The sequence below is a fragment of the Eleutherodactylus coqui genome, chromosome 3 (assembly GCF_035609145.1).
Source record: "Eleutherodactylus coqui strain aEleCoq1 chromosome 3, aEleCoq1.hap1, whole genome shotgun sequence".
Taxonomy (NCBI): Eukaryota; Metazoa; Chordata; class Amphibia; order Anura; family Eleutherodactylidae; genus Eleutherodactylus; species Eleutherodactylus coqui.
The window spans coordinates 169,328,956-169,473,134 of NC_089839.1; the positions used below are offsets into that span (position 1 = coordinate 169,328,956).

General features: G+C 44.2%; 1 protein-coding gene across 5 annotated transcripts; it reads right to left on the bottom strand.

Moving 5' to 3' along the window:
• Nucleotides 1–13,917: 13,917 nt before the first annotated feature.
• DCP1A (decapping mRNA 1A) lies at nt 13,918–102,384 on the bottom strand. Of its 5 annotated transcripts, none has more exons than XM_066596529.1 (10): nt 102,175–102,384; nt 100,153–100,202; nt 89,487–89,614; nt 59,560–59,626; nt 42,659–42,782; nt 33,217–33,318; nt 26,407–27,060; nt 22,985–23,041; nt 19,919–20,134; nt 13,918–16,905 (listed from the first exon to the last, which is right to left on the bottom strand). In XM_066596529.1, the coding sequence occupies exons 1-10, from the start codon at nt 102,307–102,309 to the stop codon at nt 16,825–16,827; spliced, it is 1,614 nt and encodes a 537-aa protein (XP_066452626.1). In that variant the 5' UTR covers nt 102,310–102,384; the 3' UTR covers nt 13,918–16,824. The 5 variants fall into 5 exon arrangements, with proteins under 5 accessions (XP_066452626.1, XP_066452624.1, XP_066452625.1 ...); XM_066596527.1 differs by having other exon boundaries at nt 22,976–23,041; nt 102,175–102,382; XM_066596528.1 differs by having other exon boundaries at nt 22,976–23,041; nt 100,153–100,193; nt 102,175–102,379.
• Nucleotides 102,385–144,179: the final 41,795 nt, after the last annotated feature.

Below are 144,179 nucleotides of genomic sequence, written 5' to 3' on the forward strand. Positions count from 1 at the left end.
AACGCGGCGAAAACGCTGCGTTTTTTTCCCGCGGAGAACGCAAACGCCAGTGGGTGCTCGCCCTTATGGTGTAGAATTTAGTGCAGAACCTCTATTGCGGACATTCCACAACATTTTTTGCTGCGTGGGAACATACCCTTATAGCACGAAATTTTAATCTGCTCACACTTCCTGCTTCAGATCAGAGGATACCAGCATGTAGGTGGTAAAAGTGAATGGTGGACAGAGGACCTAAATAAATTAAAGGGGTGTTCCCATTGAAGACTAAAAAAAAACAAAAAAAAACCCATTTCTTTTATTAAACACCAAGTGTAAAACATACACACTGTACACTATATGAGGACATAGGACACAGCGAGAATACAGTGTGAATGCAATGTAAAGTCACACAACCTCACAAACTGACAGGATGTAGCCGCACCTAAGCCAATAACAGTAGGTGAGCCATTATACATGCGTCCTTTGGGTTATGTCTGCAAAGTCCCAGAAGGGGCAAAATGTATTGAGTTGAAGAGAGAAGATTAGAAGAGCGGAGAGGGAGAAAAGGAAACGCTTGACTCTCTATTAGGCCTCATGTCCATGGGGAAAATCAGGCCCGCTACGGATTCTCGATGGAGAATCCGCAGCGGGTCCCTCCTGCCCCGCGGACATGAGGGCTGAAATTAGAATAAACTCACCTGTTGTGGGCCGTGCGTGTCTTCCCTTCTTCGTGGCCGGATCTTCCTTCTTTGGCCCAGCGGATGCGCTCGGCGCATCGGCTGCGTGCCGCGCGTATGCGCCAGGCACATCGGCCGGGCCGAAGCAAGAAGATCCGGCCGGGAAGAAGTGAAGACACTCACGGCCCGCAGCATGTGAGTATATTCTGATTTTAGGTCTCCCGCGGGCTTCTATTGAAGCCGTCCGGATCCGCGGGAGACCCGCACCAAATGGAGCATGGTCCGGATTTTTTCCCGCACGCGGATCCGTGTCTGCAGGGAAAAATGACATCCGCAGGTATTTAACTACCTGTGGGTGTCTAATGCATCCCTATGGGGCGCGGATCCGCGTGCAGGAAAAACGCTGCGGATTTTAAATTAGAATTTGCAAGTGGACATGGGGCCTTAATATTTTTTTGCCAATTTCGACCAAGGTTGACGAATTTGTAAAGCGTACTTCTGGTGGGTGAATCCCAACCGGCCATCTCCTCGAATCAGCATATCTGAGAAATTTTCTCTCTCCTAAAGCAACAGAGTTTCAAAAACTTTCCATCTCATTGGAAATCGTGGAATAGTTTTGCAGCTGTTAGGGCTCATTCAGAGGAGCGCTGTCCGCATGCATTAGAGGCGCGCACAGGACGCGCTTATATAGGAACCAATGGGCTCCTATAGAAGCATTCACATGGACAATTGTTAGGCTGCTAAATTCTCACATCTAACAAAGATAGGACATGCTAGTGCAACTCACATCTAAGCTCTTTGCTGCGTGCTTTCCATACACTCTGATGGAAGCTGAAAAGCACGTAGCCCGCACCTCGGATCGTGTGAATAGGCTACTTCAAGTAGCTAGAATTAGCCGATTCACGCGATCTTTAGAGCAGTATAGGCGTGATATGTTTTAACTCCCTCTCCCTCATCCTGAGAAACCAAGGCTTATTCGGGACAACTCATATAAATGTGATGAGGGTTTGTGAGGTAGTTTAGGGGAAAAAAGGTATGTTTCGTATCAAGTTGGGTCTCTCAATGAGTCACCAAAGGTTTCCTGGACTTCTTTAGTGTTGTAATGAGTTCATATTGTTCAATATGATTTAATGAGGCAGTTTGATAGCAGGTCTCCAAGTGATTAAGTTGTTTACTTTAGGACTAGAGATGAGCGAGCACCAAAATGCTCGGGTGCTCGTTACTCGGGACGAAAATTTTGCGATGCTCGAGGGTTCGTTTCGAATAATGAACCCCATTGAAGTCAATGGGCGACCCGAGCATTTTTGTATATCGCCGATGCTCGCTAAGGTTTCCATTTGTGAAAATCTGGGCAATTCAAGAAAGTGATGGGAACGACACAGCAACGGATAGGGCAGGCGAGGGGCTACATGTTGGGCTGCATCTCAAGTTCCCAGGTCCCACTATTAAGCCACAATAGCGGCAAGAGTGGGCCCCCCCCCCCCAACAATTTTTACTTCTGAAAAGCCCTCATTAGCAATGCATACCTTAGCTAAGCACCACACTACCTCCAACAAAGCACAATCACTGCCTGCATGACACTCCGCTGCCACTTCTCCTGGGTTACATGCTGCCCAACCCCCCTGCCCCTCCCCCCGCACGACCCACTGTCCACAGCACACACCAAAGTGTCCCTGCGCAGCCTTCAGCTGCCCTCATGCCACACCACCCTCATGTCTATTTATAAGTGCGTCTGCCATGAGGAGGAACTGCAGGCACGTGCACACTGCAGAGGGTTGGCACGGCTAGGCAGCGACCCTCTTTAAAAGGGGCAGGGCTATAGCCCACAATGCTGTACAGAAGCAATGAGAAATCCAATCCTGTGCCACCTCCATCAGGAGCTGCACACGTGGGCATAGCAATGGGGAACCTATGTGCCACACACTATTCATTCTGTCAAGGTGTCTGCATGCCCCAGTCAGACCGCGGTTTTTTATAAATAGTCACAGGCAGGTACTACTCCGCAATGGGAATTCCGTGTGCATCCACAGCATGGGTGGCTCCCTGGAACCCACCGGCGGTACATAAATATATCCCATTGCATTGCCCATCACAGCTGAGATAGTATTGTCATGTTTAATGCAGGTGGGCTTCGGCCCACACTGCATGCCCCAGTCAGACTGGGGTTCTTTAGAAGTGGACACATGCAGTTACAACTCCGTGTGGACCGACAGCATGGGTGGGTGCCAGGAAGCCACCGGCGGTACATAAATATATCCCATTGCATTGCCCATCACAGCTGAGGTAACGTCCGATTAAATGCAGGTGGGCTTCGGCCCACACTGCATGCCCCAGTCTGACCGAGGTTTTTAATACATAGACACTGGCAGGTACAAATCCCTAATGTGAAGTCCCTGTGGACACACAGCATGGGTGGCTCCCTGGAACCCACCGGCGGTACATAAATATATCCCATTGCAGTGCCCATCACAGCTGAGGTAATGTCATGTTTAATGCAGGTGGGCTTCGGCCCACACTGCATGCCCCAGTCAGACTGGGGTTCTTTAGAAGTGGACACATGCAGTTACAACTCCGTGTGGACCGACAGCATGGGTGTGTGTAAGGAAGCCACCGGCGGTACATAAATATATCCCATTGCAGTGCCCAGCACAGCTGAGGTAATGTCATGTTTAATGCAGGTGGGCTGCGGCCCACACTGCATGCCCCAGTCAGACTGGGGTTCTTTAGAAGTGGACACATGCAGTTACAACTCCGTGTGGACCGACAGCATGGGTGGGTGCCAAGAAGCCACTGGAGGTACATAAATATATCCCATTGCATTGCCCTGCACAGCTGAGGTAACGTCAGATAAAATACAGGTGGGCTTCGGCCCACACTGCATGCCCCAGTCAGACTGGGGTTCTTTAGAAGTGGACACATGCAGTTACAACTCCGTGTGGACCGACAGCATGGGTGGGTGCTAGGAAGCCACCGGCGGTACATAAATATATCCCATTGCATTGCCCTGCACAGCTGAGGTAACGTCAGATAAAATACAGGTGGGCTTCGGCCCACACTGCATGCCCCAGTCAGACAGGGGTTCTTTAGAAGTGGACACATGCAGTTACAACTCCGTGTGGACCGACAGCATGGGTGGGTGCCAGGAAGCCACCGGCGGTACATAAATATATCCCATTGCATTGCCCTGCACAGCTGAGGTAACGTCAGATAAAATACATGTGGGCTTCGGCCCACACTGCATGCCCCAGTCAGACAGGGGTTCTTTAGAAGTGGACACATGCAGTTACAACTCCGTGTGGACCGACAGCATGGGTGGGTGCCAGGAAGCCACCGGCGGTACATAAATATATCCCATTGCATTGCCCTGCACAGCTGTGGTAACGTCATATAAAATACAGGTGGGCTTCGGCCCACACTGCATGCCCCAGTCAGACCGGGGTTTTTAATACATAGACACAGGCAGGTACAACTCCCTAATATGAGGTCCGTGTGGACCGACAGCATGGGTGGCTCCTTGGAACCCACTGGCGGTACAAAAATATATCCCATTGCAGTGCCCTGGACAGCAGAGCTAACGTCTGATTAAATACAGGTGGGCTTCGGCCCAAACTGCATGCCCCAGTCAGGCTCAAGTTTTTTATAAGTATACACAGGCACGTACATCTCCCTAATGGGAAGTCCATGTGGACCGACAGCATGGGTGGGTCCCAGGAAGCCACCGGCGGTACATAAATATATCCCATTGCAGTGCCCAGCACAGCTGATGTAACGTCAGTAGAGATGAGCGAACGTACTCGTTCGAGCTTGATACTCGTTCGAGTATTAGCGTGTTCGAGATGCTCGTTACTCGAGACGAGTACCACGCGATGTTCGAGTTACTTTCACTTTCATCTCTGAGACGTTAGCGCACTTTTCTGGCCAATAGAAAGACAGGGAAGGCATTACAACTTCCCCCTGCGACGTTCAAGCCCTATACCACCCCCCTGCAGTGAGTGGCTGGCGAGATCAGGTGTCACCCGAGTATATAAATCGGCCCCTCCCGCGGCTCGCCACAGATGCATTCTGACAGAGATCAGGGACAGTGCTGCTGGTGCCGGAGCTGCTATAGGGAGAGCGTTAGGAGTTATTTTAGGCTTCAAGAACCCCAACGGTCCTTCTTAGGGCCACATCTAACCGTGTGCAGTAGTGCGGAGGCTGCTTTTTGCAGTGTTGCACTTTTTTTTTTTTTTTTGTATATCGGCCGTGCAGAGCATTGCGTCCTGCAGTAATTTTACATTGTCCAGGGCCAGTAGTGGTGAGGCAGGGACAGAAGACATATTTAGTGTATATGGGCAGTGGGCCTTTCCAAAAACATTTGGGAAAAAAAATCTATTTGTGTTGCCTCTTACATCACCGCTGTATTCCCGTCCACAAGTGTACTAGGTCTCTGCTGGGGGTAGTTGTCCTAATTCATACGCAGCCAGCTAAGTGTTACAGCAGGCTTGCGCAAAATTCTTTCCTGCCTCTGTGTTAGCTCTTACATCACCGCTGTATTCCTGTCCACAAGTGTACTGGGTCTCTGCTGGGGGTAGTTGTCCTAATTCATACGCAGCCAGCTAAGTGTTACAGCAGGCTTGCGCAAAATTCTTTCCTGCCTCTGTGTTGCCTCTTACATCACCGCTGTATTCCTGTCCACAAGTGTACTGGGTCTCTGCTGGGGGTAGTTGTCCTAATTCATACGCAGCCAGCTAAGTGTTACAGCAGGCTTGCGCAAAATTCTTTCCTGCCTCTGTGTTGCCTCTTACATCACCGCTGTATTCCTGTCCACAAGTGTACTGGGTCTCTGCTGGGGGTAGTTGTCCTAATTCATACGCAGCCAGCTAAGTGTTACAGCAGGCTTGCGCAAAATTCTTTCCTGCCTCTGTGTTGCCTCTTACATCACCGCTGTATTCCTGTCCACAAGTGTACTGGGTCTCTGCTGGGGGTAGTTGTCCTAATTCATACGCAGCCAGCTAAGTGTTACAGCAGGCTTGCGCAAAATTCTTTCCTGCCTCTGCTGTGCATTCCGTAAGCAAAGTCAGCCTCCAACCACAGGCCAATAAGCGGCACATTTAATTACAGCGTTCTGTTTCTGCACTACTGGTAATACAGCAAGCTGAGGGGTAGGGGTAGGCCTAGAGGATGTGGACGCGGGCGAGGACGCGGAGGCCCAAGTCAGGGTGTGGGCACAGGCCGAGCCAGTGCGGTGGCCAGGGGTAGAGGCAGGGCCAGACCGAATAATCCACCAACTGTTTCCCAAAGCGCCCCCTCGCGCCATGCCACCCTGCAGAGGCCAAGGTGCTCTAAGGTGTGGCAGTTTTTCACAGAGACACCTGACGACCGACGAACAGTGGTGTGCAACCTTTGTCGCGCTAAGATCAGCTGGGGAGCCACCACCACCAGCATGCGCAGGCATATGATGGCCAAGCACCCCACAAGGTGGGACGAAGGCCGTTCACTGCCTCCGGTTTGCACCACTGCCTCTCCCCCTGTGCCCCAACCTGCCACTGAGATCCAACCCCCCTCTGAGGACACAGGCACGAGTGCCTACCGGCCTGCACCCACACCCTCACCTCCGCTGTCCTCGGCCCCATCCAGCAATGTCTCTCAGCGCAGCGTCCAGACGTTGCTAGCGCAACTGTTTGAGCGCAAGCGCAAGTACGACGCCACGCACCCGCACGCTCAAGCGTTAAACGTGCACATAGCCAAATTGATCAGCCTGGAGATGCTGCCGTATAGGCTTGTGGAAACGGAGGCTTTCAAAAGCATGATGGCGGCGGCGGCCCCGCGCTACTCGGTTCCCAGTCGCCACTACTTTTCCCGATGTGCCGTCCCAGCCCTGCACGACCACGTCTCCCGCAACATTGTACGCGCCCTCACCAACGCGGTTACTGCCAAGGTCCACTTAACAACGGACACGTGGACAAGCACAGGCGGGCAGGGCCACTATATCTCCCTGACGGCACATTGGGTGAATTTAGTGGAGGCTGGGACAGAGTCAGAGCGTGGGACCGCTCACGTCCTACCCACCCCCAGAATTGCGGGCCCCAGCTCGTTGCTGGTATCTGCGGCGGTGTATGCTTCCTCCACTAAACCACCCTCCTCCTCCTCCTACGCAACCTCTGTCTCGCAATCAAGATGTGTCAGCAGCAGCACGTCGCCAGCAGTCGGTGTCGCGCGGCGTGGCAGCACAGCGGTGGGCAAGCGTCAGCAAGCCGTGCTGAAACTACTCAGCTTAGGAGAGAAGAGGCACACGGCCCACGAACTGCTGCAGGGTCTGACAGAGCAGACCGACCGCTGGCTTTCGCCGCTGAGCTGATGTAACGTCAGCTTTAATGCAGGTGGGCAAAAAATTAATTGGATTACACTGTAGGCGAGGGCCCAAAAAAATTGGTGTACCAACAGTACTAATGTACCTCAGAAAAATTGCCCATGCCCAACCAAGAGGGCAGGTGAAACCCATTAATCGCTTTGGTTAATGTGGCTTAATTTGTAACTAGGCCTGGAGGCAGCCCAGTTAAAATAAAAATTGGTTCAGGTGAAAGTTTCAACGCTTTAATGAGCATTGAAACGTATAAAAATTGTTTACAAAAATTATATGACTGAGCCTTGTGGGCCTAAGAAAAATTGCCCGTTCGGCGTGATTATGTGAGGTTTCAGGAGGAGGAGCAGGAGGAGGAGAATGAATAGAATACACAGATTGATGAAGCTAAAAGGTCCCCGTTTTTGATGGTGATAGAGAACGATGCTTCCATCCGCGGGTGCAGCCTACGTATTGTTTAGGTATCGCTGCTGTCCGCTGGTGGAGAAGAGAAGTCTGGGGAAATCCAGGCTTTGTTCATCTTGATGAGTGTAAGCCTGTCGGCACTGTCGGTTGACAGGCGGGAACGCTTATCCGTGATGATTCCCCCAGCCGCACTAAACACCCTCTCTGACAAGACGCTAGCCGCAGGACAAGCAAGCACCTCCAGGGCATACAGCGCGAGTTCAGGCCACGTGTCCAGCTTCGACACCCAGTAGTTGTAGGGGGCAGAGGCGTCACGGAGGACGGACGTGCGATTGGCTACGTACTCCCTCACCATCCTTTTACAGTGCTCCCACCGACTCAGCCTTGACTGGGGAGCGGTGACACAGTCTTGCTGGGGAGCCAGAAAGCTGTCAAAGGCCTTAGAGAGTGTTCCCCTGCCTGTGCTGTACATGCTGCCTGATCTCCACGCCTCCCCTGCTACCTGGCCCTCGGAACTGCGCCTTCGGTCACTAGCGCTGTCGGATGGGAATTTTACCATCAGTTTGTCCGCCAGGGTCCTGTGGTATAGCATCACTCTCGAACCCCTTTCCTCTTCGGGTATGAGAGTGGAAAGGTTCTTCTTATACCGTGGGTCGAGCAGTGTGTACACCCAGTAATCCGTAGTGGCCAGAATGCGTGTAACGCGAGGGTCACGAGAAAGGCATCCTAACATGAAGTCAGCCATGTGTGCCAGGGTACCTGTACGCAACACATGGCTGTCCTCACTAGGAAGATCACTTTCAGGATCCTCCTCCTCCTCCTCCTCCTCCTCAGGCCATACACGCTGAAAGGATGACAGGCAAGCAGCATGGGTACCCTCAGCAGTGGGCCAAGCTGTCTCTTCCCCCTCCTCATACTCCTCCTCCTCAACGCGCTGAGATATAGACATGAGGGTGCTCTGACTATCCGCCGCCATCATACCTTTGAAAGCCTCCGTTTCCACAACCCTATACGGCAGCATCTCCAGGCTGATAAATTTGGCTATGTGCACGTTTAACGCTTGAGCGTGCGGGTGCGTGGCGGCGTACTTGCGCTTGCGCTCCAACACTTGCGCTAGCGACGGCTGGACGGTGTGCTGAGAGACATTGGTGGATGGGGCCGAGGACAGCGGAGGTGAGGGTGTGAATGCAGGCCAGGAGACGGTAGTGCCTGTGTCCTGAGAGGGGGGTTGGATCTCAGTGGCAGGTTGGGGCACAGGGGGAGAGGCAGCGGTGCAAACCGGAGGCGGTGAACGGCCTTCGTCCCACCTTGTAGGGTGCTTGGCCATCATATGTCTGCACATGCTGGTGGTGGTGGCTCCCCGGCTGATCTTGGCTCGACAAAGGTTGCACACCACTGTTCGTCGGTCGTCTGCACTCTCAGTGAAAAACTGCCAGACACTCTCCCTATAGCAACTCCAGCAAGACAGCACTTTCCCTGAACTATGTCAGAATGCATCTGTGGCGAGCCGCGGGAGGGGCCGATTTATATACTCGGGTGACACCTGATCTCGCCAGCCACTCACTGCAGGGGGGTGGTATAAGACTTGAACGTCGCAGGGGGAAGTTGTAATGCCTTCCCTGTCTTTCTATTGGCCAGAAAAGCGCGCTAACGTCTCAGAGATGAAAGTGAAAGTAACTCGAACATCGCGTGGTGTTCGCCTCTAGTAACGAGCATCTCGAACACGCTAATACTCGAACGAGTATCAAGCTCGGACAAGTACGTTCGCTCATCTCTATTTAGGACCTTTTAGGATTTCTTACATCCCAAAAAGCATACAATATATTTCAGACCCAGGCTTTACTTATAATGAGAGCTGGTATTAGAGGCGCGGGGGTCATAGGGGAGAAACTATACTTATCAGTAGAGCTGGAGCTCAAGTTACAGATAACTTGTACAGGACCTTTAGGCCCAATGCCCATGGATGAAAATTCCACAGCGAGGCACGCTGCCATAGGATTGCATGCGTGCACACACTCCTTGTGCAGACAGCTGCAATTTTGATTGCGGAAAATCCACGCAGTAACAAAATAGCAGCATGTCCTATTTGTTTCTCACATAGAAACTTCACCACTGATGTGCCGACTCTGCTCTGCGCATGTGCGACTGTATGCCAGCCAGCACATCGTACCTTGTTTCTGTAACTCCCATAGAAGCGAGTTACATGAAGTGGAGTAAAATGAAAAAAAAATTCCACCATCTTTCAGTGCGTCCTGTTTCTACGGCGCACAAACTGCAACAAAAATGACATAACTTTATTCTATGGGTCAGTCCGATTACTACGATCCCAAACGTATATACCATATATACTCGAGTATAAGCCTAGTTTTTCAGCACATTTTTTTGTGCTGAAAAAGCCCCCCTCGGCTTATACTAGAGTCAGGGAAGGCTTAATAAAAAAAAAATCCTCCATACTCACCTCCCAGCCGGCGTCTGTGTCCCCGCGGTGGTGCGTCAAGCTGCTTGAATTCCCATGTTCCTGGCAGTGATGCGGGAAGCTGCTTGAATTCTCCCGGCTGTCCTCCCTCTACGTCCTCTCTGCTCGGCTCTTCCATCCCCCGCCATCAATGCTGTGATTGGATCGAACGCCAGCCAATCACAGCCGGGCTCATTCATTAACGGCCAATCAGTGAATGACTGGTGCTCAATCCAATCACAGCGCTTACTTACATGACGGCGGGGGATTTGAAAGCTGAGCAGGGAGATGACAGCAGGGAGAATTCTAAAGCAGTTTGTCGCACAGACGCCGGCTGGGAGGGGAGTATGGGGAGCTTTTTTTTTTTTACCTAGTATATACTCAAGTATAGCTCGGCTTATACTCAAGTCAATAAGTTTTAGCATTTTTTTGTGCCGCCAATAATTTTCTGCTGCCATTTTTTGCACGCAATAACTTTATTTTTCCGTTGACATAGTTGTGCGAGGGCTCATTTTTTGCGGAATGTCCTGTAGTTTGCATCGGTACCATTTTTGAATACATATGACTTTTTGATCACTTTTTATTGCATATTTTGTGGGAGCAGGGTGACCAAAAAAGTGCATATCTGGCGTTAATTTTTTTTTCGGACGACGATCAGCGTCCGGGGTAAATAATGCATTTCTTTGATAGATCGGACTTTTACGGACTCGGCGATACCAAATATGTATTTTTGTTTTATTATAAATATGGCAAAAGGTTTTTTTTTAACTCTTATTACGCCTTTTTTTAAAAAAATATTTACTAAAACTTTATTGTTCTGACTTTTACTCGGACATTTTTTTTTTATTCCCCACAGGGCACAACAACTTGCGGTGCTTTGATCGCTCCTGCAGTATGATGTAATGCCACAGGGATGGCTTGATAGGCAGTCTGCTAAGACAGCCCTGGGGCCTTTCAGAATGCCCCCAGCTGCCATAACATTCACATGGCTCCTTGCAATATCATTTAAAGGCCGCTGTCAGGTTGCCCTGTGATCTCTCTTCATACATACCCCGACCCCGCAGGATGTAACTGTACGTCCTATAGCGGGAATGGGTTAAAGTCCCTGGGACATAGCGGGAGTGCTTTATGAGTGCACAGATACCTACATGACACCAGATCATCAAGTAGGTGTCAGTTCTGTTTATCTTTGCAGCCATAAAGTACCAAGATGTGTCTGGGACTTAAATAAATATAGTAACGGATTTGATTTTCCATAAGGCACAATAGTGGATAGTGCAGGGTGAGTCATCATGAAGTGGGGTCATAGTATGCAAGGCTGAAAAAAGACATATATTCAGCCCATTATCCTGCAACCTTGATCCCGAGGAAGGCAAAAAACCCAATTAGGTAGAAGCCAGTTTTCCCCATTTTATGGGAAAAAAATTCCTTCCCAACTCTAATCTGGCAGTTGGAATAATCCCTGGATCACCAACCCTTCTGTAGCAATCAGTGGCCATAGTATAGATCAGTGATGGCAAGCCTTTTAGAGACCAAGTACCCAAACCCCACTTATTTACTGCAAAGTGCCAACACATCAGGGGGCGGGGCTTATCATGTCGTACGATTTTACCCTCGTTGTTCTAAAAGGGACAGGGCTGCTTCAAAATAGACAGCGTGCAGATTGTGACTGCTTTTTGGACGCGGAAATACTGCAGAATGCCCTCAGCGTAAATTTCTGTGGAGCATTTCCGTATTTAAAATCTGCACTCTGTCTATTTTGAAACAGCCCTACCCAGGGATAATAGTGACATCCCACAGCGGCCCCCAGTATAATAGTGACCCCCCCTAGCGGTAATAGTGACCCTCCCCACAGTGGCCCCCAGTATCAGAGGGGTGACCCCCCCCCCCCATCGGCCCCCAGTATCACAGTGACCATCCCCCCACAGCGGCCCCCAGTACCACAGTGACCCCCAACAGCGGCTCCCCAGTAGCATAGTGACCCCCCCAGTATCACAGTGACCCCCCGCAGCGCCCCCCCCCCCCGCCCCAGTAGCACAGTGACCCCCCACAGCGGTCCCCCAGTAGCGCAATGACACCCCACAGCGGCCCCCTCCTCGTGGAAGCACCGCTTCTCCTCTGCCCAGCACACGTATTAACTTTTTCCACACCACTTCTGCCCTATTAAACAATTCCAGCAACCTGATTGGTCGTTTTGGCTGACTGATTCACCAAACAACCAATCAGGTTGCTGGAATCGCTGAATAGGGCAGAAGTGGTGTGGAAAAAGTTAATATGCCTGCCAGACGGATCCTCCCTCTGCACTCGCGGAACCAAGTAGGAGACATCGGATCAGCACAGCTAGCAGCACTGCTTAGTGAATGCCGGCAGGGGAGCCGCGGCCCCTGCCGGTATTCACTAACTTAGTGAGCGGCCAACGGCGATGCGTGCAAGCAGGAAGGGCTCTGCGTGCCGCCTCCGGTACGCGTGCCATAGGTTCGCCACCACTGGTATAGATTATTATTACAATCAAGAAAGGCGTCCAAGTTCGCTCTTCTCAGGGTGGTAGCCCTGCCGTCGTGTAGTCGGTTATTGGGTTGAAGGTAAGGATTAGAGATCAGCGAGTATACTCGCTAAGGCACTACTCGCTCGAGTAATGTGCCTTAGCCGAGTATCTCCCCACTCGTCTCTAAAGATTCAGGGGCCGGCAGGGAGGAACGGAGGGGATCTCTCTCCCTCTCCCCCCCCCCCCCCCCCCCCCCGCAACTCACCTGTCAGCCGCGGCGGCCCCCGAATCTTTAGAGACGAGCGGGAGGATACTCGAGCGAATAGTGCCTTAGCGAGTATACTCGCTCATCTCTAGTAAGGATAGATCTATCAAGTCCCCTCTCTCTGCCTTAAGGAAATCCCTTGAAGGTTGATGCCACTCAGTCGTGAGTATGGACTCCTTCGTGAATGCTACGCCTGTATATTTCTGATTTGGACCATGGGATTGAACCCTATGTGATTCTGTATTGTCATGGTGAGAATTTTTTTTGTTTGGTATCAGTATTTCATCTTGGAAAATTAAGGTTTTTTATAATTTATAATAAAAGTTATATTTTAATGTTTCTTTTTCTTCTTACTGTGATAGAAGCACCAGCGAAATTACAAATTCAGCTCCGAACTATCATACAGACGTTATTGCATTACCTGACTCAGGCTCCATTCACTCCTCTATTCGGAGCTTCTGTCCAAGGTTTTCATCACATGTAAAAGTTGGGAGAAAAAAAAAAAATAGTGCAACACGCAGTGCAATTTTTTCCTGCACTATGATGGAAAGCTGCTAGAATCCATTATGGCCAACGGATTCCAACGAGCGTAGTCGGTGTCTGTCATGTGACAGATCCATCACACATTTTCCTATGATGAACGCTAGTGGCAGTCTAATTAGAGTCCAAGGGTGGCTTCACACATGGTATTTACTGAAGTCAAATGTTGGCCCACCGAAGTTACTCAACTTTTTAATGGACAGTATACACATATAAAACTGTGTTGAAAATGTGCACTTCCCCTTTTGCACTCTGCTCGGATCTAAAACCATGACTCCATTTTTCACAACAATCAATATATTTTATTAACCAAAATGATTTTTTTTACAAGAAAAACAAAGTCACTTTTATACAGACTAGATCGAAAGTTATAAATGACCCACGCAATGTACCAAAATTCCTTTTAAAAAGGCATCAGGCCACTTATTGTACCATCCGTATATCCGGCTTAGAATACTTTGGTGTATCAGCTGCCCCTTTTACTAGTGCATTTGTATTTAACTCCATTAAACTGGGAGGAGAGGAGGCCTGAAGGTTATAGCAGAGCGGTGGGCTTCACATACTGTCTAATGGTAGACATCATACTACAGGGCAAAATTACAGAACGCACAACTCAACTGACACTAATAAAAGTTCACATTTATCACAATTCTTTATAGGGAAAACTGTCTTTGCTGCCCAAAGCAACCAATCACAGCGCAGCTTTTATTTCGGAAGCAGCTGTGAAAAGACGATTTCCACAGCTGCTTCCGAAATGAAAGCTGTGCTGTGATTGGTTGCTGTGGCCAAAGTCTTTCTTTTCTACATTTATGATAAATGAGACCTCAAGTGTAAAAACATACAGTAACTTACTTAAAAAGTCACAAAAGGAAAAAAAAAAGTGTGCGTTATTTGAAGGCACGTGCATACTACATCCTGTATACTTGCAGAAATACGGCCTTTAGAGCCTTTTCTAATAGAAATACTCTGAACATCGGTATATAAAATGCTTTATTTGAGGATGTTACATTCCTTATATTTGCAGGATTCCCCTTTTACTCTCCATCGTACTTAAGTAAAAGAGAGACGGATTCAACTAAAATCTTAGTGGATGTGCAAATTATTACAAGTATCCTAATCCAGACTGCTGATCTCCACAGACCATCTTAAATCAGATTTTTCTATAAGGCCGGCTACACATGAATGGGAGCCTGCAGTGGGTTCCGTCCCTGACCACAGTCGGCGTACCTGTAATTTTTCTGTTTTATGTGTACTGCGGATGGCTGCGGCGAGCTGCCGATGGTCATGCGCAGTACAGATTTTTAAAAAATCTTTATTTTTCCCGTACTATTGCTAGGAGTTGACGTGGGTACTCAGTCTTTCCACAATATCAACTGTGGAAGGGCCATGGGTCGGATGGCTTTCATTGACGGAAGCCATCCGTGCGGATACCGCACTAAGATAGAGCATGCTGCGATTTTTTTCTCCGCCTGCCGAAACTGTAATACCATTCTGCCAGTGTGCATGTAATGAATGGTATTTGCTGCGGATCCGCGGTGCAATTCAAATCCGTTCGTGTGCAGGCAGCCTAATGCAGATTGAGATGGTGAATGATGGTGCCAAAAAGCTTCTCCCCGCTGTCAGGAAAGCACCTATCCTTCTCAGCAACAGCTTGCTTTGGATGCACAACCTTTTATGCAAGGTTGTCAGGAAGCACAGGCCATAGCAACCAGTCTGACATTACTTTGGTCTTCAGCTCAAAGCCAAATTGATACTGGGTTAAGGATAAAGAATGGGCAAGGCGGCCAGGACAGTACTCAAACCATGCTTTCCTCTTAGGACTTATTCACATGCGTGTGCATCCCCTTATTTGCCACAGACTGCATAAAGGCAGGACACTTAGCCATTGCAGTCAATGCGGTTATACAGGCATACCCTTTTTTGTTTTAGTGCTTGTCCTATTCTGGTCCAACTTCTCAGAAGACAGTCTCCCATTCAAGTCAATGTGTGTATGAAAAAAAACAAAAGTGCAAACTGAGGACTTTCACATATGCTCTGTGTTCTTTAACGTATTGATAAGTAATTCTAGAAAAAAAAATTGGGGCACCTTCCTTTTTTTGTACAGAAGAAAAAAAAGATGGATGACACACCGAAGTCAAAAATGGACAGACGCAATGCATATGATGCAACATGATCATAGAGACAGATTAAAATAGGTCAGCTTTTCAGACAGGCCTTACAGCTTTATTAATCAGATAAAAGTGGAGAGGAGGTTTAATTCCCGATCCTGCTTGCGTTACAAGTACACCGCACAGATTTGGCATTTGACTCAAACACAGCCAGTGATTTCTTGCAAGGTGTGCAATAATATTGCATTGAGAAAAGCACTGAAGTGTCCAAATCTGTAATAATGGGCCGATTAAAATTTGGGCAAGACTTCCTTGCAAAAAAAGAAAGAAAAAAACCTAGCACGTCTCTGATAGGTCCAATTGCCTGTTGAACGGTAATCTTCCAAGATCTCTATACCGATCATAAAAGGGGATTTCCGAGAGTTGATAAATCCCTACAGCGCAGTGGAATCCTTTTTAAAAGGTAATTCCCTTTTGAGTTGTTTTGAACTTTTTTCAGTAGTTGGTGTGCGCCACTTCTTTACATGGTTATCTTCCAGTAGTTGGGTGTATCAGCTTGCAGAATTAAGCCCTGAACTACAGTTCCCAATCTGCTAGGTATTTGCTCTCCCAGCATGCCCAGAACCGGCCTCGTCCACCGACTTTCAAGTGATGCTTCCATCAGTACTGTCACATACATGGGGCTCAAAGTGCCGTTTCTCATGGCTCACAGACTACAGGAGAAACAACGCCTAAGCCAGTCCATGTACGAGATGTCAGTGCTGAAGACATGTACAGCGGGGAAGGAAATAGTCTTAGGTCATGTCCCCCAGCCTTACGATATAGTTCATAGTTCCGCTAATTTATTCTCATTACTACTTGGCCGTTCTCTGGAGTTACTTTAGCAAAACCCAATATTGGAGTAAGGTAGCCGACGGGAAATGTAAAAGTATCACTTAAAAGGGCAAATTATATTGATGACTGACCCTCTATGTTTGACAGCAGGTACATATAAAGCCGATGCCACGGTTTGTGCAGTAACTGGTTACTGCATGTGTAGCTGACCATAGCGTACTCCTGTGTTACCAGATCGGTGAACTAGTGAATCCAGACAAAAGTGGATTGGATATGGCAGATCAATCGCAGCAAGTTGTTAAAATCCGTAATGCTTTTAATTTACAGAGGCAAAAAAAAAGTTACAGTAACTTTCAGCCAATTATTAAAAATGTTTAAAATTAAAATGACTTGGATTGGAGAAGACATCTTAGTCTATCATATATAAAAGGCATGACATATATTAAGAAAGGATTACATGTGGAAGCCTTTGTGAGATTCTGGAGTATTAATATTATTTTCCTTACCACCAATATTATCCAGTAAAGCATTAAGATCCTTTCTATAGGTAACATGTAAGAAAACATGTTCTGTTCATGTGCATAATCTGCAATGCAAACAACTTACATCAGGAGTAAACCATGCGGCTGCCGCTAAAGAGACAACCCCCAGGACACATACATACAGCAGGGGGTACTCTTGGCATGGGTGGCTTTGCACTGTTTTGGTTGTTCCACACATTCAGGGATATCCTCCTCTATAGTTTGACATTATCCATACTCTTGGTGACCACTTGTAAGTAGGCTTCGTGAATCGTATTAAGAAAGCTGGAGTCATTCTAGAAAACACAAGTTCAGAAATCAAGATTACACAAAAAATGCGAGTCCTTGTTTATACTTATTGTCCAATGGAAATGTAGCTAAAATATCAGAAAACAAGATAAAGAAGTTATTAGCCAGACTATTCCTGCAACAAGTAGAGGTGACGGAGCACAAATTTGTTCTACATTAATATGCAAAGGTTTTAGGCAGGCGTGGAAAAAATGCTGCAAAGAAAGAATAATTTCAGAAATAGCAGGGTTAATACTTTATTTTTGTCAATTGACAAAATGCGTGAACAAACCAGAAATCAAATCAATATTTGGTGTGACCGCCCTTTGCCTACAAATCAGCATCAATTCTTCTAGGCACACCTACACAGAATCAGGGATTTTGTAGGATTACACTCGGGTGTATGATTAACCAATTATACCATACAAGTGATAATGATGATAGTTTTTATATGTAGGTCGAAGTATAGTCATTAACTGAAACAAATAGTTGTGCAGGAATGCACAAACTGCTATCAAGGTGAGGTTGTGGAAGACAGTTACAGGTCACAGATCATATACACCATGGCAAGACTGAATATAACAACAAAACACAAGGTTGTCATACTGCATTAGTAAGGTCTCTCCCAGGCAAAGATTTCACAGCAGACTGGGGCTTTAAGATGTGCTATTCAAGCTCTTTTCAAGAAGCACAAAAAAAAAACGGGCAACACTGAGGACTGCAGACACAGTGGTTATAGAAGAAAGACATATCATGCTTACTTTCATTCAAAATCAGAAAATGCCCATCAGCTCAGAACTGCAAGAAACCAGTAGGACTCAGATACACCCATCCACTGTTTGGCCAGAAGCGGTCCTCATTGAAAAACTGCGACCAAAAAGCCATACCTTCAATGTAGAAACAAAGCCAAGCAACTCGACTACACATAAAAACAGGAACTGGGATAACCAAAAATGGCAGCAGGTACTCTGAACTGAGGAGTTAAATGTGAAATATCTGGCTGTACTAGAAGACAGTTTGTTCACTGAAGGCCAGGACAGTGGTACAATAATGAGTGTCTGCGGGCAGCAGTGAAGCATGGTGGAGAGCAGTACAATAATGAGTGTCTGCAGGGAGCAGTGAGGCTTGGTGGAGAGCGGTACAATAATGAGTGTCTGCAGGCAGCAGTGAAGCATGGTGGGGAGCAGTACAATAATGAGTGTCTGCAGGCAGCAGTGAAGCATGGTGGAGAGCTGTATAATAATGAGTGTCTGCAGGCAGCAGTGAAGCATGGTGGAGAGCGGTACAATAATGTGTGTCTGCAGGAAGCAGTGAAGCATAGTGGAGAGTGGAACAATAATGAGTGATTACAGGCAGCAGTGAAGCATGGTGGGGAGCGGTACAAACATGAGTGTCTGCAGGCAACATTGAAGCATGGCGGAGAGTGGTACAATAATGAGTGATTGCAGGTAGCAGTGAAGCATGGTGGAGGGCGGTACAATGATGAGTCTGCAGGCAGCAGTGAAGCACGGTGGAAAGCGGTACTATAATGAGTGTCTGCAGGCAGCAGTGAAGCATGGCAGAGAGTGGTACAATAATGAGTGTCTGCAGGCAGCAGTGAAGCATGGCAGAGAGTGGTACAATAATGAGTGTCTGCAGGCAGCAGTGTAGTATGGTGGAGGTTCCTTGCACGTTTGGGGCGGCATTTCAGCAAATGGAGTTGAGGGTTTGGTTAGGATTAATGGTGCCTGTAATGCTGGTAAATACAGGCAGATACTCATCCATCATGTAATACCATCAGGGAGGTGTCTGATTGGCTCCAAATTATTCTGCAACAGAAAAACGACCCCAAACACACAGCCAATGTCATTAATAACAACCTTCAGTGTACAGAAGGACAAGAAGTCCTGGAAGTGATGATACGGCCCCCACAGAGTCCTGATCTCATCATCATCCAGTCTGTCTGGGATTACATGAAGAGACGGAAGGATTTGAGCAAGTCTACATCCACAGAAGATCTGTGTTTTGTGCTCCAAGATGTTTGAAATAACCTCCCTGCAGAGTCCCTCCAAAAACTGTGTGCAAGTGTCCCGAGAAGAATTGATGCTGTCTTGAAGGCAAAGAGTGGTCACACCAAATATTGATGGTATTTAGATTTCTCTTTTGTTCATTCACTTTGCATTTTGTTAATTGACAAAAATAAACCATTAACTTCTATTTGTGAAAGCATTCTTTGCAGTGTTTTCCCACACCTGCCTAAAACTTTTGCACAGTGCTGTATATTCCAGCAGCTACTCATAGAGCCCAATGACAAATGAAGAACTTTTGCTGACTGCAGTTTACAGTCTCCCTACAGACACAGGCTTTAGACTAGGGCTACATAGTGACTTTAGCTGCGACACAGGTCATGTGACCAAAGATCGCAGTACAGTCCCGTGACATTGTAAACTAATAGAGGTGAACGCAAACACAACTCTTAGGATGTAACATCTGTGACCTAATAATCGCAACAAATCCAAATTCACTGAACTTCTTGCAATCCTTGGGTTGTGCTAACATGCAAGCAGATTATGGAAAGTAATCCAACAAGTTTGGATTTCTTTCGATCATTGGGTTGTGGTCATAAAGGGGCAATGCCATCTCAGCGTAGCAAGCCAGCAAAACTGGGCTGTTTCTGTAATGCCAGTGAATGGAGGTGGCTGGAAGAGATCTTCGGAATGCTCCGCCTCCATTCACTGGACGATCATCGCTCCTATGTGAAAGCTTATGCTGACAGTCACCCCACGTAAAGTAACCCTTAGACTGCAGTGTTTATATACAGTGATATGTGGAAGCTGCAGAAGACAAACGGTGCAAAACATTTAATTAAGCCCTATCATGAAATTAATGGTCAGCCCAAAATTCATGCATTTAAGTGTAGAAAATGTCCCCTCCAAATGTGTTCATAGCCTTTACGTCAATTGGGGGCACCACAAGATTCCTCGTGTACAGCAGATTATGAAAGCTCTTCACAACAATTGTAGTAAGTGGGGCTAGCCTTACCTTTATTAGATGTAATAGGGTTTCCTGAAGCTGAGGGCGGCTGAGGGCTAAGCCAGTACAGCAGGACCTCGTCCGTTCTACCATGTGATTGATTAAAGGCGGCGTCACGCCTCGTTCATCTTGACTACTGTGCTTTGGAACTGGTTGCTGAAATACACTGGGTGACCAGAGGACCGGGGTGGCATCTGTGGTCGTAGGTGCTCCAAACTGGGAAGGCTAAAACAACAAAAAGGTATTGTTTAACCCCTCAAAAACCACAGGAATGTAGACAATTGTACATGATACATGGCAAACATTCTTCTTCATGCTCCTTTAGACATTTCTCCTAATTAAAAGTATATAGGATCCTGTGCATACGTGATCCAATGCGCCGTTGCAGATTTCACCATATCACATTCAACCGAGTATGTATAAAACAGTCACACAGGCTGCCCCTGCAACAGTGCTGCCAGCAGGGCTGTCGAGCCGGGTGTTACCATAGAGGCCTTGCATAAAGCTACTGATGCTGCTGCATCAAGTCCCAGCCAGTGTGATACACATGTACCCATCATGCTTTGTGACACAACCAGTACAAAAGTGCCTTAAAAGGCAACATGGAGTCCTTGGGCTGCACATTATGTATGTATAATATGGGGAGTGTTGCACACCAACAACCCCTTTATTTCTATTATTGCATAATAAGTAGCATTAGAAGGGTTACACAACTGCCTTTTATCACCAATACACAGGATAGATGACCCCCACCGATCCCCCCAAATAAACGGAGGTCTCATGTTCCCCTTTGCTCTTCACTGCAGGTTCGATGCACCCCTGCAGGGAGGAGAAGATTGCATGGCACAGCGGTCATACATGCACGGCTCACTCCATTCACCTTCAATTAAACTACTGGAGATAGCCGAGCCCTTGTACTCAGCCATTTCTTTCAGCCCTATAAAAATGAATGGAGAGGTGTTGCGCATACTCGACCGCCGTTCCATTCAATCTCCTCCTCACTGCAGGTGGGAGCAGCAAGTCCACAGTGATGAGAAGACAGGGACATAGGGTCCCCCATTCTAGGGATCGTTGGGGGTCTCAGCGGTAAGACTGCCACTGATCAGATTTTCATCACCTATCCTATGCATAGGTGATAAGTCAATTGCAGTACAACCCCTTTATGTTTAATATGTTTTTATTAAAACTTTTGTGAGATTTTACACAATAACAACAGAAAAGAAATAGCAAACAGCTAGTCTCGCAGGACCGCAGCATTATTACAGGAGCTATGAAAATGATAAATCGTGGTACAACCCCTTTTAATATAAAACCGTGCTTAAAAAGCCACTTTTCAGACATTAAAGGGGTTATTAAAAAAAACAAATAAAAAAACAGAGGGAGAGTAAAAAGAATTATACGGGCAGAGAATGGCTGAAGTTAAAAAAAATTAATCCCTATTCACCTATCAGGTGTGCCCCCCACCCCAATCCGGAACAGGACCACTGCAATTTGGAGTGATGGGGGACATCTGACCAGTAAGTAGAGCTTTTTTTTACATTTTATTTTACCCTATTCTCTGCCTATACCGTTTTTTGTTTTTTTTTAAAGTACCTGAGTTTTCAAGAAGGATTTCAAAATCAGCCCAGGCCCTCATTGGCGTCTGCTCTGCACTCAGTTGGAACTCTATCAATTTAATTTTCCATGTAGAGTTTCCTATTTTTCTGTAGTCCTGCTGTTTCTTAAGCAGCCATTCTGCCAGGACTTCTCTTCCACACTTCCCATACTACCTTGCAAAGCCCTGCTCCAATCAGCTGCAAAGCAGCATTTGAATGCCCACCCCTCTGTTGCATGTAGTAACCAGTAGTATCCCAATATCCCTGTTACTAGAGAAGTCAAATGCCTAATGACTGGCAGTGGTTTGCAAAGGTGCTGGGAAAGAGATGCTAGTGGCAGCCACTCCAAACGTGATTCTCAGTGGTGGAACAATAAATATTTTTAAAGGGGTTTTCCATAGAAATACTGTTGATGACTTATCCTCAGTACAGGTCATCAATAGTTGATTGGTTGAGGCCCACTGCTTGTGGTTGAGGCCCACTGCTTGTGGTTGAGGCCCACTGCTTGTGATTCTGGCCGATCAGCAGCACTACATAGGAGTACAGAGCAGAAGCTGCTGCTCCGACCTGTGTAGCTGCTGACGCTTGTAACTGCAGGAGTAGCTCCCACTAATTTTAAGGAGAGCTGCGGCTGCAGTTAGAAGCACCAGCTACGACATAGGCATCAAAGCAGCAGCTTCCACTCCATACCCTTATGTTGCGATGCTGGTGCTTGATCTATTGATTGTCCAGGGACCCAAGTGACAGATCTCAGCTGATCAACTATTGATGACCTATTATAAAGATAGGGCACCAGTAGCATTTCCCTGGAAATAAGTTGTTTGAAAAGTTAGTTGCCCCTTTAACTTCAGACGACCCTTTCAGCGCACTAAGTTGCAGCATTGATGACTTCCTTCCATTCCTTTTTATTTTCTATTTCTTAAAGCACCAACATATTCTTCAATGCTGTACAGAGATGGATATTACTCACATTAGTCCCTGTCCTCATTCCCAATCTTTTTTTACTGGATACTTGGGAGATAACTGGTGAAATCCATCAAACACAGGGAGAATCTACAAACCCCGTGCAGATGTTGCCCATGGTCGGACTTGTCCCTAGTACCTTTTATGATGTGTTTGGACATAGCATAATATACAATGGGTAGAATTTATATTGTAAGACTATTTGAACAAGTGATTACTCTCAAGCTTAAAATATATAGGTTTCATTATATTTATCTAGATATATATATACATACACACACAATTACAGAGGATATTTCTGTAAAGCATCTGTTCTAAAAAGAAAATCAGCATTCCCAAGATCCTTGCTGCCGTTTCTATTTGTGTCCTACAGAGCTGATTAGTCCCGGCAGGCCAAGCGTTATCTCTTTTTTTCTCCAATGCCAACAAACTGTGCCAATGATATTAAAACATGTTGGCAGAGCTGCCAATGCTCAAACTTCGCTATCAATATAAAGACATGACTTACTGCTCCCACCTTAGACACACCCAAGGGCTGGGCAAACGTTTCAGGTTCTCTCTTTTCATAACCAGCCTACAGAAAGACAAAGAGGTAGAAAAATAAATCAGTATATAGAGAGATTAGGAAAGATTAATAGATTGTGCTGGGTAAAGCTGAATCATGCAAGCGGTGCAGGAAATGCAGACAACACATGATATGGAGCATCAGGAAGGCATTACTTCTGGCCATTGTGCTTCTTAGCTCATCCTGGTTTGCCAAATCACCATCGCTGCCCATAGACTTAAATGGGCCTTCATTCTGCATGGAAGACAAAGATTGGAGCCCCCTTGTTTAATGGAAGTTAGGGGTCGTCCACAGTTACACATGTTCATCTGTGAAATGTGGCGTTTCACAGATCCATAGGCTATAATGGTTTAGGTATAGTCAAGCTATGCATATGTTTGACTACATTTAGTCTAGCATATATATGTGCGGTTTTTGTTTTTTCTGTGGGATTGAAAAACGTAGCCTATTGCATTTTTCTGTTCCGCCAAAGTGGTACGAAAACATATATTGTCTATTTCATTTTTTTACATTGCAGTCAATGAAAAACGTATAAAAACCTATGACTGTATGTTACCATAAGCTTAAGGCTACTTTCGCTAGGGCTACAAAATCGCGCAATTTTGTAGCGATGTGGCAGCACTGCAAAACGCATGTATGTGAAGCCCATAGTTTTCAATGGGTTTCTTCACATTAGCGATGTTTTTTCTGATACTATGTTGCTAGGGAAAAAAAAAAAGCAGCATGCTCTATCTTTCTGCTATATTTTGTAGCTCACGTTTCCCTATGGAGCCTCCTTGTTTATCGCATCGCATAGCACAAACTGGAGATTTTTGATGTGATGTGATACATTTTTATTAGTAAAAACGCCTATTAACTTTCTCGCGATAAAATCGGGCAACAGAATCACAGGCAGCAGCGATGCAAGATTTTTCACCCAAAAAAAGCATCACTAATGTTACAAAACCGCGTGTACAAAGTTGCGATTTCACAGCGATTTTGTAGCAGCGATATCGCTGTTGCTCATGTGAAAAAGGCCTAGAGTGTTTTTTATTCTCAGTGATCTCAAAAAATGAAGTGTTGAAATACAAAAAACTTTATTAGAAACAAACCGTTTACCGTGAAAAAAGAACAACCGAAAACGGATCAAAATGTATACTGCGCATGGGATCGTAACCAAACAATTTGCTTAAAATGCATGTGTTTTTCCACTCTTATGTATGTTTCTCGCATATGTGAAGCGTACATGAAAGTGTCAGTGTGGATGAACCCTACAGCTAAGCGCCCTTTCCCGTACACTTCAGATATGAGAAATGTGTAAAGATGCATACATTTAAGCATACCTTTACATTCTTAAAATGTATGCGCAGTACTCGTTTTAATTAGAGATGAGCGAACATACTCTGCCGAGCTTGATGCTCGTTCGAGTATTAGCGTACTCGATGGTGCTTGTTACTTGAACGAGCATAAAGCCGTGTTCGACCCCGCCCCAGTTCTTGGCTCCTCCCCGCTGTGACGTGCCTGTTTTGGCCCCTCTCAGCCGTGACATTGGCAAATTTTTTGTCTGGTGAAGGAGAGAGGGAGAGTCAATGGGGTTCGTTACTCGAGTAGAGCTCTCGAATTTTACGAAAAGCTCGACTCGAATAACGCGGACTCGAGCATTTGGGTGCTCGCTCATCTCTAGTTTTAATCCTTTATGATCCTTGTTTTAAAAGAAAAATGTGTACGTCTTCACTGTAAACTCTTTGTCTTAATAAAGTTTTGTCCTTAAACATGAAAAATGTATACATTAACCGTATAAAAATATACAGCCAAACGATGCCATACATTTTCCATCAGCAGCAATGCTGATCCCTCAATCACTCAAAAAAAAAGGCAAAGAAATGTATTGTTTAACTATGTTCAGCCCACTACAGCCTACAGATCCCAGTTTACCGGGAGTAAAAACCTGAACATTTCATGGATGACCGTATAATAGTGTGATGATCCCCAGGTATACAACCCTTTGGCATTCTCTAGGACATGGGGGATCATCAACTGTTTGCAGGTTTTACATACAATGTGGCCTTCCACAGAGGAAACTCTACGGATATTTCTAGCTATTGCAACAAATTTACTAAGTAGTACTTTCACTGCAATTTAGAGGGGTTTTCCAAGTATATATATATATATATATATATATATATATATATAAAAAGGCAAAGGACAGGTAAGAGTTAAAAATAAGAAAGTAATGTTTACTCACCACGTCATTCCCCCACCGTTTCAACACCGCCTCTTCACCGGTCTCCTTTACACTGACTACAGCAGTGGCATTCTGTATACACACACAAGACCGCTGCAGCCAATCACTGGCCTCAGCTGTCTATGGCTCAAGACTGCTAAGGCCAGTGATTGGCTGCAGTTAATGTAAACCAGACCGGGGGTGAGGTCAGGACTGAAGAACTGTGTATGTCCGAATGCTAGTTTTAATTGTTAATTGCCCTTTGTATATTTTCTTATAGAAACTCCTGTCTACACAATGAGTATAGCTGCCGGGTCCCAAGGCCAGAGATCGCCATTTAGCCCTGCACACATACTGAATGCAGTCGTGTTACAGCTCCTAGGTTGTAGCAGCCAGACAACAAAAAATCCCAAACTGCTGGAAAGCATTGAGATGTGACGACTTATGAATTGCAACGCAACCGCATTCACTTCCGTTAGTTTGTGATGTTGCAGGGCTATCGTATGTGTGATTATGTACCCCTAACCTAGTATTGAGGTTGTGCAGTAGCGCAAATAACCCCAATGTAAGAATACACCAAAATGTGATACAAACAGGTTATTATAATATTGACATAGTAAATCTGGTCACGATAAATGGCACAAAATAAGACAGGGGGCTACTTACCATGTGCAGACAACATAAACCTCATGCCAGATAGCCCATAAGACATTGATAAGTGAGGGATCAGCACTCATTAAAAAATAAAGATAGAAAAGGACTTTAACCCTTTCCAATCCACTGTCTGATGTCTAAAGACATTATGATTTAAGGCAGTACAGCTCTGATGTTGGAAGACACCCGTTGGGGTTCTCTTACTGTATATTGCCAGCCTCTCTGCTGTCGGAGCCTATCCAACGTGTCGCCTCATGCAGTACTGGCTTTAGCCAGCAGATAGCGCCATTGTATAACGGCACAAAAAGAGTAAGCCCTCTAGGAAAACCAGGATACAAATTGGATTGGAAAGGGTTAAAAAGTTTTTATGTCCCATTATTTTCAATAAGACGACTGTACATGTGCGGCTGTTCTCATATTGTAAAAGAGGCTAGAAATATTTGGGATTGGTTGGGGTCCCAGCACCTGATCACTGTCTAATGGGCTACAACAGTTTTAGCAAAGTTTTGCACTGTACCTGTAGAGGTCCTGACGATATGCTCTTCAGGGAACCGTCTTTGAAACTCTCGGGTGTTGCCAGTTGGTTGGTGGCACAGGAGAATTTCGGGGCCATTGTGGTTTTATTCATGGTGGGAGGTGGCAATGTGCTGACCTGAGGATTGAGCTTTAGCTTCTGCAGGAGATCTACACTTGGATGGGAGGTGCTGGAGAAGCTGCTGCTTCGGATAGGGGCTAAAGGTGGCGGTAAAGGCTGGGTCTGGGGAGCGCTGCCAACGTCTGAAACGGACTGACCCAAAAGAGGAGACATTTGTCTGGCGTGTATCAGATTTGTATTATGTGGGGCGGACGTGCTCAGGACCCCAGATGATGGACCAAGATTGGGGCTTACATGGCCAGGGAACATATTTAATTTCTGAGAGTCCAATTGCGTCACTGGCCCTTGAGGAATTAATGGTGGTGCTAGACAGGCCGGGTGACTGAAATCACTAGCGCTGCAATTAAAGCTTCTCGGTTCGGCCTTCACTATCACAGGCTGCATGTGTTTTGATTGAAGGAGGATATTATGTTCTGTTACACTTGTTAAGAAGGGATCCCTGATGTGCTGTTCTTTCGGTAAGGAGGTTGCAAAAAGTTCTTCCACCGTCAGGTGTTTTTGTACAGTTTGAAAACACTGAAAATAAATAAATAAAAAGTTAAATATTAAAACAGTTTGTTCAAAGCATTTAATTCTATCAAGAAACTGATCTGCAGGCTCAAGCATCAAAATATACACAGAGGTGGGAAATCCAGCAATCTGATAATGCTCCAAGCATTATCTAAGCCATTACATTTAGTAAAAGTTTTTTCTATACATCTTTTTTTTAAAAAAAATTTAAAAAAAAAATATTTTTTTTCTTCCTTTTATCACACAAGTTTTTTTGGTTTGTTTCTATTTGCAAAAACAGCATCACTCTCCTCTCTTGTTCATACGGGCTGTAAATGGCCTTGCAGCTAAGCCGTTTGTTTGAATGTGGTTGAACTGTAATACGAGGTGCATTCAAGTCCCAAGGGCTTTCCATTTTTTTTTTCTAAAAATTTACCCAGAAAGCTGGAAGTATTGTCACTTCTCAACACAATCTCCCTTTTGACATATACATATTTTAACATCAACGTCATGATTACACGGCCACTTGGAAGCCTTCTTTAGGGGTCTGCTTTGCCCAATGAAGAAAAAATAAAATAAAATATCGCTGATGCAAGAGTGGCACGACTGGAAACAGTGTGAACATGGACAGTGTCCATCGATGGAAAAAGCCAATAATATTTAGATACAAAGTAGTAGGGAGTGTGAGGAACGACTTCAGAGTGGATGTCACAAAGAAACCGCTGAATAAGACCTGCCCTGATGAGCAGGACCGTCGCCTTGATGGAAGACCACATGTGCAGCCTTCTCCAGCTGCTTGTCTTCCAAAGCTTACAGGAACTTCTTCATCAAAACATCTGCATAGGACGCTGCCGTCACGGTAGTGCCCTTCCGAACACAATGAGTGAGGATTACACCGTCACTTTCCCAAAACATGGTCACCATCATTTTCTCAGCACTGATGATAAACTGGAATTTCTTTGGTGGTGATGAGTCAGTGTGCTTCTACTGCGCCAACTGCTGTTTGGTTTTAGGCTTGAAAAACTACATCCAAGTCTCATCTATTGTACAAAGGCGCCAATCATGCCATCATCACATGTCAAGATCGCTTGGCACATTGCCGGGCGTGTCTTTGTGATAGTCAGTCAACATTCATGGCACCCAAGTGGAGAAAACTCTGCATCTTTGGGTCTTCACGCAGGATGGTGTGCACACAATCCAATGGAAATGCCAGCTTTGCAGCCAATTTTTTCCACAATCAGCGGTCCTCCAAAACCAGTAGCTCCACTCATGGAATCATGTCGTCAGACCAGCTGGCATGTGGCCGAAGCTCCTTTGGTTGGTTCTCTCAGTGTTTGGCCTTCTTTAAACTGTCACACTCACGAACACGCATTTTTCACATATCACCTTCATTGTTCCATGACATCCTCAATGTCTCACTCAACCAACGATGAATGTTGAAGGGTGTTATTCAGCAGAAGTGAAGAAAACAGATGATTACACGTGAACATCACACTGAAATGATTGAAAATGCTTCTAACGCCAGCCACTGTCACGTGGGTTCTGTGCACTGAACAATGCTGCCATCTGTCTTAGCCATCCCTGAAGAATGCCCGCTTCTTCTAAAGTGTGTCCCATGTGCCTGTCTGCTCCTAAGGGGAGACCTTAGAACTGGATCGCACCTCGTACTATTGATACAAACATACCCAGACATTACAAGTCAGGCCGGTTTCAGACGTCCACATCCATATTACAGCTGAGTTAGGTCATCAGTATTTCATCACTATCTGATCAGTGTTTGCCCAGTAAAAGAGAATAGAAATATTGAGGCAAATACACGAATAGGTTATGTTGCTTTGAAAAAAAAAATGCTGTTGAAAATACGGCCATGTGAATAACTATATAGATTTACATTAGCTCCATATCATGGTCCACAAAACACGGACAACATATGGAGATAAAATACATTTGTCTAAAAGCAGCATAACAAACTAAAGGATTTGTCCGAGTTTATTTCTAAGAAGTCCCCCCTTGTGTAAAAGTAGATGGCATCCTCACCTCTCCTGGCTCCCCACTGTGTCCTGCACTGCAGCTCTGGGTATTTCCTGTGGCAATCACAGAGCTCAGAGATCAGGCACTGCATATGGACGAGAGTTTCACAGTTTCTTAAAGGGGTGAGGGCTGAATTTTCTTTGGGCTTTAGTCCCGACTTATAGTAAATATACGGTGCGGGATTAAAGCTCCTGCAGTCTAGCAGCAGTAGGTCGGGTCCTCAGCTGTCAGTGACTTTCAGGGACCCGGAGGAGAAGGCAGGAGTGGTTTTTAATAGCTTATGCTTCCTCTTTTGCCGCTATATAGAGAATAGAGGAAGTGTCGCTTCCAATAATCGACCTGCCAATCACATGATTGCCGGGTGCCCCCTGGTATGGTATAGCTACTGGGTCTTAGAAGACCCAGATCAGTTCTGCCAGTGACTACTGTAACACTAGGAGGATATTTTTCACCTGTAACTGGGGCTCCCGGCAGTTATAGTGGAAAAGTGTGAAATTGAAAAATAAGAAAAAAGGCAGTGTGAATGTCCCCCAGAGATTTCATGACATCACGGGGGACACAGATTTAAAGAAAATAGTAATAAAAATGAGTAAAAGAAAAGTTACAGAATAGAATAAAAATATACAAAAAGAAAAAAAAAACAACCCACTTTCCTTGCCAAACAAAAATTGTCGCCCTATCTACCCAGCAATCAGAGACTGTACAAATTATACATCAAAACATCCCAAACAAAATGGGGAAATCATTGCTGTACTTTATTTCAGTGTAAACATAATCATTAAAAAAAAAAATATATATATATATATATATATATATTATATGATTACACACAAGCACACACATATATACTGTATATATAAATTTAGCAAAAACTTTTTTTATTTTAACTTTTTGAATATATTACTCCCAACAAAAGAAAAAAGAAAAAAATTGTGGGGAAAAAAGCGATTAAAAAAAGGTAAAAAGAAAAAAAAATAATAATTATGGCAGTCAAAAACAAAAAAGGGACATAAAACCACCACGTGTGTAAAATCCCTAAAAAATCTCTGGTCCTTTAGGACTTAAATTCCCTGATCCTTAAGGGGTTAAGGAGATGTTTGTGCATTTGGGTTAGTTTCCATCACCATGTTACCCCCAATTGATGAAACGGATTTCAAAACAGATTCTGCTGACATCGGCCGGATTTTATTCAGTTGAAATCTCAGTTCTATCATGCACCCAGGTTGGCACAGATGGTAAGCAGTTGTGAACTTGGCCTCATTTAAAGAGTTCCCACAACTTAGGGTGACTGTTCAGAATATGTTGCTGGGTGTATAAGGAACAACAGTTTCTGGCCATTAGATGACTTGTATCCAATTTTTTTCCCCTCTGCAGTCTCCATATCTAATTCTCAGAGCCATTATGATGCCTCCCATACACTGCAGCTAAACATCACAGTGCTGTAGCCCACATTCACCACTAGATGGCACACTACTACTAGATTTGCTCAAGCTGAAATGAATCCATCCCTGTGCTGCATCATTCACTACTCGGATACACACGCCTGCCTATACACTGCATATACACAATTCATAGATTAAATGCTCCTTGCTTTGCCTAAGCAGAGGACAATGAACCGTGGGAGAACAAGTGCATCTGTTTAGCTAATCCAGATGGTCTCATCCAATTTCCAGTGAGCTGCATACAAGCGAAGTAATGAAAATATTTTGGGCATATGGTAAGACTACACTGAGATAACAAGCAGATACTTTACATGAAGTGCTGACCACTGTCTGCTAATTACAGGCTCCTTATTAAACCATAATGGGAGGGGGCGGGGGTAAAAAAAAAGTTCTACAATGCAAGTATAAGGTTATAGTGCTGCCTTATAGCAGATGGCTTATACATAATGGGAAGATTTGGCATAATTCTTAGCTTTAATCCCAATGTTTTAGCTCATTCGTAATGCACAAAAGCACGGTGAATGTAGCCATTTGACTAACATATGTAAGATGCATAATGTGACATAGGGCAAAAAGTTGCAAATCTTGGTGTTTCCCTGGAGCAGAGGCGCTCACCCAAAGTTTAAATGGAGCCTTTTTGCAGGTCAACATATCGGCTCATTTTGCAGCTTTCCTGGTGCCTCCATATTCGCCACTAGATGCAACGCAATGGAGAAGAAACCTCCGGGTTAATATAGAAGGTCCAGTGCGGTCTAGCATGGACATATAGGACATTATAGCATAATCTCAACCATATGATATGATTTCCTATGTATGCACAAAGCCTCAGGGTATGGCCACATGTACTGGCTAAACACATGGCCAAACTGTGCAGACATACGAGGATGACCTAATTACTGATTTTTAAGAACTACAACCGCAGCTGGTGCCCTGCAGGTGCTGCGCTTCATACTAACTAATGTAGGGGCTCTTTTTCATTACACCATACCAGTCCAGTTATTTTGGCTACATTTATGTATCTGTTAGGGCTCCTGCATACTTGCCTTTTTCTTGCGTGTTTTTCTCACGCGATTGTCAATGGGACTTTCTAATGTTAAAAACGCATTGCACAAAAATAGCAAAGCACAAACTTGCGATGCGTTTTTAACATTAGAAAGTCCTATTGACAATCACGTGAAAAAAACACAGCAATATCGTGCGAAAAAAAACGTGCAAGAAAAACACAAGTGTGCAGGAGCCCTAATACAAGGGTATGCCCTGGTCTGACTGCAGGTCTCCTGACCCAAGCGCTGAGCACCATAGCAATATATAGCGTCATACAGATGCAGTAAAGTGTAACTTTTAAAGCATTCAGACAACTCTTTGTGCCATAGTTTGTTTACCCCTTCAGTTACTCTTTTACATGGGCTGAGAATCTCCCGATTCTCGCTTGCCCGAGCCTGAGTGTTCACTGAGCTAATTTCTGCAAGCAGCAGACAGCCGCTTTTCCAATGAGAACTTTGCCTGTAATACCAAACCTGGCCACTACACTGATCGACTATGGTCGGCTCATCCTGAACATTGGTCAGCAATAGTTTGCAACCCCTTTAAGATAAGATAACTTTCTGCAACAAATCTGCTACATCTGTAATATCTGCGATCAGGCCGGGACCCTCATCTGTATTACAAAAGCATAAATGCGGCCGAAATATGCTCGTTTGTCACCAACGTAATAGAGAGGACAAAGAAGCTTGTGTCTACCCACCGGGTCAGGGAAAACTGAGAATCAAGGAAGACTGCAGAGAGGTAAACTGTTAAAAAATGCAGAATACAAGTCATATAATGGCCAGACATAGTGTTATTCCTCATGTACACACATGGCAGCTTATTCTGCAAATGTACCCGAGATGCGGGCAATGAAAGGCAAGCGTTTTTTCGATTTTTCGTTCACACTTGTGGATATGAATTGCATGTTCTGCAAGCAAAAGAAAAATTGCAGCATGCTTTATTCTACTGTGGAATCCGCATGGACAGCCTCCATTGAAGTCAATGGAAGCTGTCTGACCCACAGCCCATACGCAATTAACATAATAGTTATATGTAAAAGGGCCCCAAGAAGCGGTCTAATTAGTGTCTGGTGTTACATACAGTGTCACCAAGATGACTTTCTATCTTCAGAACTCCCAATGTGCCATCCCGGTATGAACCTTCCCTTATCTATGGGAGTTCATTCCTATCTGAGTAACCAATATGTATTCTTCTATTAATCCTTAAAGGGTGTTGTCAGATATGTATTCAAGCTTGAATAAGACTAATGAAGATGTCCGCAGGGCGATATGTAACTGGTGATGAAGGATCTGCCTGGAGACTGATGTCACACCACATGATCAGCTCTGTATAGGTGATATATGCTGTAATTACTTATTGACAAACACACTCTCGTTTATTTGCTACTATAAAAGTCTGCTGCAATGTAGAATAAAGAGGAACTATCCCGCTTACACCAACTATGTGACGTGTCTTTAATTTCTCCCAGTACCCCACTTATCTCTCATTGATTTGGACCACCAAGATATACCTGAAGCGCTCAAGTGCGCTAACATTCCCCATTGCCAATGAAACATGCAAAATTCTGTAGATCTCCTTGAACAATAATGAACCTTTGTGATAGTAGGAAAGGCTCTTCCATATACATATCCCTCTACATCAACCAATATACCAATGTGCCCACCTTATCTAGAGGAACAGAAGAGACGTGCTCTGGCGTGTCCAAACTTTCCGATTTCCCAAGGGGAGTGCTTGTGACGCTGCAGCTAGAGTCGTTTCCTTGACCCTAATTAAACAGAAGGAAGAACACGTTAGAGTAAGGGTGTAGCATGGCAGCATCTTAGGCGGTGTACCCAACTGTTAGGGCGGCACAGTTTACCATCTGTATCACAATTGAAGACACTCAATTCTTCCTGCAGTTTACTGAATCAAAGTTGGGCTAAATGTGAGATTTCTATCTAAAGGGCTAATTGGCTCCTGCCTCTTGGTTTTTTTTTGCCTTCCTCTGGATCAACAACACAGGAGGATAAACAGGCTGGACTTGATGGACATTGTCTTCACTCGGCCTTACATACTATGTTATATTACATGCGCACCACACACAACACATACAGCTCTGCTACATTTCATGCGCACCACAAACAGCTCTGCTACATTACATGCGCGTCACACACACTACACACAGCTCTGCTACATTACATGCGCGTCACACACCCCACACACAGCTTTTTGGTCGCTTTTTATTGCATTTTTTCTTGAAAACGGTTATCAAAAAAGCTGATTTCTGTTATTTATTAGTTTTTTCTAATGACGTTCACCGTGCGCGGTAAATAATGCATTACTTTGATAGATTGGACTTTTACGGACGCAGCTATAACAATATGTATTTTTTATTTATTATTTAGAATCTTTTATTAAAAATATGGCAAAAGGTTTTTTTTCCTAAAAACGTTCATTAGTTTTTTTGTTTTTTTTTAAATAATTGGCAAAACTTTATTGATCTTATTTTAACTTTTCTTTTTAGCCCCCAGTGGGGACAACAACTTGCGATGCTCTGATTGCTCCTGCAGTATGATGTAATGCCATAACATTACATCATACTGCTATCGGGCAGACATTCTATCAAGTCAACCCATGGGCATGACTTGACAGGCATACTGCCATGACAGCCACACGACTCCCTGCGATCTCATCGCGGGGGTAGGAGTGGGAGGGGCGTATGGGACCCGAACATTGTTAGGAGGATTTAAATGCCGTTGTCACAATTGACAGCGGCATTTAAAGGGTTAACAGCCCCGATGAGCCACGTCTCATCGAAGCTGTTGCTGCTGGGTGACAGCTTTAAGAAACAGCCAGCAACCGTGATGTATGAAGAGAGGTGGCCGCACGATCTCCCTTCATACACGTCCTGAATCTGCAGGAAGTAAAAACACTATAGAGCTGTTACTAAGGGGTTAAACCATAGAATCCAGTTGTTTAACCCCTTAATGACATGGCCTATTTTGGGCTTAAAGACGCAACAATTTTTGGCGGATTTTCTTCTCCGTATATCAAAAGTCATAACTTTTTTATTTTTCCGTCGACGTGGCCGTGTAAGGGCTTGTTTTTTGCGTGGCGAACTGTAGTTTTTATCGATGCCACTTTTAGGTACATAGACTATATTGTAAACCTTTTTTTTTTAATGATAGCAGGGAGAGAAAACGCATCAATTCTGCCATAGATTTTTTTTATTTTTTTTTACAGCGTTAATCATGCAGCATAAATGAGACATTCCATTTTTTCTGCGGACCGGTACGGTTACAACGATACCAAAATTCTTGTATTTTTTTTAGGTTTTCCCACTTTTTTGCAATAAAAACCCTTTTTTTGGAAATCTTTTTTCTATTCTAAATTGCTGCATTCAAAGTCCTGTAACTTTTTTATTTTTTGATGTACGGCGCTCTATGAGGGCTTATTTTTTGCGAGACGAGCTGTAGTTTTTACTGGTACCATCTTGGGGTACATACGCTTTTTTGATCACTTTTATTGCGTTTTTAGTGAGGCAAAATGCTAAAAAATAGCATTTTGCCTCAGTTTTTTAGCGTTTTTTTGCGTGCACAGTCAAAAGCATGTGCAATTTATTGTACGCGTCGTTACAGACGCAACAATACCAAATATGTGGGGTTTAATTTTTCATTTTTCTCTTCTTTTTTTTACATAATTTGAGTCCCTCTGAGGGACTTACATCACTGTACCGATGATCGCTGTCATAAGGCATGGCAGAGCTACTGCTCTGCCATGCCTTATCGCTTATACAGCGAGCATAGGCATTGGCAATACAGGACGCCAGTGTCTGGCGTCCTGTTGCCATGGTGACAGGCCGGGCTCTCGCGATGACATCGCGAGTTCCGGCCGGAGACACAAAGGGAGCGCGCTCCCTCTGTGAACTCTTTCCCTGCCGCGATCTACTTAGATCGCGGCAAGGAAAGGGTTAACAGCGGGGGGCACATCTCCGATGCCCCCCCGCTGTTGCAGCGGGACGCCGGCTGTGACTGACAGCCGGCTCCCGCTGCGGGATAGCGCTGGATCATATGTGATCCCGCGCTATCTCCAGGACGTAAGCTTACGTCCTGTTGCGGGAAGTACCAGGCTGCCAGGACGTAAACTTACGCCCTGCAGCGGGAAGGGGTTAAAAGGAGGACACTCTTTGGGCTTCGGTTAAGTGAATGGAGATACCGTGTTTCCCCGATAGTAAGACACCCCCGATTGTAAGACGTATCGGGGGTTTCAGGGGGGGGGGGGGGGGGGGGGGTCGGCCAATGTAAGCCGTACCCCGAAAGTAAGACATATGTCTTACTTTCAGGGAAACACGGGGGTATTGCCGCCTCCCTCTCATCTAGCTGCGCGCCGCCTCCTGCCCACGTCCGCACCGTCCCCCTCTCCATACGTCGCCGCGTCTGCCACCTCCCTCTGATCTTAATGAGCGCCGCCTCCTGCCCACTTCCGCGCCGCCCCCCCTCCATACGTCACCGCGTCTGCCGCCTTTGTCTGATCCAAATGAGCGCCGCCTCCTGCCCACTTCCGCGCCGCCCCCCTCTCCATACGTCACCGCGCCGTCCCCTGCACTTGTCACTGCCGCCTCCTGCTTAAAATACGGTAATGCACACAGTATTAATCATACATCAGTAAAACATACACACTGGCATACTGGGGTATCATCTACTGTATGTAACCCAGTGGGTATCAGCAGGTGTCACACTGGATTAAATACAGCAGGTGGTACAAGAAATGTCGTCCCGAGAGTCCCAAGAAAATCCACAGGAACCTAAGAGTGTGGATGTTTATGATGATATTCCTGAGGATGATGACATGGTTGTCATGGAATAAATCTGTTTTATCTTCCAGTATTCCACTGTTCGTTCTTACCATTTTTCATTGTTTTACATGTTATGCAATGTTGTAACAAGACATTCTTGGCACTTCCTTTTATAAAAATGTTTTGTGGTGAATACAATACTGTTCAGGTTGTTAATAAATGTTAATTTTATGGTTAAAACAAAAAATTCGACAATTGTTTTCCAATATAAGACATACCCCGAAAGTAAGACATAGTGGGGCTTTTGGGGATAAAAAGAAAGTAAGACACTGTCTTACTTTCGGGGAAACACGGTAATAGTTGATTGGCATATACAACAAACCTAACGACCTATCCTGAGGACAGGTCATCAATAGGCAACCTCCTAGGCAATATACCATATTATGCTGTCCTGTTTAAAGAGGTTGCCCCAATGAAATAAAGTCATCTCCAGCATGAACTCTGCTACCTCTGACAGTCCCACTGAAATAAATGGCGCAGCACTGCACATTTGACTATCTCTCCAGTCATGTGGTGACCTCTGTTCTTGAGATTGGTGGTGGTCCTAGCAGTCTGTCTCCACCAATCAGCTAATTAACCCTTATCCTGTGGATAGGGAAAGACTTTATTTTGCAGGACAATCCCTTTAAGGGCAGTATAGTTGGCACATTTTTTGGGCCAACAGACCCTAACAGAGAATACCAACCCACCGCTCTGAGCCTGCAGTATTGAAGAGGCGAGCGCTCCCTTAATGCATGAGAATAATAGGTCAGAAGCGGCTGCTGTTCATTCAGGAAAGGGACCGGAGAAGACCACTTTAGGATGGCAGCATTAAGACACTTCTCGCTAGCTGTATATACTGTTATCCAGGCCTCAGAATCACAACCTGCTCTCATCCAGCAGACACTTGTAGGATAAGCTGTACTTAGAAGTCTAGATTAAGTCACTCGGGCCCTTACTAAATCTCTTGGTGCCTTTGTGGACATGCCAGGCTGTCATTGGGGCCAGTCTTGTGTGGGCGGCTCATCAGGATTAGGTTATGATCCATCTAGAGCACGGCAGCAACATAAGCACTTCCCAATACGGGCCTGTGGCTTAATGACTAGAAGTGAGAGCGCTGCGATGGGAGCGAAGCAGGAGTGATGGTGGAATCCAAGGGGAGAAAGTAGGGAGGTCATATAAATAACTCCAAGACTCCAACATACTGTGTCATAACTAAGAATATAGAGGCCACGTAGGAAACATACTAACGGGATGGTGTAAACTACTTTAGAATCTGCCAACGTACAATGCGGTGCGGTCCTCAACATGTTAAACACACATTCAGCCGTTTCTTAACCAAGCGATCAGTCGCCTTCACAGCTCCGACAACACCTAATATCCATCACAAAGCTGCCCAGATGCAGAGGACACGTCAGGTAGATGTGATCTTCTAAAGTCTGTCTGGGTGGTTGCTTCTTTGGATAAGTAATGGCGGCCATAATGTATGGTCCAAACAAGCGCATTTTAAGCATTTACTAAAGCAACTCTCCGGTTTTGGGCCACAATTCTGTCCCAGGACAGGAGGGGGGTACATTACCTGGCCCCTCCAATCTACTGGTTTTGGTCCCCATTTTCGGCTGTTCAAAATAACTGCAATTTTCTAACCATCTAATGCACGCTCTCTTATTGGCTAGTGTTAACCTTCAATTGTGGACGGCCCCTCGCATTTATTATGTATTATTCACATGCAGTGTGGCTTTAAAACACCGGGGAAGCCCAGGATGGCAGTACCAACGTGGTTCACTTTTTGAGGTGCAGGGCAGCCCACTGAACTATTATGGCATCATTAATAGGTTGCTGGTCCGCATGGTGCACTACATGTATCAGAAGGTCTGCCACTTTGTATCCACTCTGTGTGGGAGTGTACGCCAAGCAGCCACCCCCCTATATTAAGAGGCTGTGTGAGTGGCTGTCCCATCAGTGTCTCTCACAGGTGTAATTATCTCCCTCATTTGGTAGTTTGGCATGCTGAGGGGGTGCACATGTTTGCCCTCCTGTATCTAAGTATATGGCCATTTTCAGTGATTGTCAATTGAGGACAGGATTAATTTGCTACACTTCTGTGGGGCTTCCTCGTCTTCTATATATTGTGGTTGATTGTATGCCCAATAATGAACTAGATGCTTACAATAACTTGTTTTTATTAATTTCCAGGTTATGAATAATTAAAAAAACATGTAGAAATAATCAACTTTTCATTATATACTTAATATTACATAATAAAGAACAATAGGAACTTTTCAGTCTTAATTCAGTTGGAAATCCAGCATTGGGAGGGGTCTGTGAAACTCCATGTCCACAGTTAAAGGTTAATCACGTGAGCAACGCTGGCCAATCAGACAGCATTCGTAGTCCAACACTACTAATGAACTGTAGGGATTAGGTAGTCTGAAGATCACATTGGTCATCTTCCACTTACAACCTCTTCATTTTCCTTTAACCCTTTCCAATCCAGATATTGAGATTTCCCTACATAGCTCCTATGTCACTATGCAGAGGAGAATGTTGGAGCCCTCTTCTGAATACGTATATTAAAGTATACAGAGGGGAGCACTGAAGGTAGATCTCTCCCCTGCATAGTGTTTGCATACAATGTGTATAGCACATGTTTCTGTTATAGGATGCCTCCATATGGCTGTGTTACAGAAATAAACAGTCAGACACCATCATAGACTCCACACACAGCTCTATTACATGTACGTGTCACAGACACCATACACGGCTCTGCTACATGCGCATGTGAGACATAAACAGCTCTGCTACATGCGCACATCGCACACAGCTCTGCTATATGCATGTCACACACAGCTCTGCTATATGCATGTCACACACAGCTCTGCTACATTACATGCGCGTCACACACAGACCACACAGCTCTGCTACATTACATGCGCGTCACATACACCACACAGCTCTGCTGCATTACATGCGCGTCACACACAGACCACACAGCTCTGCTACATTACATGCGCGTCACACACAGACCACACAGCTCTGCTACATTACATGCGCGTCACACACAACACACACAGCTCTGCTACATTGTATAAATACAACTTTGTATGATCTCTCCCATGATCTGTTTATACCCAGGACTGCGACGGTAACGAGAGGGCATCCGCTACGTCTAGAAGAAAGCAGGTTTCATCGCCAACACAGAAAAGGGTTCTTTACTGTAAGAGCAGTGAGACCGTGGAACTCTCTGCCTGAGGATGTGGTGATGGCAAAATCCATAGAGGAGTTTAAAAGGGGACTTGATGTCTTTCTAGAGTGGGAGGATATTACAGGATATAAATCTTAGGTTAATTGGTAATCCAGGTATACAGGCCAGGGATTAGTCTGATTGCCATTAAGGAGTCGGGAAGGAATTTTTCTCCCAAAAGGGCTAATTGACTCCTGCCTGTTGGGGTTTTTTGCCTTCCTCTGGATCAACAATATAGGAGGATAAACAGGCTGGACTAGATGGATATTGTCTTAATTCGGCCTTACATACTATGTTACTGTGTTACTATGTTACATTACATGCACCACACACAACAAACACAGCTCTGCTACATTACATGCGCACCACACACAGCTCTGCTACATTACATGCGTGTCACACACACCACACACAGCTCTGCTACATTACATGCATGTCACACACACCACACACAGCTCTGCTACATTACATGCGCGTCACACACACCACACACAGCTCTGCTACATTACATGCGCGTCACACACACCACACACAGCTCTGCTACATTACATGCGCGTCACACACACCACACACACAGCTCTGCTACATTACATGCGCGTCATACACACCACACACAGCTCTGCTACATTACATGCGCGTCATACACACCACACACAGCTCTGCTACATTACATGCGCAACATACACCACACACAGCTCTGCTACATTACATGCGCAACATACACCACACACAGGTCTGCTACATTACATGCGCGTCACACACAGCTCTGCTACATTACATGCACGTCACACAACACACACAGGTCTGCTACATTACATGCGCACCACACACAGCTCTGCTACATTACATGAGCGTCACACACACCACACACAGCTCTGCTACATTACATGCGCGTCATACACACCACACACAGCTCTGCAACATTACATGTGCATCATACACACCACACAGCTCTGCTACATTACATGCGCATCATACACCACACACAGCTTTGCTGCATTACATGCGCGGCACACACAACACACACAGCTCTGCTACATTACATGCACGTCACACAACACACACAGCTCTGCTACATTACATGCGCACCACACACAACACACACAGCTCTGCTACATTACATGCGCAGCACACACAGCTCTGCTACATTACATGCACGTCACACACAGCTCTGATACATTACATGCACGTCACATACACCACACACAGCTCTGCTACATGCGCGTCACACACACCACACAAAGCTCTGCTATATTACATGTGCATCACACACAGCTCTGCTACATTACATGCGCTTGTCACAAACACACACACCGCTCTGCTTCATACATTCTTCGTCAGCCTGTGCTGGTTTAGGATCTCTAATGACGTCACCGTCATGCAATCGTGGTGTGGGGTTTTGGGGGGGGGGGGGGGGGGGGAGAGGGATAAGATTATTAGAGGTCCCGTCAGCACACGGCTGCTGTCCAGCTCTGCAGTTTTTTAATTAAGCGAAGCACCTGTGATGAGGTCAGCGTGATGTGAACAGGGGCGGAGGTCAGAGCCCAGGGTCTGATCACATGACGGTGACATCACAGGTCCTGTGAGCACTCTGCATGTTTTATGCTTTAGGACCTGTGATGTCACCATGTGATCAGGGGCGGAGCAAGACAAGCACTCACTCACGGATTAGTGGTCATTAGCACTTTGATTTACAGGATTATTACAAATGATCTTCCTGATGTGAAACAATCACAACTCGCTTTTAATTTTCAAAAAATTGCTAATAAAATCCTCATGACAGATCACTTTTCCAAAGAACCCACAACACGCTTTCCCACATAAAATAAATAAGAGCGGGGGAGTGTGCGGGTGGCGGGGAAATTAGATTGGAAAGGGTTAATCCCATTCTGCCTCATAATGCAATTAAAACTGACAATTATATTGTATTTCCCTCTTCCTCCTCACAATTCTGTGTCTGAGACAACTTGCTGCAGCAGGTGCCTACCCTAATGTCCATCTGCAGGAGGACACATAATTAAAGGAGTTTTTCTGAGTTTTTTTTAACTAGCCTGCCCTTGTTAAAATAGAATAAAATCAACTATACTCTCCCATCCCTTGTCCTGCACCTCCAGCACTGTACGTCCATTCCCCCTGCTGGTCTTCTGTCTATCGGCTGCAGTCAGCCTTTTGACGGGGCGTCACAGGATGCTGCAGGCAATCACAGAGCTCACCAGTTGACCACTGAGGATCGTGATTGACTGTAGCAGACTGTGACGTCCCGGTCACAAACGGTTTCTGGAAATAGATCTGGCGGCATCAACGGAGATGCGGGGAGGGGCTCTTTTGTCTAATCTTTAAATCCTCCCTCATCAGCCATTTGCTAGCCAAACAATGGAATAGTTCAGCAGGAGATTAAAAGGGTTGTACCAAGATTACAAGTTATCCCCTATCCATAGGATAGGGGGTAACTTGCTGATCGGTCAGGGTCTCACCACCGACACATCTGCCGATCTCCAGAACGGGGGTCCCAAGTCCCCCATCCTCTTCATTGCAGGCTTAACTGCACTCCCTGCAGTTAGGAGGGGACTGAATGGAGCACTGCTGGCACAAGAGTGCTAACGCTGCACTCACTTTCAATGAGACTGCGGAGATAACTGAGCAACAAGTGTTTAAGTATTTCCGTCAGCCCCACTGAAATGAATGGAGCGCCAACTGTGCATGCTCAGCCAGTGCTCCATTCATCTGTGGGTGGAGAAGCGACTAACATTCTCGAGATCAGCGGTCCTGCAGACAGATAGTGGGGGCCAGATTATTTCCAGTTTACTTATTCATTTCTATGGTTAGTGATCGTTTAATTTATCTTTATGATGATCACACCGTCGTTTCTTTTCTGAAAATAGTAAATTCCCTGCATAGTCAAATTATAAAACTGTGCCTTCTGCTACCACTAGGGGGCACTTAAGAGCTTAGAGTAAAAACTTCTGTACCACAATATATTTTCTCCGGTATAAAGTGTATTTAAAATTCTAATTCTGCGAACAAAGCTAAGAAATAAAACTAAGTCACCTTTTCATACTCATTCTTGGCCTTACTGAGCATCTCCAGGATGTCTATTGGTCCGGCACTGTAGCCATTTGTACCAACGGGACTTTTCCGATTCTTCACTCTTGCCAATTCCTGCTGCACCACACTAGAAGCAGAAAACAAGTCAGAAGAGTAAGGTTACGTTCACACGTAGCAGATTTTGCACAATAAATAGCCTGCTGAGGTATTTTGTGCGACACGCGTGTAACATGCAGATATCAATCCCGTATTTGAAGGGGTGAAATCTGTGCTGGGAATCAGCAGCATAACTTGCTGTGCTCGAATTAATATCTGCGCAGGAGGTACATTTACATTACATTTTTTTCTGATGCATGTGGATGAGTTCATTAAGGGTATGTTCACGTGGCGAAATCCAACTCTATAAAAAATCTAAAATCAGTGGCTGCTACAGTTTTTGGCGCAGAGCTGCATGCAGATTTTGACCCAATTTTCGGAGGCGGAATTCACTGCGGAAAATTCAGTAGCGAATTCTGCTGTGTGGACATATCCAAAAAGTGTGGAGGAAGAACAAAATGTAGGCATCTATACAGGAAAGGCTTCTTTACATTTAGAGGGGTTAAACTACGGTATTCCTGAGGCCAGGCTCACATGGGTGTATTCCAATTGTGGAATCTGCGATCGGCGTCCACAACAAAACACGGACATTGAAAAGCATGTACTTAGGCTTTTTTGCTCACACTCACGGATATGAATTGCGTATTCCGTAAATGGAGGAAAAATTGCAGCATGCTCTATTTTGCCGCGGAGAGCCTCCATTGAAGTCAATGGAGGCCGTCCGACCCATATCCCATGCGCAATTACAGAAACCACAGATACACAGGGTCGCCGGCCACGCTCACAGACGGAATCCTCTGTGGGCCTCCCACATGAAAAATCCCGTCTGTCCATGTGAGCCCGGCCTTATCCCAAGAGGTAGTGATGGTAGAGACGCTGACTACATCTCAAAAAGGGCTTGATGGTTATCGAATAAATAACGGTATTGGGGGTTATAATTAATCTAAACAGGTTGGACTTGTGTAACCATGAAAACCTGTTACAGACCTAATGCCGCCATACAATGGATCCACTGGTGGCGATCCGCAGACCTGCATCGTTACATGTAGAAAGCATCACAATAGGAGAAGAAAAACCAGAGCTGCTGATCTGTTCGGCTCATAGATAATTGCCTAAATTTTAGTGAGAATGACGCAACCCCCCCCCCCCCCTCCCCCTAAGCCCCATGGTAAGTCATTCTGAGCATGGCAAACTCGTGTATAACGTACGCCACGTCAACAAGTGAGAAATACTGAAGCACTACTGGTTGAATTGGCCAGCAAATTGCCCAATCTAAGCACTTGGTGTCCTTGCCAAGTTGTAGTGTTGGGGAGGGGGGGGGGGGGGCAACGATGTAGCATCTCAATGGGCTGTATGATCCAGCATTGTACGTGCCGTAACAATGTGCATCCACTATAGCCATGCAACAAAGAAACAAAATGTCTCTAAACCAGGCAACACATTGCATTAAGACCAAATTATCACCGGAAACCTGCTACCATGGGCTTAAGAGAAAACCATCAATGACATCTTTAATCACATTTTGGACATGGTCCAATAGAAAAATGTCCCAATCATCACCAACTCTAAATATAGCTGCTTCTAACCCCGACTGACCCTTCCAACTGAGCTTCTGCTTCACTAGCTAAACCCTTCCAGGCCAAAATGTAGCAATGACAATACATTACTAAACTCATATCCCTCCCGTAATCCTCTGTAATAAAAGCCCTATTAATCAACAAAACAAGCTTTGCATGTGCGGAGTGGCAGCCGAGCGGCTCTGGCGTGTCTGAGGTCCTGTACCGTACAGCTCGCAGCGACGCCGCTGTGCGCCATCCAAATGATTCCCCGATGTGTCACTCATTCAAGTCACCATTTCTGCAGGTCCCAAAACTGTCTACAAGGTTGTAAATGCTTCTTAAGATGGGCTGTGCGATATCTCCCAGTTATAGAATCTAACAGGGGTGATGGGGAACTAAATACACAGTGCGATAAACAACAGAAACAGCAATTACCAAATAAACGACTAAAAGCTGCTTCATACTAAGGTAGGCTACACGGCGAGCGAGTATCGGGGTGAGGAACTCGGCCCCATATCACGCTGGTCAACGTTCGCTTCTCACTCTGTCAGGCTTTCTTCATTCAAAAATGCCTCGCATCGCTTTTATGAAATTGCGCTCCTCAGGCACATGGTTCACGTGCCAGAGGACCGCAAGTGTTCCCCACTGATCTCACCCATGAGAATGCACTCTTATAATGGGGTTGGTTGAGGTTCCGTTACTGCATGACAATCACAATGACAATCCACAACAAATCTGCCCATGTGAACATACGCTTAAGCTTTTCAGCTTTTTGGCAGTAAAAACAGAGCTCCACTCAGGCTCCAAATAGCTGTGTGAACAAAGTAGCATAGTATGCAGAAAAAAGCCACATGTCCATCCAGTTCAGCCTATTAACCCCCAATGTTGATCCAGAAGAAAGCAAAAAAAAATCTAATGAGGTAGAAGAAAAATTTCTCATTTAAATGGAAAAAACAATTCTTTCCTGACTCCAATCTGGTAATCAGAATAATAACTGGATCACCGACCCTTCTGAAGTTATTAATGATTAAAACAAACAACATTGTATCGCTCAAAAAAGATGTCCAGGCCCCTCTTCTACTCTTATTATATTCACCATCACCACGTCCTCAGGCAGAGAGAGATCCAACGTCTCACTGCTCTTACAGTAAAGAACCCCCTTCTATGCCGGTGTAGAAACCTTCTTTCCTCTAGATGTAGATGATGCTCCCTTATTACAGTCACAGTCCTGGGTATAAACAGATGCTATGGGAGATCTCTGTATTGTCCCCTGATATATGTATACATAGTTATTAGATTGCCCCCTTGTTACAGTCACAGTCCTGGGTATAAACAGTTGATAAGAGAGATCCCTGTATTGTCTTCTGATATATGTATACATAGTTATTAGGTCGCCCCTCAGCCGTCTTTTTTTCTAAACTAAATAAACCCAATTTTGATAACTTCTCTGGGTATTGTAGTCCGCCCATTCCATTTATTATTTTAGTTGCCTGCCTTTGTACCCGCTCAAGACCTGATATGTCCTTCTTGACTACCGGTGCCAAAAACTGTCCACAATATTCCATGTGTGGTCTGACCAGTGACTGGTAAAGAGGAACAACAATGTTCTCGTCATGTGCTCCTAGACCTCTTTTGATGCACCCATGATCCTATTTGCCTTGGCAGCAGCTGCCTGACACTGGTTGCTCCAGTTAAGCTTACAGTGAACTAAAATCCCCTTTTCCATGTCAGTGTTACCCAGTGGTTTCCCATTCTGTGTGTAATGGTGACATGTATTTCTTCTGCCCATGTGCAGAACTTTACATTTATCAGTATTAAATCTCATTTGGCACTTTTCTGACCCCATCTTATCCAGATCCTATTGCAACCGCTTTGTGTCCGCTCTTGTGTTAATTACTTTACATAATTTTGTATCATCTGCAAATATTCATATTTTACTGCACAGTCCTTCTACCAGGTCATTAATAAATATTAAAAAGAATAGGGTCCAATACTGCCCCCTGTGGTTCTCCACTAGTAACAGTGACCTAATCAGAGTATGTACCATTAATAACCCTCTGCTTTCTATCACTGACCAGTTACTTACCCACTTACACACATTCTCACCCAGACCAAGCATTCTCATTTTATTTACCAACTAGAGATGAGTGAACGTGCTCGGCCCCGCCCCTTTTTCGCCCGAATACCGCGATTTCCGAGTACTTCACTACTCGGGTGAAAAGTACTCGGGTGCGCCGGGGGGCGGGGAGAGGCGTGGCGGCGTGGGGGGTAGCAGCAGGGAACAGGGGGGAGCCCTCTCTCTCTCCCTCTCCCCCCCACTCCCCGCTGCAACCCCCCACGCCGCCACGGCGACCCCCGAATTTTTTTGCCCGAGTACGGAAGTACTCGAAAATCGCGATATTCGGGCGAAAAAGGGGCGTGGCCGAGCACGTTCACTCATCTCTATTACCAACCCTTTATGCGGCACAGTATCAAACGCTTTGGGAAAGTCCAGATACACAAGATCCAGTGACTCTTTCCAATCCAGTCTACAACTTACCTCCCTGTAGAGGCTGATCAGGTTGGTTTAACAGGAGCGGTCTCTCATAAACCCAAGCTGAGATGGAGTTACACAGCTATTTTCCTTGAGGTCCTCCAGGATAGGATGTTAGATTTCAGATGGCACTAAATTCATTCCACTTCCCATTTGCCCCTTAATTGCTTTTTTAAGTCTCTGCTGGAGCTATGTAAATGTAATGCAGCTGGCTGTTCAGGGATACATTCCTAATGCACTGCAATGAGCCTAAACATATACAATTTATCTTCATTGCACCTTAAACTCTCAAAGAAAACAACAATGAGCAAGACGCAGCGCTACATATACGACATGTAATGGCGGTTTAAATAAATCTCTTCCTGGGATTTGTCATAGCTGGAGCAAATGTAAGGCCCATTCACATCAACGCGAGGGCTTTTAGTTTTCCTGATCCATTCAAGGTACAGAAGACGGCAACCATGGGCCGAACAGAACAGTCATATGACAGAACCAAACGGACGTCATTGACTATAATGGGGACTGTTTGGTTTCCGTCCGTCTGACAATTACCAGATTTGATAGGATGAACTAGCACAGCATGCTGCAAACGGAACCTCTAAACCTGATGGGAATGAGCTCTAGATTGGTTTATGTACCACTAGCGTGGCATGGTTTCAGGTACTCACTAAAGGGGGTGATGTGGAAATACTTGGCATTAAAGGGATATTCCGGGACATTAACTACTGATGACCTGTTTTCAGAAGAAGTCATCAATGATTGAGGATTGCAGTCATCGTGGTCAGAACCAGAAGTATAATAGGAGGCATGAGAGTGAAGGAAGCTAATACACTTCCACCCCTGACCACCGATGACATCTGCACCGCTGCACTGACAGCGGGCTGGACAATCAGCTGATCGGCAAGGATCCCAAGCAGCATGTGCTGAATGACCTAGCGCATCAAAATTAAACCTGTGTCAGGCAGCTGATGCCAAGGCAAATAAGTTCATAAGGTGCATTGGGGCTCAGACTTGCGTGATAACACAGTTCTACCAAATCCCTAGTCAATCGATGCAGGGAGGACTGTGTACAGGTTTGGTCATCATTCCATAAGACAGACATTGTAGAGCTTGAGTGGGTACAACGTTGGGCCCCCAAAGTAACAAATGCAGTGGGTGGACTACAACCCCCAGGAAGATTGCCAAACTTAGGGTACATTCACACACCGCTGACATTTTCCTCAAATAACTCCAACCCAAAATCTGATATGAAAACCAGCATATGACTTAGGTTGCATTGACACAGGTGAGTAGGATATCCGTTCAAGAAACTCTGACCGATATCGCCCTTGCAAAAATGTGATTTTCCGTGCAATTGTGATGAGTTTTACGAGAAAAATGCATCGCTGTACATGCGATTTTCACAATTATTTCATAAGTATGAAAAATCTGCATGTTATTTCAATAGAATACAAAATTGCATTGCACTCACGTGAAAAACACATCTGCATGAGATATGATTTTTTTTATACTCCCATAGGAAATAAGCAATATCGCCCAAAAACTAAAATAGGACATGCTGCGATTTTTCTATATCTCTGCATTGCTTCGAGAGAACAATCGTCCCTGTTAGTACAGCCATGGCAAATAATGGGCTCCATTTACATGCGACTCTTGTGCATCTTGCACCCCCGTAAATACACCCTTAATTGGGGTGCGCAAAATATGACTTTTTAACGTCAGAATTGGATGTAAAAAGATTTATGAATTTCCCCGTATGAGCGGTCCGATCTGCTTACTTTCATTTTTATCTGTACTGCGGATGGTACAACAATGTGGAAAATAATCAACATTCCACTAGTTGGAGGGGAGGGGGGGCTAGCACCCCAGACTTTGTACAGTAATGTATTTAATTTGTCTTTCACACATAATTTTAATTCTAAGTATATATTACTTTCTTAGATTTCCAACTAGCGGGTTATGTTAATCAGATAATTTCCACCTCCACATTCCGCAAGCCTTAGGTGGGAAATAAGATTCTTCATGCTAACAGTAATCAAGCAGTGCATACTATTAGGGCAATCCCAGTGGGGAGCCGACTATGGCAAAGAGGAACTGGAGCCAAGAGAATATTTACTGACAGCACTGGTTTATTCCCGCCTGAAGCACGGAGGTATCCCGGATTGGACAACGTTCCATTCCCGTGAGAGTCCAAAGGAGAAGTCACACAGATCTGTCCAAAAGACAGGTTTTACTCAACAACTGCCCTCACATTCTACACCGACTGTATCTTACAGCCCTCAGTTCAAGAAAATAACAAGATACAGTCCAATATTCACCCATCTTCATGGATAGGACTGCTTCCAGAGCAGTGTATATAGTAGATATAAAACGGCTACACACCCTGTTACAAGGCCAGGTTTTCGTCATGTTAATAAATGCAACAAAGATGAATAATGTCACCTTTATCTCCACCTTCACCCCCCGTTCAGCGCGAGACAACCCCGATGCAGGGGTTAAAAAAGAACACCGGAGAGTGCTTACCTGAATCCCCGCGCTCCGGTGACTTCTTACTTACCTGCTGAAGATGGCCGCCGGGATCTTCTCCCTCGGTGGACCGCAGGGCTTCTGTGCGGTCCATTGCCGATTCCAGCCTCCTGATTGGCTGGAATCGGCACGTGACGGGGCGGAGCTACACGGAGTCGGCATCCTGCACGAGCGGCCCCATTGAGGAAAGAAGAAGACCCGGACTGCGCAAGCGCGGCTAATTTGGCCATTAGACAGCGAAAATTAGTCGGCTCCATGGAAACGAGGACGCTAGCAACGGAGCAGGTAAGTATAAAACTTTTTATAACTTCTGTATGGCTCATAATTAATGCACAATGTACATTACAAAGTGCATTAATATGGCCATACAGAAGTGTATAGACCCACTTGCTGCCGCGGGACAACCCCTTTAAGAAACAAACTGAAATCTTTTAGGGTAGAAAAATATGCCTCCCTCACACAGGCGTTGGGCAAAGCGCCGTATTTTTGATCTTGACGCTTAGCCGTAGATGCTGGGTTTTAGTACTCCCCATCATTGATGGAGGCGCGCTAAATGCCGAAAAATAGAGCAGACTCCGCTGGAAAGCGCCACGATTAGGTGCCTAAAAGATGAAACAGGCAGCAAAATATTTTGCCTTGACAAAGACCGAATGTTGAGGTCGAAACCTCACTACCTGTGAGATGATGCGGTAACTATTCTGCATCCCTATGGAGGCATAAAGTTTATTCGTTGTGCACCAAAAAAAAATTTTGCTGCCTATTTCATTTTTTTCTGTACTTCTGTGGGACTCGGATTCAATCCCTGTACAGGCGTGCAATATATGCTCTTTGGAAGAGATTGTTTGTTTCCCCCCCTTATGGGTTGTGGTGAGTGCTGCTGGCTTCTATTATATTTTCTTACGATTAGGTGCCTGTCTCAGAGGCTCCATTGACAACAATGGGAGAGTTATACCACGGTACTGAAAACGCCGTTGTAATTGCAGAAAAAAAACGCATAAAATAATGTGCTTGCATAAATATGCACACCCTAAGGGCGCCTGCACACGAGCGGAATTCCACGGAGGGATTTCTGCCGCGTGAAGCCTGCATAGGATTGCGTTAACAAACGCAATCCTATGCAGATGGCTGCAGTTTAGCCGTGCGACATCTCGCGCGGCAAACAACCCACGGCATGTTCTATTTCTGTGCGGGGCTCGCAGAGCTCTACACAGAAATGTCACCCGCCCGCCACCGGCTCCGGTCTGCGCATGCGCCGGCTGCCCAGTAAGCCAGAACATCAAACAGCCGGAGCCGCGGGCGAGTACGCACTGGTCCCTGCAGGCGCTCGGGTCGGGTCCCGCGGCGAGAATCCTCGCCGCGGGATCCGACCCCCCATCTGCAGGTGGCCTAAAACTAATACTTTGTTGATGTACGCTTTGATAGCATTCAGTTCTTTTGGATAGGTGACTACAGCATAGAACATCTTCACTCGGCAATCTTTGTCCCCTCTACCTTGCAAGAACGCTCCAAATCTTCAGGCCAACCCACAGATCTTCAATGGGATTGAGGTCTGGGCTCTGGCTGAGCCATTCCATAACCCTGGTCTTCTCCTGGCCATTCTTTTGCTGATTTGGAGGTCTGCTTTGGGTTGGTGTGCTGAAAGGTAAAATTCCTGCTCATCTTCAGTTTTTTAGCACAGAGCTGAAGATTTTGTGCAAAAATGGACTGACAATTCTCTCTAGCTTTACTAAAGCCCCAGCTGCAGCAGAAAAACAGCCCCATACATAATGCAGCCTCCACATCTTCACTGCGGGTATGGGGTTCTTCTGGTGAGGCGCAGTGTTGGCTTTGTGCCAGACATACCTTCTGGAATTCATGGCAAAAAGTTCCCACTTGGTCTCATCAGACCATAACAGGCTTTTGGCAGACTTATGGATGTTTTTCTGTGTTAAAAAAGGCCTCCATCTTACCCCAAAGCGCAGACATATGAAGAATATAGGTGATGGTTGTCAGATGCACTACTCAACCAGTATGTGCCAGAAATTCCTGCAGCTCCTTTAATATTGCTGTTGGCCTTTTGGCCGCATCCCAGACCAATTTCTGTCTGGTCTTTTCATCACTTTTTGAGGGGCGCGCAGTTCTTGGTAATGTCACTGTTGTGCCAAATTTAATCCACTTTTTGATGACCATCTTCATTGTGTTCCATTGTATATGTAATGCCTTGGAAATGTTTTGGTCCGTTCTCCTGACTGACACCTTCCAACAATCAGACCCCTTGGATGTGCTGTAAGTTTTTACTGAAAAATGTCAGGAAAATCCTAAAGAGCTGAACTTTATATGGAGAAATCAGAATCCCTGTAAATAATGGCAGCGGAGTGCTGACTACTATTTACCATGAGTTTAAATGTGATTGGCTAATTCTAAACACAACCACACCCCCAACATAAGAGGGTGTGCAAACTTATGCAACCACATTATTTTAGTTCTGTTATTTTTATTTTTCCACCCTAAATGATTGCAGTTTGTTCTGCAGTGGAATTGTACAGATAACGGGTCACATTGTAGGGGGAAATAAATCTGAAAGGATTCCTCTTTGGCGGATTTTGTAAAATGACAAAAACCTGCCATTTTAACAGGGTGTGTAGACTTCTTATACCCACTGTAAGAAACACCCAACTCTGGAGAGCAGTTTTCAATATTCAACCAACAAACTGAAGCCAGCATGGCCTAATATCCTAGGGTTTCAGCTGTAAAGTTTGCTTTGCAGATAGGCAATCTACCAGGGTTACCAATTCTGACCACGGAAATGTTTTTATCACAGGATTACATTAATTGCAATATTATAGATATGAAAATTGTTTTTGTTCTTCAGTGGCTCCAACTTGCTTTGATGGATCTCAACCACACTTGGTAAAGATACTATTTTCATGACCAACTTAAAATAATGAGGGGTGGGAAGTTTTAACAGTTTGTTGCTCACAGCAACCAATCACAGCACAGCTTTCATTTTACTAGAGCAGCTTAAAGAATGAGAATTGGCTGCTAAGTGCACCTTTTTTTGACACAGTTTCAATAAATGAGGCCTATTATATAATCTATGGTAAAATAAGTTGCTTTGTGATTCAGCGTATAGAATAATTTAGACGTGTGGTGGATATGGAAGATCTCCAATAAAACAGACACCCATCGGACAAGATCAGCAGAAAGCAAATAAAGTAGAACTACTGCAAGTGAGCGAGATAAGAAAACAATGTCACCAATGACTTAAGACAGACTGGTGAAGACCCAGGACAGTAAGGACTGCAGAGACCTGGGTACAGCATTAAGCCCAAATTCAAAAAGAGAAAGACAGAGTCAGTGCATCAAGGGCAGTAAGGCATTCCAATTTTTTGCTGGAAGGTTCTCAATATGATCCTAAACAAGGTCTACTATCAAAATTAAATATTATTGAACAAATGGACCAAATATGTAGCTACTGTCAGGCCAAAAAACGTAAAACAGAGACTCCTAGAATTAAGTGTAGGAGTGGAAACCCCGCCAATGCCAGATATATAAGCTAGTTGGAACATATAAATGATAATGTTGATATGCCTCCATGATAGTTTATAGCATTGAAAGATTCAGAAGGTCTCCCGTGGCAGTGCTGTAAGACGCCAGATTTCAAACAGGGAGGTCCATCTTCATCGGTCCCCACATGGTCTCAATTTACGAACGAAGATCCCTTACCATTAGGAATTAACAAATACATATGATGCATTATTTGATTAGAATGTTCTCTCTTTCACTGCGCTTAGTTTTTTAGAGTTAGGCCGGACTCAAACAAATGGGTCGGATTCCACATGTGTGAGGTCCACAGCGGATTCTGGCTTTGAGCCCGGCCGGTCACCCTGTGTATCTGATTTTCCACTAAGCGATGACATGGGTACCTGCAGCCCATATGCAATGTTAATTACATATGCGTTGCAGGCCGGACGGCGTGCATTGACTTTAATGGAGGCAAATCAGCAGCAAAAAAGAAGCCTGCTGCGATTTTTCTTTGGCTTATCCGAGTGTGTGAAGGAAAAATCGAAAGTTCATGTTTTCCAATGCCTGCATTTTGCCATGGTTCGCGATCGCAGGTGCCGCAATTAGAATCCGTCCATGCGAGATCCCCCCCCCCCCCTAATTCAGGTTTTAATATTCACATTTCTACTTGTTCTCCATATGTCCCCACTCATGATCTTCTACATTATATTTTCTTTGCAGTTTGGCACTCTGCATATGCTGTATGAAGGCTGTAGAAGTCATTTTATTGGTATATTTACTTATCTTGTGCTTGTTATGTCATAACATATACATACATACACAGTCGCATCACATTATCGTGTCCACCACCTACTTTTGACATCAGCAGTGCGGTTTATTACATCAGATGTCACATGTTGGAGTTGTGGACACACGCTTGGATGGTTAGTATTGTAAATAGGTGGAGGGTTAATAATGTCAGATGTATGACTGAGGATGCATAACACATCTGAAACGTGTTTGCGTTGGGGAGTCACGGTTTTCCTGGTTTCTAAGGTTATGGATAGACCATTCAGTCCTCAGTCCGTGAAGCTGGATATTTCTTCTTCTCGGTTAATGTACACCTCAAGAATTAAAGGGCCACGCTGCTGAAAAATATTCTTCATTCATTATGTAACTAGTGCCCCAGTATATATTGTATAAGTCGGTTAGTATTACCTTGTTTAGTTATTCCTTTTTATTTGAAAATTCCCAGAGTCCATATCTTCAGGTGGATCATTGGGACCCCCTTGGGATTTACCTTACTTTATGTTAATCTCAATTAGTCACTATTAAAAGGCCCATTTACACGAAGCGATGATCGCTCAAAAATTGCTAAAAAGCGATCGTTTGAGACATCATCGTTGCGTCTAAACGTGCGGCCATCGTGTGCTTTTCGTGCACTGCTAGCTGATCGTTAAATTCAGTCCAACCTATAAATCATCCTTCAGCCTTATCAGCAGTTCTCCGCGGGTAGTGCCGATAGCATTATTTCCCGCTGGAGAACAAAAGAACTGAAAGCAGATAAGAGCCATTGGGCTATTAACTGCATTCAGCTAAAGGCTTCATTTGCACACTTAATTGCTCTTAAGTAGCTGAGTAGCTACTTAATAGTTTATGCAAAATGATCGCTCAAAGCTGTACCTCAAACTGTTGTTTGAGCAATCATCATTCAGTGTAAATGGGCCTTAACTCACCAAGAAACTGCATGGGCTGTACCACACAAACTCTTCACAAAGGGGACAAACTCCTAAGAGTTCCTGCTGATGATGAGAGGCTCCTGTCACAGTTATAAAAAAGTAGATTAAAATTCCACCTCCTGACTGGTCTGTAGCTCATTTAGGAGAGTATCAAGTATAATTGTAAATCGGTATAGTAACTAAACGCAGGATAGTGCAAACCATCGTTTTCTCCCCACAGCCATGTATGGATGTGAAAGCTGGACTGCCAAAAAGCTGATAGGAGGATTGATGCGCTTGAGCTGAGGTGCTGGCGAAAGCTGCTGCGTGTGCCCTGGATGGCGAGAGTAACAAATAGAGAAGTCTTGAATCGTATAAGACCCGACATATCACTGGAAGACAAGATGACTAGGCTCAGGCTCACGGATTTTGGCCATGTAATGCGAGCAGAATCGCTAGATAAACCAATAATGCTTGAACAGATCAGTGGCAAAAGACCCGGCCGCCAAAGGACATGATGGCTGATACTGTCAGAGCTGATACTGGCATGGATATCACACAACTAAAGAAGCAGTGCAAAACCGAAAAACATGGAGGGAGCTCGCCTTCAGGGTCTCCAAGGGTCGTGAACGACTAAACGGCTAACAACAACGGTAATCATACTGTCCTCCCAGCAGGCAAAGATGGTACTGGCTCTAGCTGCTCATGTGCTACTGTAGTGATGCATCACAGGATTTCTAGCAAAACAGGGATAGGAGGTTGCACTGCATGGAAGTGACTGCAATATACATAGAAGACATCCAAAATGTGACAGGCAATGAGGCAGAAATGGTAAACATGTGTTTTTGCTTGAGTGGCCCTTTAATACGTACATGCATAATTTTATATAGAGCTAGCTATTTAATTTAGTTAACGTGAAAATTGGTAAATTTGAACCAGTATGCTTACATGAGATATCTAGCATGGTGGACCGAGTGTTCAGATCCTAGTCAACAAGTCTTGAACATTTCCAGTTGTGAAGAAGTTTTTATTATCATTTTAATATATGCAGGTGGGAATCCAGTAGTACATAGGTTTGGATCCAGTATGGTATTACCTTGGGTCACAAGAGCCCACTATGAAAAGAAGGTATTATGTGGCGGGACATTATGGAACTACACAACCCTATACGTGGACTTCACGCGGGTCTGATGCACGGATCGTGAACCACAAGAGCGGTCAATAGGAAACGTGTGTGAGTGAATACAAGCGGTCATTTTTCATACTAAAGTCCTGATCCATTCCATCTATAACCATAATACCTCAGATTGCTGAATGCCTTTAAGCAATTTATTCCTATGTACTTCTACAAAATCACAAAAACAATTAAAAATGCCTAAAGCTAAAAAAGCCTACTTTGCATAGCAGTCTGTGCAACGTATTGGACAGTTTGTGGCCTTGCTATGAATCAGCTTCTGGAGACGGATCAGTTTACTGAAGGAACAGATTTGTATCTGCTGTGCCATGTGCGCAATATAAATTATATATCATTGGGTACAAATTCATCAAGCGGATTATTTATTTCTTCCACTTCAGATAAGGAAGATAGGACAAAGTTAATTGGTAAGAGCTGCGAAAGAGTCGGAAATCTGTTGCGTATCATCCATCATGTAGAAGCAAGCAGGACCCTTTCAAGCCAAAGCATGTACCGCTGAGCAGAAATTACCCTTCCAGATGATCAAAGCATAGCAGAACGAGGAACACAATTAACAGAATTAATTGAGCTTCCTTACTGGGAGCACGAGCATCTGCTGATGTGTACATAACGGCACGACAAGCCGCCGACGTCAAGGGACACCGAATCAGTGCTGAATCCTTCATCAAGTTCAGACTGAATTAGGCCGGCTACACATGGACATACGGTATTTGCGTGCGCAATATGTAATGTATAGAACCCAATGACTTCAATGGGTTTGTTCACATGAGCGTATTTACAATGCACATTTCGGCAGCGCAAAAAAAAATAAAAAATAGAACATGCGCTATTTTTCTGCAGATTTTCTCACCAAAGGTCCCCATAGAAGTCGATGGGGCCAGCAATATGCAAGGAGATGCATAAAAAACACTGCGCAATTGCACTGAAAAAAGGAAGATATCAGGAGCTAATTACTGATTTCAATTGGTGTCGGTTCGCCGCGCGCAAATGAATATGCCCTGTGGGCAGAAAAGTACAGTAAAATAGGATGATGTGCATGCTAAAAAGATTCGCCTATAACGCAAAAACGTAGCACTAAGGTGGCGCTCAATTGCATTTTACCCGCGGGATGTGAGCCATTTTTTAATGCAAAAACACCTCATATCACTCCTGTGAAATTGCGATCTTCCGGTGCTTGTTTCGCTCACGTCAGAGGATCGGCAAGTGCTTCCCATCGGCATGCGATGTGTTTGACTATCCTATTGGAAACAATGGCTGATGCGTTCTAAGGGATGTGAAAAAGAATTGGACATGCAGTATTTGTTTACCTCATAGCATCACTGTGAAGGAAAACATGGCTCATGTGTACGGCTCCATTCAAAAGAATAGAGTTCATATTTGCGCAAGTTTTGTGCGCCTTACAACGTGCAAGATCCACGCTCGTGTGAATGTAGCCTTAGGCTGGGTTCACACTGCATTTTAGTGTGTGTCCGGCGTTTCCGTCTTCGGACTCAGTCTTAGTCACCGAAAATGGAGACTGGAGACCAAAGATGCAGACTTGGGGAGGGTCTCTGATGACAGGTTGACATTCGTTTTTGCTTATTTTGGAGGACAGAGAAGTGTTGCCAACTACACCAGTGTTTATTCTAAAATAAATAGAAAGGAATGAAAATCATGTCAAATGGAGTCACCGGTGGGCTGTACAGGGAGGCGGAATGCCTTGCATCCAGGGGTTTTCAGAAGGACTGCAAGGGTGATATTGGGCCGTGAATCCCAGCCTGATATCGCCCTCGCCAGTGTGCAGGAGTCCTTAGAGATGACTTGCTGCAAGTTAGACAGTGATTCTACAGATGCACTCAGTCAAACTACAGGTTTGCAGGATGCAGTTGCAGAGTTGAAAATGCGGTTATCAAAGAGAGATAGTAACCTGGAATAAAGGCCCATTTACACGCAACAACAGTCATCCCTACATGTATTCGCTGCTGAGTTGTATTTTTTAATGGTACTATTTAATGGGAAAATATCTTTGAGTGCGTCTTGTTTCTACGGTGTACAAACTGCAAAAAAATGACATGATACCTTTACTCTATGGGTCAGTACGATTACTATGATATCAAATTTATATATTTTTTTTTTTTTTTTTTTTTTTTTTGCTGTACTACTTTTTTTTTCAAAGATATTATATATTTATATATTTTTTTTTAATTATTTTGTGTCCCCATCTTCTGACAATAACTTTATTTTTCGGTCAACATAGTTTTGCGACGGCTCATTTTGCGCGGGACGTTCTGTAGAACTCAGTATTAGTTATGGACTATGTTGTATGCTGTTTGCCGTGTGCAACAACAACTGGCAGGCGCCAAGTCTCCTGAAGCCTGCTTACACGAAAGCTGCGCCATTTTCCGTATGGCAAGGCCGGCGATCCACAGGCAAGAAACCCCCTTGCCACAACAGGCAAAGTGGTTCCTCTCCTGGATCGCGGGCTTCTCGTTGGATCGAGGGCTTCTATGTGAAGCACTGAGTGGGGAACGTGTACATGGAACGACAAGCCTGCAATCCAGCGATGTTTTTAGTATGCCGACTGAAAGTCAGCAATAACGAATAGTAAACTTTTTTTTGCATTAGCACTGGACGATTAGCGCTCAAACTCGTTCATTTGAACGAATTTAGAGCACTAATTGTCTTGTGTAAATGGGCCTTAAGTCACTAAAAGCTATTATCCGAACACAACGCTATTGTCCCCTTATCCGAACACAACAAAATCCATTGTAATTAAAGGAATATACCAGCAGTGGCACAGAAAACTTTCAAAGTGTTAAACAGCCTGTTACGCCGGTAGCACATAGGCGTTTGTAAAATCACCATGTTTTTAAACGCGGCGTTCTGGAACTGCGTTTTCAAACGCGTTCGATAGCGTATTTAACGCACCCCATCAGTGCAGTGGGTGCTTTGGCTAAAAAGCGCTGCAAAACACTAAAACAGAACAGACAGCGTTTGATTAGTGCGGCGTTAGAAACTATGCCAAATATACAGCTCTCACATGTTGACACGGTACGTCCGTGTGAACAACGCTTAACATTCAAAAAACATTTGTACATAACAAAACTTGATTTTGTTAATGCAGACCTAGGGTCCGCCATACACATCATGGCCCTTTTACACGGGCTGACAGTCATTTAAATGACTGCATAAGTCCCCACTAAAATCGTTAGCACTAGTGCAGAGCATTTAGACTAAAAAACATTGCTACCTTCTACGTGAAGCGGTGAGCGGGGAGTGTTTACACGCAACGAGAAGCCAGTGGTGGTCTTTTGCTGACTAAAAGTCAGTGATAAACTGTGAACGACAAGTGAGCGATTTTTTTTTTGCCTCTACACTGAACGATTATTGCTGAAATTAGTTTGTTTGAACACAGTTTGAGCGATAATAGTTCAGTGTAAATGGACAATTAGACTTGAGCTGCCCAAACCTGCTGTACAAGTTTCGGAAGTGTATGAAGGTGGCTCAACTTTCCCTACAGACGAAGATGAAGTGGAATTTCAATGCCCAGTTGTTTGTTTCCCCAAGAGATAAGCTGGCACCAGAGTCGTCTGTTTACCTCCCTAATCACACGACTATTCGGTCAAGCCAAAGGTTGGTAAGTATGAATCAGCTCGAGAAAACAGCTGTCGGAATGTGTATGAGCGGCGCTACCGTTACCCAACAGACTACCGCTGGTGTCTGAAGAACCTAGACAGAAAGCTGTAGATTACCTCCGCTCAGCAGCTATTAACAAGTGTCTTGCCCAAGACCACCTTATCAATAATCGTACTCACTGGGTCATCAGCTTTGCAATCCTCTGGCAGTCATTCATGTCATAAAACCAGATGCTGTAAATGGACACTGAAAGAGATAAAGATACATAAAACCATTAGAAGAGCTTTGCTATCATCCCCAAGTGTCTTCTACAAGCACACAAGATAACTACAAACCACCCGGAAGCTGCACATTCTCAGGAACACATGATAAGCTCAACAGCCTTCTTCCAATGTCAGGTTTAATATTAAATGTCCTACATGACTGTTTGCTCTAGTCGGTATGATCACGGGAATAAACCTAAAAAAATAAAACTTATATGGAATGTAACCTCTCGATGAACACGTCCAACAGATACAAAGATTTTGTTTCCAAACCGATCACTCTTCCATCAGTGGTTTGAGAATCCATTGCATGAAAACATCTTAACATGGCTTGTCTCATTTGACAGCCATTTACTGTAAGCTCTATTTGTGCATATGGTTGTCATCAACGGGGGTCCTCTACATCTAAGAGATCCAGAGCAAATAGCAATCGCTACCTCTTGCCCCGGCGCACCCATATATCTCACAGACACTTCCTCAGTGACTGTGCCTCCAGGGCCAATATACAGAAGTAGCTGATCCCTTTATCTCAGGAAGCAACCAGTTGTTTGCTGGCGGTCAAAAGGGGTATTTCCCACCTTTACAGATGTGGGTCCCAGCCCTATCATCCAATAGGTGGTGCTGCAGAGGTATTGTTCCATCTTCCTTATTTGCATATTTCCCAGAGAAGCTAGCATGGAGTTATAAGTCTCCTCACTCACCTTCTGGGTGCTCTCCTTAAAGGGGTTGTCCCGCGAAAGCAAGTGGGGTTATACACTTCTGTATGGCCATATTAATGCACTTTGTAATGTACATTGTGCATTAATTATGAGCCATACAGAAGTTATTCACTTACCTGTTCCGTTGCTGGCGTCCCCGTCTCCATGGTGCCGTCTAATTTTCAGCGTCTAATCGCCGGATTAGACGCGCTTGCGCAGTCCGGTCTTCTTCTTTTGTGAATGGGGCCGCTCGTGCCGGAGAGCGGCTCCTGGTAGCTCCGCCCCGTCACGTGCCGATTCCAGCCAATCAGGAGGCTGGAATCGGCAATGGACCGCACAGAAGCCCTGCGGTCCACCGAGGGTGAAGATCCCGGCGGCCATCTTCACCAGGTAAGTAAGAAGTCACCGGAGCGCGAGGATTCAGGTAAGCACTATCCGGTTTTCTTTTTTAACCCCTGCATCGGGTTTGTCTCGCGCCGAACAGGGGGGGCTATTGAAAAAAAAAAAAAACGTTTCGGCGCGGGACAACCCCTTTAAGGAGAGACAATACCCCTGTTAGCCCTATCTCCAGGACACTTACCTACCCGTTTCTGAAACTAATATGACTAAAGGGAAACAACTGAGGATGTATCGCCAACTCTTCTTACATTCTGCCTCCCAAGGTGGGATGAAGGTCAGTAGACCCCTGTTCTGGAGTTAAACGCAGGTCCATGACATGGGACCCACATCGATCAAACATTTATGGCATATCCATATGCAGCATTGCTCCATTCCAGTGAGAGAGAGCTGGATGGCAGATTGTAGCTTGATGGCAAGAACATGTGGCCCATTAGTGCCGGCCTAACCTGAACCTTTTCATCCATGGCTGTGGTATAAAGGATTTAAAAGACTGCTCGATGGTTCCGTTGTTTGGCTGCTTTAAAGGAGCCAAACAACGGCAATTGTGGAAGTTCCGTATCCGGCAGAGGTTGGACCTTAACAGCACAGTGTACAGAACAGAGTACATATATCGTGCACGGTTTATTGTCTGTTTATAGAGTATATCGTGTACACTGTACGGTATGTAATCTGTGTATGGAGTATAGAGTACTATATACAGACAATGAATATGGTATTAATTATATAATCTGTGTACTTCGTGAAAAGTACTGTATAATGTAAGTATAGTGCGCCATAACTGTCTAATCGGTGCAGTTTTTATAGTGTAAAGTACGTAGTGCACAGTATATAGCATACAATGTTCAGCCGGGTTATAACGTACATATTACCTACAATATACAATGTGTGTAGTTTATCAAGTGCGCCCCGTATAATGTGTGTTGTTGTTGTTTATTCGTTCGGTCACTTCCAACTCTTCGTGGCCTCGTGGACCAGCCCACGCCAGAGCTTCCTGCTGGTTGTCGCCACCTCCAGCTCCACCAAGGTCCAGTCCGTCACCTGAAGGATATCATCCATCCATCTTGCCCTTGGTCAGCCCCTCTTCTTTTTGCCTTCCACTTTCCCCAACATCAGCATCTTCTCCAAGATATCCTGTCTTCTCATTATGTGGCCAAAGTACTTCAGTTTTGCCTTCACTATCCTTCCCTCCAGTGAGGCTGGCTTGATTTCTTGGAGTATGGACTGGTTTGATCTTCTTGCGTTCCAAGGCACTCTTAGCATTTTTCTCCAACATCACAGTTCAAAAGCATCCATTCTCTTTCGCTCAGCCTTCCTTATGGTCCAGCTCTCACATCCATAGGTTACTATGGGGGATACCATTGCTGTGTTAAGTGTATATAAAGTAGTGTACAGAATATAGGGGGAGATTTATCAAATTTTTTGGCATTAAAAAAAGTCACAAAATTTGCTGCAAGCTGCACTTGCACTAACATTTTGTGACTTTTTGCCAGCTATGCCACTCTACACACCTTTCCCAACCAAAAAGGGCATGGCCACCCCAGACCGACATATATTTGTATAATTTATGGCAGAAACTAGCGGAAATCATACCAGAAATCTACGTCAGCTCCAGGTATGTATTTATGTGTGGGTGTAAGTAGTAGCCGAGACACACCTAAGATATGAAAAGGCAAGTGCAGTGTGTGTACAGTGTGTGGTTGGTGCATAGCATATATGGACTATAGATACATATATACGAGTTTACAATATACAGTACATTTAGTGTGCAGTATATGGTCATTAGGTATATATTAGTATATAGAATATAGCAGATAATGTGCCCAGCGCACTACAGTGTTGGTGGTGCACTATTAAAGAGATTGTCCGGTTACAATACAAGGTTTTAAAAGCAGAGGTACTTGCATGTCCTCAGACCCGCCGTTCCAGTGCTGCAGCCCTGCAGTCTTCCCTGTCTTTGCTGTGAAAAAGGACACCATGTGACCGCTGCAGCCAATCAGAGGCTGTAATGGCACCGTTCCAAACCCCCAGTAACATGGCGCCTAGGATGTGAATGCTAATGCCAGGAGAACATTTGGTGAAGCTACTGCCTCTGAATAAAAACCTTTTTTATAACCAGAAAACCCCTTTAATAGTATATCTGCTGTATAGTATATAGTTTGTTTATAGTGTACATGGAATATAGTGTTTAGAACATATAGTTTATATATAGTCTACAGAATTGTCTGTTTAGAATAGACATATAGTCTGTGTGTAGTATATAAAGTATACAGTGCATACCGTATATAAAAGAATAGTTGTACATCGTGTACAATATACAGCCTTATAGTGTATATTGTACAGATAAACATAACCATATTATTCACTGTAAAATGCTTATTGTAATTTGATTGGATGCTGAGGGGCCGAGGCGAGCATGTGATCCACCTACGTCAGACTTACTATAATAATATGTATTCAATCACTGTGCTTCAGAAGAGAAGCCAGAAACGTTTGCGCACACCGCAGCACAGCTTTTTTGCATACTGAACTAGGCATTTTTGGAATACTGCGCACAGTTCTGGTCACCGATGCTCAGGAAAGTTGTTACAGTGCTGGAGGGGGTTCAAAAAAGGGCAACTAAACTAATACATGGAATGAAGGGACTGGAATACCCAGAGAGGCTATCCAAATTGGGACTATTTACCCTGGGAAAAAGACAGCTACGGGGTGATCAAATGACTATGTATAAATACATGAGGGGACAATACAAGGATCTCTCCCATGATCTGTTTATACCCAGGACTGCGATGGTAACGAGAGGGCATCCTCAATGTTTAGAGAAACAAAGGTTTCATCACCAACATAGAAGGGGTTCTTTACTGTAAGAGCAGTGCGACTATGGAACTCTCTGCCAGAGGATGTGGTGATGGCAAAATCTATAGAGGAGTTTAAAAGGGGACTTGATGTCTTTCTGGAGCGGAAGGATATTACAGGATATAAATCTTAGGTTAATTGTTAATCCGGCTATAAAGGCAGGTAGGAACTATTAGGGGTTGATCCAGGGATTAGTCTGATTGCCATTAGGGAGTCGGGAAAGAATTTTCCCCCAAATGGGCCAATTGGCTCCTGCCTCTTGGTTTTTTTTTGCCTTCCTCTGGATCAACAACACGGTAGGATAAACAGGCTGGACTAGATGGACATTGTCTTCATTCGGCCTTACATACTATGTATATAACAACTGTATGAGTTGCCCCAGATGTCCTGGGACTCCCACTTGTCTTTGACATGGCCACAGCTTGTCATGCTCAATTCACTTGAAGGCTTTGCTGTATTTCAACAAAGCATATGTACATCTACTTCTGGTATTCCCGAGCCTTTTCCATGAACTATCGCAGATTTGTAATTTGGTGATTTGTTTCTCTTCCTTTGGGAAAAACAGTCTTGTGCTTCAGGGAGTTCCCATTCCACTATCGCCATGTGTTTTTGTATAATTTTCAGTAGGATTTTGCTTGCATGCAATATTAGGGCTATCGTGTGATAGTTTGAGCATTCTCTTGGGTCGCTTTTTGGGAATCAGTAAAAAAAAAAAACTGTCCTTGCCCAATCTTTTGTCTATGAATTGGTTTCCCAAATCTTCCGACAGAGTGCTGTTAGCATCTGGACCGGCAGGAGCTTGAGCGGCTCAGCAGGAAGGCAATAGATACCAGGGACTTGGTAGCAGATTCAGTGCCTATTCAACTTCATCCTCCAGGATATCAGGTTCTAATTCTGTTAGCTCTTCTGTTTGTGGTTGATGGTTTCCGCACAGTTCTTCTGTACATTCCGTCATCTACTCTTGATTTCTTCACAATTGCTTGCCATGCTGATCAAAAATTGTGGCTGCATTGCACGATGCAAAAGGAGCACAAGCCTTTTTAATATGAGTGATGAGCTCTCTGGTGAGTCCTTTTTTGTTTGCTTTCTCCCTTTCCAAGCAGCGTGCTTTCCAAAACGATTCCTCGTCTTTCCTCACTTTGCGCTGAAACTGGGCATTTAGCAACTTGAAATCGTCCCCCTTTCCAGTAGCTTTTGCTTCGCATCTCATACTGGCGATTCGGATGGTGGCTGCTGAGTTATTTTTCTTGTTGCTTTTTACATAGTATATTTTCATGTGTTGTTTTGATTGTAAGGCTTTTAATTTCCTCCCTTAACTTGTCTGGATCTTTTTCAAAGATATTAAGCAATTTAAAACTATTCTTTATTTTTACTTAACCAGGCTGGGCTCACAGGTATTATTGTATCTTGACGCCACCGGAAGCTAGGGGTTTGACAGGAGGAAGGCCCCCCTCACACCCCTAGCTCCCGATTGGCAGAAGATTTTAAGGTCCTACAAGGTGCAGGACTTGATGAGGGGCTGAAGCGCCGTGGCATGTCAGTGAGTCACAGTCCGTTAGCTGCCACTGTGTTGAAGCCCTGTGACCCGGCTCGCTGTCACAGTGCCTGCGTTGTTGCCTACGAGCTTAAGGGATCCACGTTCCTTGTGTCAGTCCCCTGCCAAAGTTGCCTCCCTTCTGTACTCATTGTGTGTCCCGCGCTGCTGTCTTATCCATCCTCTGCTCGTGGACTGTGCGTCCGCCAGCTGTCAGTGTCTCTGCGGCTCCCCTCCGGGCAGTGGGCTCCCTGAAGGCGGACGCGATTTCAATGTCAAATGGGGCTGGGGGTTGTCGCACTGTGAGCCCTGCTGTCCTTGGGGAGTGTGCGGCTGGTGGCTGTGAGTGTCTGTCCCCCTGGTCCTCTGGACTCCCAGAAGCTGGGAGCGATGTGACAGTAAGTTGGGGAGGGGCATTAAAGCCGCTTCACAGCGCTTTTCCCTCCCTGCTTTTAAACCCCCGCAGCACTGCCAAATATACGGTGGTTGCGTCTTCCGGATGACCATCGAGGAAACCCTTGCTGCAGATGGGGCCGCTGTATGCCTTTTCTGTACATGTGTAGTGCCCTTCCAGAGCCTGCAGCCGAAGCACCTCTGGAGTCAATCAGGTCCAGGGGGCGTTACCACACTGTCAATCTTGACTCCACCAGTAGTTCCTGGTGGCGTCAAGATACAATAATACCGGCCCCACACAGCCGTAAGCGTAAAACGCTGCGGGGGTCATGCAGCGTCTTACAGCATTATTACAGCTGTGGGGAGGGCCATGACCCTGCGTACTGCTGCGTATGGCGGCAAAATCGTACTATGCATGACATCGTATTTAACTAACGCAGTCATGTGCTGTAGACCTGCCCTTTTTTATTTATATTTAGGCAAGCGTATTATATATATATGCTCATAGAGAACATGCTGCACTTGCATATTACGCAATTCAGACATGCTAATCTAATCGGAACTGTGTAAAGTAATGTAATTGAATGTCTGCAAGTTACCGCATATCACACAGCAGTACGGCACACACCTAATACGCGCTAAGCATACACCCGTGTGAGCCCGGCCAGAGCGAAAGGCACCGAGGCAGTGTTGAACTTCAATGGTGCTGCAGTTTTTCTGAAACATAGTTTGATTTTGTAAAACAAACACAAATGCAACGATTAAACATTGACCTTCTGGGGATCAGTGAACTTTACTGGACAGGGAACGGATATTTTACCAGTGGCGATTTCACAGTTTACTACTCAGGAAATGAAAGGCATGGTGTCGCCTTCATTGCAAACAAAAAGATTAGTAAAGCTGTCCACGGTTTCTGTGCCATAAGCGATAGAATCGTGACCATCTGCAGCAACGGAAAACTTCGCACCATATCTGTAATACACATTTATGCCTCTACCATCAATGCAACATATCGAAAATCGAAAAACTTTAAGCTGACTAACAAGAAACCTTGCAGCAAATCCCAAAAGAGGACACAGTTAACATCATTGGCAATTTCAATTCACAAATTGGCGCAGAAGAGGAGTAACCAACAGTAGGGAAGGCTTAAGAAAAACGAAATGATGCCGGTGACTGCAAACTGATTAATAAATACGAACACATTGTTCGTACACCAAAACGTTGCTTGTACGTCTGGATGCCTACTGACGTAATCAAATCGATTATACGAGGTATCTAACTGTATACACACAACGAACACAGACTACCCACACTGAATGGGCCTACTCCAAATGCAGGTCTGAATCATGTTCAAATTAAAATCCATATCAGAAATCTGCAGTAAGATTTTAGCCTGAGGGTCAATACTGGCCCTTACGGCTTGTCGCACCCAGTCAAATCATTACCACACAAATTACTGGCAAAATTATGTCACCACTCGCCATTGTAGGCGGCCATTCTTTGGCTGTATATGGCCAGCTATACTAAGTTCTTTCACCTCTAATTTATTAAACACCATCGGAACCAAGATCCTAAACAAATACGGCACCAGAACTGAGCTCATTACAAAAATACAGCACCGGAACAAAGCTCATTCCAAAAATACAGCACCAAGTTCAACACAGCATCAAAACCAATCTCTTAACATAAAAACAGCACCAGAACCAAGCTCATAACATAAATACATCACCAGAATGAAGAACTATATTCCTTCTCTGCACAGACAGTTTCTGATGAACAGTCAAAATAACCCTGGTGGTTGGCAATTCATCGATACGACCATCCAGCTTCTCGCATTCCAATAATTTTTGCACCACTCTCAAACTCTGTTAACCGGGTGAAATCTCTTCTCTACATCGTAGAGGCATCTAGTGGCTAACAAGCTCCACACAAGTGGAAGAAGAGGTCACTACACACAAGGAGCCTCTGAGCCTTTTTATAGGTAATCGGTGGAACCACTTTTAGGACCTCAGGTGGCAAGACCGTTCATCTAATCACACCACAACTCTCATAATTTCTGAGATATAACTGCATGCCGCGTGACAACTCCTAGAGGTTTTAGTTTTTTGACAAGGTGTGTATAAATATATTTTTGGGGTAAGAATTCTTGTAATATGGCAGGCTTAGATTCTGTACAGTAGCTTAGCTTTACAATGTCTCTAATACAGTTACCATATACCCAAATACCAACTCTACATAGTAATAGTAAGCACAGTGCAGTTACCACCAATGATCAAAGTTGATATCTCAGTTTGGTGTCGTCCATATTAATTTTTGGGCCAAGACTGGCGCCGAGACTACTTCCAGCCACAACTCGCCTCTACAATTTCCTGATCCTGATGCCGCAAATCCCTAGTTAACTTGTCAGTGTTCCTCCATAGTAACAGTGCGCCATCTTTGGCCCCTCTAAGTAAAGATAAACCAGTCTGTCGCCCCACTTACTTAGAACAGTAAGGCCTCGTGTTCATGGGTAGGTCAGATTTCTTGGGCAGGAGCCCGCAGCGGAATCCCACCCTTCCCGCGGCCCGGGAACATTATTTTACCTGTTTCAGGTCTGTGCGGGTCTTCTGCGTCCCAGCTGGATCTTCCTTCTTCTGCACGGCGGATGTGTTCCGGCGCACATGCGCAGTGGGAGTTTTTCTTTTTCCAGCTCCAGCTTTCCTGCGGGATCCGCAGCACTTCTGCAATGACTTCCATTGACTTCAGTAAAATAGAGCAGTGTTCCCCAACTCCAGTCCTCAGGGACCGCCAACAGGTCATGTTTTCAGGATTTCCTTAGTGTTGCACAGGTGATGTAATTATCATCAGTGCCTCAGACATTGCCACAGGTGTTCTTACCATAGGATATCCTGAAAACATGACCTGTTGGTGGTCCCTGAGGACTGGAGTTGGGGACCCCTGAAATAGAGCATGCTGTGATTTGTTTTCTGGACCAAAATCCGCATGCTTAAATTATTTTGTGGATGCCCATGATTCCCTATGGGCGGCTTGATTTGCGGATCTCCTGTGTGGGTTCCGCAAATCAAACCCGCCCATGGACAGGAGCCCTAAGGAGTAAGTCTTTGCTGGTCGAGAGAGTGTACAGCGTTTGACATAAGACGGCAATACTCTGTGGACATATCTAAGGAAAGTTCTACCTGCCACAGTCTCAGGAGCAGGGGCTGGGCGGTCCTAAACTTTTGCTGGGGGCTTAGCCTGGGGGGCTCAGGCCTTCCTGCCCCAGTCCATTCCTGCAAGTGAATGAAGTAGAGTTACAATATGGCATTCCGCTCCTTTACAAGAGCGATACCGCTTCTCATACAAGCTCTCTGGGGACGGTGCGGGGTTCACATACATCTGTAATGAATATAATGTAGGCTATGAGGCTTACAATCATCCCTCCTATTTTCTGTCTTCGCTCCAGACAACACCTGTAGAGAATCTCAGTTTAAATACTGCCAATGTTGAATGAAGACGTAAAAAAATTGAGTCTGAGCAGTCCTTCCACTGTTATCCATCTGACAGGGGGCGGTTTTAGAGATGAGCGAACACCAAAATGTTTGGGTGTTCGTTATCCGGAACGAACTTCCCGCGATGTCCGGGTGTTCGTTTCGAATAACGAACCCCATTGAAGTCAATGGGCGACCCGAACATTTTTGTATTTCGCCGATGCTCGCTAAGGTTTTCATGTGTGAAAATCTGGGCAATTCAAGAAAGTGATGGGAATGACACAGTGACGGATAGGGCAGGCGAGGGGCTACATGGTGGGCTGCATCTCAAGTTCACAGGTCCCACTATTAAGCCACAATAGCGGCAAGAGTGCCCCCCCCCCCCCACTGTCAGCATAAAGATCGTTCTCCTCTGCCACAGCTGTAACAGCTGTAGCAGAGAAGAACGATGTTTGCCCATTGAATTCAATGGAGCGGCAATACAGCAGGTTCCACTGAATGCAATGGGCTGCCCGCGATCGCAGGATGAATGGTCGGAAAGGGGTTAAATATATAACCCCTTTCCTGCAATTCATCCAGAAATGTGTTACACTAAAAATATATACCGGCGTATAAGGCGACGGGGCGTATAAGACGACCCCCCAACTGTCACCTTATACGCCGGTAATACAGTGGAGCAAAGAATAAAAAGCATTACTTACGTTTTTAGATGATCTGCGGCGCTCCTGCAGGCTGTCACTCCCTCCTAATCCACGGCAGACAAGCTTTCTCTATGAAAGGCTTTAAATCCCTGCCTCCAGAAAGACACGTGCCTTCAGCCAATCACAGCCAATGACAATGATGTCATTGAATGGCTGTGATTGGCTGTGTTTCTGGAGGCGGGGATTTCAAGCCTTGAAATCCCCGCCTCCAGAAACACAGCCAATCACAGCCATTCAATGACATCATTGTCATTGGCTGTGATTGGCTGAAGGCACGTGTGCTTCTGGAGGCAGGGATTTAAAGCCTTTCGTGGAGAAAGGAATACTTTGCCGTGGATTAGGAGGGAGTGACAGCCTGCAGGAGCGCCGCAGATCATCTAAAAACGTAAGTAATGATTTTTATTCTTTGCTCCACTGTATTACCGGCGTATAAGGTGACAGTTGGGGGGTCGTCTTATACGCCCGGTCGCCTTATACGCCGGTATATATTTTTAGTGTAACACATTTCTGGATGAATTGCAGGAAAGGGGTTATATATTTAACCCCTTTCCGACCATTCATCCTGCGATCGCCGGCAGCCCATTGCATTCAGTGGAACATGCTGTATTGCCGCTCCATTGAATTCAATGGGCAAACATCGTTCTTCTCTGCTACAGCTGTTACAGCTGTGCCAGAGAAGAAGGATTTGTCTTCTATATGTTCTCAATGGGGTCAGCGCTGCTGCCGCTGGCCCCATTGAGCGCATATAGAATGCATCCATAGCGAACCGCGGGAGGGGCAGACTTTTATATCAGGCGGACACCTTATCTCCCCAGCCACTCACAGCAGGGGGGTGGTATAGGGCTTAAACGTTGCAGGGGGAAGTTGTAATGCCTTCCCTGTCTTTATATTGGCCAAAAAAAAGCGCTAACGTCTCAGGGAAGAAAGTTAAAGTAACCCGGACACCGCATGGTGTTCGTTACGGATAACGAACATACCGAACACCCTAATATTCGCACGAATATCAAGCTCGGACGAACACGTTCGCTCATCTCTAGGCGGTTTTTATTGCCGTTACATTTCTAACCAAGCACCAGACGCTGCAAAGCCTCAACAAATCACCTGATGTGTCGAGATGTTCCTCTGCTGTCACACGAAGCCCTCAGACCTGGCTGAGACACAACGTCCAGACCCACAACGCGGATCCCACTTCACTCAGCTGACAGCCATCCAAACAAAGCCTGGGGAAGCTTTCCAAAGTTTATGCATCACTGCAGGGTTCTCATCAAGGAAACCCTTTATCCAAAACACATTACGTTCCAACAATATAACAAAGCAGTAAATGGACAAGACAGCCCAGTGTCACTATTATTTGACTGCCTCAGAGTCATCCTAGAGATTAAAAAAAACAACGGGGATGAAGACAGCACTCTTTGTGAACCATCCTTTATTCCACCGATGTAAGGTTTTGGCCCAAATAGGAGCCCATCTCAAGGCTTTAAAGGGTTTTCTGGGACTATTGATGGTGTACCCTTAGGACAATTCATCAATATCAGATAATTTAAGGAGTTGAGATGTACCAACTTCTCCATTATTTACCAGGAACAGTGCCGTGAAGTTGGTCCTTTATTGACGCTCAATCCCATTCACTTGAACGGGGCTGAGCTGCACAACTGTTTATGTGACAGATGAGCACGGTATCACAGACATGAAGAGGAGGTAGCGGGCCAAATTATGCCACAGCAGCTTCAAACAACTGATCAGTGGGGGTCAAACTCCCAGCCCACTCGACGAGCTGGTACCCTCCGCTTGTGCCATAGGACAACAGATCTAATAGTTTGGGCCCATCTTTTCTCTTCCAAGATGGCCACAGCGCTCCTCTCACAATTAAGTGCACATTGTGCATTTGTACTTTATGGCGCTACACTCTGCTCTCTGATTGGCCAACACTGTTCGTGTGAACACAAGTTTTACATATTTACATATGGAGGTTGCCCTCTGACCCAGGTAGGGACAGGAAGAGAGTTTAAAAGCACCTCCCCTTCCACCCATGCTTCAGTGACTTACAAATTATTACGGTGGACAATGTTTACTAAACCAAATTTTTACCTTTCTTCGGTCATATTTACATTGAAAGAACATAAGTTATTCTAAGAGGGAGGGAACTATGAGCCGTCGTGATGACTCCTGGAAATGGGACTACCGGTAAGTAATCCGTATCTTTCCAGGGAGTCATCCCGACGGCCCCATTTACATATGGAGTATACCAAATTATACGTGGCTTTAGGGCGGGACTACTGCCTGAAGGACTTTTTGTCCATAGCCCAGGTCTTTGTCCGACTGGACGTTAACCCTATAATGTCTGATAAACGTATGTATGCTAGACCAGGTGGCTGCTCTGCAAATTTGCTCGGCAGACGCCTGGCCTTTTTCTGCCCAAGAGGAGGAGAGAGAGCGTGTGGAGTGGGCTCTAATTTTTTAAAGCCGGGGGATCGAGGCCCCTGGCTTTATATGCCTCTTGGATGGCAGTCTTGATCCACCTCGCAATGGTACCCTTAGATGCCGTCTTCCCTTTTGCCAGCCCCTGAAATTGGATAAAGAGGTTATTATTTTTGCGGAAAGAGCGGGTAGCCTCTAAATACGCTAGAACGGCTCTCCTAACATCTAGGCTATGAAATTCTCGTTCTTTTTCATTGCGGGGATTTTGACAGAAGGAGGGCAGAGTGTTCTGCTTCCTATGAAATTTTGACACTACCTTCGGTAGGAAGGCTGGGTCCAGTTTAAAGGTAATTCTGTCATCTTGTATTACCATGTATGGTTCAATACAGTATAAGGCTTGTAATTCCCCTATTCTCCGAGCCGAAGTTATAGCGAATAAAAGGGTAACTTTTAGCGTGAGTAGTCTCAGGGAGAGTTGGGAGAGGGGTTCAAAGGGGGGTTGGCAAAACTATTTAGGACTAAGTTTAGGTCCCAGGTAGGGAAGGTTTCTCTAATAAAGGGTCGAAGTCTTTCTGCCCCTTTGAGAAACCTACGCACCCCGCGGTGTTCTGCTAAGGGGAAGTCTAGGTAGGATCCTAGTGCTGCTGTATGAACCTTAAGGGTTCTTGGGCTAAGGCCTTTCTCTAGGCCTGCCTGTAAAAATTCCAGGATTGCGGGTATATCAATCCCTGGGATTTCCCCTGGATCTATTTTGCAGAAGTCTGTGAACTTCCTCCGTATCCTATCATAGATGGCTGTCGTGATAGGTTTACAGCTCTTTGTCAGGGTAGTAATTACATTATGGGAGAGTCCCTTCCCACGCAGTATCATGCTTTCAGCATCCATGCGGCTAGATTCAATTTTTCGACCCCCGGGTATGTTAGCGGGCCCTGGAGCAGGAGATCTTCCACGGCTGGTAGTAGGAGTGGACCTGGAATAGTCAAGCCTTTTAGTAGGGGATACCAGGGCCTTTTGTCCCACATGGGAGCAATTAGGATGACTGACACCCTGCTGGTCTGGATTTTCCTGAGGGTGTGGGGGATCAGTGGGAAAGGGGGAAAGGCGTATGCTAGGTCCATGTCCCAGCTTTGGGACAGGGCATCTACCCCGCACGGGTTGTCTCTTGGATTCAGCGAGTAAAAGTCCCGGCATTTTGAATTTTTCCTCGTGGCGAACAGGTCTATCTGCGGTTCTCCCCACCGGCAGCTTAGTTGGTCGAAGACTCACTGGTTCAGCCCCCATTCTCCTGGAAGGATGCTCTCTCTGCTCAGGAAGTCGGCAGCGACGTTTTTGGACCCTTTTAGATGGATCACAGAGAGACAGCACGTTGGATTCCGCCCAGCGGAGTATCTTTATCGCCAGTTGTTGCAGGTGTGGGTGTTGGGTTCCCCCTTGGTGACGAATAAACGACAGCTGTCATATTATCAGTCAGAATTTTAATATGCCTTCCTCTTAAATGGGGTTCTGCTGCCTGAAGGGCCTCCCAGATTGCCCTTAATTCTCTGTAACTTGATGAGCGCTTAGCTACTTGGCAGTCCCAGATTCCCTGTAGATTTAGGTCGGCTACTTGCGCTCCCCATCCTGTTTTACTGGCATCTGTTGTGATGGGTACAGTAGGTTCTTGCGACCAGGAGGTACCTTTGCTTAGGTTCCTCTGTGAGGTCCACCAGCGTAGGGACTCTTTGACTCGGACGGACAGGCTCACCTTCTTATCCAGGGAGGTCTGCCGTCTGTCCCACATGGCAAGAATGAACCCTTGTAGTTGTCGAGTATGGGCTTGTGCCCATGGGACTATCTGAATGCAGGCTGTCAGAATGCCCAGCACCTTCATTGTTTCTCTGATAGATACCGTCGTAGCCTGACAGAGGGAGGTTACTCTTTGGATGAGGTCTTCCTTCCTAGATGATGGAAGCAGAGATTCCTGGATGTGGGAGTCTAGTAATACACCCAGGTATACCTTCTGTGTACCAGGGTTCAGGTCGGACTTCTGTCCGTTGACTATCCACCCTAAGCTGTTTAGGGTAGACAAGACCATAGATAGGTCTCTACGTATAGTCTTTTCTGTCCTCGACACTAACAAGAAGTCATCCAGATATGGGAATATACGGATTTGGTTCCGTCTGAAATAGGCTACCATCTCTATTATTATCTTTGTGAACACCCGAGGAGCAGTGGAGATTCCGAATGGAAGGGCCGTAAACTGATAATGTTGGATCCTGTCACCCTCCCGCCGAGCGAATCTCAAGTACTTGTGATGGACTGTAGCTATTGGGACGTGACAGTATGCATCTTTGAGAGGTATAGTGCACATTACACTATCCCGGTCTATTAGTGAGATGATAGGGCCTTAAGGTTAAAGATAGTCCTAATGGAACCGTTTTGGTTTTTTGATTAGAAATAGGGGGGGAATAGATTCCCTTACCCCTTTCATAATCAGGGACTTGTGCAATGACCCCTAAGTCCTTGAGTTCTTGTACGCCTTTTATGAGGTTCCCTTGTAGGGACCCAGGGGAGGTTATGAGGAATCTCCTAGGGGGTAGAGAGTGGAACTCAATTCGGTACCCTGCTTCAATTATTTGGAGTACCCAGGGGTTAGATGTTATCCCCTGACACTGACTTAGATAGCCTGCTAATCTACCCCCTGTTTGTTCAGGAGAGGGTTGAGCTTCCTTACCCCGACCTCCCTTGGGGTACGACCATCTTCCAGTCTTCCCTTTAACTTCGGGAGGTGGCTGGCATCTCAAAGGATGGTTTCCTGTAAGGCTGTCTGTCGGGAAGGGTCTTGCTCTTGTCCCGACTTTCTCCAGGATCTTGTCCAGGACGGGCCAAACATGTATTCCCCTTAGAAGGGGATGGCGCAGAGCTTGTTTTTTTATGTCACATCTGCGGCCCATGTCTTCAGCCATAATGCCCTTCTTGCCGAATTGCTAAGACCTCCGGTTTTTGCACCATATCTTACTGTCTCCGCTGATGCATCAACCGGAAAACCGGTAGCCATTTTTAGGAGGGGAAGACAACGGGCTAACTCCTCTCTAGGGGCCCGATCTATGACGGAGGCTTCCAGCCTGTTTATCCATAGGACCATCGATCTGGCCACAGAAGTCGAGGCTATGTTGGTCTCGATGGTAAAGGATGTTGCCTCCCAGGCCTCATTAACCCGTCAATTTTCTTATCCATCGGATCAGACAGTTGTGAGGTATCTTCAAAGGGCAAGAGGGTCTAGTTGACCGGGAACATGGTCTTTCTCCTTGACCGGAGGCTGCCGAACATTTCATCTTGGATTGTCCTAGGCGGGTGATCCTCTTCTATCTGCATTGTCTCCCTCACCGCCTTGATGAGGTGTGCAATGTCATTTGAGGAGAAATAATACTTTCTCTCATCCTCTAAAAGTACTGGCGGGTCCTCTAGCTCTCCCCCAGACAGGAGCTCCAGGGATTCACCGGAAATTGGGCTCGCCGATTTGGTTTGTCTTGGCCTTTTAGGGACCCGTGACGGACCTGGCTGAGCCTGGGGAAGGGACGCCATAGAGGCCTGCCCTGATCATACAGCGGATGTCAGATTTAAACGCGGTTTTTTCCTCTGCTAGTATTTTTCCTGTGCATTCCTTGCATAGGGTTTTTTTTAGAATGCTCCTCAAGCTGTTTGCTGCAGAGGACACATTTCAGATTTTTTTCTGGGGTCCGCCTTACTCTTTGGACTCTAACCCATACAACAATGGGGGAGAGGGGAGAGAAAAAGGGGAACATATATGCATCCAATCCAGTACAAGCGGTAATTTGCATTCCATTTTTTGGCATATAGCCTACTCACGGCTTGTAGGGTATCTGTTTCTCCCTCACGTGCTGAGCTGTCGCGGGTAGACATGCTGTTTGGCACTTCTAGTCAGTCAGCAGGATACCTCCATGGAGTAGAGCTGCTTTATATGGGAGAAACTTTGAATTTGGCGCCATTTCCAGGTTCTCGCCGGTAGCCACGCCCCCTACGACGAGCGCGTAACGTCACCATGCCGGATGACGTCACCGCTATGCGCGCCGAGGATCCAGGAGCTCCGGGAGGCCGCCGCTGCTGTTCCTCTGCCAGGAGGAACTATCTCATCGCGGCAGCGGCGGCCAGAACATGCGGACCGCGCGAGGGAGACCTGCGCTGCTGAGGCGACTTACGGCTCCGTCGGCGGCGCAGGTCGGGGATGCAGGGACTCGGGAGTATGCGGCCCTGACCTCTACCCCTCCAGGGGGATCGCACAGCGTGCGGTGAGTTTTCTCTTTTCCTCCACAGACTTGCTTGGAGTTCTCTGCTCATCTGTCCCACCGTAGGGACAGGAAGACACTGAAGCATGGGTGGAAGGGGAGGTGCTTTTAAACTCTCTTCCTGTCCCTACTGGGGTCAGAGGGCAACCTCCATATGTAAATGGGGCCGTCGGGATGACGCCCTGGAAGAATGCTATATGGGAGAGGTTGTACAGATGCAAAATGCATCTAGCTGTGCATGCGCGTTTCACTACTGTAGATTTCACACGACGGTCTTTGTTTTGAGCCTGTCACGTAGTCAGAGCTCTAGGCTGGACTTCTCATGCCAGTTAGAAGAGCGCACGAGCAAGCAAATGGCAACGAGGCATTGTGGAGAATGTAGCTTTTGCACTCCCAGGCGGGATAGGGAAATGAGGCTGCCTTCCTCGCTGCAGTGGAGGAGGGTGGCATAAAAAGGTTACGAGATAAAGAATTTAAAGAAAAAACAAAAGAAAAAAAAAAAACACTACTAGAGTCCTGTTTAACGTTCCACATAGACACTTGGCATAATGGCGGTAAGTGTAAACGTTAACGGAAATTTTGAACATTTTGGCCAGTCTCCGGAATACCCCTTTAAAAGAGCACAGGGGATGTGATAAAGTCTGTAACCGTAACATCTAGCCACCGGGACATTTTTACATTTCTGATTGTGTTTGGCGTGAACGTAATGTCATATTTAGTTGTATGACGGCGCCTGAATTTAGAATTAAATTGGTTTTAATTTCTTTGAAAGAATAATGTATTCAGATGCAGAAACCTTCGCAGCCGCCTCTCGCATCTCGAACGGCTTCATTTCTGGATGTGTGATAGTAATGTTATCTAAGCGGGGTCCCGTCCGCACAGCAGGATTTGGGGTCTGATGCTGGACATTTTGCACTCTATATCTATATAAATATATAATATGATGGGAAAACAAGTCTAAGGCGTCATGCCCACGGCCGGGTTGGATTCCGCCTGCAAAATCTTGCAGTGGAATCAGGCCCTGCGCCCCCCCCCTTATCTCTCTGGATCCGTGGCGAGAGTCTCTGCCGGTATGCATGCGCAGGCGGTGACGCGATTTCTCGTGATACTTCAGCTGTGCTCACATGCTGTGATTCTCCCCCGCAAGCAGAAATTCGCTCGAGGGCAGGGGAGAATCTGTTAATATAGCATGTCTATGGACTGACATTGCTGCGGGATTCGTGTCGGACCGCGAATCCCACAGCGATTATCCGTCAGTGGGCATTGGGCCTTATCCAGTAAGGCCGCATCTCAAAACTTACAGGACCAGACACTCTCTACGGATTTCACATTGTGGTGGTGTGACATATGGGTCTATTTGTTTAATAGCTTTCTTAATTGTCTTTTTTTCTTCCCATTTTTTAGTTTTATTGGGTGTAAAAGGCTAAAAACAAGTGATTTTTAAATTAGTACATTTACACTAAAAAGCATGGCAATGGGTTCCTCATTTTGTTTCGAATGTTGTGATCTATAATATGTATACTATTGGATTATAGGGAGCATATGGTGATGGTTTTGCTCGGCGTCAGATTTTGGTCATTTTCTTTTTAATGTATATATTATTTTATTTTGTAATTTTTTTAAAATTATTTTTGCAGCCATTTTTTTACCATCTATGTTATAAGACTTCTAGGGGTCATTCACATTGTTTTTTCTTTTTCATTTCACACATTTCCACTCTAGCTGGGGCATCCATAGGAGTCCCAGTCACAGGGGAAAACTTTCCCCTGTAATGACAGTAGTCACTAACAGAGCTGATCAGGGTCTGCTAGGACTCTGCAGCTCTAATATGACAAGAGGCAAACTGCAGTCACATGATCACTGGGTTGCATAGTGGAAGTAATACTTCCGCTTAGTATATACACTCATTGAGTGCTATGTAGCCCGGGAAGGAGAAGGTAGAAGCTGTTAAAAAACGCTTCTCCCTTCTCCTCCGGGTCTTCAGCTGTATCTGACAAGCTAGGACCCGACCTGAGCAGAGGCTTTAATCCCACGCTGTACATCTGCGATCGGCCAGGTTTAAGGCCCAGGACCAAGCGCCGTATATTTAACGTGCTTGGTTCTTAATGGGTTAAAAGGATCTCCTGGTAATATATTGGTGACAACTTCAGAGGTCTTGTGGAGTTTGTGCCTCAGTGTGTAAAAGCGGTTTCCAAGGCACTTGCACAATATTATGGCTGACTGGTGTATCTTTCAGCCTGGTTTGGAGAAGGATAAAGCAAACTGTCACTGTCATCCTGCAGTCTCATAGCTGTCCGGTACGAATAAACAGGAAAACGGCACAATTACTGTACAATTTCATTATTGATGTCATTTCCCATAAGATACATTTCAGACATTTGTACAGCAATTATCGAGATAAGGAAACCTTTTGCAAAGTGCCCATTCAGCCGGCAGCCCGGCACTTCACAACCCGGCTTGTTGAAAAGTGGAGGAAAAAAAAAAGGAGGATGAAGAACGCAAAGTGATAGCTTAATGGGCAGCGAGATAATGAATGCCAGAAGCCGACTAGCTAAGCCCAGAACTAGATCCCCAATCGTCATTTGTCTGCCAATATTGGAGGGCTCCTTCTGTGCTGCTGGCAAGGAGTCATAGAAATTCCAGCAGAAGCATGCAATGTCATAGATGCCACACAACAATGCATACACAGAAGATGCCACAGATGAGATGCCCATGCACTACCTATACAATACATTCTGGCTCCTGCTCTACATACATCCCCTTGTGAAATGAGCAGCTATGGAAACAAACATACAGACTCGCAGCCTGCCAGCTATTCCGTACTATGAAAACTGTGCGTGTAAAATACCATTATGGAAAAATGTCCAGCATCAGACCCCAAATCCTGCTGTGCGGACGGGACCCCGCTTGGATTACATTACTATCACACACCCAGAAATGAAGCCGTTCGAGATGCGAGAGGCGGCTGCGAAGGTTTCTGCATCTGAATACATTATTCTTTCAAAGAAATTAAAACCAATTTAATTCTAAATTCAAGCGCCGTCATACAACTAAATATGACATTACGTTCACGCCAAACACAATCAGAAATGTAAAAATGTCCCGGTGGCTAGATGTTACGGTTACAGACTTTATCACATCCCCTGTGCTCTTTTAAAGGGGTATTCCGGAGACTGGCCAAAATGTTCAAAGTTTCCGTTAACGTTTACACTTACCGCCATTATGCCAAGTGTCCATGTGGAACGTTAAACAGGACTCTAGTAGCGGTTTTATGCCGCCCTCCTCCATCGCAGCGTTCAAGGCAGCCTCAAGTTTCCCCATCCTGCTGGGGAGTGCAAAAGCCACACTCTCCACAATGCCCTGCTGTCATTTGCTTGTTAGTGCGCGTTCACATGAAAGGAAGAGCTGTCATTGGTACTTGCTCTTCCAATCGGCATGAGAGACGTCCGGCCTGGAGCTCTGACTACATCACAGGTGCAGAACACACAAAGCCAGCGGACTGAGATCTACAATTAAATGCGCATGCACAGCTAGATGCATTTTGCATTTGTACAACCTCTCCCATCTAGCATTTTACCTTCTCTGAATGGTGCAGGGAATTGTCTTTGTTCTGTGATTGAAACCCCTCAGCAACATCAAAAGTACATGTACGTAGAATGCATACGGGACTAGTACGGGGCAGGATGCAGGAGTCAAGCATGCTCTATGAGCAGTGGGTGTTGGCCATCTTTGACAGCTGACAGCTTTAGGCATCAACAACACATTTGATATTGCTGCATCTATAAAGGTCCAATCTATTAATCATCACGCACAATAAACACACTCAGAGGGGGGAAAAAAATACAGAATTATGCTTTTCTGGTCACACCAGTCTCCAAGAAAAAAAAATGTAACAAAAGGCGGCCAAAAAGTTTTATGTTCCCAAAATGGTACCAATTCAAAGTACAGTTCGTCCTGCAAAAACACAAGCCCTCACACAATCTGATAAAAAAAATGAAAAAAATTTATGGTGGTCAGAAAATGGTGCGAAAGCAATTTTTAGACACAAAAAAAAGTTTTTTTCTTTTAACCCCTTCCCTCCCCATGTTGTAAGGGTACGTGATGGGAGCTGGGTACTTCCCGCAAAATGACGTACCTTTACGTCATAGGGATAGCAGGAGATGATGACATCTCGCGCTATCCGGCAGTGGGAGCCGGCTGTCAATGATAGCTAGCCTCTGGCTGCAACAGCGGGGGGTGCGTCATAGATGCGCCCACCATGCTGTTAACCCCTTCCCTGCCAAGATCCATGTAAATTGTGGCATGGGAAGGGTTCACAGAGGGAGCTTTGTGAAGTTGCCGGGCTCTCGCGATATAATCGCAGAGAGCCCGGCTGGTTGCCATGGCAACAGGACACCAGATACTGGTATCCTGTATTGCAAGAGCCTATGATTGCTGTATAAGCGATAAGGCATTACAGGACAGAAGTCCTTCAATGCCTTATCACAGTGATCATCAGTGCTGTAAGTCCATCAGAGGGACACAAATAGTGTAAAAAAAAAAAAGATAATAAAAATGTATAAAAATAAGTACCGTATATACCGGCGTATAAGACGACTTTTGAACCCCGAAAAATCTGCTCTGCAGTCGGGGGTCGTCTTATGCGCCGGTAATACAAAAAAAAAAAAAGTGTAAAAAAAAAAAATTTTATTACTCACCTCCCACGACGTTCTGTCGCGCTCCGGCAGGATGTCGCTCGCTCCGGCAGGCTGTCGCTCGCTCCTCGTCCCCGCCGCAGCATAGCTTTCTGAATGCGGGGCTTGAAATCCCCGCTTCCAGAAAGCTAATACACACGCCGGCAGCCATGACAGCATTGAATGGCTGTGATTGGCTAAAGCACACGTGGCTTCAGCCAATCACACTATTCAATGACATCATTGAATGGCTGTGATTGGCTGAAGGCGCACGTGTTAGCAATCACACCCATTCAATGATGTCATTGAATAGTGTGATTGGCTGAAGCCACGTGTGCTTTAGCCAATCACAGCCATTCAATGATGTCATGGCTGCCGGCGTGTGTATTAGCTTTCTGGAAGCGGGGATTTCAAGCCCCGCATTCAGAAAGCTATGCTGCGGCGGGGACGAGGAGCGAGCGACAGCCTGCCGGAGCGAGCGACATCCTGCCGGAGCGCGACAGAACGCCGTGGGAGGTGAGTAATAAAATTTTTTTTTTTTCTCCACTGAATACCGGCGTATAAGGTGACAGTTGGGGGGTCGTCTTATACGCCCCGTCGCCTTATACGCCGGTATATACGGTAAAAAAGGAAATAAATGTTAAAAAAAAACCTTTTTAGGTGCTTTTTCTCATATTAGCATTAAAAAAAAAAGGTAACAAAATTTTAAATCCCACATATTTGGTATCTTCGTGTCCGTAACGATGTGTACAATAAGTTGAACACGCTTTTTACTCTAGACAGCAAAAAGTGTAAAAAAAAAAATAAAAAAAAAGGCAAAAATGCTAATCTTTAGCATTTTGCCTCCCAAAAATGCAATAGAAGCGATAAAAAAAGCGGTATGTTCCCCAAAATGGTACCAATAAAAACTAGAGCTCATCTCGAGAAAACAAAAACGAAAAAGAAAAAGGAAAAATGGTTGCATTTTTAAGACCAGTTCCCTGCACTCAAAATCATACAGATGAAAGGTTTTGCCACTATCCTCAGGATAATCAAATAGCAGATCGGTGGGGATCAATTACAAATACTGAAATCCCGACGTCCACATCGGTGGGCAGGGCCAGAAGTATAATAGACTGCTTCACACCCACTGAAATCATTAAATCAATGTAAGTGAAGCCTGCGATTAGCGGGCATCCAGCTACACTGCACTGGCAGCAGGCCGGAGTATCTGCTGAATGGGGCAGATACCGAATGGCAGACCTCCATCGACCTTCTAAGCTAAAAAAAAAAAAAAAAAAGAAAAGCCCCTTTAAGAATATATCGTACCAGTCAACTTAGATTTTTGTGATTTGTAAACCATGGAGTACCCAATGCTAAAAATGAAGATCAGTACCATGTTTCCCTGAAAATAAGACCCTGACTTATATTATTTTATTCCCAAAAAGAGGCGCTAGGTCTTATTTTTTTTTCTTGGGGGGGGGGGGGGGGGAATGTGTCATTCTTACCTAGCAGGCTGGGTCCAGGTCCCTCCTGCTGCGCTCCACAGCTCCGACGTGCTTCCTGCAGTCCTAGACGTTCGTACAACATCACTTCCTGGTTATAAGATTCATAAATCCCACCTGCAGGATGTGACGGTCGATTGCTTCTTCAACTGCTGCTCAGCCAATCAATGCAGCGCTGGATGAACCAATGTGATGGCTGTGATTGGCTGAGCAGCGGTTGAAGAACCAATCAATACAGTGCTAGATAAACCAATCAACAGCCACGGCTGGATGAGCCAACGCAGGATTTATGAATTGGATCAGCCGCGGCCAAATCAAAGCCATCGCACTGGTTCATCCAGCGCTGCATGGATTGGTTCTTCGGCAATCTATGCAGCGCTGGATGAACCAATGCGATGGCTGTGATTGGTTCTTCGGCTGCTGCTCAGTCAATCACTGCCATCGCTTCCTGGAGATGGGATTTATGAATCCCATAAGCAGGAAGTGATGTTGTACGAGCGACCAAGGACTGTGGGAATCGCACTGAACCTTTAGAGAGCAGCGGGAGGGACCTGGACCGAGCCTGCTAGGTACTGTATTTTTTTTTTTTTCATGTAGTGTAACTTATATTTCAGGCCTTCCCAAAATTAGGCTAGGGGAATTCAGGGGAAACAGGGCAGTAACCACCTTTCTGTGACCTATATAACTATATATACACATCCAAAATATCTAAGCAAGCTATAAGGCCATGGAATATTTTCTAGTAAACAGTACGAGGGCAGAAGATGACGCTTGACAATGTCTATTTACAATGACATGACGAAGACTACGATATGTTTAGTTTCACCTCCTAGAGCCGAATAAAAGATCTCTATGTTCCATTTCTCCTGTGGAGCTGCCAAAACCCGTCTCGTCGGCCGTGTGCTGACACGCGCTTAATAAAGAGATGGAAGATTCACAGGGGGAACCATTCACAGGCCTCGTGTTAACATCCCTTTCACATTATCAAATGGTAATAAAGGCTCTGTATCCAAAGAGTTCCCATTACCAGACACAAATTACATTGTCGGAGGACCGAAGCCACAAGAGACTAGACAGCTTCTCTAAAAACCAGAGCATTGTGCAGAATGCCAACACAAAGGAGATGCAACCACAGTATATTAAAGGGGTATTTACCTTAGATATTTTGACATATTCATAGGTGCCTATACAACCCCATTAAGAGTAAGATAGAACATTTGGGGTACTTTCTCAGGTAAATTTTTTTATCGCAAAAGTAACCCTTTAAGACATTGGAATTATAAAAGGTAAATACTATAGGTAAAGTGTTAGGCCCCCTGCACACGGGCGGAAATTCCGCGGCAGGATTTCCCGCAGAATTTCCGCCCGTGGAAGCTGCCATAAGATTGCGTTAGAAAACGCAATCCTAGGCAGACGGACGCGATTTGTCCGCGTGAAATCACGCGCGGAAAACAAAATCGCGGCATGCTCTAATTCTGTGCCGGGCTCGCTCGCCAACCACTGGCTCCCCTCTGCACATGCGCCGGCTGGCCCGGCAGCCGGCACATCAGAGATCGGAGCCGCGGGAGAGGTGAGTGCGGCGCTGGTCCCTGCAGGGGCTCGGGTCTCGCAGCGGGATCCGACCCGGCTGTCTGCAGGCGGCCTTAAATAGTGTAAAATGATGAACATTACAGAAGTGCATAAACTTATATAACACTAAAATAGACAATTATAAAAAAGGGGGGAAAAAAAGGATAACCAGACACAAGGGTAAAAGAAAACGCTACAAAACATGCAAAATGACTCGATTGCTCCTCTCTCTATATGATGCAACACACCAGCAAATCCAGCTCCAATTTCACACATAAATGAGGCCATCATCCCCTTGTGTCGATGCTCCGTTCCCGGTTTACAGCTTTCCTGAAGCTCCGCTGTCATAGAAACAGAGTTTAGCCCCTTTTTTTACGTATCATGCAGAGACATCAAGAAACACCGTGCTTCCCTACTGACACCGCCTGCGGCATCTACAAGACAGGTGACATGAGCATCACAGACTGCGTGTGCAGATGTTTCCATCTAAAGATCCCAGTATTCCCTGGCCTACAACACAAGATCATTGTATAAGACCATAAAGTGACTGCCCACCTTCAATATCGTTTTACTTAGGTCTAAAAAAAAAAAAAAAAAAAAAAAAAAGGAAAAAAAATGAACTAGCCCAATTAGTTAAAGGGGAAAATTCTGCCTGTGTGCAGACCACTAGAGGGAGCTGAGGAGCTGACTGTATACAATACTTCATTTAAGGCTAAAGGCAAACGGCTGTAATTTTGAACCATTTGCTGTCAGTGTAATTCCACGGAAAGCATAGAGCCCCATTATAGCCTATGGTGCTATACATAAAGATGTTTTTTACACGGACTCATGCGCTGCGTGAAAAAACTCTTGGCATTTCCTATTCCAGCCCATTTCATGGCCAAGAAGTAGGAGGTGCAATGCCCTTGAACATGCATTGTCCACATGCTATCCGATGAAAGTTGCAACCGAGTCCTTTGGGGACAACTCCCAGTTAAGGCCATGGGCACCTAATGTAAAGTGAAAGTCATTTATCTCCTATTTACAGGATATGGAGGATAAAAGATTGATCAGTCCGGGTTAGACCACTAAGGCCTCATGTCCACTAGCTAAATGGAATTGCGGATTCCGCAGCAGATTTCCACTGCGGAATCTGCAGCGAATTTTGCCCATAGGGAATCATTGGCCATCCGCGGGTCCATTAAATTGATTTTTGCACCCGCGGATGGCATTTTAAAAGAATTGCGTTTTACATGCGCGGGAGAAAAAAACGCGGCATGCTCCATTTTGCCGCAGATCGGCAACATTGCTATCACATTGATAGCAATCTGTGCGGATATCTGCATGCAAAAAAAATACCATTTAAGGCAAATCCGCGCAGAAAGTGGACATGAGGCCCAACACCTCGTGATCATGACAACAAGGCGCTCAGAGTCCATTAGTTGGAAGCAGCAGTGGTACGCAAACATGACTCCTGTTCCACTCACTGCCTATGGATATAGCCAAGCATAGCACTGGACTATTTGCACCATCCCCATAGAAGTGAAGGAAGCAGTGGTCATACTTGCCATTTCATTCACCCGACAGACTGGGAAAGCACCATTCTTATGTGTGAGAAGGTCCAGTGGTCAGACCCCCTGTGATAAATTATCACCTACCCTGTTGAGCGGTAGATAAGGGATTTCTGTATGCAGTAAGCTCCTTAGCTCCCTCTAGTGATTGCTGCAGGCAGACATTTAAAGGGGTTTTCCTATCTAGGCTTTTCATAGCAGAGTTGGGAAAACATTACCATGGCTACCAGCTAGGCCGTTTCCGTAGCTCATATTCACTTTAATGGCAGCTATGTAAACAACGTTGCGTTAAGTGCCTAGCTCTCTTCAGCAGGTGGTCAGAAGAGAGCAGTCATGTTTTCCCATCGCAGCCATGAAAAGCCAAGCCGAGAATACCACTTTAATAATTTTAGCTATGTCCATGCAGAGGATTTGTGGTAATCAGGTAAAAAAAAAAAAGTTCTGACTATAAAAAAAATATTAGGTACTGTATATACTCGAGTATAAGCCTAGTTTTTCAGCACACTTTTTTGTGCTGAAAAAGCCCCCCTCAGCTTATACTCGAGACAGACATAATCACCTCCCAGGCGGCGTCTGTGTCTCCGGTGTCATCCCCCACAGTCCTCTTTGCTCGGCTCTGTCATCCCCCGCCGTCAGCGCTGTGTAAGTAAGAGCTGTAATTGGATCAAGCATCAGCCAATCACAGCCGGTGCTCGATCATTCACGGCCAATCAAGCTGCTTTAGAATTCTCCCCGCTGTCATCTCCCTGCTCGGCTTTCAAATTCCCTGCCATCAGTGCTGTGTAAGTAAGCGCTGCGATTGGATAGAGCGCTCAATCCAATCTCAGCGCTAACTTACACAGCACTGACAGAGCCAAGCAGAGAGGACAGTGGGGGATGACAGCGGGGAGAATTCAAGCAGCTTGTCGCACAGACGCCAGCTGGGAGGTGAGTGTGGAGGTTTTTTTTTACTTAGTATATACTGGAGTATAGCTCGGCTTATACTCGAGTCAATAAGTTCTCCCAGTTTATTGTGGTGAAACTTATTGTCTCGGCTTATACTCGGGTCGGCTAATACTCGAGTATATACGGTAATTAATCAGAACAGAAAGTTGGACCTAAAAATCACGAGCTTGAAAGGTGGTCCGGCAGCATGTTCTATAGCGTGCCGATAACCATTCGTAGTCAACGGATGGAGAACAGAACTGATATTTCTAGTACCCTGAATCTTACCCTGTTACAGTGTTAAAAAGAAGATGGTCTTTATGAGGACAGATATTACTTGAGGGGTTTTTTTTTAACCCCAAAAATCTTTTTAGAAACGTTTTGAAAATCAAAACATATTAAACACAGCAAAGCACCCCTAAAGCACTCACCCCTCTTGAGAAGTAGCTACCAGACTATAGCAATATACAGATAAATGCTATCTCTAAAAGGGACCCTGTCCCCACTCATCAGCGTGGCAAGTAAAGCACAGCGCTACAATCATGAGCTACAGCCGTTGCCAAAAACGTAGACATCACTCTTATTAAATACATACTGGAATAATCAGGCCTGCCCCTCTCTTTCCTCAGTACATGGATGATGTACCGCACCATGATTTAGCTAGCTGGCTCACGAACCGATCACCTGTCCCTTTTGTGGACAGAGTCGTCGTGTACATCGGCGCATATGCCAGCCAGCTAAATTATGGCAAAAGCGTAAGATTTTGCAGAGCTTATGGGAAAATTATGGTAAAAAAAACAGTCTGCATAATTTACATGCGGTGCGGGAAATTCTTAAACACGGATTATTCAGGTACGTGTTTGTTAAGAGCAATGCCCAAATAAGTTTTGAAAACGGCTGTAGCTCATGATTTCAGCACTGTGCTTTATTTAACCATGCTAAACAATGGCAACAGGTGCCCTTTAAGGCATAGAGAATACATATAGTTACCGTAATATTTGTTAAAAATACAGTTGTAACAACATATACCGTATTTTCCGGCGTATAAGGCGACTTTTTAACCCAGGAAAATCTTCTCCAAAGTCAGGGGTTGTCTTATGTGCCGGGAATATGCTGCAGATGAAAAAAAAAAAAATCAATACTCACCTCCCATGGCGCTGACATCATTGAATGGCTGTGATTGGTTAACGCAGCGCCGGCTTTCATTGGCTGACGCCGCACTGAGTTAGCCAATCAGAGCATTAGCTTTCTGTAGGCGGGGCATTCAACCCCTGCATCCAGAAAGCAATGCTCTGTCGGCGTGGAGGAGGGAGCAACAGCCTGCAGCAACGCTGCGGGAGGGGAGTATTGATTTTTTTTTTCTACAGCGTATTCCCTGCGTATAAGTTGACAGTTGGGGGTTGTCTTATACGCCCAGTCGTCTTATATGCCAGAAACAGTATATAAGCAACCTTAATTATACTTTTAGAGGAATTTACAGGGGCTAAATAGCAAGGAAATGGACAAATAAAGAATTAAAGGGACACAGTAATCACATTTGAGCCCCATAAACTATGGGGCCCCTCGGTGAAGGAATGAGAAGTCCCTAGAGTTATCTTTCATACACACGAAGCACGTTGTTCTAGCACTGAGAGCCAGCAATTTGAATCTTTTTGCATGTGCATTTCCCATTTATTTCTATGGAAGGTGCGCAAACTAAGAGTCAAGCTACTGACGCGTGCTGACAGTCCGGAGCGCAATGAAATTTGCAGGTGACTTGCCAGTAAGCTGCCATGTGCATGTACATGACAAACAACATTATTTCGTACCCTTCACCTGCTCCCCCCTATGATGTCTCCCATACACAGTACACAGAGAAAAGGCGATCCTGCTCCCCATCACTCTCTCTCCTATACAGAGAAGCAGCAGCATGGAAGACATTATACAGCAGTACTGCGCAGTATAGCTGTGAATCTAGCCCTAGTGCAAGATAAAACACTTACTACAAGCGGCAGCCATGTCCCTGTCTCCATTTTCTTCTAACTGTTCCCTCTTCCTTTCCCCTCCCCTTTTCATAGGCTTCTATGGGCTGCAGCGTACATTTGATCTCTCAGTATACAGACTTCTCTGGATGGATTTTATCAGTACATTCAGAGAGAGAGATCAACACAGGAGATGAGGAGGAGAAGAAGTGGCTGTTAAGTGGAGAAAGAGGCATTTTTTTTTGCAATAAAATTTTTTTACAAAGTTTCTTCTCTTTGCTTGTAGTATTGTTTTATGCAGAAAAATGTAAAATTCAGTTGCAATATTTACTGTGCAATGTATGTAAAATACAATGTCCTCAACATAGGAAGCAGTTCCTTAGCTTCCAGCAACGCTGACTTATTAAAGGGAGTCTGTCACTACCTCAGAACCCCATAAACTAAATTATGGGGCTCAGAGGTAAGGAAATCGGGAGTGGCATTTCCTTCTCGCCAGGCGCCCCGTTCCAGCACTGTGGTCTTTCTCGCACATACAGCATGACTCTTTTCAGTACACTTAGTGCCCTAAAGACGAATGAGAAAACGCATGCAAAAAGCAGATTAAAAAGAGAAATGCTGTGTGCGCAGGACAACTTCTCGATAACACAGCGCTGCAACGAGGCACCTGGTGAATATGAAACATCACTCCCCAAACTCCCCGCTCCCTCAACTTTAAGCATAACATAGTTTATGGGGCTCAAAAGGTCATGATAGTTTCCCTTTAAAAGGTAAAAACTTGCTCAATCTCTGTGAGGTACTTATTTTATTCCAGTCCTCATTTCAGACACATACGAAACTGCAAATACATATCTATAGCTGGATCTCCTCAGGGCTCCAAACATCAAAACTGAATTTACAAAACAAGAAATATATTACATAAAGCAGCAAACTTACAGCTTGAGTTCCGATACAGCAAAAAAGGCTCATGAAGCTGAAATTCTAGGTCCTTATTGATGGGTTCCACCAAATTGTTCATATTAAGCCTGTTCATTATTGTGAAGCCATGGTTCGGTGATGCCGATCTACAACAAAATAGGGGATGAGAACATAAGACTTTTCGTGGTACCGGTTGGCAATCAGGCAACAGAAAACAGCCGTCTCCCTCTGTTACTATTGACCAATGCTTCAGAGGGGCTAAATAGCTGGGGTGGCCAGTGTCCGCTATATGGAACGGCTGGCACTCACAGCATATGGAGAGAGCTCAGCTGCTTAGCCTGCTTCGGACAACAATTACTACAATAAGATGTACACACAGGCCAAATGTCGGGAAGGTGTTAAGTCATGCCCTTTTCCTGTCCCCCCTTGGCAAGCAAGGTACAGAAAGTGTCTAAAGTACAGAATAAATGTCATGCAAAGCGTATGTACCTATTTATTGACGTAAGTGGAACCACAATTCTCAATTAATCTCCCGCATCGTTTCCTGTCGATGTTTAATGAGTTTTCCAAGCAGGGTCACAACAGTTGTCCCAACGATTAGCGCTCCGATGCTTTCACACAGGAGCAAATGGTTCACTGAATGAAGAGTGTGCCGAAGATCGCTTTTACCCGCCTCCCTTCACAGTAAACAGGCAGTCGTTCATAGAAGGACAACTGCCTGTTTACAAAGTTTCATATTTATACCTGCATAAACTCAACGACAAACGATAGACGAATACATGATCGTTCGTCATTTAGTCTTCACAATGAACGATCGTCGTTCAGTTTTGCACGACTAATGATAAACTGAATAGCAGTTCTGTGTAAAAGGGCCCTAAGGGTGCCTTCACACTTGCGATAAATTCGTGCAATACAAAAGTGAGTTAAAACGCAGAATTAGGAAACCAATGATGTTCAATGTTTTCACTCACACAACGTGGTTCGAAAAAACAAAATCGCAGCATGCCCTATCTTTCTGCATTTTGCTTTGTTAATCTCCCATGTGCCCCTACGGAGCCTCCTTTTTATCGCATTGCAATGCACAAACTTGCGGTTTTCGTGCAAAGCGTTTTTAACATTAGAAACTCCTATTGTCTATCGTGAGAAAAATCGCAAGCGGCAGCGAGAAAAAGCATCAGACATCTCATGAGCAAAATTGCGATTTTGCCGCTACTTTCTCGCAGTGTGAAGGAGCCCTAAATTGTATAGATTTAATAGGCACAGCTCTCACACCTCAGATATGCAAGCTTTTGTAATAAAGAGGTGTATTGGAATGGATTTTTTCCGCAGATTCCAAAAATTACCTTCAGAATTCCGTACCACGTCGGGTTTTTTCACAAATCACGAAAATGTGAAAATTACAAAAAAATGTAATTTTTTTAATGACATTCATATATGACAACGTAATGTGTGAAAATGCAAACATACAGAACATTTATCACTTGGCTCCCCTTGAAATTTCCTCTTTTTGGATTTTCTTTGGTGTTCGTCCGTACAATCTCTTTTCAGCAGCCAACAATAGTCGGCCATCATATGTGCAGTCCACTTTCCCTGATATCTCTTTTCCATTTGCATCCTGATGAAAGCGCTCGCCATGTTCTTCCATAAAAGCAACAAGATTGTCAAGAAAGTAATTTAGATGAGCATGAAGAAGGTGAACTTTAACGCTCATGTTGCAACCAAGCGGTTTATAGGATTCCAACATCTCGTCGACTAAAATGGTGTAATTTGCAGCCTTCGTGTTCCCCAAAAAGTTTTGTGCTACTTTTCTGAATGCAGTCCATGCTCGCAATTCGCACTCACAAATGGTTTTCTCAAATATATTGTCCACCGTTAATTTTTGTATTTGTGGGCCTATAAAAATGCCAGCTTTGATTTTTTTTTCAGAAGTAATTGATGGAAACTTAACACCAAAGTACTGAAAGCATCTACTGTCCCTGCCTAAAGAGGTCACGAATTGCTTCATTAAGCCTACTTTTATGTGTAACCGTGGCAACAGTATTTGAGGGATCAACCAGTGAAAGTGAAACAATTTTTTCTTCGCCAGGTGTGAAGGTACTTCTGACTGGCCACTGCTTCCAAATCCAATGTTCAGTCCTTGCTCTGGAGTCCCGTTCACACAAAAAGCAAGGAAATGTGGTGTAGCCCGCTGGTTGGCCGAGCAATATTGCAATCACCTTGAAATCTCTGCACACAGGCCATTCATGAAGCTTGTACTGCAAAGCAGAAATGTAAGGTTTTCGTATGTCTTTCATAGTCACAGAATGTGCTACTGGAATGGATGGATGGATGGATGTTAGTATTGTGTAATCAAACACCTTTTAAACTGGATTTGGTGGCATCTATGAACCACCTCCACTCTCCTGAATTGTAATTAATGTTGATTTCATGACTGCTGGAATGTCTCGACAATTTACCAAACCACCCTCCTCAGCAAAAATGGAAGCAATTCTGCTTCTCGGTGTCTGCACCAGGAGAATCTCGTATTAGGACACAGTAAATTCTCTTCATGAAGCCGTGATCCTAACAACTCTGATGCGTCTTTAGGTAAATTCAGATTGCGAACCAAATCATTCAGTTGATGCTGGGTGAATGGCACTGGGGTTTCATCCTCCATACTGTCTGGTTGGTACATCTCATCACTTGTATCACCGTCTGAATTGGTGTATGTTGGGGGCTTGACATTGGACGGGGATGGCACAGGAATGGATTCACTATGAGGCACTGGTCTCATGGCAGATGGCATATTGGGATACACAATGTTACACGTACTGGTATGCCCCACGACCTTCACTGTGCAGAAGTAGCAGTCGTCACTGTGATTTCTTGGCTCACACGACACGATGGGTGCACCGAACGACATTGATTTCCTTTTTCCACTTTTCCAGTTCTTCAACCCCTCCACACATGCACAGCACATTTTGTGAGGAGCCTATGCTTTGTTCTGATTTGCTGATTTAATCCTGATGTATTGAAAATTTTTCACGAAAGGCGTAATATTTTGCCTCTGTCGTATAACAGCCACATTTGTAGCAAAATATGTCGGGATAATTGACACAACCACGTGAAGCCATTGTACACGCCACGAACAAACAACCGAACGGTCACTATAAAGAACGAAGGGAGAAGTGGGGTGAGTCATACTGGTGTACCAAGATTACTTTCCCTCACGTTTAGGCTTTGTGACGTGATACAGATAAATCAATTTTTATTTTCGGAATGAGCTCTATAGGTATGTTTATCTATTCCTTGCACATTCATTCCCTCCCACGTTACAAACGTTGTCATATATCAATGTCATTAAAAAAATTACGTTTTTTTTTTTGTTAAATTTTCACATTTTCGTGATTTGTGAAAAAACCTGACAAGATACAAAATTCTGAAGGTCATTTTCAGAATCTGCTGGAAAAAAATCCATTCCAATACACCTCTTTATTTAAAAACAACAGACAAAAGGTGCAAAATTGCAGATCAATTTTAATGGGTATTATACTCAGTTTTTCTTTTATTAATATGAAATACTGTATTTTCCGGCGTAAAAGATGACGTTTTAATCCAGGAAGATCTTCTCCAAAGTCGGGGGTCGTCTTATACACTGGCCTAATTACCTGTAGAAAAAAAATCAATACTCACCTCCCGATGTTAATGACATCATTGAATGGCTGTGATCGGTTAACCCAGCGCCGGCTTTCATTGGCTGTCGCTGCTCTGAGATTCAAGCCCCGCATCCAGAAAGCAATGCTCTGTCAGCATGGAGGAGAGAGCGACAGCCTGCAGCAGCGCCCCAGGTCATCGCAGAACGCCCCGGGAGGGGAGTATTGATTTTTTTTTTCTACAGGTAGTTAGTCCGGCGTATAAGAAGACAGGTATAAGACGACTGTATATCCCAAACTCTATATTTTAACTGGAAAAGTTGGGGGTTATCTCATACGCCGGAAAATACGGTAACTGCAAGGAGCACTGAATAGTGTCGTACAAGTAGAAATAGATACAATAGCAGAAAAAAAAGACAAAGCAATAATTACATATTACTATAGATGTATATAAAAGAAAATCACTAACGATTCTAGAAGACGAATAACATATCTGGTAGGGCACAGTATAAGTAGCCTGATATAACAGCAGATATTAGAAAACGCAGAAGCAGTATGATGCAGACAGGCTAAAATGCATAAATCTAAATTTACCACAAAGCAAAAAATGTGTAATAATCATTAAAAAAATTAATAGAATTGATATAAACATATATATCTAAAATAGCAAAAAAAAAAGTGTAACTCCATGCATATTGGCCTAATTTGGGAGAGGGTCCCTGCTCGACTACGTTCAATTTTGCCGAAATTTTTACAGAATGTTCCTCGACCACCTGTATGAAGTTCTGCAAAGTTTGGCTTAGTTGAGGCACTAGAACCAGTCGCATAAAAGTCACTCTTTCCTTGCAGGTGGTTTCAAAAAAATATTCAAGTTTGTGTTGGCACTGTTCTCGATATAAGCAAGAAAACTCACTGAAACTTGGTGCACGCGGTCAACTTTTTGTGTAGAATTCAAACATTTTACAGGCAGTACTCCCCAATAATTGGTTTGGTGTCTCTATAAGGTCCAAAGTGGCTGGTAAATGTTGTTAGAAATTAAATAAATCACGGGAACTCCGGACTTTCATAAAAGTAAGTTGCGTGATTTATTGTAACGTTGTGCTCACAACACGATGGTTTCCAGGTGTTTCTGCAGTACACGTTTCGATCTTTAGTTTAGATTTTGATCACCTCCTATTCCCATGGTTCAATATGTGCCTTTAAAAATCTTCTTTAATTAACCATCACCTGATGTTTTAACCCCTTCCTATCTCTCGTGCATGTTAACTGTTTGTCTGCTCTGTACGTTCCTGATATCAGACTCTGGACACACAGCATATTTTTTTTCTTTGTTCTATCTGGATTCCGCGTCTTTGCATTACGTGTATCATTACGGACATGTACTATTTTAATATAAATGTTCTGTACGCATCTATGTGTTGTTTAACTGACTATTGTTATTTAATTAATGTTTGATCTAGTATCAAGTAGTGTCTGAAGTGTCATATTTCTTTGTTCATGATTTATGCTTTGCTTATGATAATATACTTGTAGTGTCAGTATGTTATATTCATTATTCCTAAATGATTATAGGATGGCTATCCTTACTTTATCTCCCACCATCCTCTCATTAATAAATAATGCAGCTGATTTGGTATGTTTTGTCTACAATGTATACATCCATTATATATGCAGAAATTCTTGATGATTTTTATGCACTACATTGCTATATCACATGCTGGCATAACTAATTTGTAAGATCTCTAGTAGTGCTACCTACACTATCTGATGTTCCTCTGAGTGTGTACTGTATCATACAAACATATATGCATATACCCCTCCTATCAACAATACTAAATGACAATTTTTATACGATAAATCAACATACTGAGTATTACTGTCACTTTATCATGCATTCTACTGATTGACTTAATTAAAAACACAGTTTCCATAAATTCACATCGTCTCCCTCTATCTAATAACAGTATACCTTTCAACAATAACATGTTTCTATATAAGTAGATGCACTTATTGCATACATTAAATAATTTATCCTATGTAAATGTTGTTAGGCCACTTGACATGGAATGACCCAAAAATATATAGAACCTTTAGTGTATGAATTTTCTCTATAATAAATACTAGAGATATTATATTCCATGAACAAACAATTATAATAGTTTATTCATGAATTATAATTAAAGTTATTTTAAAATTCCATTCCAATAATTAATAGGCATTATAAAAAAAGTATTATTAAACCAATGAAAAGTAGTAGCAATAACGGTAACTGACTAAACTAGTTATTTTCTATGATAAAACATTTTTCAGCAGTGGAGCAACATAAAATAAAGGGATACACTTGCAAATTGGATGCAATATATCATTCAAGGGGAGAGATACAATGTATCATATAGTAGCAGAACTATACTGTGACTCATAGCTTTGTAGTACTATAGTGCATGCTGAGACTGATGCCCTGTGTAGCCTGCGCTACACTGGCTGCAGAGAAGACAATACATTTAGGCCTCATGTCCACGGGCAAAATATGATTTAAGATCCGCAGCGGATCTCCCGCACGCGGATCCGCATCCCATAGGGATGCATTGACCACCCGCGGGTAGATAAATACCCGCGGATGGTCAATAAAAGGGATTTTTTTTAAAATGGAGCATGAAAAAATCTGGACCATGCTCCATTTTCGTGCGGGTCTCCCGCGGGGACAGCTCCCGCGGGCTTCTATTGAAGCCTATGGAAGCCGTCCGGATCCGCGGGAGACCTAAAATAGGAATTTAAAAGAATTACTCATCCGGCGCGGGCGGGGAAAGCCTTCTCTTCCTCACGGCCGGATCTTTCTTGCTTCGGCTCGGCGGATGTGCCCGGCGCATGCGCGCGGCACGTCGCCGACGTGCCGCCGGCGTGACGAATTCATCCGCCGGCCGGAAAAGAAGATCTGGCCGTGAGGAAGAGAAGGCTTTCCCCGCCCGCTACGGATAGGTAAATGCTTTTAAATTCTTATTTTCAGCGCTCATGTCCGCGGGGCAGGAGGGACCCGCTGCAGATTCTACATGGAGAATCCGTAGCGGATCTTATTTTCCCCGTGGACATGAGGCCTAAAACCCATTTTAAGAGGGGAAAGAATTATTCTTTAATCAGGGGACAGTAGCAATAAACCAGAATTCCGCACGCTGAGCGATGTCATATTTTATAGATGGCAGGGAATGGTTAAAAACAAACTAAGTTGCAGTAAAGACTCTGATGCCCGCTGTCACTCCCATCTTCCCCGCAAAGCTGATTATTTAGACTGCAGTGGTGACATTCCATTAACACGTGAACGCTGAAGCCAGTGATTGGCTGCAGCAATCTTAGGCCTCCTTCACACAAGCGAATGCGTTTTCACGCTGGCTGCAATCAGGCCTAAAATCGCGTGAAAAGAAAAAAACCATGGTCAAGTCCCAATCTAAATTAGCATTTTCTCACCCATTCACACGGACGGCTACGGCGTATTAGCAAAAATATAAGCTGCAGCATGGAAATCCCTCAGAAGGACTTAAATTACTTAAACAGAGCCAGCTGTCATGTTTTCCCAGAGTTGTACGCAGCTAAACTCCCTCCCCCTCCCTTTTTTTCATCTCCCATAGGAGTCTATGGGAGCTTCCAGCGTATCTCCATCAACAGATAGGGCAAGACCTATCTTTTCTGGCAGTGTATAAAGTCGATCAGTGTTTTCAGTCGTCGATGTCCTATTTTTCCCAGTGCAATCTTTTCTAATGGCTCACAATCGCTCATCAGAATGAATACATTGGAATTCAAGGTTTCAGATGGTCATACTTTTTATCACATCTAAATTAGCCAGGTGAAAACACTTGTGTGAATAATGCCTTAGGCCTTAGTCACACGGGCGTTTTTTCGCGCGATTTGCGGATCGCATGACAGATGCGCATCCGCAAATCGCGTGACCGGGGCCAAAAAAAAAAAAAAATTAATCGCCCGAAAAATCTGCTCCTAGCCGCGTTTCTTTAGAAACGGACTGGAACTGTCCAGCGCACTGAATTCAATGGAGCCGGCAATACAGCCGGCTCCATTGAAAGCAATGCGCTGCAGGCTCAGCGCTGGGCAAGTCTGACTCACACCCACTGCAGGCCGGCCGCTCTGAACTCCGTCTGCCGGGACAAGGTGAGTATATATATTTTTTTTTATTTTTACACATTTCTGGATGAATTGCAGGGAAGGGCTTATATATTTAGGCGCTTCCCGACAATTCATCCCGCGCTCGCCCGCAGCGCATTGCTTTCAATGGAGCCGGCTGTATTAAATTCAATGGGCAAACATCGTTCTTCTCTGCCACAGCTGTTACAGCTGTGGCAGAGGAGAATGATTTGTCTACTATATGTTCTCAATAGGGTCGGCGCTGCTGCCGCCGGCCCCATTGACCGCATATAGAGAAGAGAACAGGAATCGCAGATCGCAGATAGGTGTGATCTGCGATTTCTGTTCTATAATTTATCGGACGAGCGCATAAAAAGCGCTCATGTGTCCGATACCATTGCAAAGCAATGATTTTAAAAAAAAAACGCCGGGCGCATGCGCAAATCGCGCAAAAAAACGCCCGTTTGACTAAGGCCTTAAGCTGTATCCGCTGCAGTGGTCACGTGTATATACTAGCAGTCAAACGTTTTAGAACACCTCAATTTTTCCTGTTATTTTTGACATTAACACAGTCCAGCAAATAATGTGAAATTGTTCAAAGGTTTAAAAAGGAAGTTAAAAACAGAAAAATATGACATTTCAGACAGAAATTGGATGAAAACTATTCCTACAGCTGTCTCAACTTTTGTAGATTACTTTCAAACCCTCTGATTGTATAGAACCAGTGTTGAAACAGAGTACATTGATATTCTAATGGCAAGAAAAAGGGAATTAACAAAAGAAGAGAGACAGACAATTATAGCCCTTAGAAGTGCAGGTCTGTCCTATAGAGAAATTGCCATGAAACCAAAGTGGCAGTTAGTACAGCTTCCTATACCATCAATAGGCACTTGGAAACTGGAGGAAACTCTGACCGGTAGAGCTCTGGTAGACCAAAGGCCACTACAAAATCAGAGGACAAGTTTTTGAGAATCAACAGTTTGTGTGATCGGCGTCTCACATCACAATATCTTAAAGCACAGCTTAATGCAGCAAAGAATAACCAAGTTTCCATTTCAACTGTGAAGAGAAGACCTCTGTCTGCAGGTTTGACAGATAGAGTATCAGTAAGAAAGCCACTGCTAAGATTGCAGAAAAGACTTGCCAAGCAACACCTCCTGTGGACTACTGAAGAGTGGAAGACGGTCTTATGGACTGATTAATCAAAATTGGATATCCTTGATACACCATGTAGAGTTTTCGTACCCTGCTGAGAGTGTGACACCAACTGTCAAACATGAAGGAGGAAGTGTGATGGTCTGGGAATCTTTGGCTTGATCTAGAGTTGGCAACTTACACAGGGCGACTGGCACGCTGGACTAAAAGGGCTACCAAAGCATCTTGATACGCCATGCAACACCCTCTACTGTACGCCTAGTTGATCAGGGGTTCATACAGCATTACAGTAAAACAATGATCCAAAACATACTTCTAGGTTATGTCAGAACTACTTAGGAAGACAAGTATAGCCTGCACAGTCTCCAGACTTACACCCCATTGTTTGGGATGAACTGGACAGGAGGGCGAAAGCAAAACAACCTACAAGTGCAGCACATTTTTGGGACCTTCTGCAACAATATTGGTAAAAAAATTTCAGAACAATTTCTGAATACACTAGTAGAAAAAAATGCCTCGATTGTGGAAAGCCGTTCTATCAGCTAGAGGGGGCGACTTTACACACTCGAAAATCTAGAATTAATTGTTGAAACAAAGTCAATCCATTATTTTTATTCACCTAAAGCCGCGCTCACACGACCAGTAAGGAATTGCGTAGTACGTGGGCTCTGCAGGCTCGTGTGATACGCTGTAGCTTGCAGGCAATGAATTATATTGTCTTACGCAGTTTCACTCACATTAGTTTATCTGAATAGCGTAATGTGAGCGCAAATAAGAATGCAGCGTGTTCTATTTTATTGCAAACATTGTTCTCTGTTGTCGCGCATGTACCCGCAACCCATATGCAATTGCATTAAACAAACAAAAAAAAAGGTGTACTGCACATGACCCCCTGCGTCAGTATGCAGTCATGTGCAGTACAATTTCACCGCCATCTGTGGCCGTACACAGGGTCACGGCCAGGTTCACAGCTGTAAAACGCTGCGGGATTCCCGTGGCATTTTACGCTTACAGCGGTGTGAGCTCGGCCTTTACTTGTTTGTTCTGTTCTTCAATTTCAAAGTACATAAACAGTGTAAATATCAATAAAAAGTGGAAAAACTAAGGTGTCCTAAAACTTTTGCCCAGTAGTCTATATGGACGATCATTGTTGCAACCATATTAAACGCAGTCTGGCCAGTAGGGACAGCTAGAGAGTGGAACACACCGTGTAGCTTTAAGTGTTACCTTTAACCATTTCCTGCTCTCTGTACAGTTTTACTATTACTCAGAGAACCCCTTTAAGTGCAGAACAAATAAAGTTAAACCTTTGCTTATAGCTCCTCTCTGCACCCCGTGTATTTACATCCTATTGAAAGGTACCATTTCTTAGGGAAAAAAGAAGGTACTATTAAAACTGGACGCCTATCCTGTTGACATCAACGTTTACTATACAATACAAAAAACTAGATGTGTGAACCTATAGCTCCTCTTGTGGATCCGTACTGCAAGGAATCCTGTTGCTGTGCCCTCAATAAGCCATTCTGCAGTAGAGCAAAGCTGAGGGTATTGCAGCACCAGCAAACTTGGGTGGGGAGGGGGGCAAATCACATGACAGCTGCCAAATAAACTCATTACTTTGCTTTCCAGCAGTAAATAAAGGGCCAATTCTTTTGTTTACAAAGGGGGGTAGGGAGGAACAATTGCGCACTGCTATCTAGATGATGGCTGTCCATGTGCAATGAAGGAGTTGGACAGTATGCAATGTGTAGCGCTGGGATAATACATACCTTGTATAGACAAATAAGGTCCCCTCGATGTCAGTTTTCTCCTGCATGAACCAAACATAAGACAGAGCAAAGTTAATATTTTGGAACTATGAGAGATTCATCCAGTGTTCTTACTTGTGTCGGCACCGAGTAGTAGATGAGGCTCTTTAGAACTTTATGACAGAACTACTCCGTAACTTTTTAAAGGGAACCTGTCAGCACTTATAACACCACTGCCAGCACTTATCTCTGCAGGGCGAGCGCACACTCCCATAGAAAACAATGGGTGTTCTCTGCACTGTCCACGCGCCGACTTCCAGCGGTTAGACACCGGACTCCTTGGGACCGACCTATGGGCACCATAATTTAGGTTGCTCACAAGTGATGACGAGTTACCTTTAAATCATATCTTTCTAACAAATATATACACGCACAAACACTGAGATGTCCCTTTATTAGAGACACTGGCCCTTTCACTACTGGAGCTTACCTGACTGGAAATTATCACCGTGACCCCGGAGTGTAGTATAAAGGCAAGCAAACAAGTGTTCTGTAGATGAGTTTTAGGCTGCCTGTCCACAGGCGATGAATCGCCTGCGGATCATGCTCTCTGAAGCTATGGAAAGCGCAGTGTCGGCGTCCATGAGCGGAGAATCATTGTGATTCTTTATTTGCGGGATTAAAACCGTGGCATGCTGCGATGAGCCCATCTATCAGATAGGCTCACCTTCGGAGACCTGTCAGCGCTCGCCCCTCCTCCACCGCGCCTTAGTGTGAACTCACATTAGATGGGAAAATTGAGCAATCTGAGCTACTGCCAATGAGGCCTGGTCATCAGGGCTAGACTAGTCGGGGTTAGGATTTCATAATATGCAAACCCTATGGGATTTTTTGGTGTAGAGAGTATACTGAGAACGATGTGATCGAGAAATACATTCAGCGAAAGGGGATCCTAAACATCTCGCCAACGAAAGGGGTCAGAGGATGTCAAGAATCATTCAAAAGACCAGCTGGTGCACCGCAGGGCTGGTGATATGGCAGGGTTTTCTGGAAAAATACTTATCCTCACCATAGATGATCAATAGTTGATCAGCTGCCATTTGCTGCTTGGGACCCCAGCCAATCAGCTGACAGAAGATACGCTACCATGCACAGTGCGCAATCACTGCCATACGCAACAATACCTGGCTTAACGCTAGCTCCCTCGGTGGTCAAAAGCATGATCCACACAGTGTTTTATGTATACGGGCCTGGTGTATGAGCCCTAACTGGGGCATCCATAGAAGTCACGGTTACAGGGGAAAACATCCCCTCTAGTGTCATAGTAGTCTCTGGTAGCACTGGGTTGGGATCTGTTAAGTAGTGGTTATAAACCGCTTCTGACTTCTCCTCCGGGTCCTCAGCTGTCTCTGACAGCCAAGCACCCGGCCTATAGATTTATTTTTTTTTTTACTACTGGCCTGGATTTAAAGCCCAGAACCGAGTTCGTACCCGCGATTGCAGAAGAAAATTCAAAAATGCCCGTCTTTCAATGCCCGCGTTTAATCACGGATCGCAAAATCGGCAATTCAAATCGGGTCACGTGAGACCAGCCTTACACGGGATGACCTGTCGGGCATCAGGTCGCCCCCGTGGGGACTGTCCCTGCGTTTTTACACAAGAACGCTCCTCACGCTCGCGCGGCGCCCTGAAGATCGTTCCCGCTGCCTCCCTTCACAGTAAGCAGGCAGGCATTCATAGAGGAACGACTGCCTGTTTACATGGGACGATTGCCAATCAGGTTCTACGCCTATAGAAACAGAAGGGCGAACGATACGTGAAGTAATTCTCATTCGTCGCTCGGTCCGTGCGTCCGATTACACTCCACGGCAGTCGTTACGATATAGCCAGAATGAGCCGTAAATAAGGGTCCCTACACACCAGCTTGGCGCTGAGCCCCTCACCATCACCACCTGTGTATAAAGACTAATGGCAGCCTGCAGAGAGTAGAGGGCACCGGTGACAGCTGTGCCAGGTAATGCCACCAGCTGTAGAGTCACTCACCCACTCGTTAGCCTTGGCACTGAAGCTGTAGAGAGCCACCTGCCCGGAGACGTCCATGATGCTGCTGATATACGGGTCATTCCGCCGCAGAGCCGCCAGACTCATCCCCTGCTCCACTGTACTCCTCGCCTCCATCTTTGCTCAGGAGTCCGAGCCGTGCACCATACTAAACCTTCCCCGGCTACTGAGGACGGAACACAGCGTTCCGCTCACAGAAAGGTTCCGGCGAGAGTCTCAGCGTGTGCTGTGGAGAGCTGGCGGCCGGGCAGCAGCTGTGTGTGAGGGGAGCTGACAGCTTCCCATACTGCAGTGCAGCTTACTGAAGCAAAACCAAAGGGGTCCTACGCAGCCATAACCTGCAAATAAGTGGGGGTACACCGCAGCTGCTTACAGTGTTACCCACAGAGAAAAGTGGCCCAATAAACATCTGGGGGAGAAAACCTTCCTCACAGAGAATAAGGGCGCCCACACAGACGTAAAATACACAGAGAATACCGGCCATTCATTTCAATTAGTTCACGTTTCCATATTTTGCGCATATTTCAGTCATGCAAAAAAAAAATAGAACATGATCTATATCCTTGTGCATTTGCTAACCATAGAAGTCAATGGGGGTGCGCACACAACACACAGGGAGATTTGTGAAACACTGGCTAATTCTACACATCACTCATTAGATGAACTAGCCATTTCAATCGGTGCGTCCAGCATACAAGTGAACCAGCCTTGAAGTTCACTAAAATACGCAGATATGTGCGCGAAAAAGCCTAATACAATGGCGTATATGCTAGTGGGAAGCCAGCCTAAGGCAGCCTGCACATGGCATGGGGAAGCCAGCACGGTACACCCCTCCCCCCCCCCCCCCCCCCCCCCGTGCCCGCTGCCCGTGACCCTGCTTACCTGTCATTTCTTCAATGCTCATTGTGGAAGGGCCATATGATGGACGGTTTACACTGACTTCAATGTAAGCAGTCCGTGCATAGAGCATGCTGCGACTTTATTTTCGGCACTTTGTGTCCGCAAGTAAAATCCGCATGTGTGCGTGAAGCAGAGGCATCTCCACGCACATCTATGGGCAAATTGCGCAGCGGATCGCCTGCGCCGGTGACAAGCATGGGATCCGCAATTTAATTTGCCCCTTTTGTGCATGAGGCCTAAGGCTACCCAGCCTGATATTGCGCGTATCAACTTGCCTTTTACCACCAGATGACTCTCTGAAATTGCAGCCCTCCGTCGCTTGTTTGACGCGTTTTGGAGAATCGGCAAGTGGGAGATATCACATCGCGCACAATGCGCTGTGTTTTACTGTCGAATTGAAAACAATGGGCGAGGCGTTCCGAGGAATGCGAAAAAATAGGACATGCAGCTATTTTTTACCTCACAGCATCGCTCATGTGTATGACTCCAATCAAAAGAATAGAGTTCATATTCTCACGAGTTTTATGCGTCTCACAACACACATAAGTCGCGTAAGATTCACGCTTGTGTGAATGTAGCCTCAGGGTCTTTTTACACAGAGAAATTAGGCTGCTTTCACGCCGGCGTTAGGGTCAGTTCAGGGTGTCAGTCTTTCCGCTCCCTGAGAAACTGAAAAAAACTATCCATTTTTTCCCCTATCGATTTCATTCGGGTTTCAAAAGAAAAGGAAAAGCTTCCATTTGCTTTCATTCCATCAGGCTGCAGCATTATTTTTCTGTCCTTAAACCAGAAACCTGACCGAATGGAAGTAAACGGAAGCCTTTCTGCTTGCTTTCTGTTTCTTTGAAACCCCATTGAAGTCAATGGCGAAATAAATTGACCATTTTTTTCTGTTTCATGTCAGTTTCTCTCCTCCAACAATGGAGCGGAGATGCAAAAAAACCCTGAACTGACCCTAACGCAGGTGTGAAGGCAGCCCTAATCGTTCAAACCAGCGAACAATGACCATGTTGCTTGCTTTCAAATGATATCTATTTACATGCACAGATAATTGCTCCCATTTTTCTATTCCAGCTCATTCAGTCCATCGCTAGTCTGTCAGCGGAGTCAGGAAACACGTGGGAATGGTCTGCGAATGACTGGACGATCGCCTTTTACTCAAAACAACTGGCAAATGACAAACGATTTTTATGCCTACATAAATGAATGATGAACGCTGTTGTTTTCCATCATAAGATGCATTCGTTTGACCAAAGGATTCCCCTTTCTTGTTCCCCCCACCACAGATGTGAAAGCAGTTTTAAAGAAGGTTGCGCCTACACCCACCATCTAATTCTCACTAGCTTGTACATGCATCCTCCTTCGAAGGTTGTGCTGATTATTGGGTTAGCCACAACAGTTAAAGACTCTGTTATAACCCCCTCCCCCTTCTTTGGGAGGATACAAAAAGAAAAAAATATTTTATAAAGATACCTGCTGTTTTCTACCTGGGTATTGCTCCATACCCCTTCTTTTCCTACTGGTTCCTGATCTCATGAGTGCCGACATTTGTAAATTAAGGCATCTGGTCTTTGAAATAAGATAGGACACGGTGAGATGAGGGTGCACGATACATGCCATCGAAAAACATGGGTGTTCTCACCAAGGGGACAACGTCAAATAATAAAATAGCATTGCAAATGAAAGTCTGGAGGATTATGTTGGCCTTGTAATTAGGGCAGCTAATGTCTCAACCTCTTGTTATAGGACCACACTGGTACTGATCTCATGACTTCGTTGCCAGGTGCCAAATTGGTAGATATGGAAGCCCGTGATGAGAAGATTTGCTAGCAATTATCTATCAATAGCATGAAATCACTCAATGTTATGTCAAGACACTTCTCCATGAGAACTCAATGAATTCTACATTATTATCAACATTACCAAATCTTATACAGAAAGAAAAAGTCGGATTCAAGAGTTACTTGGTACAAAGATTAGTGTTACATAGGTGACAAAGCTGATTGATCATAAGGCTTATTGACATCTACCAAATAGTCTTAAAGCTCTTAAGGCTCGTCTCAGACATGGAAATCACTATAGTCAGGAAATTGTTATTGCTCTAGACACTATTTCTGCAATAGTTGTGTGTCTTCTCTGTTAACATACCTTAGCCTTATTTAATTTGTCTGTTGACTTCTTATCTTAAAATCCTAGTTACCTGCACTACAAAGCATAGGTTTTAGTCTTCTATTTAAGGGTCAATAGTCCAATACAAGGTAAGAAACATACACTTATTGCATTCTGAAACGTAACACTTTATATTCCATGACACCCTTAAGGACCAGACTGTTTTGTACCTTAAGGACCAGACACTTTTTAGGGATTTTACCCATGTGGCAGTTTTACTGCCCTATTTTTTTCCTTCAGCTACCAAAATTATTTTTGCTGCATCTTTTTTTCCGTGACATATAGGGCGATTTTTTTAATATCTTTTTCACTGACTTTTTTTTCCCAGTGTTTTAGTTTTATTGGGCGTAAAAAGATAAATGATTTTTTTAACATCTTTAGTTATTTTTTTTAATTAGTATATTTATGCTAAAATAAAGTATGGGAACAGGTTCTTCATTTTGTTTTGGACGTTTTGATATATAATATGTATGGCTTTGGTTTACAGGGCGCATACGGCGACGGTTTTTGTTGGCGCTTGCTTTGTGTTATTTTCTTTCTTATGTATATATTGTTGTTTTATTCTGCAATTTTGTTTTACTTGTGTATGTAATTATGTTTTTTACTATCTAGGTCCCACATGATGTAATGTAAGACCTCTGGGGGACATTCACATGTTTTTTGCTATTTGACACTTTCCCACTGTAGCTGGGGCATCCATAGGAGCCCCAGTTACAGGGGAAAACAACCCCTGTAGTGACATAAGTCACTAGCAGAGATGATCAGGCTCTTCTGGAACCCTGTAGCTCTGCTGTAGCAAGGAATCCTGGTGGTCATGTGACCCCTGAGCTTCCATAGTGGAAGTTACACTTCTGCTTTCACTTTTCAATACACAGTGCTCATTGAGCACTGTGTACTCGGGTAAGGAGAAGACAGAAAGGGTTAAAAACCCCTCCTGCCTTCTCCTCCTGGTTATCAGCTGTCACTAACAGGTGACAACCCGTCCTGCCTCTCTGATTGATTACAGATCCGGTAGGCTCAAATAACTGTCGTAATTTTACATACGGCTGGGCTTTAAGCCCGGGACCAGGTGCCGGAAATTTACAGTGCTTGGTCCTAAACGGGTTAATTTAGGCCAGGGTTTCACATGATAGTTGTATATGCACATACTTGGGAAACTGCATTGTAATATCACAAGTTATACACTACGCCACAGAGAAAAGGCTAAACCATAAAGAAATGCTTGAAATGAGACAAAACACACAGATAGAGAGAAGTGCTGAATAATTCATTTTATTTGCAAACAATTACACGTCTCCTGTGGCCCCATAAACCAGGTGATCAGTCAATAGTAGGGGTCACCATGTTGGGAGATACAGTAGTATTATCTATTCAGTGAGTGCTAGAATACTGTCCTAGGGGTGCTGATCATGCGGTTTTGACCATAGTCCACCTTCATTATGGGAGAGCGATTATGTCTAATCATTTCCCACATATTCTCAAAGGAAGGAGATCTGATTTCGTGCTGGCTAAGGAATCATCTGTAATGTAGCATAGCATGTAAGGCTGAAAAAAGACATTTGTCCATCCCTATTACACCCCTTATGTTGATCCAGAGGAAGGCAAAAAAAAACCAATGAGGTAGAAGCCAATAACAAATAAAGATTTTTTAATATTAATTTTCCCCATTTAGGGGAAAAAAAATCCTTATTGACTTCAATCTGGCAATCAGAATAATCCTTGGATCAACAAGACTTCAGAGGTTATTAATGATTGTAACATACAATATTGTATCGCTCAAGAAAGACCTCCAGGTCTCTCTTGTACTCTTTTATGGAATTTGCCATCACCACATCCTCAGGCAGAGAGTTCCATAGTCTATGCCTACTGATGTTTGCTTTATAGGGCCGCACGTTATCCTGCTGGAAAATGGCATTGGGAACACCCTAAAAGTATTATATTACGATGGGATGCAGCACCTCATCAACACAGCAGTGTACCGATAGTGTGTACCTGATGCGTAGTAGAGGTGATCGGCTGATTGCACCCCAAAGCAAGACTCAACATTTGAAGAAATTAAAACTGTACATTATTGGTTTAGCCATGTCCATAGTGACTTGAACTATGACACTATCTACGTATTTAACCTGCGTGGTGAACACTGTAAAGTAAAAAAAAAATTAGAATAAAAAATAAGTGATTGCAATGGTAGTAAAACATAGAAAAGCAATATGAATTTGGTATCTCCATAACTGTATCAGCCAATGGAATAAAATTAACATGTTATTTATATCATACATTAAACACCTTAATAAAATAAAATGAAAACTAATGTCAGAATTGCTGTTTTTTGTTCCCAAAAAATAAATAAAAAATGAACAAAAAAATCATTTGTACTCTAAAATGGTACCAATGAGATTATCAACTCATCCTGCAAAAATATGCCCTCCTCACACAGCTTTGTAAATAGAAATATAAAAAGTTTAAGCGCTCAGAATATGTTGACCAACCCCCTCCCCCCCACACACACACATATATATGTTCGCTCAATTACACCATTCGATCGATTACAATATTTTCCATATACTCTGGACACCATTGCACAAGCAAACCCCACAAGATTGGCAGTGTATGAAATCCAGGCCTTGCGAGTCTAGCACCGATGACAAGGCCTTATTCACAGTCGCTCGTTTTTCTCAATCTACTGTAGAGTCACAGTGAAACTGATTCATGGAAAACTTGCTCACTTTTATGCTGCACTCCAGGGTCATTGGTCTAATTTCCATACAAGCAAACTCCAATTGTGAAAGGCTTGATGCCTCTAATAATGTAGCCATTCATAGTAGCTATATGCCAATAGATTCTGGAAAAAAATAAATATAGTATAAAATCTCCCTTTGGGGGGAAGAAATACACATCAAGTAATATAAAAAAGGTAATATATACATCTTCACCTAATGCGGTGCGGTTTTTTATCAAAACAATTCTGCCCACATGTACATGTATTATGTACCAGTACACGCTACGCCACACGCTCACTCATCATCACCATAGCATCTGCAATACACTTCATGCCTCACATCATCTACATTCACACAAGCTGCATAAAGCTACATCTCTCAATCACACACAGGTCTACATTGTGAAATGTACACATTTTCATCAATCATCTGCTAAGTTTCCACGACGGTTTAACAAAGTAGCAAAATCTTGATTTAACAAATTCCAAACTTAAGTCCTTTGAAATCATGGTACGTCCTCGAATATATAATAGCATAGAGGAGCGCCAAGCTGTGCAAGCAGAGAGTGAAACAACAAAGGGATCTCCACTTTGATTTGCCCTTGGTACTTCGTGTATTAGAAATAGCTGACACTTTTGCATTATAACTATTATTCGTAATTCCACTGAATCATTTTCCATGAATATTTATATATATACGGTAGATAGCAGTCGTCGGTCTTTCAGTTAGTACAGTGTATACATACTGTATATATACAGACCCTTTTTTGTTACAATAAGCAAAATATATTAAATGTAACGCCTAAGACACCATGTAGTACAACGCCCAGTCCAAAAAAAGGTATGATGCTGTATAAAATGTAAATAAATGAAAAGAAAAAAAGTTGGTTTCAATCGTTTGAAAATCTTATCTAACCATATTGTATTCACAATATAACATAAAACACATATTTAAAGCTAAAATTAAGACATTTCTCCATTTCATTTAAATAAAAAAATTTAAAAAAAAATAAATATATATATATATATATATATATATATATCGGGGCAGAGGTGAACATCTATCCGAGCAACAAGAATCCATCGGTCAGGGGCTTGAGCCACTCTGCTGCTGTTACCAGCTGGCTCCCAAAACCAACTAGAGCAGGGCGAGAGGTGAAGTAAACACAAATTTGGTGCGAAAGCTCTCGGCCAAGCAGGGGTCAAAAGGGCAGCTCAGTGCTAATGATTAAAATCCCATGCATTTTGAACAGAGTTTCCATATTTTTGTCCAAGATAGGTAGATGGATAGATAGATAGATATGAGATAGATAGATAGATAGATAGATATGAGATAGATAGATAGATAGATAGATAGATAGATAGATATGAGATACATAGATAGATAGATAGATAGATAGATAGATAGATAGATAGGAGATAGATAGATAGATAGATAGATAGATAGATAGATAGATAGATAGATAGATAGATAGATAGGAGATAGATAGATAGATAGATAGGAGATAGATAGATAGATAGATAGATAGATAGATAGATAGGAGATAGATAGATAGATAGATAGATAGATATGAGATAAATAGATGATACATAGATAGATAGATAGATAGATAGATAGATAGATAGGAGATAGATAGATAGATAGATAGATAGATAGATACATAGATAGATAGATAGGAGATAGATAGATAGATAGATATGAAATGCATAGATAGATAGATCTCCTACATCCAAAATAAGCTATACAATAAATTTTTAACATCATTAATGATTTTTTCCAAAATACAAATGAATATAAATTAAATGCTTAAAATTAAATCATTACGTACAATAACTGCCACCAACAGAAGTCCAACAAAAACAGGACTTCATACAGTATGGGAAGCATGAAGGCAAAATCGTAAAATTCTTCAGGTCTTCAGGCCAAAATTGTGTGGGTCTCCAAGGTGCTAATTCCTTTTACTGATTTCCCAATGCTTGCTTACAGCAATCATAGTCCGCAGAACTGTATGCAGGTTGTAATCGCAACGATAACATAAATTGTGTTGTGTTATCATTAAAGAAAATCTTTGCAATTGTGCATTCTGTAACCCAAGTTAATCAAAAAACGTTAAAATCTATTAAGTAACTTCTTAGCTCTGCCTCTTAATAGGTTGAAATGCTTCCAGATCTAACTTAGCATCCAAGTGTAGAAAACGAAAAGGTTAGGACAGGTTGTGAGTTACTCTTACGTTGCTGGAGAACAGAAGGATGAATAATTGATGGGCTGTCTTTTAGAAGCAATGATCTGGTGCAGACACCCGATCCAATATCCTATATCCTTCCAGGCTGGTGTGCAGTTTCCTTTGGTGATTATGATGAAGAGCTGAAATAATTTCCAATGCTCCTCTCTGCTGGCAGCGAAATATTAAGTGGCACTCACACTGCTGATATTATCATCTGGAACATGTCTTGTGTATTAAGGTAAGAAACAATTCAAACTTCCGATGCGCGATATGAATATGCTTTCTTGTAGAACACTTCTAGCTATAATGATCTCTCAGGAAGGGATCAACTACACTTGAGGGCTGAGCATCAATAGATGAGCTGTAAAGTATGTATTTTGTTAGTGCTGTGATATTTGTATTCATTGAATGTTTGGCCACATTCCAAAGTTTGATAATTGTATTGTAGTTGGTCTATTGTAGAACAAGGCAAATTTGCCAATCAAAACGGCATAGTGAAACCAGACATTGTAGCGTAATGCATTTACTCAGTAAGTAACCTTTTATGCAGTATTCAGTTGCACAAAAATGGTGTTCCCCTATATAACTTAAGTATTGATCACTTATCTGCAGAATATGCTATAAAATATCTAATAGATGTGGGTCCCACTTCTGGGTTCACAACCTATCTCCAGAATGGGGGTCCCCCAGCCTTGTCCTGGCTGCTGGTCACTGCATAAAGGCTGGGATTGAATCAAAGGCTGGCCATGATTACGAAAACAGGCAAACTGACTGTTTTCCATTGTTTTTGTAACTCCCATTGACTTCCAGCTTTCTACCCTGGTTAATAGAGGCGTTACAGAGCACTGGACCACCGTCTTAGGTGTCTATATGCCGTAATAGGGCAGATGGTATGTGGCTGTCATAATAAAACAACCTCATAAATTTTATAAAATCAGGACTCCTTAAAGTGTAACTTCAACATTTTATCATTGTCAATTGGGTTCATTGTAGTTTTTGTGGACTTGGACCCACATGGCTTCCAAAAACAGAGGGGCTCTGGTACTTCCTTCCACTATGTTCCTTTTAGCTTGAAGATCTGTGCATCTCTAAAAGATCTTTCACACAGGTGGAATGTTTCCACCGGGACTGCGGAATTCTACATTAAAATCCGAAGAGCTAACTGTGGATTTCGATGCTGAATTTACCGCAAGCTGCTGTGTGGAATGTCAAAAATTCTGCCCATGTGAAAGGGCCCTAATAGTTCTACGAACTGAATGCTAGCAGCGATCCCATAAAATTGAACAAAGCCATAATGCTTTTGTGCCTGCAGATGTACATGAACTAAAGGCAGTAAATGGGAAGATGGAAGCCCTATTAACATGTTACCGTACATATATGTATTCTCAGTTACATACACAATATGAATGGCAAAACTAAGGCAAAAGCGGCACATGTGATATAGCATAAGAGCATCTATTAAATCGCCACTTTGAACTGGAGCTTTGCTGCTGCATTCCACTTCTCCCATCCAGATAGATTTTGCACTGAAGGCATCCCTAGCTCTCACCACTCTTAGTTATGCCAATTCCAGGTAACAGGGATTACTCACACTGAATCACCAAACGACGGATTCTTATAGACAGTATTATAACCCCCGAAGCTCAAGTTCACAGGAATAGTTAATTGGCTATGTGTAGTGCCTACTTGTAGAACTTTTGCATAACATCCCTTGCGTGTTACATATAGTTTTCCACTGGCCGTGATGCCCAGGTTCTGTTCTCTTGTGTTCTCTGGCAATGGTGAACATCAATAAGTGATATGAATTATATGGATGGTATTTGTAAGATATTGCTCAAATCATGTATTGTGTATATGTAATGTATGGTGTATAATTATAGTGTTTATATTCAATCAGCATCTGGTGATGAATTTTTGCCTATGTCTCGGAATGTGTATTTTGTTGTTATTACATATCAAATTACATTTTGATATATATTTTTCAATATGGCTGAGATAGAGTTTTTATAGTAAATTATATGGGGCTGTTTTTATAATGTACTGTATTTACATGGGACAGTATTTGTGTCAAAAAGCTGCATCACTACTGAACAGAGAGATTGGCTGATCCTTAGAGATTCTTCGGTAGATCAGTCAGTTCCTCAACAGATTGGTGGATTCTTTGAGAGATGCCTTGACAGATTGGTTGGTCTCTCGAGAGATTGGTTGATCCACAACAAATCTGTTGGTTCCTCAGGAGATCCCTTCGAGAGGTTGAATGGTCCCTCGAGAGATCACTCAAGAGATTGGTTCATCCTCGACAGATCGGTCAGTCCCTTAGTAGAGAATGAACGCTTGCTTGAGAGATTCCTTAAGAGATGTGTTGATTCCTCTAGAAATCCATTGAGACATCAGTCAGTCCCTGGAGAGATTCCTTGAGAGATCAGTGAGTCCTCTGAGAGATCAATTGGTCCCATGAAAGATCCCTTGATAGTTAGGTTGAGAGATGCCTTTAGAGATTGGTCGGTCCCTTGAGACTCCAACTCCTTGCCTGCGATTTTGTGTCAGATCTGCCCTGGAGTATTCCAATGGAAGTTCTAATACAGCTGTGAACCGACCCTTACTGCTCAATGATGATGTGTTAGGCTGTTTCAGGCCTGTTTGACTCAGGAAGGCAGAACACATAATCACAGAAGTACCTATAACTCTTCTTTCTCATATGTGAAAAGCAACAGTTTCCATATAAACCCCTAGAAATGTCGGCATTTAAGACTCTTTAAGTTTTCTTTACATGCAACATTCAGGAGAGATAATGGCTTATTTGCATCAGATGGACATTCTTCAGTACTCCTGGCCTTAGTTAAAGCTTTCCTTCACCCCCAAAGTAAAATACTGGATCCCCTTTACTTCTAATGGTATGGCTCACACAAATAGAAGAAAGAGAAAAAGTTGTCACATAGACACATAGAGTGAGTACATGCCTGAAGTATAGTAGAGACTTTCTGGATAGACAATGGAAGGCTCACCTCATGGTGTTATGCTATAGGCTTAACAATGTTAAACAGCTCAATGACATAATCCAATGGAAAATGCAGCCGATGTGGAATGATCCCAGGACAGTAAAGCCAAATCCTTCCTCGTCAAAGAAATGTTGCACTGAACCAAACCTAATCCACATAAGGCGCAGAATCCATCATATGTATATAAATGGTTTATTGGAGACAGGCAACGTAAGAAAACAAACATAGGATCATCACTTATATATTTAAAGATCATTCGATCCCTTGTTCAAACCCTTGAGAGATAGGTCAGTCACTCGAGAGATCCCTTGATAAATCAGTTGGTTTCATTGACAGATCAGTCGATCCCTTAAGAGATTTCTCGACAGATTGTTCGAACCCTTGAGAGATCCCTCAATGGATTGTTCGGTTCCTCGAGAGATCAGTTAGTCCTTTGAGAGATCCCTTAAGAGATCCATCATTCACCTGAGAGATCAGTCAATCCCTTAAGAGATCTACTGATCCCTCAAGAGATTGGTTAGTCTATCAAGAGATCCCTCAAGAGATCAGTCGATACCTCAACATAACCATTAAGAGATCCATTGTTTTCTCTAAAGATGAGTAGATCTTTCGAGAGATTGGTTGGTCCCTCCAGGGTTCCCTTGAGAGATCAGTTAATCCCTAGGGAGATTGGTTGATCTTTCTAGAAATCAGTTGATCCCTTGAGAAATTAATCGGTCCCTCAAGAGATATTTTTAGAGATTGGTCGATCCCCTGTTAATCTTTTGCGATCTGCTTCTCTCCTGATCAGGACTGAATGCAACGTCATGACTAGCAGGGAAGCAGGAAGGGCCATAGCAGCACATATCTCCCATTGATTTCAATGGGAGTGAAGCTATCTCCGGCACGTCTTGCAGTGAAGGCTGATGACAACATCTGGCCTGCTGCACTGGACAGCTAGCCTGACGATCAGCTGATGGACAGGGGTCCCGATTGGCAGACCTCATTCACCAACTACTGTTGACCTATCCAGAGGATAGGTCATCAGTCAGTGAAAAAAAGTGCAAATAACCCTTTATAACAATGTGGTTACTAGCCATGTCAACTCACCCAGTTTTACAGGAAGTCACCCTGTATTTAGCCATCATCACCCAGTCACCCTGTGACATATAGTTTCACCCAATTTCTGGAGAGGGAGACCAAACATAAAGCGCAGATGTAGCAAAAAAAAACCCAAAACTGGCATATGTTATACATCTCCTGATATAGACTATGCTGGTATCTTCTCATATATGGTTATATGTGTACATCTGGTATATGTTATATATCCTGTATATAGTGATATGCACCAAGCTGGTCTAACCTGGGTATCTTCTGTATATAATTATATATGTACATCTGGTATATGTTATATATCCTGTATATAGTGATATGGCGCATGCTGGTATAACCTGGGTACTCCAATATATAATTATATATGTACAGTTGGTATAAGTTATATATCTCCTGCATAGAGTGATATGGACCATGCTAGTATAACCTGGGTATCTTCTGTATGTAATTATATATATTATAGGTTATACCTCTCCTGTATATTGTGATATGGAGTATAGAGCATGCTGGTATGACCTGGGTATCTCCTGTATATCATTATATATTAAAAGCTAGCATAAGTTATACATCTCCTGTATGTAATGATATGGACCATGCTGGTATACCCTGGGTATCTCCTGTATGTAATTACATATGTATAGCTGGTATAAGTTATACATCTCCTGTATGTAGTGATATGGACCATGCTGGTATACCCTGGGTATCTCCTGTATACAATAATATAAGTTCTCATTTACGTATCTAAATAACAGAGCCATGACAAATGATTGATCCATTTTCAAATGGATGCCAACAAATCCTGACTAATTGCGTTCACTTCTAATAGGGTGCAAGTTTCCGCAGATGTTTTGTTATTTTTAACAAGAAAATCACTGCAGACAGGGTTATACTTGCAGTAAAAAAATGACAGAACTCAGACGAAAATGAAAAATGGTAAATGAACAACAGAGTCTAATGGTACCATTTTATTCACCAATAACACTGCGGGTTTTAGTTCAATTTATTACTAAAGTGTACATCCAATTTAATAAAAAACCTTCACAGAACTCTAGTTTCTCACATATAGTTTCCTTCAATACTCAGGCAATTGGCCTATTTCACTAGCAGAAATCTATCTTTGTCTACCATGTTAGAGCCCCGGTCACAGTCACTCTGTCTACAAGTCTGCTAGCTCACTATTATATTTGTTGCGCTTCCACTCACCCTTTTCACAGTGCGGAAAGAAAGATAGACTGCCTGTTTGAATCAGTGCTGATGCTGCTGTGATCACAAGACTATATTAGTTAGTAAGTTCCATCTAAAGACACACCGACAGCTTGTAATTTCCTGTTTGGATAAGATGCTCAATTTATTTTATCTGTTCCTGGTTAAGTAGATCATTCGAGGCACATATTAAAACAGATTTACATAAGAAAGTAAATTTAGAGCTCTCCTTTTTTTCTAACATCCTTTTAATATGTGTTTCAATGCAAGACTATAAATGTAAAAATATATTCATTTTTTAATTAGCATATATCCACTGGCATGAATGATTTGTATTCCATGATGGTAGCGAAGGACTGTTCACATCACGTTTTAGTCATCACTTAAGCATATACATTTTAATACGAAAACATTTAAAAAAAGAATTGCTTGACCTACTTATAGAACATAATTGGTCAAACGAGTGCATACTTTTTGTCAATGTTTGCTCTCCCTTACGTTTGTGTACTTTTAGCATACCGGCTTTTCTGTCCCACTAAAGAGTATGCTTTTTTAAAACATTACAGTCAGTTGGAAATGTATAGAAATGTAAGACTATCCTTTTCATTTGTTTTTGTTCTCAAATGCTTAAAAAAAGTTTTCAATTACAAAGATTTATTTAAAAGAGACTTTAGAGTGAAAAATGTCTAACTTTTTTTAATGTAAAAGAGGACACAAATATGGAAACGTGTGGCTTTAGGCTTAATGAAAATGCTAAAAAAAAAACTACATGTATGCTTGTATACATTTTTTCATCTACATTTAACATATACACTAAACATATAATAAAACCGTGATGTGAACAGTCCATAAGAATGAGTCTGATCTAGAAATTCTAAAGCTTCTCCCTCTTATGAAGAAAAGTCAAAAAGGATATAATTACTGAGCTAAAGAAAAAATCTCTCAGGATATACAATACAAATAACAAGACCGGCACCATTCAAGCCTTTGCTTTGTGAACACAGAATGGATACAGATCACATGGTAGGACGGATAATCACTTTCTTCGGGTTCAGTTTATAGTTAATACTTTTTTGTTTGACCACATAGAGTGGTCAAACAAAAAAGTATAGAGGAGCGACCTCTCTTCATACAGCGCGGGCGTCAGCCGTTTATTATAGCTGACACCCACAGGCAATAACCCTTTAAATGCCGCTGTCAGTACTGACAGCGGCATTTAAATCCCCCATGGGGGTCCTGCACAGCCCCCCGGCGGTGAGATCGGGGGAGCCGTGCAGGTTTCATGGCTGCCTTGAGAGACTGCCTATCAAGCCATCCCTGTGGGATAGGCTGCCTGTCAAATTGCAGTATGACGTAATGCTACAGCAGGAGCGATCAAAGTATCGCATACTGTAGTCCCCAGGGGGACTTAAAAGTAAAGTAAAAAAAAAAAGATCAATAAAGTTTTTTTAGTTGTAAAAAAAAAAAGTTATAAAAATTTAAATCACCCCCCTTTCGCCATAACTATAATTAAAAAATTTAAATAATAAAATAAAAATACATATCTGGTATTGCTGCGTCCGTAAATCTCCGATGTATCAAAGTAGCACATTATTTACCCCACACGGTGAACGTCGTCCGAAAAAAAAAATAACGCCGGAAATGCACTTTTTCAGTCACCCTGTCTCCCAGAAAAAACGCAATAAACAGCGATCAAAAACATGCATAATTGTATGTATTCCAAATTGGTAGCAACGGAAACTACAGGATATCCCGCAAAAAATGAGCCCTCGCTCAACTACGTCGACAGAAAAATTAAAAAGTTATTGCGTGCACAAGATGACCGCAGAAAATTGAAAAAAATTAAATGTCTTCGAAAAAAAGAGGGTAGTATAGTAACAAAAAAAACTATACAAGTTTGGTATTGTAGTAATCGTACCGACCCATAGAATAGTGTTATCATGTCGTTTTTGTTGCAATTTGTGCGCCATAGAAACAAGACGCACCGAAAGATGGAGGAATGTTGTTGTTTTTTCATGTTACTCCAATTTATTTAAAGTTTTTTAATACATTATACGGTACTTTAAATAGCACCATTGAAAACTACAACTCGTCCCGCAAATAACAAGCCCTCATACAGCGACGTCGATGGATAAATAAAGGAGTTACGATTTTTTTTAAAGCGGGGAGGAAAAAACGAAAGTGGGGAAAAAAAGGGCCGTCTCATGAAGGGGTTAAGAAATCTTATATACTGTACTGTATGTTTTAGTGGTATTTTATTCTGCATAAAGGGATATAATCAATCATGTTATCAATTTATGATCAATGCATAGCGATTTTATTGAAGATCATTTTGTGATATACGTTACCATTTACAATATATTGAGAAATGTGGGTAAAGAAAATGTAATCGAAAAGCATTTCTTCCTTTTCTGTGGGCCTCATGAGCCATGTGCATGCATACTGTATGTCAGTTGTGCAGAGGCCCACGGCACCTACATCTACAAGTTCCATCTGGTGCAGTATATGCAGAGTTATTCTTCCCTAAAAGCAATGCTCCTAGGGAGAAACGCACCATACATATGGCATCCGATGGAGCATGTCACAATTGCATATAAAGCAGACAGAATTTGCACTCCTAAACTTCAAGTTGATTTTGTCATCATGTATTGCGTTTCCGCAAGGGTAAAGGAAACATTAAAAGTACTTACCTTTCAATGAGTGACATATGCTGCGGATCCCCTATGCAGACGCTGATGGCAGATTCCACAATAGGAATCGGGTCATGTGAAGCCTGCAAGTAAGAATGTCTGAAACAGAAACATTAAACGAGGCCTGTTAGCCTTCCTGACATGGCCTTTTAAAGGGGTTTCCCACATAAATACTACTGATGACTAGAGATGAGCGAGCGTACTCGTTAAGGCAAAATACTTGAGCGAGTATTGCCATTTTTGACTACATGCCCGCTCCTGCCAAAAGATTTGGGGGCCGGTGGGGGGTGGGGGAGAGCGGGGAGGAACAGGGGGAGATCTCTCTCTCCCTCATGCTCACCCCTGCAACTCACCCCTCATCCCTGCCGGCCCCCGAATCTTTTCTCACGATCGGGCATGTACTCGAAAATGGCAATACTCGCTCGAGTATTTTGCCTTAACGAGTACGCTCGCTCATCTCTACTGATGACCTATCAGCAGGAGAGATCATCAATAGTTGATCGGCTGGGGTCCACCATTGGGGACCCTAGTTGATGGGGCGCCCACTGTAAGCGACGCAGTACACATGGGTTGGAGTGGAAGCAATTGGCGTTAACCCCTATGTAATTGCTGTTGTTTGGTAAACTCAATAACAACTGAGCCAATATTTACAAGCGCCAACACAGTAGTCTGGGCCTACTGCTTCCACTCTGACCCCTGACAGTAGACACCCAATCGTGGGTCCCAAGTGGCAGACCCCAGCTGACCAACTATTGATGACCCGTCCTGAGGATAGTTCATCAATAGTATTTGCGTTGAAAACACCTTTAAGTAAATACTTGTATTCCCCATAAAATAATAATTCTGGAGCACCTTTTCTTCTCTCTCTGTTTTGCGTTGTTCCTCTGTTATTCCTCCTGAAAATTTAGCAATAAATTGTGTGAGAGGGTGTAGAGACACTCTTCCTATTGGTAACACCTAGTCGTCAATGTCGTCATACATTTCTAGGAAGAATTACAGAGGAACGGCACAACCCAGAGTTAAGAGGAAGATGCTTCTGAAGTGTTACTTTATGGGGAATGTAAAAACTAAAACCTGTCAGGAGAGATGACAGATCTAAGTTTTCAGGAAAGGAAATTAAGACTGATAGGTGTAAATATATTCTGTGTGCAGCGCTGTGGAATAAGTTGATACTGTGTAAAGAACTATAACATGCATTACTTGTACTAATATCATTTGGAGTAACATTGTTTCTAGGGGGAATACAGTGAATCACAGACACACCATACATCACCAGAGAGTTGGACTATACCTGCATGCAGCCTAAGGGCTGTCCTTAGTACCTGCCCGCTCGTCTCAAAAGATTTGGGTACAGGCGGGGGGCGGGGAGCGGCGGGGGAGAGCGGGGTAGAACGAGGGGGGAGATCTCTCTCTCACTCTCTCCCCCCACTTCCCCCTGCTCACTCCCGCAACTCACCGCTCTCCCCCGCCGGCACCCGAATCTTTAGAGACGAGCGGGCAGGTACTTGCATAAGGCACTACTCGCTCAAGTAGTTTGCCTTAGCGAGTACGCTCGCTCATCTCTAATGATAATCGATCAATGTAAATATTGCCAACGTTTGAATGAGAAACGATAATACATTCACTTATGGCTCATTTTATCCCGGCATAAAAATCATTCCATGTAAAAGGTCATTCGTTCAGTTATTAACAAACTGTTTCCAGGCATTTCTAGGCTTTTGTCAGGTTGTGCTCCTGGGACCTGTGGGTTTCCAAGAGTACACTGCTGCCGGTGTGGTTGATTTTGCTGGCTGATGTTGTGGAGTTCTCCGGCCAGCCAATCACCATCAGTCTTGTGCCCATGAATACCGTCAACTCTTACTAAAGGGTGACGGTCATTTTGCTATTTATCTATTATACCTTTCCCACTCAATACTTTGGTGTCATGCATGCTGCTAGTTTGAGTTGCTTTCCCGCATCTTCCCTGAAGATGGTCTGGACACCTGATCTCCGTCTGTATGTTCTGCTGGCCCCTGTTCCCTTCTCTTTTACCCAGTGTGGCCTCCAGACATCTGATGTCTGGTATATTGTTAGGTGAGTTGTATCTGACATGTTCCTTTGATGTCAGTTTGGTGTCTGAGTCTTTTCCCTTTCATGGTGTGTGGACACTTGAATGAGCTCCTGTTTTTTGCATGCATGAGGTTCTGAGTGGGGTTTCCTTCCATCTGTGAGGTGAGCAGACTTCGGGTCTGTATGATGGTGGGGTCTATATACTTGGCGTGAACAAGGTCCTGTTCAGTTTATTTCACATGGGTGATAAAAATTGTGCGAGATTTGTGCGTTGCGAGACGCAACAAATATGAAAAACATTCTTTTGAACGAGTTTATTCACATCTGCGATGTTTTCCTGTATAGCATCGCGTTGCGATACAGAAAACAAATCGCTGCATGTTCGTTCTTTTGGAGATATCGCCCATTGTCTTCAACGTGGCCAGCGGCAGCAGTGCCGGAACCATTCAAACCAATGGGAGAACATCACGATCCCCTGCCTCGACTGTGACAGCTGCAGCAGGGCATTCCTTCAGCGACTTTCTCCCATTGATTTCAATGGGGCCGGTGTTGCTGCCGCCAGCCCCATTGCAAACAGTAGAGAACAGCACGATCTCTTGCTGCTCCTGTAACAGCTGCGGTAGGGGATTCCTTCAGCCCTGTTCCACATGTTTTCAATGGGGCCGGTGATAGCTGCTCCGGCCCCACTGAAAACAACGGGAGAACACGCAATCTCCTGCTGTGGCTGTGACAGCCGCATCGGAGATGAAAGAAACCCCCACGGAATGCGAGGCAGTCTCCTTGTGAAAACGTCTCGCATCCATGGGGTTTTGGAAGGACTGCGAGGGTGATATCGGGCTGTAAATCCTGGCCTGATATTGCCCTCGCCAGTGTGCAGGAGCCCTGAAGGTGTGGACTGCACTAGGTGTGAACTGTTCTGTTAAGTGTGTGTATGGTGTATTTCCCTTGTCTGCTGTTCCTGCCTGTTACCATCATAGAACAAGCCACACTCACACTCCTAGATTCCAGTGTGGTGCCGTTCCTGTTGGGATGATCACCCTGCTTACAGGCAGGGTTCTCTTGTGGTTTTAGTTGACTTGTTAGTGTAGGGGCTGACAAGACAACGAGGACCCTTGATATTGGCTTGTGAGCTTACGTATGCTGGCCAAAATACAAACCAATACCTCATACTTACTTATTCATATTTCCATCTGTTTGAGTTGTAGTACTTATTGGTAAGTATTTTGCCGCCTTCTGTCATTGTCTGTGTTGTTGTTTGCACATCTGCTGCGTTTTTGTTTTTTTACATGGAACTTTGATCCATGTAAAAAGATCACGTGTGACCAGCCCCCTTGATTTAAAAGGCCCACATCCACCACCATGTTTTTATCGCGTATTACACATGTGTTGAATGGCTGCGTGATACACAGCGAATGTGCCTTAATCCATGCAGATGTGAATATAGACATTGCGTATCGAAACACAAAAGAAAAAGATTGCAGCATGCTCTATTTCCACATGTCACACAGCGTGAGCCCTATACATACATATTGACCATTCCTGCCTTTCCCTTCATTGAGTACACAGCGCTCAATGAGTGTAACTTCCACTACGGGAGTCAGGAGTGGGTCATGTGACGAAGAGGATTCCATGCTATAGCAGAGCTGCAGGGTCATACTAGACCCTGACCAGCTCTGCCAGTGATTAATGTCTCTACAGGTGTTGTTTACTCCTGTTACTGAGGATCCTATGGATGCCCCAGCTACAGTGGAAAAGTGTCAAATAAAAAAAAAGATCATGTGAATGTCCCCCAGAGGTCTTATATGACGTCATAGGGGACATAGATAGTAAAAAACATAATTACATACACAAATAAAACAAAATTACAGAATAAACAACAATATATACATAAGAAAGGAAATAACCCAAAGCCGGCGTCAACCAAATCCATCGCTAAAAGCGCCCTGTAATCCAAAACCAGACATATTATATATCAAAACGTCCAAAACAAAATGAAGAACCCATTCCCATACTTTATTTTAGCGTGAATGTACTAATTTAAAAAAATAACTAGAAATGTAAAAAAATCATTTTTTTAGCTTTTTACCCCCAATAAAACTAAAAAGTGTAAAAAAAAAGTCAGTGTAAAAGATATTAAGAAAATAGCCCTATATGTCACAGGGAAAAAAATGCTGCAAAAATAAATTTAATCGCTAAAGGAAAAGAAATAGGGCAGTAAAACCACCACATGAGTAAAATCCCTAAAAAGTGACTGGTCCTTAAGGTACAAAACAGCAAGGTACAAAACTGGTCCTTAAGGGGTTGAAGTAGCCACTAGGGTGAGGATAAGGGGATGAAGATGAAGGGGAGGTAGTATATATTAGAATGCAGAGGACAACTACTTTAATTATAAGTTCTCAACTTTTTGAACACGTTCAGTGATAATAGCAAACATTGTAGGGTGGGGCCCCATTACAAGCTTTGCTATAGGATCCCACAACTAACTGCTACAACCCATCTTCAGATATTGCTATACACCTCATATGATATCTCATCGTTGTATATTTTGATGCCATACTCCTTACTTATTTGGGAGCAGAACGTCAGCTGCATCAGTCTGAGTCGATGCTGTCGCTTTTTTTTTTGCATTTCAAAAGAATTTGCATGTGGCTGTCAACCTGTGAAAATGGCAGGCTGTGTTCAAAGTGAAAAGTCAAGACAACATCAAGGAGAATCTGTAATCAGCTCGTGATGCCGTCTCTTTCTATTTGAATAGAAGCCATCATCGTGTGGTTTACTTGTTTTCACAGCAGATGAGAACTGTTCTTCTGGATATTTTATTTATTTCCTTGCGTGATTTTTTTTATATTGTTTTGATTTCAGAGAGGAACTATTTCCCAGACAGTTTTACTGTCACAACCCAAAATATGTCTCAGACAACATTAACTTCAGCTTTAGATCATCATGAAAGAGCCACTGCCGCCAACTCCCCCACAAATGTAATGTTTACTTTAATGTTCCCACGAGCTACATTTATTGTCTATCCACAGGATTGGTGATAAATGTTTGATTACTGAGGGTCCAATCACTTGGACTTCCATTGATCATGAGAAAGGCAGTAAGGGCTGCCACCCGGCCGGTAATTCACCGGCCTGGCCGATATTTTGCCCACCAGGCCGATGCCGGTATTCTTTTTTTACCGACCCTATTACAGGCCTATATTTTTGAATACCAGACCTGACCGCCCATCTGACACCGAGGCTGATATTCTCAGTGATTCCCAACCGGGGTGCCGCAGCTCCCCTCTGGTAATCACACTGGGGGGGTCTAATACTCACCTACTGCCGGCGTTCCAGTATGCTTGTGGGTCCCTGTCGCCGCTGCAGGCTGCCGCGATGTCCTCCGTGCCGGCAGAGCATTTCTTTCTGGAAGTGGGGCTTAAATTCCCCGTCTCCAGCAAAGATAAGGCTCTGATTGGCTAGCCAGTGCCAATTGCTGAGAGGGAGGGGGGGGGGGGGGGGTTAAGATTGCTGGGGGGAGGGGGGGTTAAGATTGCTAGGGGGTTAATATTATTGTAGGGTTAATATTATTACTGAGGGGGGTTAATATTATTACTGAGGGGGGTTAATAATATTACTGAGGGGGGTTAATATTACTGTGGGGGTCACTATTTCTACTGGGGCCACTGTGGGGGGGGGTCGCTATTTCTACTGGGGCCACTGTGGGGATTGCCATATCTACTGGTGCCACAATGTCAAGTGATGCAGCAGCCAGCGAGGCTGCGATCACTAGAGGTCACCGGGTGCCCGGAGGTCAAATATTAAGCTACGCCCCCTTCTTTTAACCAAAGGTTTTTCTTGACAAAGGTGGCAACCCTAAAGGCAGTAACTTAATCCCCTGTAACAATTTAAAGGGACACTCTGGTGGAAAAAAAAAAACACACTCTGGAGCTCTCTTCTGTAAATTGCAGCCACTTCCCTGCAGAGCAGCCTCTGTCTGATACTTCTCAACCACTATCCCATCTTGAGATTTTTTTTCTTTGAGTTTCACATCTGCCCCATGATGCATCAGCATAGCTTTAGCTGAAGCTATACCATTTTGCCTGCCTGGGGGGACAGTTTAATTACCATTACCTTCTTTAGTAACCTGATAAGATATGGCCCATAAGTATACATTCAGTACATTCAGAGGGATGAGCTGTGATCTCTTTTATTAAACCTGTGTGACCATCATCAGTAACTGTGACAGGAGTGCTTCTGTTCCCTTCTAGGCAGTTCATGTGGTAGATTCATGTAACAGCATTAAACAGACTGAGAAACTGACTAGTAACTGAACACACAGCCCCAAGTAGATCTGAGCTGGCCAGAAATGAGATTACAAGCACATCTGGCGTAAAAGAGGCCAGAAGTCTCAGACAGAAAAAAATAACTTATAAAGGCAGCATTAGCTTATTTATGTATACTGGGGAGATAGTTATATGACAAATGAATAAAAAAAAAATCACAAGAGTGGCCCTTTAAGCAGTAATGACATATTTACTTTTTTTGCCTCCCTTTCTCTCCTCTTCCTCTCTTCTCCCGTGTCAGCTCTGGTTCAATGCGGAGCTCGGTGTTGGTACAGTTTTCAGACAAATGGACGGTTTCCATGACTCATAGTCAGTGGATGACATCAAGTTTCATTTATGTGAGCAATGGAGACCACCCACTTGTCTGAATACTGTATTAGCACTGGGCTACGCATTGAAAGCTCCCAAGAGGGGAAGAACAAAATGCAATATGGCATAAAGTCAGTGGGAACGTCCTACTGATAAGAGTACAGAAAAAGTCTTATAGGGCATATCCATCATTGTACTCCAAATGCTCAGAGTGTGGAAAACATAGAAACCTCCCACTCCTGGCTGGTTGTACTCTGCTGATCCATTACATCACTAAGGCCTCCCTCATACAGGCGTTTTTGTACAGCGTTTAGCACTGCTTTTTCAGCACATCGCTAAACGCTGTATAATGCTCCCAATCATTAAAATGGGGCTGCTCTTCAACACTGCGCTTTGACAGTGTTGCATGTTCTATCTTTTGCCCTGTGTTGCCCATTGAAATTAATGGGCAGCGGTTTAAGCGCTGCCGAAAATGCGGCACAATTTAGTACCGCGCTTTTGGCAGCACTAAACGTCCTAGCTACACTGCCTGAGTAAAAAAAAAATCAATACTCACCATGCAGGTGATGTCGCTGTCCCTGGCGGCGCTCTTAGGACTTCTCAGCTGGCAGAGGAACTTTCTTCTCTGGTGACAGGGATTTGAAATCCCCGCCTCCAATGAAAGATTGCTCTGATTGGCTGAGTGCAGCTGAGTGACAGCTCACTCAGCCAATAACAGCCAGCGCTGGATGCGTCCAATCACAGCCATTTATTCATTGAATGGCTGTGCTTGGACGCATCAGTGGTGGCTCTAATTGGCTCAGCCAGCTGTCACTCACAGGCGCTTAGCCAATCAGAGCAATCAGCCGGCTTCACAAGGTCCCAACAGCGGCGTCGGGGACAGCGATTTCACTAGCTAGGTGAGTATTAATTTTTTTTCTTTTAACAGCAGCCTTGGCTGCGCTTTCAGCTGTGCTGAAAACGCAGCCAAAACGCTGGCATAACTGATGCCAGCGCTGCTGAAACCGGGCGGAATCTGCAGTAAACGCAACATTGAAAAATGCTGAGTTTCTGCAAACGCCCGTGTGAGGGAGGCCTGAGGCCCTATGCGCACAGGCATATTTGCATTGTGGAATCCGGAGCGGGCGTCCGCCTCCGGATTCCGCAGCAAATACTGCCTATAAACATGCTATGGAAAATCGCTTTTCCCTGTCCACGAGCGGAAATCAATTGCGATTTTCCACTCATAAAGGGAAAATTGCAGCATGTTCTATTTCAGCGTGGATTCCACGTGGATGGCTTCCATTTTTTAATTTCCTGCTCTATTTGCAACGCTGCATATAAATGACACACAACAATAGGGCTCTATTGCACATAATACGTAGTAAAATAGAACATGCTGCGTTCCTTTTAACGTGCATATTATACACAACGTATATACGCAAATGCAAGTGGATCATTGAAAATCAATGTACTTTCATTGTCTCTATTCACTGCGTATTATGCCTCCAGGAAGAGCTGCCCCTGATTGGCTGAGGGCCGCAGCTCAGCCAATCAAAGCCAGCGCTCGAATAATCAATCACAGCCAATGAATGGCTTATATTTTAATCTCTTCCCCGAAAATCCTCGCACGTGGTGCTACAAAGTCGCTCGACTTTGTAGCGCCACAAAATCATGGTATCGCTGCGAGAAAAGGCAGTGATATTGCTGCAATTTTCTTGCAGTGATATTGTGTCGCCCGTGTGAAGGAGGCCTTATACTGGGTTATATAAAATACTAGCTTACCCGTCGCGCGTTGCTGCGAAGACAGACAGACATACATTCATTCGTTTTTATATATCTAGATAACAACCAATCACAGCGCAGCTTTCATGTTACCTCAGTGGTATAATATATAACAACCAATCACAGCGCAGCTTTCATGTTACCTTAGCAGTATAAAATATAACAACCAATCACAGCGCAGCTTTTATGTTGCCTCAGCAGTAAGAGAAATAACAACCAATCACAGCGCAACTTTTATTCTGCCTCAGCAATATAAAAAATAGCAACCAATCACAGCGCAGCTTTCATGTTACCTCTGCGGTATTATATATAGCAACCAATCACAGCGCAGCTTTCATGTTACCTCAGTGGTATAATATATAACAACGAATCGCAGCACAGCTTTCATGCAACCTCAGTAGTATAAGAAGTAGCCACCAATCACAGCACAGCTTTCATGTTACCTCAGCAGTATAAGAAGTAGCCACCAATCACAGCACAGCTTTCATGCAACCTCAGTAGTATAAGAAGTAGCCACCAATCACAGCACAGCTTTCATGCAACCTTAGTAGTATAAGAAGTAGCCACCAATCACAGCACAGCTTTCATTTTACCTCAGCAGTATAAGAAATAGCAACCAATCACAGCGCAGCTTTCATGTTACCTCAGCAGTATAAGAAATAGCAACCAATCACAGCACAGCTTTCATTTTACCTCAGCATTCTCAATATCCAGCAATTGTCTTGCGAAACGTTCGGCGGATGCATGATTTTCTGGTTGAACACTCATCCCGTTGCTCGTAATGCCTTTTGCTTTCGTGCTTGAGATGGAAATCAAACGATCTTTGTCTGGGGGGCATAACTGTCGACGATGCTCGTACGCGCGGCACCTATCGTAGGATAGTTGTACTATGCCTATAATCTTCCCAGGAGTGTACTCAACAACTTCCCAAAGTCTCATGGCAATTGGATGAATGGTGTAGTAATGCATAAAGGACAGACAGACAGACATACATTCATTTATATATCAGGAAGTGAGAGAATTAGATTCCGTACGTAAAATTTGGACGCTAATTGTTTTGCGCTTAGAATTGAATAATCGAGTTGGGACCCATTAGCTTTTCCTATTTATGACATAATCAATGCTCGTGCCAAATTTCCCATTTCTATGACACCGGAAAGTGAGAAAATTACATTCCGTACGTAAAATTTGGACGCTAATTCCTTGGCGCATAGAATTGAATAATCGAGTTGGGACCCATTAGCGTTTCCTATTTATGACATATTCAATGCCTGTGCCAAATTTCAAGTTTCTATGTGAGAAAATTAGATTCCGTACGTAAAATTTGGACGCTAATTCTTTGGCGCTTACAATTGAATAATCGAGTTGGGACCCATTAACTTTTCCTATTTATGACATAATCAATGCTTGTGCCAAATTTCAAGTTTCCATGACATTGGGAAGCGAGAAAATTACATTCCGTACGTAAAATTTGGACGCTAATTCTGTGGCGCTTACAATTGAATAATCCAGTTGGGACCCATTAGCTTTTCCTATTTATGACATAATCAATGCTCCTGCCAAATTTTCTGTTTCTGCGACATCGGGAAGTGAGAGAATTAGTGGCAACGATGGAAATCGAACGATCTACGTGGGGGGGGGAGGGCGTAACTGTCGACGATGCTCGCATGCGCGCCATTTATCATTGAATATTTGTACTATGCCTATAATCTTCCCAGGAGTGTACTCAACAACTTCCCAAAGTTTCATGGCGATCGGATGAATGGTGTAGTAGCGCATAAAGGACAAACACACACACAGACAGACACACAGACACACACGCATACATTCAATTTTATATATAGAGATGAATAATTGTTGTCTTTTTATTGGAAATATTCTGCACATATGTGTGCAATATCTGCATAGGTTTATACATTTAAGGATGGTTTCACACCTGCGTTGAGGATTTGGCTTTCAGGGAGCAGGAAAGAAGAATCCCGCAACTGAACGGTTTTGTCTTTGGATGGAATCATACAGCGCCAAACAGATCCCATACAGCGCCAAACAGATCTCAATTTCCTTCCAGCTGCCCGGCATTTCGATGGAAGAAAAAGCGCTGCATGCAGTGTTTTTTCTTCCTGTATTTTCAGCTAGATCTGCGAGGCAACCTCAGACTGGAAGTTCCAACGCAGGCATGAAACCAGCCTAACACCTTTTTAGAGCCTTTGTAAGTGATATATACCTAAAGGCTCTTTCACACAGGCGTTGTTTTTGCGTAAAATAGGCGCATCAAAAAATTGCAGAAATCGCGATAAATTGCGATTTTGCACGATCGCGATTTTAACATTACAAGTCCCATAGACCCCTGCAGAAAAAAAATACTGCGAATTTCGCAGGGAAGAAAAAACTCCAGTGGGTAGGCACCCTTACTGCGCGTAAATGGACTATTTCCCATGATTAGGTCCTGAGCTTAATTAGCGGTGAAAGTGCCCATTCACATGATCGGGAGCTGCGTGTTGCGGTAAAAATGCGCTGATGTTCGGAATTCCCTCTGTCGGTAGAAATCCCCCTAATGACTTCTAATGTGTAAGGGCTTATTCACAGGAGCGTATATAGACCGACGATTTCACGGCCGGCTGATATACACTACCATCTGAGCTTTCTTACCTCTTTCCTCCCCCTCGCCGGCTCTCTGTCTCACCCCTCCACTTCAGCTGTTTGCAATGGGAGGGGACGAGATGGGGCGGAGCTAATCTCCCACACCCTGTCTGCAGCCGTCTTGCCATCTCCCATTGCAAACAGCGAGAGGGGAGGAGAGAGGTAGAAAGCCAGCAAGGGGAGGGAAAGGTGAAGACAGCCCAGATGGTAGCGTATATCGGCCGGCCGTTAAAACGGCGGCCAATATGCGCTCGTGTAAAGTAGCCCTAAAATACAGGCACCTGTCTTCTTTTCCAAGCGTTGGACGCTGATAAACTCCCTCCCTCCTCCCTTTTTTCCAGATCCCTCAGGAGTCTGTGGTAACTCCTGCACATCACGGGTCAGGTCCTATCTTTTCACGCAGCACGAACCTTAAATGCAAGGCGTTACAGTCACGCACATACTATCTTTTAGGTGTCACTTCAACATCACCTGACCAGCAGCGGGGCGCTCACTAGGGGCCAACAGGTGAAGGGGTGCTCTGACAGCTCGAAGAATTGCAAGATGAGGGGTAGCGCTGTGGCCACTAAAATCAGTTGCATATATGTAGCTGATTTCAAGTCAAAATCCGCACAAATGTTGTGGATTTTGACTTGGTTTCTTTTACAAAAATGCAGACAATTGTATTCCCTATCAGTTCCATTATGAACTGAGCTCCTCTGACAATCTTTGCTGACCAAACTCCCCCTGAAGCTGAAATGTCTATGGAAAGAGTAAATTTCAGTAAGTGCTAACAATTGATAAACTGGAGAACAAACATGAATGAATGAATTGTAAATGAGCTATTGGAAGCATGCGATCAATTGGTTACTGGGGAGGTTTGGTCAGCGTGCATTTAGAGGGATGATGATGTTTAGGCTTTTTTTAGGTCCCGTATTTCTCAAAGCTAAGGTTCTTTTTTAGCTTTTTTCTGAATTAATTACCTGGATTTTATACCGAGTTTGAGAAACATTTGCAATCGATTAAAAGCATGAATGGCTCTATAAATGGCATCCTGCTCAGAGGCTGTTTTAGATGCGATCAGATTTATGTGGCTAAATAGCTTATGACAGAAAAATGTATTATGTATTCTCAAGCATATTTATTAGTCAGAATTATGTGTATATGGTTGTATTTGACAGTTCTCTCCCTTTGCCGTGTATAACAGACAAGTTTACCAGTATACATCTGCTTATAAGAAGTGATCCTAAGATTAATTGCCCAATGTGAATTTACAAAATGACCTCTAAGGCTACATATACGGACCACTGTGTGCCTATCATCTCTCCTTACGGTCAAGGATGTCATCAGAGCATTTCCTGTATAATATCTTCGGTATTGTTGTATTTTGTCTCCACCACAAGAATGGGTGGAGACTTAGTGATTGCCTGTATCCACCCTGTTAACTCCCCCAAGCTCCTGATCGGCTTGCGTGGCAGTTCGCAGTGGCAGAAGGAGTGTTAGGCCTCATGTCCACGGAGAAATTCGGGTCCGCAAAGATTCTCCATACAGAATCCCGCAGTGGGTCCCTCCTGCCCCTAGACATTAGGCCTCAAAATCGATTATACTTACCTGTCCGGATGCTGCAGATCTCCCCTCCGTCGCAACCAGATCTTCTTTCTTCAGTCCGACGAATGTGCGGCGCGCATGCGCCATGCACATTCTTTTTTTCAAACTCCTGCTCTCCTAGGGCACAGCACAAATACAGCTGCGGTGTGCCGCAGGGCCGGACTGCTTCCATAGACTTCAATGGAAGCTGCGGGAGCCGCCTGCGTGGGAGACCCGCACAAAATGGAGCATGCTGCGGGTGTTTTCCCACACTTGCGATCTGGCCCTCAGGGAAAAATGACATCCGCAGGTACTTAATTATCTGCGGGTGTCCAATGATTCTCTATGGGCGCGGATCACGTGTGCTGTACACCCGTGCAGATTTGCTAATTTTATTTTGCCCATGGACTTTGGGCCTTTGGGTTAGGCTTAGGCCAGGGTGGAAGTTTGCCGTGTCTGGAGGGTTAGGGTTAGCCATAGGGTTAGGCTTACTAGGACGGAGGCAGCTTGAGGAGGTGAGCGAGAACCACTGCTGCGTCTGGGGATCAGACCGACGGCATGCAGGGTAAGAGTGCTGTTGGCGCCAGTGCCCGTGACAGCTGGGGAAGGGAGCGCAGAGTTGGATAGGACCCACGGCATGCAGGGTGCGAGAGCACTGTAGCGGCTGGCACCCATGACAGCTGGGGAAGGGAGTGCAGGGTGTGAGCGCAAGTTCTGAGCTAAGGCGCTGACACAGAGCCGGGCCGGCATTACACACACAGCAGGGGACATTGCTGCGAGGCCATCGAGGACTGTCACAGCAGGGAACACGGGAGCGCCCCTGGCACTTTATGGAGCTGAGGCCGCTGCCCCCACAACACTAGCAACAATGGGACTACCAGTGGCCAAAGGAGCTTACATGAGGAACTGACATGGCAGAAGGATGACAGTGGATAGAGAAAAGGGGGCCAATCAGCAGCTGTGGGCATAACCTATACCTCCCTCAGGACAATTCCACGTCTCCACCCATTCTTGTTGTGGAGGCAAGATACAACAGTACCAATATCTTCTACCTATACAACGCAGAGGTAGCAACCCTTACTGCAAGTGTGCACATAACCTTGAAGAAGCCTTATTGGATACATCAATATTTTGGAACTTTTAGCCCCTTTATGACGCGGCCCCTTTTTTTTAATTTTCGTTTTTTCCTCCACCCTTTAAAAAATCATAACTCCTTTATTTATCCATCGACGTCGCTGTATGAAGGTATGATTTTTGCGGGATGAGTTGCATTTTTCAATGGTGCTATTAAAAGTACCATATAATGCACTGAAAAACTTTTTAAAAAATTTAAGTAAAATGAAAAAAATTACATTCCGCCATCTTTCAGTGCGTCTTGTTTCTACGGCGCACAAACTGCAACAAAATTGACCTGATAACTTTATTCTATGGGTCAGTGCTATTACTACGATACCAAACTTGTACAGTTTTTTTTTTTTACTGTACTACTTTTATTTTTCTTCAAAGACATTTAATTTTTTACAATTATTTTCTGCCGCCATCGTCTACATGCAATAATTTTTTTATTTTTCCATCGACGTAGTTGTGCGAGGGATCACTTTTTGCGGGATTTCCTGTAGTTTACGTTAGTACCAATTCGGAATACATACGACTTTTTGATCGCTTTTTATTGCATTTTTTCTGGGAGACAGGGTGAAGGAGGACCCCAGCTGCCATGACACCTGTACGGCTCCCTGCGATCTCACGTGTGGGGCCATACGGGACCCCCCAACATCCTTCAGGGGATTTAAATGCCGCTGTCAGAATTGCTGCTATTGCCCGTGGGTGTCAGCTGTAATAAACAGCTGACGCTTGCGCTGTATGAAGAGGAGTTGCGCTGCAATCTCTCTTCATACATATCCCAACGCAGCAGGACGTAAATGTACATCCTGGAGTGGAAAGGGGTTAAATGAGTTGTCTGGTTGTAAACTATTAATAGCCTAATCTCATGTTTCTCCGCCAATCAGCCATTCTCTGGGCCAATACACTCATACACTGAGCTAATTTCTTCAGGAAGCAGGCAACTCCATTCTCACTGTAGTGGCTTGGCTTTGTATTGCAAGCAAGGTTCCCATTGAAGTGAATAGCCCATAATACCGAGCCTGACCACTACAGTGGGAACGGAGCTGTCTGCTTCCTGCAGAAATCAGTTCAGTGTATGAGCACACTGACCTAGTAAACAGCTGATTGTTGGACTGTTGCCAAACTAGTAATCATGGCTTGTCCTGAAAATAGGCTATTAATAGTTTATAACCAGACACGCTCTTTAAGCGTATTCTGTAGATACTCTTACACAATGGAATTCATATCATAGGGATTGTATGAGAATTTTTGTTGCCACTAAAGTGTGGACTGCATTAAAATATGAAATTAACTTGTACTTACCCTATTAATGTGCCTTACATTCCAGTCTGCTGCTGATTCAGTCATTTACGGTCTATGTCTGCATCCAGGCAGTCAATCAGGTGATATCGAAGCACATGACCGCTGCAGCCAATCACATATCCAAGTTGTTATATTTGATGAGTTCAGGTCTTGGACCTGCTATAGTGGAGAAGGTTAAGCAACATCTTCTCTGCATTATCATGGAGCGGGAGCTCTATGCCAATTTTCTCCTAATGGGTGTATAAGATGTTTCAATTACTTTTAGTATCCAATGGTATCCACTCACAAGCCACATCTTGAACATGGTGCTGTAGGAGGACCAAATTGCCCCTCTGCCATATAAGAGGGTAGTACTACTATAATTGGCATTTGGCAGATGGCACAGAATCTAACCTCCATGCTCCAGATACCTGCTATCTTTCTAAAACAGTTCACTTCCCTATACTCAAGTATTCCTTTCACAGATGAGTTGGGTCCCCATAACAGCTGTTATGCCTGCTGCATTGATAATTATGCCCAATAGGTGTTTTATTAACCCTTCAGACACCATATTGTATATGTAATTCTAATTCATGGAATGCCTCGTGTAAAGTCAACAGCTTCTGTATCTATGCGATCAACAGCAGAAGTTCAGCAGTGACTGACACTATGCTGGATTTTCTGTCTTTTTTTTCCTCCATTTACCCTCTCTAAATATTTATGTAAATAACCCAATGAATACCAAATTGTACCAATAAAAGCTACAACCAGTCCAATAAAAGACAAGCTGACATAACAGCTATATTGCTGCAACAAGTTTAAATAATTAAGACTCAGAACTCAGCAATACAAAAATGACTTTTTCCATAAAATATGTACCGTATTTATTATACAAAAGTGCTAAAATGTAAGAAAACAAAAACTTAGACTAACTTCACATGGGCCAGCGCGATATGGGACCATGAATCCCGCCCTTGGTATTAGTGTATCTTGACGCCACCGGAAGCTAGGGTTTGACAGGAGGAATGCCCCCCTCACACCCCTAGCTCCCGATAGGGTCAACATAGTAAGGTCCTAGCAGCACAGTGTGAATTGATTTATGCGTGCAGGGCACGCAAAAATCAATCCACAGTGTGCTGTTGCTTGTGTGTGCTGCGGGCCTGCCATCATTTAAGCCATGCTTACCCCCCGGGCGGTGGCTCATGGTTCCGTGGCGTTTGGCTCCTGACTCCTCCGTACGGGCCGCTGGCTGCGTGCTCCCTGTCAGGGACCGAGTGACTGCTTTCTATTGTGCCAGCCGCCTCTCTGGTGGGTCACGGCTGCTCCCCCGGTGACAGTTAAGAATACGGCGGTCGGCTCTCTGGTGGGTGAGGGTGGCCGCCTCTTTTACCCCGGATGCCTGCTGCACTGAAGAAACATTAGAAGACGACGGCTGCCTCAGTGATAGGTTACGGCAGCCCCGCTGACAGGTGTGAAGAAAAAATGATGCTTCTGCGAATGCATAACAAAAGGAAATTGTCCTCCCTCCTGGGGACAGGCGTTGTGGGCCACCGACGGTCCCTGATGGACGCTCCCCTGCTGACAGGTGAAGTGCTATCCCTTCAGTGCAGCCGCCGGGGAACGCTCTTGCACATGGCCCTGTGCGGAAGCTTCGGCGGCACACCCTCTATGCCTTCTGTGAATAATTTTAGTGCCCTTGCAGGACCCAAGCACAGCAGCCAATCACTTTGAGGGGGCGTCACCCCCCTGTCAATCTTGACTCCACCAGAAATTCCTGGTGGGGTCAAGATACACTAATACTCCTGCCCTCATACCACGCTCCTCACCATGTGAAATCCCCATGGATATGAGGCATTTTTGGAATGTGACAATAAAAAAAGTTTGGTTGACAATTAGGCCGGCTTCACACGGGTGATAAAATCGCCTCGCATCCTTGGGGAATTCACATGGTGGGGAGCACAATATGGGGCCATGATTCACAGCCCCATATCGTGCTTGCCCGTGTTAAGTTAGCCTTAAGGTTCAAAATAAGGCTCTTTTTACACTTTGTTTTTACAGTCCAGCATTAGTTCCATCCAGAAATAAAGGGTTCAGTATGTGAGATGAAGACCTCTTTGGTCTCCGTTTCACATAGTTTATGTGCCTGTCAGTCTTTTTTTTTTTCAACTTTGTCTTTATTAAACAGGTTAGGGCAAACATTCAGCATTACAACAATTTTGCAGGGTTTTTTCTTTGTGTAGGTATGAATTGTCTCAACCTACATTTTTTATATTAATTATATAAAACATAAAACAAAGCATTAAATCAAACAAGTTACATACATTTAGGGCTCAGTCAGACGGGCGTTTTTTCGCGCGATTTGCGCATGCGAATGCGTCAGGTGATTTTATAAAACCATTGCTTTGCAATGGTATCGGACACATGAGCGCTTTTTATGTGCTCGTCCGATAAATTATAGAACAGAAATCGCAGATCGCACCTATCTGCGATCTGCGATTTCTCTTCTCTATATGCGCTCAATGGGGCCGGCGGCAGCAGCGCCGACCCCATTGAGAACATATAGTAGACAAATCATTCCCCTCTGCCACAGCTGTAACAGCTGTGGCAGAGAAGAATGATGTTTGCCCATTGAATTCAATGGAGCCGGCAATACAGCCGGCTCCATTAAAAGCAATGGGCTGCCGGCGAGCGCGGGATGAATTTTCGGGAAGGGCTTAAAAATATAAGCCCTTCCCTGCAATTCATCCAGAAATGTGTAAAAACCAAAAAAAAAAATATACTCACCTGGTCCCGGCAGACGGAGTTCAGCCACGGCCGGCGGCAGTTCTCCTGAACTGCTCTCTGTAGTATTCAGCAGCCGGGGATTTAAAATCCCCGCCTGCTGAATGAGCTACCTGATTGGTCACAGCCTGATCAATCAGAGGCAGCTCTCACTCACACCCATTCATGAATTCATGAATGGGTGAGTGAGTGCTGCCTCTGATTGGCTCAGCGCAGGGACCAATCAGGGGCAGCACTCACTCACCCATTCATGAATTCATGAATGCGTGTGAGTGAGAGCTGCCTCTGATTGGTCAGGCTGGGACCAATCAGAGGCAGCTCATTCAGCAGGCGGGGATTTTAAATTCCCGGCTGCTGAATACTACAGAGAGCAGTTCAGGAGAACTGCCGCCGGCCGCGGCTGAACTCCGTCTGCCGGGACCAGGTGAGTATATATATATATATATATATATATATTTTTTTTTTTTTACACATTTCTGGATGAATTGCAGGGAAGGGCTTATATATTTAAGCCCTTCCCGAAAATTCATCGTGAGATCGCCCGCAGCGCATTGCTTTCAATGGAGCCAGCTGTATGGCCGACTCCATTGAATTTAATGCGCTGGACAGCTCCGGCCCGTTTCTATTGAAACGCGGCTAGGAGCAGATTTTTCGGGCGATTTTTCGGCCCCGGTCACGCGATTTGCGGATGCGCATCCGTCATGCGATCCGCAAATCGCGGCAAAAAACGCCCGTGTGACTAAGGCCTAAATCAAAATTTTGACCCATTTTGACTACGGCTTTTTTTTTTGGTCTACTTACCTGTGTGTTGAGGATCTTCAAAATTTATGGAGGCCCCACATGGCTACGGCACGGTCTGTGTTTCACCCTAGATAGGTGTGTCTCCTATTGCCACCTGTTGCTGGAACCAGCAAGTGTAGTAGAAGCAGTTTCTCAATCTATCTTTTACCCTTTGTGGTAGTAGTTGAATAAAGCTCCCCCAGGTTTCGAAGAAGGCTTGTACCATCTTTTCTTTAAAAAGTGATGTTTCTGCCCAGTCCATTTGAAACAGAAACGCTAGCTTGTCCAGGAACAGTCTGAATGGGGACCCTGTTGGTTGTATCCATGTCTGTAAGATGGCTTTTAGTCCCGCTGCTGCTATGAAGTGTAGTAGTTTTCTGACACCTCTTGAGCAGCGGTAGATTTCAGGATCTAAATAGCCAAATATTGCCCATGTTGGCTCTTGTGGGCAAAAAATTCGTTAGGTGTGTTTTTGTGTATTCGTGTCCAGAAATCCTGTATTGAGGGGCATGTCCACAAGCTGTGATATAGGTTTGCGTGGGGTGCCTGACATTTGAAACAGTTTGAGGTATCGTAGATTCCTATGTGGAATCCTCTGCTTGGAGTTAGGTATGACCTATGGGCAATTTGCAATCTCATCTCCAGGAACCTAGTCGATGGTAGGTATTTGTGTGCCGAGGTTAGAGATTTCGTTATCAGTGTCGGTGTGAAGTCGGGATTGTCCATGGCCCATTTGCCCACCCCCGGGTCAATGTCCTCCTGCTCTCTCATATTTCTTATTGCCCTGTACAGCTTTGAGATCATGCCCCATGGACCAGTTTTCTTGGTCATCCATGTGTCGCCTGTTTGTACCCAATCGGGTTCTTGGAATCGTGGTATGAGTTCTGTGATGTAATGTCTGACTTGCAGGTATGAGAATAGTGGCATTCGGAGTTCAGGGTATTTTTGTTTCATTTCGTCGTATGCTAAGCCTCGTCGTTGTAATAGTGTAATATGTGTAATAGTTTGTCTATTGTGTGTATTCCTTGGGCCTCCCATTCCACAAATATGTTATGGGGATTACCGTCTTGGAAGTTGGGGTTATTCATTAGTGACAAATACGGTGATCTTTGTGGTGATGTTTGGCTATCTTTGCGCAGTTTATTCCATGTTTTCCAGGCCGTCAGTATCAGGGGATTCTTTTGAATTTTTTCTGGGAGTTCCGCATATGTGTGATGGAGGATGTTCTGGAGTCGTGTTGGGCCGGCCATTTCCTGTTCACGTGATCTGTTTGTGAAATATGACTTAGTGTAAATCCAGTTGTGGATGATTCGCGCCTGAGCTGCTAGATTGTAGTCTCTGATATTAGGTAGGTTAGTTCCTCCGTTCTCTCTGTGTTTATGTAATGTTTTGAGCGCGATGTGCGGTCTTCTTCCCCCCCATATAAAATTCCTATATAGGTAGTTTATTTTTTTTATATCTTTTAGTTTTAAAAATATGGGTAGTGATTGTAGAATATATAGTAGGCGGGGAAATTTTTAATAGGCTTATCCTTCCCAGAAAAGAGATTGTAAAGTTTTTCCATGTGTTTAGGGTCGTTTCTAGTTTTTTAATGTGAGGTTCTATGTTTGTGTTATATAGTTTGAATGGGCTTCTTGTGATTTGTACTCCCAAATATTGTATAGCGTGTTTTTCCCATTTGAATGGGTACTGTGTTGCCCATGGGGGTTTGGCCAGTCCTCTGAGAAGTAGGGCTTCCGTTTTGTCTAGATTTAGAGTGTAGCCCGAGAGTTTACCGATTTTCTCGACGTCTTGTAGTATGGGAGTTAATGTTTCCCTGGGATTGTTTATCACCAATAGGAGTTCGTCTGCAAATGCTTCAACATTTATCTTGGTACCCCAGATCGCCCCTGTAAAAAGTGTCGTGCCTGTCAGTCTTTTAAACTGCATGCAAAAGTGCCAACAACACCACTTTCCTCTCCAGTTTAAAAGACTTAACAGGGATGGAAAGTAAGTCAGACGAGGACTAAAATGGCCTTTGTCTCATATATTGAGCCCTACATTTCCTGACGTGAAGTAGTTTTTTGGGTGTACAAGAACATCTTTACTAGTTAATATTTTAATTCAGAAGACTGGGCAGCCTTATAGATATGGTAATTGGCAGTGCATTGGGCTACCACATCATCCTGCATATGCCGATCATGCGAGAATTTATGCATTTAGGATTCCTAAAGTAAACACGCTGTCAAACAGTTTCACATCTATCCCTTGAAACTATGTTTGGAGAATGTTTTATCTGACATATGTTGCTTGTGATGTCTAATCCTATGTGCATAAGTGATTAGCAGGCACACCGGAGATAGACAGCTAGAAGATGTTAGCGCATTTCTCCTTTTTTTTCAGCTGTACCTGAAGAAAATAATTAGAAAATATCCAAGCAATTTGCCAAATTTCCACAGTACCTAATTTAAAAAGAAAAACTACTTAGTGTAAGAAAACCCATGAGAGCTCATTAAAAATGGCTACTATAGCGTAAGGCGGTATAATTACTTGAAACAATGTCCCTCAGGAGCCTTGGTGCCATTTATGACCACTGTGGCTTCATCTTAATTTCACAATTTTAATCTGGTTTTAACTGCAATGGAGCAAACAACTGTCATGATTGGGACTTGATCGCAATTATGAGATTTTCAGAAACCTAACTGTTCCCAGACACCTACTGTAAACTGTCTTTATTTATCTCAGGCTTTTTATGTGGTGGCGTATACACATATATACAGAATGGTTCAAAATCAAAGATGGCACAAACAAGGATGCATCCATTCCTCTCTCCTTTTCAACCTCTATGCGGAAGTGATTATGAGCCGTCTAGACTAAAATTATCAGGATACTGGCTTAAAAATGGGTGAAAGAACCATCACTGATGTTAGATACACAGATGAAACAGCCCTGGTAGCAGAGACAGCGAAGCATCTGCAGATATTGATCCTGAGGGTCAAAGAAGAAAGTGAGAAGATGGGACCTCACCTAAACATCAAGAAGACAAAGATTATCACCACTGCCAAAAAGGACATCCACATAAAGGTTAAAGGGGTTGTCCCGCGCCGAAATGGGTTTTTGTTTTTTCTCAACCCCCCCCTCCCGTTCGGCGCGAGACAACCCCGATGCAGGGGTTAAACAAGAACACCGGACAGCGCTTACCTGAATCCCCGCGCTCCGGTGACTTCTTACTTACCTGCTGAAGATGGTCGCCAGGATCTTTTCTCTCGGTGGACCGCAGGGCTTCTGTGCGGTCCATTGCCAATTCCAGCCTCCTGATTGGCTGGAATCGGCACGTGACGGGGCGGAACTACACGGAGCCGCTCTCCGGCACGAGCGACCCCATTCATAAAAGAAGAAGACCCGGACTGCGCCAGCGCGTCTAATCTGGCGATTAGACGCTGAAAATTAGACGGCTCCATGGAAACGAGGACGCTAGCAACGGAACAGGTAAGTGAAAAATTTCTTATAACTTCTGTATGGCTCATAATTAATGCACAATGTACATTACAAAGTGCATTAATATGGCCATACAGAAGTGTATAGACCCACTTGCTTTCGCGGGACAACCCCTTTAACAGCCAGGAAATCTAAGTGGTTAATAGTTTTGTATTCCTTCGGTCCGTCATCGATCATAGCGGCAGCTTGACGGATGAGATAAAGTGTTGATTAGCACTGGGGCTTACGGCCATGGTGAGCATGGAGGCAACATGAAAGTGCAAGGATGTCTCAGTCACCATCAAGCAAAGGTTAATCACAGCAATCACCTTCCCAATTGCAACATATACTGTGAGACATGGACACTGAGGATAGCAGACAGAAGAAAAATTGACGCTGTCAAGCTCTGATGTTGCTGAAAACTTCTATGAATTCCCTGGACAGCTAGGGTCACCAACAAAGCTGTCCTGGACTGTATCAACCCAGAGGTGTTCCTGGAAGGCAAAATCACGACACAGAGACTGACTTACGTTGGACACGTGATGAGGACAAATTCGCTTGAAAAAGAGATGCTACTTGAAATGGTCAGTGGAAACAGGAAGCAAATAACACGTTGGCCGGACACCATCACGAAGGACACAAGAATGTACATCAGACAATTGTAAGCAGCAATAGAGGATAGAAAAACATGGAAAGGACCGACCTACAGAGTATCCAAGAGTCAGACATGACTGAACAGATAGAATTGAAATACATATATAGCTGTTAAGGCTATACCTACTCTATGTGCTAAAATAAGAGATTTAGTTTCTCCCACTTGCACACCACATTCTCACCTCACCCTCTCTCTGTTGGTGTTCTTAAAGGCTTTGTCCTACCTAGACCCCTACTCTTATCCAGCTACACATTTGGCCTAGTCTGGCTCATAGAATTCCATGGCTTTCAGTATCACCTTTACATTGATGACCCTAAACTCTACCTTTCCTGTCACAGATGTTACCTTTCTACAATCCAGAATCCCAGAGTGTCTATCAGCTGTATCCCCCTTCTTTTCTTTCTATTTTCTGAACTCATCATCTTTCTTCCATCTCACTCAACACCCTACCCCTCAGACCTATCAAATACAGTCAATGGCTGCATACTTTCCCTGGTCCCATGAGTCCGCTGGCTCAGTGTAACCTTTTATTTTGCCCTGTTCTACAAACCCTACATAAAAGCCCTCACAACCTTCTGCCTCCTCCAGCTCAAAAACATTTCTCAGATACAATCTATCCTCAACCTTGAGTTAACAAAAATGCTAATGAATGCCCTCAAGCGGGCCACCCCGCTTGTCTTCTGCATCTAGCTGTTCTCTGCTCGGAGCACCCGGCTGTTTTACAGCCGAGTGCTCCGAGCGGGGAATGAAGAACACAGCTGGACCGCTGTGTTCTTCATACCCCGCCTGTCTTCAGGGAGCAGGATACAGCTGAAACAATAGTGTCAGCTGTATCCCGCTGTGAATTCCTGATAACTGATCACTGATCTTTCAGCACGCTAAAAAAATCAGCGATCAGCGACGGCTTAACGATAACTGCACGATGTCAGTGGAATTAGACACAAGGATTATCGCTTAAAAGACGGCTTTGAGCGATTTTTGAGCGAAAAACATTGTGTCTAAAAGGGCGTTTAGGCTACAGCAACATCCTTTTTCTGTAGTCTCCCATCCAACACTATGGTGCCCTCCCAATCCATTCTCAGCTTTGCTGCCTGACTAATCCATCTCTCCCCCTGGTACTCATCTGTGGTCTCCCATCCAACACTCTTTTGCGCTTATTGTCCTCAATCCTGCTGCCTGGCTAATCCATGTTAACCCTTTACGAGCAGCTTCTACCCTCACCTAGTGTCTCCTCCTCCCTCCCTTGTAGATTGTAAACCCTCATGGGCATGGTCCTATCTCCTGCTGTATCCAGTACAAGACTTTTTATTGGGTCCCAGTTAGCTGAGCTGTTTCCACTAAGCTTGTTACTGGAACATAAAAGACTGCAAATCCAGACAGTCTGGGACAGTTCCTGGGAGTGAACACAAGTCCACTGTGAACTTCTGATTAATTCTTGCCAAACGCTGCATGTTATTACTAGGTGAGCAAAGTACCATCTAGTTAGTGCCCTGGCGGGCAGGTGTTTTGTTTCGGTTTATTGCACAAAGTTTATGTGCTGCAAGTGGCTATTTTTCACTGATTTTCTGTTGCTGGAATAAAATAAAACTGGATAGACTTTGTATGGACAGTGTGAGCGACTGTATCTTTGTCAATCACCACCCCCAACGCAGACGTTGCCACAAAGGTAATGTATGTGTAAATTTTTTAAAGGTCAGTAAAGTGTAGTGATGTTCTGGCCAACAGCATCCTTCATCAAGCATCTGAGAGGTTTAGCAGCATATCGAGGAACCCTGATAGTACCAAATAGATAGTGGGACACAAAGGCAAGCCCCTGGTAGCCTAATGTAGCATGCAAACAAGATTTCTGTCTCTACCCAAATTGCACGCTACATTAGGCTACTAGGGGCTTGCATTTGTGCCCCTCTTCTGATCCACTATCAGGGTTCTTCAATATGCTGCTATGCCTCTCAAATGCTTGATAACGGATGCTATTGGCCGAAACATACACATTACTGACCTTTTGATACACATATATTAGCTTATGTTTGGAACCTTTTAATGTGGATTGAAATAAAATAAGACTTTGATGTGCATCGTATTTCTTAGATTCTGTGGTGCGATTGAGGAATTGGTTAAGGTAGCCATGAGTAAGAACGGGTGTACCGCCAGAAACACGTAGCTCAAGCTGGGAACATGTCTGCACACTTTTAATGTGTTTTCATACTCAGTAAAGAAGTTCTGAATTTTATCCCACGGCCACGTTGTTGGATTTTTCTTCTGTATGTTCAAGCCGTAAGCCAGCGGTAATTTGTCCGTTCACCTGTGGAGAACAGCAGTGACTATTATAATATACAATTTGGTGAAGGTGAACACTATTTCTGAACTGTGACTAAAAGAAGATGAGGATATTACAGTACTTTAAAGGGAAATTCTGGGATTTTTTCTTGTAGGTGATTTTTTGGGTTGAAGTGTGCTTTAATTTCACAGGGTATGAGTAATTTGCAAAAGAAGAGTAAAACCTTTACGGTGATAAAGTACGTTTTTCTGCAGCACCTTCCCCGTGACCTTCTCCTGCTCTGAGCTCTATGCAAAAACGTGACGGTCATTTAGCTGTATGCTTACTAGCAATATATTCACTGTGAACACCACAGCACAGAGCTGATGGCTAAGTAGGTCAGCATGTCAGATGTATAAGGAAGCAATGCATGTCTTCTAAACCTCTTACCCAATGCTTAGCACCACTGACAGTTCCAACATCCAGAGAAACAAATGACTCTTGTACATTGTTGTGGTTTTTGAACCCCCTTAAATAGCAATTACCGATTCCATCATTACCATTCATCAGAATTCATCTTACATCATATGTGAGCCCTGGGGTCTCAGAGCTGCTGTGAACACTGAAAGGAAATGTAATGTGCTCTGGAATTACTTCCCTCACCCTTCTGTAATTACTAGTCTATAAATATAACTTTCCAAAGTTCCAGCGTCTCAGAGATACACAAATAAAAGTGCACGGTTATATATATAGCTCACACCTTGCCGTCCTGGAAATTATAGTTGCCCTGGCCTTCAACGATGACATTTCTAATTTTATTTTATTTTCCTTGAACAAAGAAAATTAATATTTGGCAGCATTCGACTTCCGTATCTTCTCCAAATCAGTAATAACAGGTCAATAGTAATGGCATTTGTTTTTCATTATGGATGCTTTGTGTCAAAGGCTTCCTGATATTCTACAATAATCAGATTTTAACTGTGTACATTAGAAATAATATAGAGTA

What these genes read in the sequence shown, in the direction of transcription:
- DCP1A (XM_066596527.1), bottom strand. Translation starts at nt 102,309, where the DNA reads ATGGAGGCGAGGAGTACAGTGGAGCAGGGGATGAGTCTGGCGGCTCTG. An exon ending in ACCTTATTTGTCTATACAAG is followed by an intron (nt 89,615 to 100,152) that starts GTATGTATTATC and finishes ATTTTGTTGTAG; the next exon opens with ATCGGCATCACCGAACCATG. An exon ending in ATTGCAAAGCTGATGACCCA is followed by an intron (nt 42,783 to 59,559) that starts GTGAGTACGATT and finishes TTCTGCTTCTAG; the next exon opens with TGTGGTGCAGCAGGAATTGG.